Below are 143,539 nucleotides of genomic sequence, written 5' to 3'. Positions count from 1 at the left end.
GCCAGTGATTGATGGTCGATCACATGCCGGACTGAGTGAGTGAGTGAGGACAGAAACGGACTCACGTAAAATACAAATAATGTGATCTACAGAGCTCAGCAGAATTTACGGGGATTATAACACATAAATACTTTTCATGACTGATCCACATATTTAAGATTTAGAGATAGGTTGCAATTAAATCCTGAATCTTAGATATTAAGTCAACACAGACAAGAAGTCGTTAAAGTGCTCAGAAAAAAATGGAAACTTGACCTGTTGCCATGACAACAGGTCATGGCATCTGCTGATGAAGGTGGTGCGATATGATTGAAAGCTCCTGAACATCTAAACGGAGCTTGTGGTTGGTTTTTAAATTCAGATTAAAACTGGATGATGTTGCAGATTGTAATGTGAAAATGCCATTGAAATGCTTCCTGCATTACCCTTCGATGATCGATAGCAACCAATAAAACAAATGAAATCCCCATCGGTTCAAATGCATTCAGAATCTAATGCCAGCACACGACTGTAGGATGGAGGGAAACACACTCTTGTTTGGTCGAAAAGGCCAAAACTAAGTTGATCTCCAGATGGCAAAAAAAATGTGATGTGGCCGATACTGACCCTCGACACAGTTGGTGGAGTAGAAACAGATGTTGCGGGTCTCCAGAGGATTTTCGTTGGTGAACTCTGGAGAGCGAGTCTGAGGCTCCGACTCTCCCGTCAGAGACGAGTTGTCCACCTTCAGAGGGATGGGGGAGAAAGGAGGAGAGTAACGGTGTTATCCTCTGAGACTGAGGGATGTAACACGAGAGGGGGGAGTGTTAAAACTGACAGGGTGGGAATGAGAGCGGCGGCACTCATCAGCGACAAGTGCAACACGCGTGTCATATCAAAACCGTTTCCTGGTTATTTTTCCTGCAGTCCTCTACAGGTGGAGACAGACAATTAATTACCAGTCGTATCTCACTGCTTCAGAATCCAGAGCAATAAACTCGAGCTGAAAGTGTGACATATTGGAGACATTTCACCAGTAAGCACTGAAACAAATTGAGTTTAATATTGAAATATCAAAAGGTATAAATGTATGGAACAGAACGCCCTACCTCATGAGTATGAAGAGAATTCTGCTTCACTCAGTTATTTTTTTAAAGGTGCAATGTGTACAATTTTTTTGTTGAAAACGTTCAAAAAGAGAACTCATATAATCGACAGAAGGTGAAGAGGTTACAGTGTTGGCATCACGTCAAAGACGTCAAAGTATCTTGTTGCAGCGATATCGACAACGAAATGATCACGCTAACCAGCTAGCGCCGGCCTGTCCTCTCTTGTGATACCACTTACATCCCTCGAGAGGCGACAGTGAGTCACTGTAGCGCCCGGCCGGATCTCATGAGAGGTCAAAGAAGTAGAGCTGCACCGAGGGACTGTCAGTCACGTTGAAGGTAAAGTGTCCGTGTACGTGTTGACAGTTTGTTAATTCGATTGAATTAAAAGTGTCGGGAGGACGGAACCTTCAGTTAACGGTTAGCTGTAGCAACTAGCATCCAGCGCCTCCTATTTGTTTGGAGCATGGGGCCAGATCTTACACATTGCACCTTTGAAACCCCAAATCAAAAGAAGACAAGTAGCCACTGGATCCACTTTGCTATCCAAAGGTCCAAAGATATTCCCATCGGCCTCAGCTGTCCTTTGTTTTTGTGCTAATTAGCAAATGTTAGCATGCTCACGCACTAACTTAAGATGGTGAACATGACAAACAGTAATTGAGTAAAATTAGAGTATAGAAAGACCCAAGTCAGTTATCCCACTGAGACCTGCAGGCTCCCCGGGCTGAGCCCAGCACCCCTCCTCTACCTTGCACCCGCTGGAGGAGATCACTCGAAGGTCAGCTGGGATGCGGTCTCCGCCTTTGATCTCCACCACATCTCCCTGCACCACAAGCTCAGCATTGATCTGCATCTTCTCCCCCTCCCGGATCACCAACGCTTGCTGGCATGGAGAAAAAGGGAAAGGGAGAGGAGAGGGAGCGTGGGGAAGAGAGAGCGAGAGAGTTTGGGAACAGAGGGAGGATTTAGTCAGAGGGAGAAGAGCGATAACACGCCAGAGGGTGTTGAGGTACGCGAAAGGAAGAGATGCAGAGATGAAAAGGAAAAAGAGCGGGAAAAGACAGGTCGTGGAAAAGGAGACAAGGAGGGAGTGAAAAGAGCCGAAATAGATTAAAGAATTAGGCAATCGAAGTGCTCGCGGTGGATAACGCGAGGGGAGTTTTTATACAAACACACTCGCAATCCGAAGTTGGATCAAACATGTATTCTTCCTTTGTGCAAGCTTATTAGGTTTCCACTCAGATGAGTGTGTAAGCCCTACTTGAGGGACGGCTTATTGACTCAGAAAGCTGTGCGATTACACCAAACACCAGACGCATCATCTTACCTGTGGCACCATTTTCTTGAAGGAGTCCATGATTCGGGAGCTCTTGGCCTCTTGGAAGTAGGAGAAACAGCCGGTGATGATGACCACGGCAGACAGCACCACGCCCAGATACAACTGGAACATAGGGGGGGGGGAGTCGGTGTCATTATCGACTTAGTTAGGTTCATGGAAGGCGTGTTTAAGCGTAGGAAAAGGGGGTTTACAAACCTGGAAACGGTTTTAAAACGGCAAAACCTTATTAAATGCAGACTGCAAGAGAATAGCGAAGAGAAAACCTGGGGAAGCTCTCAGTCTGAGTGGGAGATTTAAAAGGAGAAGCCTTCCTAGAGCTGAACTCTCTGTGTTCTATTCCTGTCATCTTGGACGGTTAGTCCAAGTGAACATCTCCCAAAACCCAGAAAACCCAGAACTGAGACTCTGATCCGCGGGACCACCAAGAGATGCTTTCTGGGCTGGAGCCCGGCTCTGCAGAAAGCGAGGAACATTTATTCTGGTGTTTATTCTCTGCGAATACATTCAGTACCAGTTGAAAAGAGCTGTTCTTGGTGCGGCTCTCATTGATGCGAACCAGACAGGCAGCCACTTTGTATGAAAGCGTCTGCCAGCTGGTGCACCGTACGCTACGTCCTGGACTCCTGGATTATGAAATCCTGAAACCTTGAAAAGATCCTGTTTTAGAAAGTGCTGCTTTCGTTTGACAGCGACAACAGAATGTTTTGTCGGTGTTTACGACATTTGCTTCCAGCTCAGCGTTCGGTTTGCAGCTCCTGGTTGTGTGTCTTTGCACGTTTAGTTTTTTCTTCAGATTGGAGCTCAGCTCTCTTGTGTCTCCTCACTTCGGGAGACACTTGCTCACATAGCTGCACAGAATTGTAGGTTCGACATCTGTCCCGGCAGGTGACACGTTTGAATCTACTACAGTTTAAAAAGGATTGAAATAATCAACGTGTCATTTCCAGATTGCAAGCATAAATTCTAAAATATGGGAGTAAATTATGTAAATTCAGCTGTGCTTTCAGCGGCCTGGGGAAGGGAAAACGTTTTCTCACCCCGAGGAAAGACAACGCAATCTTTTGGCTCAATAAATCCATCAATATAATGCAAAAATTAAGTTCAACAGCGATGTGTGCAGCCCTGTTAGGGTGGATTTTCCTCTTAAATAACTGCTTCTACATTATGCAAAGGCTCAAAGTGCCAAATCTGCAGGCAGTCGGGGCTTTTTGAAGCAGCAGAGCATCCAGCTGTACACACTCTGTACTGAACGTGGAGATTAAACAGGGGGAGATTAAAGTTACCACGTGCGCATGTGCGTGTCAGCCTACTGTATGTTACTGTATATTATGCAAGGCTTTAATGCTGTCTGGGGTTGGGAGAGCGCTGGATGATAATTGCATAATGATTCAGACACATAAAGTGCAGTATGGCTGGATGGCTATTTTAACGACCTTACGTTTGATGGTGTCTTTTCGCTTGTCTTCCTTCACTCTGTTTCCTTCCGTGAATGACGGCTCTGTGCTGGCTCAAGTGACCTAATTGCGTTGCCATTTTGGCCAGGACTCTCGGAGAAGGAGAGTAAGCTCTCGAGAGGCCATCGTGGTTAAGTAAAGGTCATATTCAAAAAAAAAATCTCCCCACAGGAACAGAAAGGTAAGGAAAGTCACCACAATGAAGTATTATGACACCTTCTGGACTCCTAACCTTTGAGTTAAGATTAGATTTAGGATTTATTGTAAAGGGTAACTTCACTATTTTTCAACCTGGACCCTTTTTTCCCCATGTTTTTGTGTCTTAGTGACTAATGGAGACAACATTTTCTTTTAAATTGGTCCAGTATTGAACTCGAGTGCTGCAGACGGCCGTTAAACGAGCTGCAATGTAATAACTCCTCAGCATCAACGTACGTCCACTAAAAGAGCTTGTTTCTGCCTCCGACAGGCTCAGGCATTATGGAAAGGACAGAAAAAGAAAACGTTTTTCTTTACCTTCGGTCTATTTGTTATTGTGTCTAACCAACCATTTAGTTTGCCCAATGTCCCAATACATATTATGTCAATTTCAGTATGCTAAAAGTACCAGGATGCTACATCTGGTCACAGTATGCAAGTTCACGGTGCCATGTTATGAGAAAGTAGTAGTGGCCAATGTAATGCATACTGCATGCAACAGCGGCACACTTTTTAATGGCAGCTGCAGTATGCATGAGAAGTAAAAACGTATCAAGCTAAGCACAGCACCGGGCACAAAAAAGAAAGCGAAAGGTGACGAGAAGAAGTTTTATATCTCTGTCGGGTGCTTTGCATAATGTTCTGGACAGTTCTAACAACAAGCTGAGCCTGTCACATGTCAAAAATAAGAATATTGACGGTGAGGAACTAAATCGCAGCTCAATACTGGACAATTTCCAAACTTCATGTCCCCATTAGTCACAACAGCATGGGGGATTAGGACCCAGGCTAGTTCCCCTTTAAGTTAGCGCATTAATATGTACAGTAAGTGTGTGTTTCAATATGTGTAGGGCTTTGAAATGACTTACCATTTCTTGACATTCAGTGTAATTGTCTTTTATGATCATATGATGTTATCATTTCAGAAAACTCTGTTTTTGTTCACGCCTCCAAAGAAAATATAATTAACAACAAATATTTTATTTCAGATTTGTTTATCTTGGAAGATTAATCTTTCTTAGGAGCCAATATTACACAGGCGACATTATTTATTTACTTATGAAGAGGCCCGCTGAGCTGAAACGCTCCTCAGTCTATTTAATGTTATTCAGAAATTGGCACGTACAATATGCGGTGTTCACACCTTCACTGTATTTTAGCAGCTAAGCTAGACAGTGCAAAGAAAATGCTATACTAATATTTTTGGTTTCTAAAGATGCTCCTTAAATGGAAGAGAAATTGGAGAAATTGATCTACAACCTAAATGCCAATATCAAGAGATGAATCAAGATATACCAGCAACCCAGGAACTGACAATGGCCGACTTGAATAACTCAAATCCGTCCCTTGATTCAGAGGAACATAAAGAGTTTTGTTTGATAATATGCAGAACATTAGAGCACAGTGCATTGCATTTAAATATTGATTTCTTCATTTTTAATGTAATTTTAGCATATATTTAGCATATGGTTATGTATATTTTGATGTTGAAAATATACTAGTACCAATATGATGATCCTGAACCCATCTATAAGCATAAACAGCCCGATCTCACCAAACGGCGTATGAACTACTCGGCAATTTACACCATTAAGCGTGCAATAGCAACGGCATTCTTGCTTTTTGTGTGTCATTTTACTCCATGTAGTGAGAGCGAGTGACGTAGGATAAAAAGTGACAAAAAAGACAACGTATAGTGGGTCGGAGGGGAGCTGGATGTGTAACAGACAGGACCTTTAACCAGCAGATATTCTGCCTGCCTATGTATCTCTATGTAAACACAGTGTAATGATGCACACAGGTGTGTCTTCATTTGTCTCCCCTGTACCTGTATTGTAACCGTAGCCGTCTCTGTGTACCTGCAGCGCTCCCCGTGTGTGATTAATATGTAAGTGCATATGCATGTTTTACAAGCAGACACTCACGTTGTCATTGGGCGCCTCGTCCTCCGTGGCCACCTGGATGGTGTAGGCCAGGAAGCAGAGGACGGCACCGATCCAGAGCAGGATGGAGAAACCGCCGAACAGCTGACGGCAGAACTTGACCCACTCCGGGGTGGTGGGGGGAGGGGTCAGGCAGTTTGGACCGTCCCTGGCCAGAATCTCCAAAGCTCTGGCGTTGGTCAGGCCCTGAGGGGGGAGTCATTTTCAGGACTGAATGTCTATTATTGTTATTTCTTTCCATGCGCTGTGAATCTTTTTACAGCACAACGACCCCATTTTCACCACGGCTTAAAAAGCAATTTTACAGTTGCAGAACATCAAGTATTCCTGCCTGGCCTGTTTAACACCACGAGTACAATAAAGCGGGTCACTCTCCTCGTCTGAGGTTCAATGTCTTTAAACTGTTGGATAAACCTTGTTTTTTTTTTAAATGTCACTATTTTATACCTAATAGTGTCACGGTCTGATTTGAAGAAAATCCATGTAAGTACCTGAAATACTATAATTGAATTATATTCGGGGGGGAAAACACAAATTGGCTCTTTATCCAGCAAGTGTTTGACATTTTTACAGCCGGCGATATTGTTGAGCACCTCATCTTCTTTTTTTTTTCAAATACTTATCTCAAAAAGATAAGGTGTGTGTGTGTGTGTGTGTGTGTGTGTGTGTGTGTGTGTGTGTGTGTGTGTGTGTGTGTGTGTGTGTGTGCGTGTGCGTGTGTGTGTGTGATTAAAGATGAATGAGGCGCAAGGTGAGCTGGGGACGCTGTGGTGGATCCAACTTGACCAACGTAATGTTTGGTCTCAGTTTGGATGCTGCCCGCCGGTACAGACGAGCAGAGATCTCCGTGGGGGGATGTTACAGCAGCTCTTTGTGTAAATGAGACCGCTTGTGTGTCGTTACCTGCGAGAGGTCCACTCCATAGCGTTTCCCCAGATCATCCAGAGTTATTTTGTGGTCGTCCTGCAGGAGGGGAAAAAAAAAAGAGATTATTTTCCAACTTGTGCTGTCAGGGAACAGAAGCAGGAAACAGAAACGGCGTCATGTCAAGTGCCCTTTAAAAACATTTAGGGAATTTGTCTTTGACACATCATCAAAGGGAAACTGTACATATGACTTCACAGTTATGCGTTCAATGTTGGGTGAACCGAGGCCGCGTGGCTGCGGCTGTAAAGGGAATTTTAATAACCGACCAATGTCACATATAGCACTGACGCGTAACACTTCTCCATCTTACTGCAGAAATACTTTATTCTCTGTTTCTGACATGGATCCAGGGGCTGTATATATATATATATATATATCTATGATTCATTCCCCATGTCAGATCAAAGAGGTCAAACAGTGATGGCCACTCCCTCTGCATTTCCAAGCAGCTCTGAACTAGAGGTGAGCAAAATGTCTGTTCTCCAGAGGTAAAAATGTGACCCCTTGAAATCTGTGAAACACCGTTTTTCACGATGAAACACGGAGAGCTCAGCGACGTATGCTGTTTTTCTGGGGTTCATCGTATTGTTATTCCTGTGCAAACTGGCCAAATGCTGAGATATTTCCGGTGCAGCTAAAATGGAGTTTGGTACAGTAGTGACAAAAAATTCCAGCTACCAGCTGTCAGGAGGGTGTCAGCTTCACAGGTTGAAGGGCTATACTTTCTTCCCTCCCCCATAAGAGAGGGAGAAATCCATCAATTTCTTCGCCAACAGGATCGCCTCAGAGGACCACATTGAAAATGTAGCTGCAAGCGATTTGGTCGCAATCAGTGCTAGTTAAGCTTTATTTATATGTCCCTACACACAATATCGATCAGCCATTGTCTGGCGGTTGTTTAACGGATTTCTGGAGGGAAAATGTGGGAAATCACTAGCTGAAGAAGTACATGAAGCAGACTGAGGACAGCGAAACACATCACTTCATCCCAAAACTACTCCTAAGTGTTGAAAGCATCCTTTTATTATTTCTTCCTTTAATCAGTCACAGGCCAACTTGATAATTGGCAAGCGCTGCTTTATCAGAGAGAGCGCAGGCAGCAAAACATACCCCAGTTTTCATGGGCATGCCTTGGCTGCGTTTTGACAGCGCCTCAAAGAGATACAGCTCTGCACAAGACAAAAACCCTGCGCCACGCTGCTGGTGGCCCACAAATTATTCAGTATCTTTCAAAGTACAAAGACGAGAAGCCAGAGGGTGGTAGAACAGATAGGAGGGGACAGGCGGGCTTGGAACTCATCTAGCACTGACTACACTAAGCAGGTCGGATTGCCTTTTTGTTTACGGGCCAGTGTTTTCATTTAAAGCCTTGTTGAACCCGGTGTCTTTGGCGTCACATAATTTGGGAGCAGCAGCGATGGAATCAATCACCGTGCAGAGTGAGTGTGGGCTGGAGCAGTGACAGCTTGTTTTTCTTACCAAGGACACTTCCTTCTTCAGCTCTTCCAAGTTCCTCTCCTTCCTCTTCTTCTTCCCTCCACTCTCGGCACCATTCTGGGGAGAGAGAGGGGGGGGGGAGGAGAGATTTCCATACATCAGGTCTGTAGGCTATCATCCCGAACCTATACAAAACATAAGTGGGAGAAGCCACATGCTTGTAGCCACATTGTGCCTGCCTATTTACATTCACAGCCACAATGGACTTGGTTCATTTCAATCTCTTGGCACTGTTTGCAAACCATCCACTGAATATGGGGGGAAAAACATTTTTCTCGTAGTGGGAGTTCCTCATTTTCTGCGAGCCAGAGAGAGAGAGAGAGAGAGAGAGAGCGAGAGAGAGAGAGAGAGAGAGAGAGAGAGAGAAAGAGAGCGAGAGAGAGAGAGAGAGAGAGAGAGAGAGAGAGAGAGAGAGAGAGAGAGAGAGAGAGAGCGAGAGAGAGAGAGCGAGAGAGAGAGAGAGAGAGAGAGAGAGCGAGAGAGCGAGAGAGAACGAGAGAGAGAGAGAGAGAGCGAGAGAGCGAGAGAGAGCGAGAGAGAGAGAGAGAACGAGAGAGAGAACGAGAGAGAGAGAGAGAGAGAGCGAGAGCGAGAGAGAGAGAGAGAGTGTGTGTGTTGGAAGAATGGTGCATCATGGAAATCATCTGCTGCTGTCAGTCTCCTCTTAACAGCACGTGTGCATGTCGGTGAAGGAGGGATCCACGGAGCGACCGAGAGGGGAGCGTGAGCGAGTGACACAGTGAAAAAGTAATCAAAAAGAGCCAAAGAGGGAGCACAGAGCCGGTGGAGTGCCTGAAATGTGTCTGGCATAGCAATTTCCCCCCACTGTGCGCGAGGAAGATTACCAGCCTGTCCTACCATAAAGCTAAATGGAATGGGCCTGATGGAGAGAATAAAACCAAAATTATGTAATTACCCAAATAAACAGCAAGCCGGGAACAAAACCCATTGAGGAGAAAAGCTATCATCCTGAGATGTTACTGTCTTTAAAAAAAAACACAGCAGCATTGTGAGAATTCCAGCCCCGCAGACGCGTTTAGAAATCTCAGTAGTTTTCCATGATGCATGTCCACGCCATATGGCTGTTGCTGTATAAACGCCACAGCAGGGACACAAACTGAGTCACGTTCATCCATTCACTTTACAACAGGAAGCAAAAGTCTGAGAGTAATAAAACAGACTATTTCTGTAAGTTTGCTTTAAATGAAAAGAACTTACCCCTCTGCCCATGCTGGATGTCCAGACGTCGGCAGGTTACAATGTGAAGGACAGCGCCCCCCCCCTCTCACACACACACACACACCACAGCTGAGGCCTCCCGCCCCCACGTGTGGAAGACATTGGTGGCTTTTTTTGGGCCTGGCACCCCCCCCTCGTTCCCTCACTACTTGCTCCCTCCTGTCTGGGTAACCTGAGCCATGCAACTCCCCACTACTACACTCCTATCCCGAGGGCCTCTCTGCATCCAGGCCCCCCCCCCCCCCCCGCCACCACCAAACACATACTCTCACACAGTGGGAATTTCTGGGTTTGTACCTGCACCTGCTCAATATCTTCCCCACCCCCCTCACAACACACACACAGGGTTCCACAGAGAAAAACATCCCATCAATCACTGCCGTCAACACAACAAATGAAACCTTGCACTCTGCATAACATACAGTATTTATAACAAATCTGATAACGAGGGACCGACGTTAGCCCTTGAGCAATGTGAAGGAGGCATTCAGCTGATTCTGAGCACAGACCGAATCCTCTGTTCTGCCAATAAATCCAGTTTTATAATTTCCTAATTCATAGTCAAAGATGAACTTTCTGCTGCTTGAATTCAAAGGGACTTGTAGTCAGCGATTAGCTTAAAGTCCAACATATTTAGAACATAAGGCAGGTCATCAAACGCTGCGCCCACACAACAGATGCAGCGAAGGATCCCGTGTCAGATAATACCAAATGCCTTGTTGCGAACTGCTTTTAGAGTTTATATCCCTCTTCCCACATAATCCTGCATGAGCTCTGTTCTCTGATGTATGTATATGAGCCACTGTCGTGTCTCCTTTTCAAGGATTCTCCCACTAAAGGTTTCTTCTTTTTTTCAAGGACATGTTTGTTTCCTTATTTCACCGTTCTTATCCCTTGAGTTTAGCATATGTCCTTGGTGTAAAATGCAAAGTGTCTTATTTCACAGAGATAAGAAAAAATGTAAATATAACAGAAACCAGAGAAGTAATTAAACAGGTCATGTAACCTCAATGGGTCAAGGCGCAAGAGAGGGAGAAAGCTAATACGCTAATATGCCTTTAACTTATATCAATGTAAAATATTAAAAGAGGAAATAACACATTCCTACTCAGCAATAAGCAATAAAGTACACTCTTCAGTACACTAAACTACTTAGTGTACATGGTCTGGTGTTATTTGTGATGTAACGTTAGCTTATGGTGGCTGATGTTAGCTAACTCTGGACATTGTTGTGCAACTGACGTCACCAACGTTTGCTGCCGTCATACGACTCTTTACAACTTGTCCCGTGTCAACATATCGTAACATGTCACCGATAAACATTTTGATGGTTAAATTACCAAAGTCAAACGAGCTGATAACCTCAAAAACCATAAGGAGCTGCCAATGACGTCACGACCACGTTTAAAAATAGGGATTTGTTCCAGCCAGGTTAGCTATTATTAGCAATATGGGTTGATAACGACGCAGCATGTTAACAGAGGGGAGTTGGGCAGAACGGACGCGAGTAAGACGGAAGTGATAATAAACAGCATATTACAACAGATTTGTTTTTTTACCGGGTAGCCATCTTGGATTTTGTGGTCAAGGTTTTGGGAGAGTTCGTCCGAAACTCAAGTGGAGTTCTCGTTTAAAATGTACGACTGGGAAATTCAGACTTCCCAGTTCAAATTGAATGCAGCGTAAATATCTGTGCAGCACATACAGCAGATGCACCAATTGGCTGCAGTCTCCTTTAGTTTACATCTCTTCCAGGAGTAACGTTGCAGAGCTACTGGACCCATCAGCCCAAACCTTTAGTGCTTTTATGATGATCAAGAACTTCTTGTTGACGCCGACTCACACTTTCTGAAAGAACATCTTGATTGTTTCAGAACGTCTGAGTGCACCTTTCTATTTTAATTTGTACAGATGCAGAGATTTAAAATGTTGTGGTTTTAGGGGGGAGTTATTTGCTGTTGCCAGGCGACAACGATGAGACTCTGGGCAGTCTGCGGCTGTTGTTTGTCAAGATATTGCTACATATCTCCCTTTTAAAGCCACAAGTGATCATTTGTACCTTCCTCTTTGTGTGTAAGACAAAGAAAGAAAATCCAGTATGCTAATTAGTGAGCTTTGCAAGGCATATTTTTGGACTTTGGCGGGAATCAGGCTTACTGACTCCAGTGCTAAGCTAAGCTTAACACACACACACACACACACACAAGAGCGATATCAGTCTTCTCGTCCGACTCTCAGCAAGAAAGCAAATGTTTAACCTAACTATTTCTTAAAAAAAAGGTGCTATAATCACATACATTCTACACAGTGTAACTCCAAAGTCCCTAAGTTTAGGATTTGAACATGTCTGACTTCAGTGACTCCAAGTGGTGGCATCACAGGAGACACAGGCACGCCTTCACCCCCTCAGTCAGTCATTCAGGTGCCGCAGATGAGCAGTTTCACTGGTCCCCAGTTAAAGACTGTGTGGTTGTGCTGCGAGTGTAACTGTCTGCATTTGAAGCGGAGCCTTTCTGTAAAGGTTACGTTTGCTCTCTGAACCCAGCCTGCCCATTAAGTCAGAAACAATTAGGCCGTTCGGAATTACACCTCATTTTGTGACCCTGTAAAATGTGAAAAGGTTGTAAATGGTCACCGAGCATTTATTTTCAGTTCATCGTCATTATTTTTTGGGTAACAAAGGGCACGGTGAGGTGAAACCATTTTACTCCTCACCTGCTGCCATGAAGCAAATGTTTCAAAGTTTAGTATCAAAACAGAATTCCTTTTTGAATTTAAAAAGGTCATTGTTCAGCAATAAAAACCTCCAGACGAACTCATCTATAACGTTCTTATTGCATGCAAATGTCTTTAGATAGCTAACAAGGCTAGAGCCTCATCAGAGCATTCAAATATTTTAAATGGTGGACATCTCATTTTTAGGAGGACTTTCTTATGAAAAGTTCATAAAAGTTCATCTCTGCAGAGGCATTCGTGGCAGATGTACACAATGCTAGAAGTGAAAGAAAGTAGACTGCAGACATCTCCAGCTGGGTTTACTTTGTCTTCTGTTGACAACAGCCTCGCTTGGGGCTTTCATTTTTTATTTACGTTCTCTTTACAACACATTATACACAGTCATCAAAAGTTGTTAGTGCTCTGGAATTATCACAAGCATTAAAATAAATGTAAAAAAAAAAAAAAAAAATGTAAGAAGCGGCAGTCGTTTCAAATCAAGGAGGGTTATTGTGCAACGTTGACTAATACAGTTCATGATACATATAAAACATTTTTTTTAAAGGCATTTTAATGCTGTTTGTCTCATGTCAGGTGTCTGTGTGGCTTTGCTGCAAAAGAAGAAAAACATTCTGAACCAATCCATGTGACTGGACAGCTAAACAGCGACGAGTGAAACAGACCTCCAGTTATACATATGTGGATTCTAGCACCTCCATTGCGGTTATGAATTTTAAAGGAACATTCAAGTCTACACTATCCACCCTGCATATCAAGCACGCAGATCGCAATCCGTCTTTGGCTCGGGGGTTGGGGGAAGGAGCACCTTTAAAAGAACGCTCTGGGAGAAGAGCCGACTCTATCTGTGGTGTTACATATGGATTTTTGGCTTGGTTTAACGCGCCAGATAAGTCTCTTCCTCCTCCAAAGCTATCTCCCACAGCAAGCACCTTCCTCCCCCCCTTACATATTGTTTTCCTCCTCACTCCCCAGCCACATCGCGCTGAATCGGAGGCTAACCAAAACCCTTATCTATACCCTTCATCTTCTCTCCGACACCGCACGACAACTTCGCTTTTCCCATCGTCTCGGAAATAAAACGTACACCAGAGAGACAGCCACACAGTACCTTCCATAACACACGAGGTCAGAAATATAATGACATATTCCATCGAATACAATTACATTTCCTCCCTGCCTCGATAAACATGTTCTCCACGTGTTTTCTCGTACACGTGTAAAAAATGTCTCAGAAAACGCTATTTGCTTTACTTAGGGTGACATACTGTTGTTGTTGTTTGCTTTGTATCAAATCTCACTTTTAGCACTCGTAACTAGACACACATATACATAAAACACGCCTCGTATTTGCGACCGGAAGAGAGCTAGCTAGATTATAAGTTTCTGTTTGGCGTCTTCAGTGAGAACGAGAGGCGGATTTCGGCCCGTGTGTTTTCCGTCCTTTGCCAGTGCCGGGCAGAGGACGGCGCTGTGGCATTCGAAACCAGCAGAAACAACACAGTAGAGGGTCAGAGGAAGAAGGGGAAGGCGGGCCGGCTGGGGACATGCCTTTTGGGTGTGTGGGGGGGGGAGGCCTTTTGAAGGACAAGCGAGAGGGCGTTCGTCGATCATTGGGCAATCCGTAGGGAGGAGAGAGATGTCCGTCATCGGGTTTGAAAGAGAGAAGAAGGACGAGGAGGACAGAAGAGAGCGGAGAGAGGAGCAGAGCATTGAGCTGTAGGCCTGCCAGTCAGATAAGGAGAGGCTTAAAGAGTGGAGTGGATTGTGTAGAGGCCCTTTTTTTCTCCCTGTGGGGGGAATAATGCAGTTGCAGAGTCTAGACTATAAACGACGGGAAGAGGAGGAGATAAAGAAGACGGAGAGAAGGAAACAAGGGGCTACGGAGGGAGGGAGATGAATCCCAAGATGGGAGCAGAGATGAAAGAAGTGAACAACAAGGGCGTGACGACAGCAGGGGGAGGGAGGAGAGAGGAAGATGGAGAGAGAGAGAGAGATATCCTGTTACCAGTGCGTGTTAAAATAATTAGCCCTGGGTTGGAGAGGAGGAACGTGCGAGCGGATTAACTGGCCCTAAAATAACTGCGAGCAGAGACCTCCTGCTGGTAAGCCCCCTCTTAGTCAGGCTCCCGAGGCCCGTGACGTCATTCCAGGTCGTCAGTCGCCGGCCGTCGAGTCAAAAGCCCCCCCCCCCCTCCCCCCTCTTTCCTGATCACCTCTGTCATTCTTTTCCTCCCCTCCCTCCCTCTGTTAGCAGAAAAATGTGCAGCTGTTACAGTGAGGCCGTGCGCTCTTATAGTGCCAGAAATAGGCCCCTTTACACAGCGACAACCTCCATTAGCTCAAATGTGAGAGGATTGAATCACCCCCGAAGCTCGAGGGCCCGAAGCTCGAGGGCCCGAACCTCCATCTACGCCGACAGACGCCGAGAGCAGGAATCATATTTCTCTCTCACTATCACTCTCCCCTCCGTCTCCCCCTTCTCTCTATCTGAAGTCCAGAGTGCACTCAGTGCGATTGAGTCGTAAACATTAAGGGGGGGGGGGGGGATTCAGGCGATTCTTTTGGGTTCCTCTTAAGGACGTTATGTGCGTTGTTAGGGGTTTGAACAGTTTTACAGTTTGCCCAATGAGTGCATACGGGGATCTCCAATCAGCCGTAGTAAAATATAATTTGACGTTGTTGCCACCGAGAGAGTCGGACTATTCTTACAGCGAGTGGTGTGTTGAAAGAGTAGCGATAATGGGAAATAATGGGGGTCGCATCAGGCTGGGCAGAATAGGAGGGAGCAGACTAGAGGAGTGGAGACAGTCATGGAGAAGTCAGACCTTTATCTACAGGAGAGAGAGAGAGAAGGAAAGAAGAAAAAGAGGGAAGGGAAGAGAGAGAGGAAGAGAAAGAGGATAGAGCAGTTAGCATATAAATCACTTCTGTAATTTGAATTAACAAGAAAGACAGGAAATTCACGGTGAAAGAGGAAGAGATGGGGTTGGAAAGGAAAAAGAATGGAGATCAGTGTGGAGGGAGAAAGTTAAGAGTCTGACACGTCGCCTACGGAAAAGCAAATTGGCTTGTCCCCGCAGCCTGGGATTCGTGATGCGTATCGGACGCACTTGGAGAAAGCTTTTCTTTTTTCTGCGGCGGCGGATAGGATCACAATGAAACCAGAAAGGCAAAACCCGGGGAGCAGCTTTTTTTAGATTTTGTTATCAAACCCAGCCGTCTACAGGGTCTCGCTTCAAATGGCATCTTATGACCTGACAAAAGTACTCGGGGTGCCGGCTGGTGTAGGAGATTATCACGACATCTCAGATCTCGGCCCGCAGAGCTGCGTCTGCAGTCGTCGGCCTGTGGCAGGAGCAGATATGATTTGACTCAGTTATTCAGGGCCTCAGGTTGCCGGTGCGGTGGGTGCGTAGTAGGTTTGTGGTTCTGCTGTCTCAGCGGTAGACTTTTCCCGGCTCCCTCCCTCCTCCCCCCTCTCCCCCTGCCTCCCAGTTGTTTCATTCTTTGAACGTGAGCCGGTTAGCGAGGCGGGAGAGGAAGCCAAGCGGTTTGGACCTCCCTATCCCTCCCTCGCCGCCGGGCCTCTCCTCCCCATTTTTGCGGGTCAGCTCCAGCTCGATGGTCATCAGCACCCGGCCCTCCTCCCCTCCTCCCTCCTCCCCCTCCGTCTTCCTGGCTACGGTTCTCTGCTGCTGCTGCTTGGGCTGGGCCTTGAACACCGCCAGGTGGACGGGCTGAAGCAGGCGGCTGGCGAGCCCGCTCCAACCCGACCCCGCATCCTATTTCTTATCCTTGCGTGACTCCTGCTTCTTCTTTTCCGAGGCGGCCGCCTTCACCTTGGAGGGGTCGGCGGGAGGCACGGGGCCCTGTGGGGGGAGGTGGGAGAGGGGGTCGGGGGGAGAACAGGGAAGGAGAGTCACTTCAGGAGGAAAGGAGCGTGGGCGGGGGGGGGATAGAGAGAGGGTTGGGGGCCGAGGACGGAGGGAAGGAGGGGTGAGATGGGTGCGTTAGAGATGAGAGGATGAGAGATGGAGTTAGCAGGTGGAGCTGTGTGAAGAGGACAGAAAAAAAACACATTTAGGAGGACATGCAGAGAGAGAGAGAGGGAGACGGAAAGGGGTGAGGAGGTAGAGAGACAGTCCTTTTAGGGGAGGGGGTAGCAAGTGAGGGGGGGCGGTGTCCAGAGCTGTAAGGGACAAAACAGGTAACCATGCGTTAGGATGGGACACAGTGGCAGACGGGCTCCATACACCTGTGACACCTGTGTGACAATTGATCAATAACACACACACACACACACACACACACACACACACACACACACACACACACACACACACACACACACACACACACACACACACACACACACACACACACACACACACACACACACACACACACACACAGTATACCACATTGGGCTCTTATTTGGATTTGACGATGAAGCAATTTGTATGAAAACATTTTAAAACAGTTCATAACTTTGGCTTAAAAAGTGAGTTTTAGACAACTAGGTTCCATTTTAATTGTTGTTTGAACGTGATTTGAATTACTATATTTCAGTGTGTAACGAGTTGCATGAAGTCATTAAAAGGCTGTTTACTGATTTAACACTACGGCCGTTTTCACGCTTGAAGCGAAGTCGCCCTCGCTTTGAGTTGACTCTTTAACCTCGTAGGAACGATCGTGTCAGCATTATTCAGATCATCTTTGCTTTTCTCTCCTCCCTGTGTCTTCGTGCAGAGCTGACTCAATGCGGGAAGACGCCGCGTCTGGTCTGGACTCGTTCTGTACTCGCCTCATTTCAACCTGCTGTCAATGCCGACTGCCCTGTGAGTCAACACACTGGGATAAAACGTTGAGGCCAACGTCGACATGAAAACGAAAGCTGCACTTCACTAACCGCGACCCGTCCCGTCCAGAGAGGGGAACGATACCTGCACGTGAATTATTAGTTCACAAATCATATAAATGGGATATTTAGTGATTAATTAAAGATGACAGTGGAATAATAATAATCCGTTATCGAGCATTTTGCAGTAGCCATGGTGATGGACCTGAAGGGCCACATTCAGCCTCCGTACATCTTACTTGTTCTTATAGAAGTCACCCATTCACTCCCACTCATTCTGTATATTGTCCATGCAACGTCCAAAAACATCTCTAAGAAGAAATCGATGACGGGGAGGAGGAAGGAAGTAAAGTAGAGCTTCATTTGAGCACAACAAATCCATCAGGGAGGACAGCACAGAGTGGCGATAAGGTCAAGGTAACACTTAACGTTACAGCAGCTGTATTCCAGCGCGTTAACCTGCGAGTTAACCTGTTGAAAAGCATCATAAGTGCGCGATACTACTCTGATGGGGCCTAATGAAACCAGTACACTGTTTTAAAGTGTGACAACGGAGACACACGCTTGGAGACACATCAGGTTAGTCAATGGTGGAAAGCACGCTCGAGGCTGCTCCCAGCCACTGAAGCCTCCACTAATAACCCCCCACTGATTGCATTAGAACACGCATCATCTTTAATCACGCGCTGAGCCAAAGCAGCACGCGCTCCGATAAGACGGCAGCCCAGGCGCACGGCGCGGCGAGCATCCGGCTCGCACGGCGGCCGCTGCGCAGCCCATCCGGTGTCATTACCGTCGCTCACACTCCCGTCCTCTCATACATCATCCGATTCTTTACCGTTATGCATCCCACGGTAGGCTCAGTCGCTGCAGAGCTCCCCACGCTAATGACGGGGCTGCCTTGCCTTGTAAACACACTCGAGCTCCTCCTGCTTAGGCAGAGTGCAGAGCCCCCCCCCCCCCCCCCCCCCATCAGGGGCTGCACACACTTCAAAAGGAGTGTACAGTGGCAAAAACAGGAGGGACTGGTGGGGAGGTAGTTTGGGAAGGTAAGAGGCTGCGTCCCCTGCTGCATACTAAAGAGAGACGCTGACAGGCGAGCAGAGGAGATTGAGAGGTGGATGAAGAGTGAGAGGTAGTGATTTTCTGTCCAGAACCGGGGCTGATCAGAACCCCGGACACCTGAGGAGGGAGAGACTGGGAAGGGAGTGATGTGGTGGTGGTGGGGAGGAGGGTGAGGGAGGGGAAGTAGAAAGGGAAGAGGACAGGGGGAATTACAGACAGATAGATGCTTCTCATGGTCAGCAAGGAAGGGAGAGGAGGAGGAGGAGGAGGAGGAGGAGGAGGAGGAGGAGGAGGAGGAGGAGGAGGAGGAGGAGGAGGATGCGACTGAAGAGGGGGAGGGATACTGGGGACGGGACAAAAGGAATGTGAATGAGAGAGCCAAGGAGGGAGTGGAAGTATAATGAAGTAAGGTAGGGAAGGGAGGGGAGGCAATCGGGGGATGGAAAGAAGAATGGGTGGCTTGTGTGTGTGTGTGTGTGTGAGCTCTGATCGATACAGAGTGCACTCAATTATCATTCCAGTACAGTGTGTGTGTGTGAGCTTCCGAATGTGTGTGTGTGTGTGTGGCTGCGGGGGTGAACTCCTCTCCCACAACTCCACCTAATGGGGAGTAGCACACACCACACGGTTCCTTTGTCTCTCTGTCTCCCCCTCTCCCTCCCTCCCTCACGCACAGGAGGTTTGTAGTGCAAGCCCAGCAAGCTGAAAGTAACGGAGGTGGTGAGGCTGATACAAAAAAATAAAAAATAGTCTCGTGTCAGCAGAGCCTCCTAATACGAGCTATTTGATCAAACAACCACTTATGAGCCCTCGGTGTGCGGCGAAGCTACAGTACAAGGGAGGAATCAGCTCCGAGGGTAAAAGATGAATAAATAAAAAGGATACTCATAAAATAAGGCAGTGTGAGCTCAGATGGAAGATTGTTCTTCCACGACTCGCAGGAGGAGTAACTGTAAATGACAACATTGTCAAATATCCCAGTGTCCTTTTGGCGGCGAGTTATTTATTCATATATGCACCGTCACCCACCGCAGGCACCTGAGAGCAACTGTCTGCAGCTCCAGACTAACCCGACAGTCACACGACAGTAAAAATGAAAGAAGGAGACAGGGGGGGGGGGGGGAGGAAGAGGGAGGAAGATGCGACTGAACGCACTTCTTGGAGGCCGGAGGGAAGGGTTGGCCCCTCGCCGGTGTCGCCCTCTGGGTCTGTGCCAGGAGCGCTCGTACCATGAGCTCGTACCGGCGGCTAAATGACACGCCGTCACAAAAAACGCCTCTGATCTTCTGTCTCTCATTTCAAAGATTTTTTTGATTCAGGGAAAACGCCTGGAACCCAAATCCCTTGACTTCCTTTTTGTCCCTCTTTTTTCCTCCATTATCAGCAGGCAAAGGCGTGCAGTCGATCATATACACCCCCGCAATTTGACTCCCGGTGAGCGAAATCAGCAGCTCCCGTCCTTCTCCCCACTGCGAGCAAATCACACCCCCGTTCAACACGAGCAACAGCATCGCTCGGCCATTTCACAGTGCCCCGTGGCTGTTTACTCGCGCCGCGATGTTTGGCCCCCCTGAGGGAGCCGAAGGAGGGGTGAGGGCCACCAGGAAGAGGAAGAGGAAGAGGAAGAGGGAGAGAGAGAGAGAGAGAGAGAGAGCGAGAGAGAGAGAGAGAGAGAGAGAGACAGAGTGGCTGCTCTGCAACAGAAGGGATGAATATTCCTTCTGACAGCACGTGGCTAACGCTGAATTATTGTAATCGCTCCAAAAAAGGACGTCGTTTTAGTATTCAGTGCCCGAATGTGTCGGATGGAGGTGTACATGTGATGGAGCTGTCAAGGAAAAGGAGACGGAGGAGGAGGAGGAGGAAGAAGAGGGGATGGGTTCAGGAAGGGAGCGGAGAGAACTTGCCTGTCTCTGCTGTGATCCCTCTTTCTTTTTCTTGCCATGTTTGCTGGAGGGGACAAAAGAAAGACAATGTCAGGATGTCGAATCTATCTCTCCCTCCAGTGGTCACGGGGCAGCATTGCCTGGCAGCCATCACAACATCGACTTAATCTACTGGCCCCCCCGTCTCCAACACAGTCCCCAGGCACGAGACGCGTTAAGATCTCAGAAGATTGGAAAGGTATAAGCAAGATGATGGATCCCATCACCTTCATGATCGGGTGGATTATCCACTCTGGATCTTTCGCTTCACTACTTTTAATCATCTCGCTTTGGACGTATGCTTTATTTTTTGGATTAAATCTAAATGAGAGATCATTATCCGTCTCTTTCCAGCCGACTAACTTCCAATCTCAACCTGGAACACCTAACTAAACGAGAATGGCGGCTATGCCAGCTTGGCCACGCAGGTGTCGGTGCCAGGGATGGGCTCCGGCCTCATCTCCCGTCCCTGGCACAAGACCGACTGGCAGAGCGCCGCCGGCCACGGGCCGGGCACTGACCTGACACTGAGGCTGAAGACGCGGCGCGCCACCAGGAACCTCATCAGGTAGTAGATGACCACGACGAGCACCAGCAGGCCCAGCACCACCCCGATGATGGCCCCCGTGATCACGCCGGCCTGGATGGGCACTGTGGGGGGGGGGGGGGGGAGAGGAGAAAGAGGAGGGGGCGTTAGAAGGTAGAGCAGAGGGTGAAGAGGAGGAAGTGACAAAGAGAGGTTGGGAGTGTTCAGAGGGACGGGAAGAAGATGTCATAAGAGCGAGGACATGGACCGTAGAGGAAGACGAGGAACAAAGTCAGACGGAAAAGGAACGAGAGATTAAAGCAAAATAGACAAGGAGAGGAAAGGTCAAATAAAGGTTGAATGAAAGTGAAGTATACAAGTGCAGTAGAGACACAGAGGAGGAAGAGGAGGGGAGGAAAGGTAGAACAAAAGGTGCGAGTAAGGAGTCATGGTGGGGGAGGGGAAATGGGGAAGAGGAGGCAAGCAGGAGGGGGAGAAAAGAAGTGAAAGGGAGAAAGAGATACAGTTGCAATTGATTCCATTTCACGGGACCGGTGCGAGGAGTTCTGAGCGCCGACCGGTCTGAGCGCAGCACTCGCTTTACTCTGATGCACAGCGCAAAGTGGGATTCATTTCACAGTTTGGAATGATGACAACAATTGAGAACAGTTGGCTTCTGATGAGGAAAACTCACCAAAATATGCCATATGGGCTCAGTGGAAAGCTAATGAGCAGACACAGATGTAAGACAATGCGGGAATTAGACTTTACATCCCGGGGAATTTGATTTTGCTGAGGAAACCCCCTCCTCCTCCCCCCCTCCTCCCCCCCTCCTCCTCCCCCCTCACTCCCATCTCACCCTTCTCAAAGACCAGCAGGCGGACGCTGGAGGGCCGGCCCACGATGTCAGGGGGGTTCTTGGCGTCGCAGGTGAAGGTGCCGTTGTCGTTGTGGTCCAGGTTCTTGATCAGGATGGAGCCGTCACGGCGGCCCGGGTTCCCCACAAACTCCACGCGGTCCCTGAAGGGGCCCTTGTTGTCCACGTAGGCCATGCCGCTGGTGTAGTGGAAGATCTGCAGCAGGACAGAGCGAGCATTGTGAATATATGGCACGCATTTAATGTGTGTGATTCTGTGGTCGCTATCTTGAAGCAGTTTTGCATTTTAGGTCAATGTTGCTTCTGTTCTGGAGGCTCATAGGTTGCTGCAGCCTGCAGTGATTCGTATTTTAAAGTCATGCACAGGATCGTGATGAAAGAAAGAGTCTTTGTGCAGCTGAAACTGAAGCTGAGAGCACAAAGAGAGACGCACAGCAGTGAAGTCACGGGCTGGAAAACCAAAACGATGAGCGAAAACACTTGTTGCAGCTGGTGACATGATGATCCTCTGTGACATGAAGAGCAACAGCTTTCACATTACACTCATTTGATATCATGTAAATATAAAACATCGTTATGAAATAAGTTCACTGGCTGCTTGAGTTTAGACTTAATCCAACACTAATGATGGAAAAACAATATGTGAAACGTTATATTTATAAAAGTGAGTTGACGGAAAAAATATTGTTTTAGTGTTGTTCCGAAAGTCAGGATTATCAACACTCGTATTGACAAGTTGTGAACGACGGCCAGTCCGACCAAAGGTCTGAAGAGATGACGAATTGATTTTAAGGGAAATAGGCCGAGTGGCACAACTGGGGTGAGCAGGGGTCAGGGGTCAGGGGTCAGTCTGCACCCTCCAGCGGAATCACGCACATCCTTTTAACATGATGTGAACACGCCAGGAACCAAACACGACATTTTAAAAAGGACAAATGCACCATGAAAACAGACAGACATATGAGGCGGGTAGAGAAATGAGTGACACAAGATAAGCCGCGGGCTGTAAAAACAAAAACAATGAGCTTAAACATGAACTTTTTGAGGAGCTTACATTAAGTTTGCTCCGTGACAATCTCATCAAGTGCAGCTTTAAAGTGGATGCGTCTGATTTCATCGAGATTTAGCGATTGCTACAGGTGGCTTCACTGTTGCGTATTCTTTTCTTTGCAGGACGAGGCATCTGTTAAGTACCACGTTATCAATAAGCCGGCGTCTGTGCGTGTGAATCTGTGCCTTACAGAGATGCTGTCCCGGGAGCCATCGGGCCTGTACGTCCAGGAGAAGGTGACGTCCTCCGAGGTCCAGCGCCAGGAGAAGAAGGAGCAGGACAGCCGGACGTCGGAGCCCAGCAGGGCGTGGCGCTCCCAGCCGGTGTAAATCACGATGGCCTGGGACTGCTCGGGCACTGGGAGACACAAATAAACACGCCGCAGCCAGATTCAAACACTCGCGCTCCTGTTTTTAGTTCAACATTTCATGTATTCTGCATAGTCTGGACTAGAATTTGCGGCACAAAGTGATTATAATTGCAAACTGCAGAAGCTTTTTGTTGGAAGAAAGCAAGTTTGTGAACAAACAAGAGCATCCGTGCACGGTTGTCGACATGAGCGGACAAAAAAAACACACTGATGGACATTTATCCTTGTTCTGATATACGTTTGATCTGAATACACTGGCATTCCTTCTTAAGTCTTTACATTCATGTATACCCCATATGTGATGATGAGGCATTATTATATTACTTTTCTCCCTGAAATCTGCCAAATAAATCCCCAAATACTTAGGTATGCACACACACACACACACAGTTAAACTGCACGTTTAGTGGTGTCAGACCCACCATTGATTCACACATGCACTCAGTAAATATTTGGATTATTACTGGAATATTGGTGCTCGTCTCTGAAAGTCAAAGGGGAACATCATTTTCTCCATTCATGTGGATTACGTTGGCTTAATCGTGTGCGCTGTTTATGCTTGAATAATATCTAATGATCGATGTTAATTTGGTTTTGGCCGCAAAATCAATATTTTACTTCCCTCGGCATCTCAAACAACCACCAAAGGGCCCTGGGAGCTGCACAGACCTGCCACTCCAACAGGGTGGTTTTCTTTTGTATTGTTCACTTTCACTCGGATCGTGTGAACGGGTCGCCGCGCGTCTCGGTGCGCTCGCGGCTACGTCAACACTGACGCAAACACTGAAGTGTCGCGGGGCTTTGAGCTGCCTCTCCTTCAGCACCCGGAGAGGAGGAGAGAGGAGGGGAGAGGAGAGGAGGAGAGCTCACGGCTCTCACTGCCAGCGTCCTTGAGCGAACGCCGCTGCAGCCAGCAAAACCTGTCAATGAACTCACGCTTGACGTTTCCAATTAAAATTTGGACAAATATGTGACAGGAGGGTGAGCACAGAAAGCCGTCTGCTCGAGAGCAAACGCTCCGCCCACCCTCCCCCCTGTGAAAGGCATATTCCTCTTTACAAGCTGAGACACACCTGCTACATAAGAGGAGCACAACACTCAACATAACGCACCTGAGAATGAACAACGTCCTCCACAGCTGACTCGATGTCTTTTTCTTTTTAATTGAATCAATAAGCAAATGTGAAGATATTAATTCAAGTGCTCCAGTTTCGTGTTGAGCCAGTGTAGCGGGAGATATTACATTTCAGAGAAAGATCAATTCGTTCCCTCTTAAGCCTGTTGACCCTTTTCATTATCAAGTCCATCAGTTTTCAGGTAAGCGCTGACGAAGAAAACACAGAAAAGGCCCTCTTCATCACATCCCGACTTCACCTTTAACCCCGCGTCAGCGAAAAGATAATTTCTAGATCTTCCCCTTTTTTTTTTCAATGGATGAAATAAAACTCAATTAAAAAAGAGTTCAAAGAAGATTTTCTTTTTACCTATTCCCAGGAGGACAACCGACGCCAGCGCCAAAAACGTCAGCATGGTTTCAGGCTTCAACGGAGCTCCCAAAGGACTTGATGCCGCGGACCTGACAGGAGTCTCTGCCGAGGAAGAGTCCCACTGTGGAGGGCAGCGTGAGTGGACGGAGGAGAAAGAAAGAGAGTGGAGTGGAGGGGTGAAGGACGCCAAGACAGAGGGCTTCAAAACAGGACAACAACAGAAAAGCCACTGTCCACTGGTTTATACCCAACCACACCCCTCGCACAGGCCCGGCCCGGCCCTCCCCTCCTCTCCCTCCCACCCCTCCTGCCATTTCTCTCCATTTCGCCCCACATTGAAACAAAGCGTGCACTTTATTCTTGTGAAGTGGAAGGGAATAGGCGGGCAAACGGCACCTGCGCGGTACGCCAACAACGGGCAAAGTGGTGCCAACGAACATGCAAACCCTGAGCGGCATTACAGCGCGATGAATGCAACGCGTGCGAGATCACACCCTCACAGTGGTGCGACTGCATTGAGAGGGAATGCCAATCAACGCTTCGCATGTAGGCGCGAGCGAGGTGTGTGTGTGTGTGTGTGTGTGTGAGACGTGTGACGTGGGGACTGCCATCTGCACACAATCTGCATGTGATTGACTCGTATGTAAATATTACACAGGGAGCGGTGGGGGGGCCGTCTCGGCCGGTTTACAGTGAAGGAGGAGGGGATGAAGGGGTCAGCCCAGTGCTCTCTCCTCCGTCCCCTCTCCATGCACTTTCACCGGGGGCCCCGGACAAAGCCCCGACTCTTTGCTCTCCGTCCTCCCTCTCTCCAGATTCCTGTCGTTTGCTGACGTCGAGCACTTGGAGACAATGGGGAGAGAGGGAGACAGGGGCCGACGGGTGTACGCCCGCCTGTCAATGGCGCTTTCTTCCTCCCCGCCTGCTTTTTGGGACAAAGCAGTGTATTCAAAAATGCATCGCCCACTCCTCGCTTTTTCCAGTAACACAGACGGCGAGCGAGCGGGGCGAGACCTGCTATATATAGATGGGTTGATATGGGGACAGGACCAGAGGCGCTAGACGGATCCAGAGGCAGGACGCGGGCAGACAACGAGACGAGCTGCAGGGGAATTTCAGCAGAGGCCTCATTTTCTAAAAGGTCTCGTTCCATCATCCTGCCACATGTCATGAATATGCATTGGTTTAGCCGCTGGCATCGTAATAGTGAATACATGCACAAATGAATGGGCCGCGGTACTCCTCCAGCTTCAGCAAACACACAATCCCAACGTGAAGTGTAAACCATATCAGTTAGTAATTGGACCCCCCCCCTGGGAATGCATATATAATGAGAGCGAAAGACAAGGAGGGACTCGACAAGGATGTCCACTTCACTTTGTCATTCTATTGAGCCGACTTATCCAGGATCTCCTCTTGCAAGAAGCGGGCCCTTGGCCCGAGACGAGCATTTAGCGGCAGGATCGCATATTTGCTCACATTTGAGGCGGCGGCGTAAAAGGTTCCTCGCCACTTGTGAAGCATCGCAAACCGCTCATTCATCTTAACACCTCAAATACCCCCGCTGACGGATCGGCTGAACAGAAATGGACCATCTGCCAACTTGTTGGCGGCCTCGGCTGTCTCAGCTTTGGCTCCAACGTCTAAATCGCGACATCCTTAACAATCATGGCAGATCCTGCCTTCAGGCCCCAGAGGAACAGGGGGGGGGGGGGGGGGGGTCTTTATGAGCCTGGCAGGTGCAGAATGTGGCACGCTCCCAAAAACTCTTCCGCTCCGAGTGACGGTGGCAGTGGCTCAGCTTTTGGCAGACAGAAAGTGTATCACATATAGAGCCCCCCCTCCCCCCTCCTTCAGCTGGCAGTGGTATAAGCACACTGGTGTAGGAGAGGGAGCGCTTATCTGCAGCTAAATGATGCAGCGGGGGGAGGTAGAGGAGCACGGGGGAGAGAGGTACCAGTGAGAAACAGACTCAATCCGTACAGCCATTGAGAGATTCTTTTGCTCAATCATACACGAGTCCTCCGCTGCACTTTGGTGATGTTGAGGTGGACGCGGCGTCATATCAATTGGTGTTATTAGAGATGCCTGAATACGCAGAGTACCTCCGGCCTCAGCCACCGCGCGAATGAAACCATCTCGACTGTCTGTCCGCGTAACTCATCCAGCTGGTTTTCACGGCTTGCCGGCGGCCTCGGCTGCATTTGGCGGAGGGCGCGTCATTAGACACTCGGAGGAATTTACAGAGCACATGTTTCTTGTGATATTGTAGTTTTCTTTGACGTGGAATTATTTCCAATGGCAGGAGAGAGAGAGAGCGAGAGGAGAGAACATTCAAAAAGACCGGGGATAATCGCAGTCTGGGAAAGCATCCCGAGCTGCAGATGTTCGGGGCTCTTGTCAACTCGGTCCATGTCGAATGTCTCTGCAATGTCGAGTGTGTTTGTCACAGCTCTGAGTGCAGCCGCGTTGGCAGATGTGCAGAAGGGGGAATGTCTTTTTTCTTCGAAATGTGGAGGGCTTCTGTGAATGGAGAGACGGGCGGCTGGAGGGTTTCTTGCCCGGTTAAGACAGAGGGGGGGGGGGGGGGGCTGGTTCACACGGAGGCCATGACACTAATGGCCCTCGACAACGATCCAATGGAGTGCACTGCAGTCTTACCCCCTTAAGCACAAGGCCTCTCAGGAGTGGGGCCAAAGCGGAGCACTGACAAGTGTGGGAGCACCGCCATCAACAAATCACGGCGTGGGGCTCGTAAACGACTTGTGCTGCCGGGGGGGGGGGGGGGGTTGGATAATCAAGCGAAACATTTCCATAACCAAATAGGGCAAATGAGCCGTGGCGATGCAATTGGCCAGAAAACTGTCAAAAGTTGAGGCTAGAAGGCAGGATTAAATATGCAGCCATCGAGGGCTTTTTGTAATAGGACAGCGGTTCAAAGCCTGCCGACAAAAAAAAAAAAAAAGAAGAGAAACACGTGCAACAAAGGTGATGACCAGAATGTGTCTGCATACATGTATTATCTCAAGAGCAGTGATCCCCAACCAGGCGGGGGTACTTCAATCTCGGGGGGGGGGGGGGCTGTTTGCCATTTAGGTAATTGGAAAATTATAAATAAAAATTTGAATGTAAATTGATTTCCTCATGTTGAGTCAGCTGTAACACCTGAACATGAAAAGAGTGCATGAAAACCAGTGCCTAAAATGAATGGATTCATGTTTAAATTATTTCTCAGGACTAAATAAACACATGGCGGTGTCAATGAAGGGGCACTGGAGTCCACTTGTGTGGGCTGTGGGGGTTCAGAGGTCAGTCACCCGCACGAGCTCGCTGTACGCAGCTTGTTGCAGGAACCGCGAACGTCAACAAAAACGTGGACGCATTCGACTCGTGAGCTCTCTTTACTGCGACACACGAGCAGTCGAGACCTCCGACGACAGAATCACCGTTTCAGCAAATGCACGGGTTTTTACACGTCACGGAGGCGGCGGCCATACTTCATACAGTCGGTGGTTATGAAGGAAAATGGCCGCACGCTCACAGCCGCAATGCATGGTGTGTGTCCCCCCCTTCCTCTCTCTCTCTCTCGTTAGCATGCTAACACTCGCATTGCCTTCGTCTCCATTGCCTAAATCGAACCCTGTTATCTTAAGACTTTTACATTCGCACTCTTCTGCCTTCGTGTTGCAACTGCTGCAGGATGAATAAAGTTCCATCTCCTCCAAAGCTTCACCACTCAGTAGAAGCCACCGACGAGCTCCGGAAGGGCATTTACAAACAATGTATTCTCAATTAACTTGGAGGACTCGTTGGCACAGCTGCACACAACTTGTACGAGTTGAACTGAGCTGATGAAGAGCCCTGATGAGTCACACAGTTCTGCACAGTCTGCACAGCCTCTCGTGTTGAGGACATAATACCCCCGTTAAGAGTGGAGACTGGAGGACGAGGGAAATCATATAAAGGGGCCCAAAACAAGAGGGGGCCTGACATCATCAAATCCGAAAGGTTACTGGCCAACGCTCGGCCCTCCTGCTCAAGAAAAACACGATTGATATTCCGTGGCTTCGGCCGGGGGGGCACAATGGCCGGGTCTGTGCCTCCCTCTCTCCCTCGTAGCCCTGGCATGGCAGAGATGTCACAGAGAGCACCAAACAAATGGATGGAGGGACAGAGCGAGAGGGATGGGGAGGAGGTGGAGGAGAACAAACGCATTGTTCTCGGGGTGGAGAAAGGGGTATTGTGAACAAGACAGATAGCTTATGTGGGAGAAACAGGGGGGGGGGGGGGGAGGACCACAAAAGGACAGAGAAAGGTGAAACCTGGCATTCTTTATAGATGCCCCCCATTTTTGTCTTTGCGGGTGGAGGTAATCCATAAAAGCTGCTTCAGGGGACACTTCCTAGAGCTTTTAAGAGGAACACAGCGGGGAGAGTTTTAGCACAGAGGAGCCATCTTCAGCTCGCCTTTCATCCGTCACAACACCAGACATCACTTCTGAGGCGGCGTCTTCTTCTTCTAAACCGTACTCCACAACCCCAAAGCCCCCAGCCGCTTATGGAGCAGCAAAGGACAGCTCAACAGAGGCGGCGAGCAGGTGAGGTTTGCAAATGCAACCTCCCCCTGCGGGACCCGGGTGTGAGCGGGTGACTTGATGTGAACTAACAGCACAGCTGTTTGAACACGGCCGAGGACCTCGCTGGAGATGGAGGCCACTGCGCCGCAATGCCCTGCAGGCGTGTTATGTGCTCCAGCTGCCCTCCTCGGTAAACATCAGTGGCACACACACACACACACACACACACACGGGCAGATAACCAGACACACACACATCTTCACAGAGATGATAAAAACAAACACACACAAGAGGAAACTGATGCAGTACCGTCCCGGCACTCCGTCAAAACACAAAAGGTGCACAGAGACTTCCTCTCCACTTACACCATCACACGTATACGAATTAGGAGACACCGCTCGCCGCAGTCAACCTTCAGAGTAATTCACAACAAAAGGCACGCACACACACACGCACACACACACACACACACAGTGGAATTGAATTCATTACGTATTTGCATTTTCAATATTTCATGCTCTGCTGCCCGTTTGATTTCCAATACGGCCTTTTTCCATCCCTGCTCACGCTCGCTGTAGCCAACTTCTAAAGCGACAGTACAGCCGACAAGTGCCATTTGAAATTCAGATTTGTTTTGGCAACACCAGCAGAGGTCCCTTGTTTCTATAAAAAGAGAAAGAGACGAGATGTGACGGTGGTATTCGTGATGAGCGTCAGATGTACCCGAAGTAGCCCGCAGGAGAAAAGACATATTTCAAGAGCAAACCGGGAAAGAAACACCTTTGAATCTACACGAGGAAGTGAATTAATATGGATTAACAACAAAGAGAATGCAACACATCAACAGCAGTGGCAGACAGAAAGGGCAGGCAGATCTGGATTTGGAATTTCCATTATTACTGTACCACAATGGTGTCCTTCTCAAACTCAGCCCCCCCGCACACACACACACACACACACACACACACACACACACACACACACACCACCAGCCGGGCAGCGTGCATACTTGCACACAGAGATAGCAGAGGAAATACAAACCGCTCTGCATGTGTAAACAGTGACATGCCACATACTGTGTGTGTGTGTGTGTGTGTGTGTGTGTCCACAGAACTGGCTGACATTTACATGCAAATATCCTGCAGACGGTGCTGTAAAGTGCCCCACTTGTTGTACAGCATGCCTCCCTGCAGCCACAAGAATGCCGTCCTACCGACGGTTGCAACATATTTCCCTGCATCTCATTGGGTTCAGTGCAGCTTCCCGCTGCTGCACTGGAGCAGCGGGATGCATTACTGATGAGCGGGTCCACATCCCACACGGATCAAATGCCACAGCCTTAACAGCGGCTCTTTGAGGCGGGACTTAAAGGGATGGTTTGGACTTTTTTTTTTTTAAAGTGGGGTTGTATGAGGTACTTAAGCCGAGTCGGTGTATCATCCACAGGAGATGGCGGTGACCACGCCCCCAGTTTAGAGAAACGGGACACGTGCTGCCGTGGACAACAGCAAAAGGGAATCGGTATCAGTTCACGTCTGCGCAATATTTACATCATTTCAACGACTTTACTCTTTCCGACGAGGAACTGAAGCAGTTATCTGTGCTGCTTTCAAAGTCACCAGACTCCGCTGACAAACAGTCTCACAGATAGTGGAGTTGCTGGTCGTTGCCTCATCGGTTAGTTTGAATTCATCCAAGTCACACAATAACAAAGTAACCGATGGAGACCAGCACGATATCTCAATGAGTCTCCCCCTTTACAGACATGCCGGCTTTATGCTCATCTCACGCAGTTCTTTATTTTGCATTCAGAACAAATTATTTCCATTTGCCGAAAAATGCAATTGTTGCAGAAGTCTCCAAATGTCCCACGTTTTTGTCAATGTCAACAAATGATGTGTTTGCGCTCTTGTCCGTGTGACCAAAGCTCACTCACATCCCCCCACATGACATCACCGTGCAGAAAACCCTCACAAGTAATAACCGGCGTCCTTGGCTCTCAACCCCCCCCCCCCAGAGCAAATTTTTGATAGCAATCTGTTACCAGCAGGTATGCTCCAACTACTGAGTCGATTTGGGTTTTTGGAATTCATGTGCGCAGTACGTGGCGAGATGTTTACGCAACTTTGGCTGTGAAAAAGACGGCTGCTTCCATGAATCAATGAACACAACAACGGCAGGGTGCTTAAAACTGGCAAGCGCCTTTATTTCCATTCGACATTACATAAAGAAAGAAGCTATTTACAATTATTTTTTGAAATCGCGGTTCATCGTTATTCACCGCCGATGACCACAGATGATCAGTAGTAGTCCTCCGGGTCGGCTTTCTCCCCCTGATTCTGAATCTGCTGCTGCTTCTTGTACAAATCAGCAATCTGCAGAGAGATGGACAGAGATGGAGGAAGAGAGAGGGAAGGAGGGAAAAAGAGCGACGGGAAGAGGAGAAGACCATGAAGTCAGGTCAGTGACATTAAGAGGGAAAGCTAAAAATAACAGTTTGATTATTCATAACCAGAGCTTTGAAGTCGGTGACTCCCAGCTGCTGACTGGGAGACGGAGGTTGTGTTCAGTTGAGCTCAACAGGGTTTGAAGCGAGGGGGGGGGGGGGGGGGGGGAGACGATGAATAATGTGTGAATAGCGGGATCCACCTCGAATAAGCAGCATCAGTGCAGCAGCAGCAAACAATGAAACGGGACAAAAGGTAAAGCATTTACTCCGACCCGGTCAGACTCAGAGTTCTCCTTCATTCCCTCTGACTTGCAGGTCAGGTGTCTTTTAAACGGTCTGCTGAACCCCAGAGAGCGAGCGTCCCGTCAACAACACGACCGATAGAAGCGTCATCGAGATGCAGCCGATGTTCCGACCCGACTCCCGCCGTAACGAGCGCAAATCTCAACTCCACGGTTAACAGATGGCTGTTTATTCCAGTCAGTGAAAGTTGACATTATAATACGACTCAGACCTTATGAAAGTCACAGCTGTTTAGAACAATACTACCTGGATGTCTGGGGGCCTTTAAACAACGAGCAGCAGTTGTGTGATATCTGCCGTCGGTTGTCAGAGTTTTGTAGCTCCCGACGCCGGAGAACGCGTCTTACATTTATTAGTAGAGAATCAAACACGCAGACAAAGTGTTGAACGCTGAAAACCAAGCGAAACGTTTCGTCTGTCTGCTGACGCAGCTTCAGTTACAGATTGTTTTTCCTACTTTGGGTCACAAGCCGACATCTTGAGGCATTTAATCGCTGCAGGTAGAACAGGAACATGCTTCAGTACTTATTGACACCGGACACATACCATAAAATGATAAATCATAAAAACATGATGTGCTGGTGGTTCGGCACGCGGGTTAGAGAGCAGCGAATAACAACATCTGAAATCATTCAAAGTGAATTCACGTCTTTGGTTCCTATGAAGAGCTGAGATCAGAGCCAGCAGGGACGTAGACGCTTCATGGGGAATAGAATCACAGCGCTGCTCGTAGTTGGGTAGTTGAGCGAAGGTGCCGCTGATCTCTACCGAGCTGTAGAATGCCGCACAATATATATTACCCAGAGTGCAGAGCTTTACCCGCCTGTTCTATAGCGCTGCTCTCCGTGCAGCGGGAGGCCGCCACGTGAATCGGTGGCAGGATATCAATGTATTTCTAAAAAGCTCGTCCTAGCGGTGGTGTTTTGCTTTGACACCAAATGCTCCCCCATCGTCCACTCGTCACGTGATGAGTGATCCTCATAACTAAGTATAACACAAACGAGTTGTTGTATTGGAAGGAGGTGGGCGTCATGTATATGTACATGGAACACGGCCGACATGTTTGCCCTTCTGACGCTCTACAGGTGGTATTTGATGCTCGTGTCCGACATGTTCCGATACGTCGCTGCTTTCACAGCCCTGTTCCTCAGGCCCCTCCCACTGCAGGTGAGCCGACGTACCTGAGCTCCAGTCGTGGCGTCCTCGGCCTTCTTGTCGTCTCTGATCCGAAGGAAGCGAGGGAACCTCAGAGAAATGCCCTTCTCTGGATCCACCTGAGGGCAAAGAGTCAGAGTCAGAGACAGGAAACCACTGGAGCATGCGAGCTGTTCCTCTTTGTTCCTCTGCTGCAGAGTGTAACCCCGAAACGCATTTATTACCTTCTGAGAGCTTTTAAATCCCTACTGGTTTAAAACACCAACGGTTGAATCCTAATTTCTTTTTAACCTCTTGTCCTACTTCAATTAAGCGCCTCTTAAATTCTCTGATTACCTTTCAATACGGACTCATTACATTTATCCCTTCTTTTAAATAACCTGAAGGCTAAAATGCTGAATGTGATTCATAAATAAAGTACATGTTATGAGAATGCTGGAGGTGTCAAATAACCGCAGAACGATAACCAAACTAATCAGTGAAGCGTTATGAAGTGTTAGGGGGGGGGACTGGCAGCAGCTGTGGGCTTAAAACAGCCTCATTACAGCCAAAAATCTGCTGACTTGACACGTTGGCTGAGAGCGACACGCACACTTACCGGTTAAAGCCGCTCTTAAAAAGAGGGGCCTGATGAGCAAATTGTGATTAATTGTGAATTGTTTGGTATGATTGCGGAGATGATTAGAAGCCGTTGACTTCTGGAGTCTCTTGTTTTCTGGAGGGAAAAGACGTTTAGAGCCTCAAAAATGATCTGAACTCACCTGGAGGTGGACAAAACGCTGATCGTCGATACTTCTCATCCTCTGACTAATGATAATAACAACAATAATAATAATAATAATATTTGGTTACAACTCGTCCACTTATCTCACATCAAGTTGTACCTTTGAACCGCGATTATATATATTTTTACCTAAAAACAGTCAAAATGAGCAAAATGTTTTGTGTGTTCAGATGGATGGAGTCCGTCCATCTCTGTGCCCTTTTGCTTGAACTACAGTCACAATGAGTAGAACTGTTCCTGTTCTGAGCTCTGTGGGACTGCGAGTCGAATGCGCAGCGGGTCATAAACAAGAATCGGTTCCATTAAATCCAGCATCTTGTGCAACTTTGTCTGAATAACTCAATTAAGAGGCGCTAATTGTGACTTTTCACTGTGGGCGACAGACCGTGGACGAGCGGGTTTCTACCAGCGGCGATGCGTGAGGGGAGGCGGGAGAAAACGGGCTGAACTGACCAGTCCCATGGCGGCCTTGTAGACGGGCGACAGCGACAGGTCGGCGCACTTCACCTCCCAGACCTGCACGGCGTCCAGCCACACGTCGGGCTCCGCCGACGGGTCGATGCGGTAATAGGCTCGGGGTTTAGGCAGAATGTGCTCCTGAAGAAAAACAAACGGATAAGGACGTGACCATAATTAAATCACATGTTGATTGTGACAAATTAACTGCAAAAAAACGGAAACATTTTCAATTGATGACGACATGAACCAGTTTAAACAATAAAAACACAGATAAAATAAAATAGGGCAACGTATTCAGAGAGCTTGATAAAGAGACGGCGCCGCCTCACAATCACGTCCCAAGAGACGGCGTCTCAACACTCGCACCACACCTGCCCGCCTGAGGGCCAACACGAGAGGGCGACTTCCAAACCACATTACCAGGCACCCACATGAAAGATCCGGCTCACAAACACCTCGATGTGCACGCTTGCGTTACCCGATATTCACCTCTTAGGATAGAAATCACAAATAACCTTGCAGCTGAGCTCAAGCATCCACCCCCCCCCAAACTGTGAAAACAATATTCAACAGTGCCTTTAAAAAAATAAATACTCTGACACGAGCAATCTCTCCGTCAGCGTAGGTGTCACACATTCACACAATGATGCCCGTGTGGTTTTGCAGTGAAACAACCGCTCCAGCTAATGCGGCTCCGGGAACGGTGCAGCGTTAACTAGACTGCGGCAGTGTCCACGGAACTGGGTCACAGTTAAGTAATGCCAGGAGAAGAGGGCTCCAGCGCCACATTATTCACACTGTAGGCATTCAAGTGACACTCTGGTACAGGGTGAATTACAATGAGCCGGGTACAAAAACGCTGCTGCCGATCGACACGCCAAATATTATGCTTTACCTGGCAGCTCGGGCAGCAGCTGAAATCAGGTCTTGATGGCTATGAAATATAACGAGGCAATTCCACCTCCGAGATCAGTGGGACGTGTAGGAGCCGCTTCACTTAGATGCAAATATTTGTGTCGTTTTACACCTCCGAGCACAGAAGCATCCATCCTGAGGGCACACGTACAGAGAGCCCTTCAAGGGGATGATTATTATCAAGTACAGGTGTCGTTGTTTGCAGACGGTGCAGCGGGAAGAAGTTTGACTTCATGTTTAGTGGATAAACTGGAGGCTCTATAACAGCGAGAGCAAATCCCTCAGTAGAAGCCACTTAAAGGACTCAATGAACATTTGTATTTGAATTATTCACCACCGCGTTAGCGTCAATAAGGGAGTTTAGATCTCCCGTCTAGATTAATACTTTAGTCGAGACAAAGGCAGTAAATGGAGGAAAGTGTCACACGAGGTGAGAACAAAAGGAAACGCCTCTCGTTCCAGCAGCTCGCCACCCGGAGGAGCGTGAACAGAGTCCATCGTCTCCGTGTCTGGACTCCCGCTCGGCCTGCAGCTCTGCAGCCCGACCACACCAGCAGCCTTAATTCACCATCCATCACCTTCAGACGGAGGGCCTCATTACAAAGCACTACAGAACCGGCTGGATTGGTCCGGGTTCCACCAGCCTTCTCAATCACTGTTCCACCGTGATTCTGCTCTCTGCAGCAGTTTGTACCACGGAGTCTAAACCCTTAACCTTTGAGGTATTACTTCTCACTCCAGCACACGGCGGCGTGCAGCCGCTTTCTACGGTGAATATTATCTCACGGTTTAGTTTCTCCTAAACAGACGGCGGCATTTTGAAAAGCTGCTCTTATTTCTGTAGAAGCGGGTCTAAAGTCGACGCCAGCACCCAAACGAATGCCGACTCTCACAGCAGCGATCGCTTTCGGGGAGCAGTTGTTAATTTCTTCAGCTGCTGCTGCTCTGGAACCAACCTCTTCAAATGTGAATTGAAAAAGCAATTCATTACCCAACTTCAGCGCTGCACAGCTCCTCCAGACAGATACTTTTTGTATTATTTGTTGGTGAAACAAGCACTTCAGGATCTCCGGCCGCCAATGTTTTTCCCGCGAGGAAGCAAAACACCTGCAGCTCAAAGCCACGCTTTCTATCTTTTTCTAATTCCTTGTCGGCGAAGGATGGCATGTTCGCATTAGCAGACACTAGTGGGACAACAAGTGTGGAGGTGTGATTTGTAGAGCCGGTTCGTGCTCGCTGTGTCGCATTACCTGCAAGAACTTGTAATGCTGCTCCAGATCTTCATCCTTGAAGCCTGTCCCGATCTGGAAGAGACGAAGGCAGATAAGACCCACACACACACACACACACACACACACACACACACACACACTCTGATATACACACACACTGCCTCACAGTGAGACAGCAGACATTTCACAGCGGGCAGCAGGACACAACAGCAAGCAGCGCAGCGCAGCGGAACAAGATTAGCCTTGATGTGAGATTGAAAAATATTGCAAAGATAAACATAAAAATGCATTATGTTTAGGTGAAGATACTGGGATCTGATGTTCCTCTGTCTTTAATATCACACTTTGTCAGCAGTAATAACCAAATATGAGCCTTTTATGACGCCTGAGCAAACCGAACACAATAAGCGGCTGTAAAACGTGAAGTCATGGCGAGAGTCCAAACAACTATTTGATGCTGGGACCGTAACCGGATTGTCTTTTTGGTTTTATTAGTATTCCTCTTATTCGCCGTGAACTTCACTGCTGCTGCTCGAGGATCTCGCTCAAGGACACTTCAGCAGGACGCATCGTTGAGATTACTTTTGGGAAAAGGCGAAGTGGGTTAAACTCTGCTTTCAGCTACAGAGACGCCTCTCAGACTGAGGGTTGATCAAGTTTACCGTGTCAAGGACGACAAGAGTGGGGGGGGGGGGGGGGGTGTTTCAAGGCTGACTTTGAAAAGTGAAAGAGAAGCAGAGACTGTGTGCTACATGTACGTCACTTTGCTAGGACAAAAAGTTGCTGCGTATGGGGGAGGTGATGCACCAAGGTCACCTTAAGAAAGCACAAAGTGGAACTGCCAACTTCTCCAAACACAACAGAGATCAGACGGGAAAGCCTCCATCTTCATGTGGCCCAGATCAGAGCGGAGAGTGTGAACAACACAATAATAAAAGCTGGTGTGATTGGACCGAGTGCTTCCATTGTGCTGCTCGGTCAGAGGTGCAACTGTTAGAAATAGAACCTCTCGGTTTGAAGAATATGTGAAAAGTGAAGGTTTCTCAAGCAGCTGTGCGAGCAAAGGAAGATGAAAATCAATAAGAGTCAATAGACAGGAGCTCTTCATCACACACAGCAAGTAAATGTCTTCTGTTGTGTACTCTAAGCACGACATCCATCCTCCGCCTCATTCACACGGGATGGTCATCTCAAGTGTGAAAACATTCTCCGACGAGGTTCTATTTATCGAAGACATGGCTGCGAACGGGCAAAGTCCAGCGGCGCCGCCCGCAAAGTGAACGCGGGTTTAATCTGACGGACGCTTTGACTTCCTACCGGCTCCGGTGGAGAACAGCTGCGGCCGTACCGGTGTGAATGTGTGCAAGTACATGAAAGTGAAGCGGGCGGCGCTGCTCGCTGAATCCCCTTTCCACGGATAAAGACGCAAAAGTTACAGAAGGAGAAGAAAAAACGGGAGATGGAAGGTTTTTACAGGACAAAGAAGAGACAGAACGTATGCTCTGTGGTGAAGTCATACTGCTGCTTGTTCACGCTCTTATTATCTCAAACACACACACACACACACGGTCACGCATGCTCCGATACACGCTTACCACTTACCCTAAGCTGCACCCAGTCACGCCTACACACACAAAGATTTTCCTCCGACTCAGATTTGAGGGGAAAAGTGACAGTTCAAAAGCACAAACACTCCCTGGATGTCTGTGCAGAGTGTTTCGGTTGTGTTTGTACTCAAACACCCCGCAGCACACACACACTTTATAAACAGAAAACACAACCCTATCGACACCATACACCTCCTGAAGACAGAGATCGGGAACGCTTATTAAACGAAAGAGAACAAGCGGGTTGTCAGAACGCTGGCGGTGCTACGACACGTTCAATATGGTGGGAGCTGAAGATTGGTGTTGCCTCACCAAAAGGTTGCGTGTTTAAACACATGAACTGCCAGAGGGCAAAACTAAACAACATAGATTAACATTTTGAACTTCACGATTCGAATGCTGCCCGAAAATGTTGACGTCCGTGTCCAGGCCAGAAATATGAGAACGGTTTCTATGGAGACGTTTAACTCGGGTTCTTTGGGCCGGACGACTCTAGAACGGACAAGACGCTGCAGGTCTAACACACGTGTGTAAAAGTATCATCAGTGGAAGAAACCCTGAGCCCGCGCGCTGCATCGTAACACACGGACCGTACAGACACCCACCTTACAGACGGACTGGAACTCCTCGTTGTCCTCGTCGTAGCAGGCCAGCAGGAAGCCCCCGTAGGTGCCCGCCCGCTTGCCTTTCCCCAGGTAGGCGCCGATCACACACAGGTCGACCGTGTCGCCGACGCCGTCCAGGTAGTCCTTCTTCAGCTGAGGGAGGACACGGCCGAATGTGACAGATACAACTACAGCTTTCATAAGGATGCAATACATCATAGCATTACTGCATTCATTAAATGCCAGAGAGCACAATTAAATGTAATTTCATCAACACTGAGAACTGTCAGAGCTCTTGAATAAAGACGGAAAATGTTGACGAGCTAAATTCCTCTTTGTCCTGCAGAAATATGAAATCAGCTTTTATTGTTTGACACTAAATTATGAAGAATAGTGAAACAATGGAATATTTTACAACCGAAGTAAATTAATTCAGTCAGAGATGCATAAATGTGGGCTCACGTGTTTGTATTTGAGGACAGATGCTTTTTAGTTGTGTCACACACACACACACACACACCTTGAGCCAGTTGTGAGAGCGCTTGGCAATTTCATATGTGGCATCTTTCTCCAGAGTCTTCACCATTAGACCCTCGCAGGAGTCTATATACACACACACACACACACATTAATACACCAAACACGATTCTAGTTGTGTAGAAAGGAAATTAACAGATTATCTTTTAGATACATGGAAGGTCTTTGTCTCCATCTGAGACACAAACACGCACACACACACACACAAGGTTCATGACACAGGAGACAGTAGACAAAGTCTGTGGACACAACACTAGAAAACCCAATTACACAACTCACAAGTTGTGTCTCTGGTTTGCAAAAACACACACACACAATAACACAACCAACATACAGGTCAAACAAAGAAGCAGCAAAAATACAACCGCACACCTGAAATGTAACTTGCATGTAACACACCCAGAAACAAAGAGATTCAAGACACACGGGGGACAGCAGGAAGGAAAACAAATAAGAAGCTGCATCTCCCCCCACACACACACCTCGGACAGACTGCTCCAGGAACTCTGCGATGGCGTCTGTGTTGTCGGAGTCGATGGATCGTGCAAACACAAACTCTCCTTCCACTTCTGAGAAACTTTCTTTCAGCAGAGCCCGACGCCGACACAACGGCTGTTTCACCAGCGACTACACACACACAAAAAACAGACAGATCATAACAACCGTTTCCTCTTCATAGCTTGGAGCATTGCAATGACAAGGATGAAATACCATATCTCTCTCACACACACACACACACACACACACACACACACACACACTCTTGGTTTTGGGTGCAATGGATCACGGTTGAGATTGCATCACGTCTGCGAGTCTCGCTGGGATCAGGAGACCACAAAAAGACGCCACGATCGCATTCTCTTGTTGCCGACAAAGATTGCAGATTGTCACTACAGATGGGTTGTTTTGTTGTCGTTTTGTTTTTGGAGCTATAAAAGGGTTTAGACTATCGTTTTTCATCACCGCCCAACAAAACTCATAATAACTGCCCATTAAGGGCAACCAGATGTTTTACTGAATATAGGCCAACGCCGATGCTCCATTCACATCTCACTGATCAACGTTAGGAAAACCACACGCTTCCTTATAATGTTGATATGGGGAAACAAATCCACCACGGTCAGCATTTTTTGGAGAGTTGTGTATCGGCCTTGAGGTCAATGTAAATCTATTCACTTTTCTTTTAGCTCCGCTTTGGTCTCCACCGACTGCTGAGGGAAACATTGCTAGCTGCTAAATGCTAGCTGGCGCTGAGAAGCAGCAACGCTGGAAACACAACGGGTGTGTGATTCTTAACGCATCACATGCAGCTGGTGTGTGTGTGTGTGTGTGTGTGTGTTGTCTTTAATAGTCAAGCTGGGCCAGCTCGACAGAAAATACCTTTTATTTTCATTTTGCCTTAAAACTGTTTACTTTCAACTGAGGCTGCACCGAATAGCTCCAGGCTTCATAAACACTCAAATTCTAAATCAATTCGAATGCAGTTTTTAATGTTTTTTTTTAATTTAGTCATCATATCGGGACTTAGTACCTGCAAGGACTCAGATGTAAGTACTTATACGTGGTCTACAAAAGTACAACAGGACCACGGACATTTCTGTGGTCCGGCTAGCAGCCGCTAATGATCGGCACGGAGGCTTCGGCCGCAGGCCGACAGTCGAGCGAACAGAGAACACGTCCAGAAAAGAGAGGCAACCAATCACATTCAAATGAATGAATTCATGAATAAAAAAAAAGAGAAAGTACATCCAGAGAGAAATGAATTCATAACATTTATATAAATGCCACATTAGGTGGGAAGCAGCAATGAAATTGCACAACTACAGAGTCACTGGTGCTCTTTTAACTCCGTCCACTTGGGAATACTCGCAGAGCATCGGCTGATGGCAGCGTTGGCTGATTTGCATCTTTCTTCGGCTGACTTTTACGAAATTAGCTTAAAAATTGTGTCATATTTGGTTGGAATCACACACACACACACACACACTAAATCCCAAAACACACACACGCTAGAATTACAATGAGCGTCACAATCATCTGGTTACGGCCTCCAGTAGAACAGTCATTGGCATTCAGGGACGTTGTTGGAATCACTGGGTTCAAATGACAAAAGGAGTGTTTGAGAGAGATCTCTGGGTAATATTCTCATCAGCAGCAGGTCTTACCTCTCCGTTGAGATAGAGGAGGTCGAAGGCGTACACACACACTTGGACTTTGATCTCCGAGGCGTCCACATCCTGCAGGCAGGCATCAACAAACACACACACACACACAAATAGACGCATCTTATTCACAAATCGCCACATCCAACCTTGGGACTTGTTACAAAGAGCTCTTTGATTTCTCTGCTGCTCATCTTAAAAGTGCCCCCCCCCCTTTTAACAGCATTGCACCTCCTTGTTGTGTTCATCCTCTCCCCCCGCGGCGTTATTACTTCTCGCTCCTTGACTCCCTTCGCTCACCTCTCCTGCTTCTCCATCTCCTGCTTCTCCATCCTTCACCTCATTCTGTTTATTCCACACTCGTTTACTCCCATCAGTCTCTCCACTCTGCCGTATTGCACCACTTCCCCTGTGACCCCCCCCCCCCCCCCCCCCCCGATGTGGAATTCCATGACTTTTCAATAATGACCCCGAATTGAAAATTGAATTGGGCTGCACCAGTTCGTGTGTTAAGTCCTTCCTTCCTCACTGATAGTTTCAAACTAGTGATGTATTAGTGATGTACTAGTGACTTCTGGGAGGTTTGAGAGCATTTTTATTGAATTCTAAATGTCGAATCCAACCTGAATCCTTTGGAACCTGCGCTGTGTTCCCACCAAGAGGTTCCTGGTAATTCTACCTTTTAGGAAGTAAAAGGTTCCTTCAGCCCGTTTCTAGAGATGAGACGAACTAGTCCGTATGAAAGGACACGACCCGGGACGCACTCTGCAGCCGTGTGCTCGCCTGTCATCGAAATAGAAAAAGCTCCGGTTTGCCTCACCGTGACGACATTTACCGGCTGCGCGGTGTTCAGTGCTGGACGTTAATGAATGAAATGTAGAGGATGAAAGCAGGAGCATCCGTCTCCACAGCAAGTCATCTGTTGAGTGTTTGCTTGTGACGCAATCTGAAAATATCTTATTTTTCCCTCATTCCCAGCACTGACCTCTCTGCGCCATCGCTCCGTCTCCACTTTTCTCTCTCAGACTTTTACAAAGCCAGACGTGAAGCTGACAGCAAAGCCTGACTTTACCTGAACGTACTTCCGGGGGGAAGTTTGTGCCTCTGGACAACGAATACTTACGTCAGAAGGTTTTTGTGCAACCTGTTTGGAATTAATGTATATCAACGACGACAAACCAAACCTTGTTAAGGGGGCGGTGACGGGATCAGGAATACAACATTAAATACTTGCGTCTACAATAAAACCTTCCTCTCCCTCTTCTTGCCCTCATCACCTTCTCCTCCGCCAATCAATGTTTAATTAGTTCACATCGGGTTTCATCTCCTCATCTCACAGATTTCATTCCAGCGAGGACGCTCTTGAGCAGTAAAGCGGACGAGACGACGTTACAAAATGGCCGTAGGGCAGCACAATCAGTTTGTGCATCAAACAGTCATTACAAATAATCATGATTTCGTCGCGGCGGTAACTGCATCGAGCAAAAAATAAAACCATCGGGATAATCATTTTCATTATCGCGTTCCCCCGTATCGGCGCTCTCATTTCTCCTTCTCCGAATTTTTAAGGATGCCATCGCGCACACAAAGGAGACGAGGTAAAAGACGCCGTTTCCCTCTAATGTGATTGGTGTCGTGGAAAGAGGCCGTTATTCTGATCAAAAGTGAAAAAACACCTCGTTGACATTTGCGTTCCTCCCCCCTCCTCGATTAATTTGACTCTTCTGTCTCCCATTTACCAATCTCTCCCTCTGTCTCCATCCATCGCCCTCCGTCTGTCGGATCATTTCACTCCATTATCTACCTCTCCTCTACCTTCTGGTCTTTATCTCCGTCTTGTTTTCTCTCTTCAACCTTTTCACTTCCCCGCCTCTCATCATCTCCTGTCTTCTTCCCTTTCACCTCCCTCCTCCCATCTCGCCCCTCCCTCCTCCCATCGAATGTGGTCCTCTCCGTCCGTACCTTTCTCTTGCGGGTGCTGAGGACCTGGAAGGGCTGGATCTGTTTCTTCTCCCGGTCCCAGGCCACCGCCTCAGAGTCCAGGACGCAGGAAACCACAGAGTCCTTCTTCACCTTTTCAGGGAAAATCACAGATACAGAGAAACAAAAAGGGAATTACAGACGAACAGAGATTATATTCAGTCGAGAGACGAGGAGGGCTTTTCAAGAAGAGCCAAATGATGTTATTTGAAAATCTGCATGTCAGCAACATCTGCTGTAGCAATCAGAGGATTATCAGGAGGTCTCATTCAAGTAAATACAACAAACTTGGGCCAACACTCAACTTTTAAAAATGACAGACTGACGGCATGCTCAGGCTGTTTCAGGACCTGCAGCTGCTCTCCATTTGTTGCCAAATGTTTTGCAAATCAACCTCCACGCTACAGTTATCGTTACTCTTGAGTAGCTTCTACTGAATCTCTCTCTCTCTCTCTCTCTCTCTCTCAGAAAATGAGGAACTCCCACTACGAGAACAATGTTTTCCCCCCCATATTCAGTGGATGGTTTGCAAACAGTGCCAAGAGATTGAAATGAACAAAGTCCATTGTGCACACACTGACAGCTTGTAATACGTGGCTGTGAATGTAAATAGGCAGGCACAATGTGGCTACAAGCATGTGGCTTCTCCCACTTATGTTTTGTATAGGTTCGGGATGATAGCCTACAGACCTGACCGTTTACCTTCCGGTTCCCAGACGACCTCTTAACCCAGTGTGCCACGGTCGCCCCAAATGGGCAGATTATATTGATTTCCAGCAAGTGAGAGCGAGTGAGATCTGATCAGAGGAAGCCAATCACATGAGCGAGAGGGACGAATTAGAGGTAACGGGTTGTTTGGAAACAGACAAACATGTCAAACGGAACCAGTTATACTCATGCGGTAATTAGGTAAGTAATGCATTAATGTATTTGGACTCAAATTAATGTGTTAATATATTAATATCAATTCATAATTAGAAGCAGGAAGGCACTACGGAAGAGAAAAATTAGTTTCCACTCATTAATATGCAAAATAATGCAGCAAGGTGGTGTAAAAGCTAATCAGACCACCTCCTCTATGCAGGAAACGTGTGTTGGTGTGAAGTTTTGAGAATGTGTCGACACACAAGTGTTTCTTCAAGTAATTGTCTGTCGTGCTTATGATTAGCTGTTGATTTCCTTAATGAAAGCCTTGTTTAAAACAACAGACATGGGCTGTTTTCACAGCACAGTCGTGGTGAATTAAATGTCAAATTCATAAAGTAAATGAAATTGACGCCACAAATGAAGCAAAAACACCTCAACTTTTCACTCCGTTGAACTTTCTTTTTTTCTCTTTCATCTCAAAACTCACAGTTTAGGCAGAAGTAATGCTGAGAGGTGAGAGAAAGCAAAGGAGGGAGGCGAAACAAATCACCAGAATATACCGGAGTGAAGAGAGAGAATGAGGAGGACTCACAGGAGCGAGAGAGAAAAGGTTGTAAAAAAAAAAAGGAGGGGAATGTGTTGGAAAAGACAAATCGGGAGAAGGAAGACGGGGATAAAAAAAACTAAAAAAGGTGAGAGAAGATAGCAGAAAGGAACATCGACAGGAGGGAGCGAGAGTGAAAATATGTGAATGTAGAGCAAGAGAGCGAGAGAGAGAGCGAGAGAGGTGGTGAGAGGAAACAGCTATAAGAGGCAGAGACTGAGAAAAGATGAGGGGAAGAGAGGGAGACGGATGAATAAGACAAGAGTGAGAAGAGAGAGGTGAGAGGAGAGAGTAGTGGGGGGGGACAGGTATCATCAAGAAGTAAAGAAGAAGAAAAGGAGACAGGTGGACGGAGAGACACGAGAAGGAGACAGGTGGACGGAGAGAGAGCCAATAAGGTGAGAGACAAGGAGGCGTGTAACTTTTAATGTTCTGGAAAAAGAGAGATGAGAGTCAGTGTGAGGGAAACTTCAGGACAATGGAGAGAGAGGCAGAGTGATGGAGGGACATGAGAGGAGGGGTGGGAGGCACTGACAAAGTCAACTTCTCGTTTGCTGACGTGACCTCTCGGTGGCGGTGGGAAGTTCCGCACCGAGCCGAGATATTAAGCATTCCACAGGTCAGCAGCGCTAGGTAAGAGAACCCCCCCCCCCCTAACTACAGCACCGATAACAAAGCCCGCTTGATGATAGATATACTGCATTTCTTTTGGCTACTTCAAAAGAAAAGCCTCCTGCTGGTTTTTCTGCGATGGAAAGATTTATTTTTTTGTATTTTTACGACGTTATTAGAAGGATGCCAGTAGAGACGACAGGAAACGAGGAGATGGGTATCGACCTGTCAATCACAAGGTAGCCCCGCTCCTAAAGCATTCCCTGCTTCATGGTCTGTTTGACTCTAAATGGACCATAATGTCCTAAATGAACATCATGCTGTATTGAAGAAGACTTGAAACTAGAGATTGAGACCACAAACTCATGTTTACAATGTTTACTGAGGTAATAAATCAAGAGAGAAGTAGAGTCATTTTCTCATAGACTTCTATACAACCAGAGGAGTCGCCCCCTGCTGGTCAGCAGAGAGAATGCACGTTTAAGACACTTCCCACATTGGCTTCACTCTTCAGAACCGGAGGTTGCTGTCTGGGTTCCACCTCGCTGCGAGTCCACAGTGGCATGATGAAAGCAGGCTTTACCGGGACTCAAGACAAGAATGGGTCCCTGTCAACTAGTTGCATGTTGCACTTTACCCTAACCTGCAGCTGAAGCCTCCCATCATGCACCTTTTTCTTCTCATCTTTGAAAATGAGGAAATAAAGTCCACCCCTTTCCTCACAACCAAACTATTTCAGCCTCATCTGTGACAACCTTGACACAAACAACAGTGAATGAGAAAAGAGAGCGAGAGCAGCTTTGGTATGTCGTCGCAGATCTTTACCAAGGTAAAAAAAATAATTTAAAACACACACTCGCCATGCGCCAAGGTAGTGAGCGCTCTCACATAACCCCAGGCCACCTGCCAAGGCTTCAGGTGCCGGTGATCTCTTCCTCTATTCCCACGCAGGCAGAAGCTCGCTCATTTGGCAGCTCTACCCACAGCTGCAATCACACAACCAGTGTTTCCAGCGTCCATTAGCGAGAGGAAGCTTTCACAAGCTGCTTTCAAATGACCATCCTCAGTACTCTCGCTCTAAATCGAAAGATAATTTTAACGGCCAGCGGTAGCGCTTGATGACTGAAGGGGGACAGGGAAGGGCAAAGACCAGCACAGGAACAAATGCACTTTAAAGGGGGATTCAATCGAGACCGGCAGGCTCACGGAAACCAGACAGATGAGAGGCGAGTAGAGAGAAACGGGTAAAAATGAAAGACAAGAGCAGAGCGAGATAAATGTGTGCAGCTGTAAAAAGCCCTCATTTGACAATGAACAGCGCAGACAGACTCTCTCTCTCCCCCGGAGCTGAGCTGCAGCGCTCTGTGTGTTCTAGTGTTGTACCGTGGGAATGCGGGAGATGATATCGGGGTATTTGCTGGTGTTGTCTTCCTGGTTGCGGCTGAACACTCGAACCTCGCCGCTCTCCAGAATGTGAATCTGTGGAAAAAAAACACACAACACAACATCGTGAACATTAGTATATTCATCACATGAATATAAAGTGATGAAACGGACTGCTTTGCTATTTTCTATATTATTTTGTCCTAATGTGGATTGTAACAAACCACCATGTGACTTACAGTACCGTAGTCCTACTGCACTGGACTGGTCCTTTAAATACATTCACTTCACAAGATATGGTGCATTGTTTTTAACAGTCGGGGACAACAAATAACTTTTCTTTTTTCCCCTGTTGATCAATGAGCATCGTCTCCGATAAATAGAAATAAAATACACAAACAATAACTTACTTGACTCATTAGACGATGGCGCACACACACACACACACACACACACACACACACACACACACACACACACACACACACACACACACACACACACACACACACACACACACACACACACACACACACACACACACACACACACACACACACACACACACACACACACACACACACACTTTAACTGAGTGGTGTATCAAGAGTCCCTCTGCTGGCTGTTGGAGGTATCGTCCACTGCAGTGAGACAGGAGAGGGTGAAGAGGAGACGTCACGGGGTTCACTCCCTCTTGTCTCCCTCCTCTCTCTCGTCTCCCTCCTCTCTCTCGTCTCCCTCCTCTCTCTCTCTCGTCTCCCACCTCTCTCTGCTCATCTCTCTTCTTCTCAATTCAGCTCAAAGGCACTTTATTGGCATGACTGTCCAAAATTAACAATACAGCTGGAGGGGTTTACATTACAGTCTCTCTCTCTCTCGTCTCTCTACATCGCCTCTTTCGTCCTTCTGTCTGTCTCCCGGTTCCCTCTCCCTGTTATGTGTCACCCCTTCACTGTCTCTAGCCTCTTTCCTCACCTCTCCCCCATCTTACTCCCCCCCACCCCTTGTCCACAATGGCAGAAGTAGCTTTCTCTGCCTGAAGGGCCCAGGGCAAGAGAAGCACTACTGTTCATCTAAAAATAATAGACACACACACACACACACACACACACACACACGGTATCGAAACACCATGCATGTGTGCGCTCAGTCAAGCGAGTCACAGAACATCAACACCTCGTACTCAAAGAACTCAGCTGAAAGGTATGTGCATACAAAATTCAGCAGCACATGTTCGGTGCCCGAACGCTAGAAAAACAAACACTCTCGTCACTTCACCGCACAAAGAATAAAAATAAACGCACCTGCGCCCGCTCTCCGTCGTACTTGTACTCGCAGGTGAACGCCGCCTCGTCGAACCTCTTCATCACCTCGCCGACGCCTTTGGTGGGGTGAGCCAACATGGGTCTCAGCGGCACACCTGGGAGGAGGAAGGTGGCGTGAGAAGTCGAGGAAAGTAAACAGCGGGACACCGAAGCAACCAGTACAAATAGATACGCGGTCATGCATTTTACACGAGTTCTCAAAACGTCGAGGAACTAATTGCGAGTTAGGGCAGGAAAAAGTTTTCTTCGTTTGTGGGGAGGGGGAGGGGGGGGGGGGGCCTTCGCAAACAAACCTCCAGGTTATGAGAGCGACGCAGATCTCAGATCCATTTTGACAAAAAAAAGCTGTGAAATTTACTTCTTTCGCACATCAGCATCACACCCACAGTTGAAATGAGTTTGTTTGCGTTTTCATTTGGCCATAATATAAAAGTTGTCTGACTCACAGCCCCTCGGGCTGCGCTGCTAAGCTTTGCAAGCAGCAGAGGAGAGGCATAATGAAATACTGCAAACAAATTCCTTTAATTGGAGCTTACGGAGCCCGATATCACAGGACAGTAACATTTTGTCCAAGCTGGCTGGCATCCAAATAAATTCATCCGGCTCCTTTAACTATCTCGCATTTCAGAGAGCGAGAGAGAAGAGCAGCCCTGTGAATAACGATTGTTTACCTGCCAGAAGAGCTGCTGGATCTGTCTCACTGACCAACAACGGACAATTTAGTAACTCTCAGACGGAGGCCAGTATTCATTTTCCACCTTGTTGTCGAGGCTGCGTTTCACAAATGGCTTGACAACAGCGTAATTGGGAGCTAATCCGTAGTTTACTGGTATCTTTAAAGCTCTCTGTGATGAACAACTCAACTAAAATAACTGCCTCATCTCCACTGAACGGATCAATAAACACACAACGGTCACTGTTTTGGATCTTATAGCCGTTCTGCCTCCCGATTGGTTGCGTACCTGGAGTGAGCTTGCAGTGATTGGGCAGCTCGTCGATGCCTTCTTTCAGCAGAACGGGGAGGAGGACGTCGTAATTGGGCATTGGGCATCTCGCTGGACGGGACAGAGAGGGTGGGGGGTGGACAAACAAGAAGATTAAAAAAAAAATCGAAATCATCCAAAGTGAAAGTGAGCAGAGTGAGTGAGGGAGAATGAGGGACGGGGCTTAAAGGGGAGGAGGCATGGTAGTGGCGTCGAGGACAAACAGTTACCAGTAAGTCTGTTTGAGAATCAGAGTCTTCTCTTCGATCCAGGCCCGCCTGCTCTCGGCGCTCTTACCCTTCCCTGCGTCGAGCACAGCAGGGGGGAAACCTATCAGGTAGAGGGGGGAACGCATTTCAAACAGATCAGTGTTTGAACATTTGCTGGATTAAAGTTCAAATGCCAGGAAATATACTTGTAGAATTACAGCGGGATGAACTGAACTTAGAGCTGTAGTTTCAGGCTCAGTTCATATCGAAGAGGCCAAATGAATCATTCAGTTTCCCCGACACGAATATTTACCAAATATTTAAAAATGTGACTGAATTCATCAACATTTATTATTCATGTTAAGATCCACTTCAGCCCGACAAAAAAATATTGTGCTCTTAGTTTGACCTGCGCGATTAAATAATAGTTGAAGAAAGAAGAAACATTTCCAGACCAGACCACAGATCAACGCAAATCTCCCCACCGAGCCGCTGGTCTAATGGACTCCTATTAAAGCAGACCTCCAGTCACGAGGAAGCCAAGAATACTAATGAGTCAGAGATGAATTTATTTCATTTGGTGATGGTGGAAGCAGGTCGGATCATTACGGAATCCAGCATATTGGTACGAAGACACCCTCCAACCACATACCGGTCTATAATTTCATCCGTTCTAAGGAATGAATATTCATTTGAACAATTGTGAAGAATATTTCAACACTGTGTTAACAAGTGTTCCATAAATAAAAAGGTGTGATTACTTGATTAACGCCTCACCTTTCCTTTCCCTCAGTGTGATCTCCCCGTTGGGTTGTGAGTTCATGTCCAACATTCACGTCATACCACAGAAGTATCTCAATAAACAGCCACGAACACAAGTCTGCAAACTTAAATGTTAAGAAGTAATCCGAGCGAAACGCCAGCTTTCGTCCAGCTCCAAACTAATCTGACGACTCAGCACTTTGAGTTGAACAAATGCAGTGGATATTAAGGTCCGGCTGGATGGACGAGAATTTCAGAGTACTGTTTGGGGTTTTAATGTCGTTTGATTTTGCCAATTTAAAACGGTCTGCCTCAGAAGAATACTGCGCCGACATATCTGCAGAAACTGGTTCAGTGTACACACGTTGCCCTGACTTTTGTTTCAAGACAAATGGAAGATTACCTTGTCCAGGGGGGGTCAGGCACACAGCCTGGCTCAGAGCAGATAGGACGCTCTGCTCAGCCAGGCCTATCCTCAGCTTCCCAGCCAGGGACCTGTCAATCAAAAGCACACCACCAACAGCCGTCAGTGATGCACCGTTTGCACCTGCTGCCCATGACCAACATGGACACACAAAGAGCTAAGGCAGCGACGTATACATGCAGATATGTGTGTGTGTGTGTGTGTGTGTGTGTGTGTGTGTGTGTGTGCAGCCGAGCCGCTCTATGCATGTGTGTGAGAGTGTTATTTTACCTGACTATGTAGCGGGCCTCGGAGAAGCGGCATGCCACAAAGAGGCCTTTGATGATGTCGATTTTCTTATTCATGGCCTGAGGCAGACGGGAGGAAATTGAGATTCACAGAGGAAGAGCGAGGAGAGACAGAATGCAAAAACGACTGAGGTCACAAGCGAGTACAAACTCCATGTTCAATCCAGAGTGTTAAAAAAAAAAAAGAAAAGAAGAGAGAGTCAGCAGCAACGGGGATGAAAAGGGAACTAATTGCTTGTGAGATTCCAGCCAGGTGACGGCTCACTCAAAGGCAGAGCGATTACCCTCTTCCCTCTGAAGCAGACTAATAAACAAATACACAATCACATGAACGTTTCCTCTCTCTTCCCTCGATGACCCAACACTGGCAGCCAAATAGAGCGAAAACAATATTTGCCCGGGACTACTTTCCCCTTAATGAAAATGTTATTCCCCGGCTCACCGAGTTCCCACTCATGCTGGCGATGTCCTTCAATTTCCTGAACACGCCCCCCGCTGTCAGGCTGGCCGGCTGGAACATCATGCGCTGGTTGCTCCGGGAGCTCTCGGCCACGAGGCCCAAATCTCCTCTCTCCTGCGCCTCCGCCTTGATTTTGTCCAATTGTCGCCCTGGAAACAAGAGCGAGACGGTAAGTGGCGGGCTGATGAGCAGAGGAGGGTGTCGTTAGCGGTTAGGCCGACGATGCTCAAAGCGTTTAGGTGCAAATTAAATGGTTGTGTCTGTGTGCGTGTGTCCCCCACACATTACCAGTTGCTTGAGCAACAGCTTTCATCAGCACCGTCTCTCCCACGCCGAGCTCCATCCCCAGGTAGGCGGGACCCAGCTGGTTCAAACACAGGTACACACAGCACAACAAGTCGTCTGGAAGAAGAACACACACACATATTACTACACAGAATATATGTATAAAAAGCATTTTACTTCGCAGCTGGATTCTCACGATATCACACAAGAACTGCTGGATAACAGGAAGATCCATCTCGTCAGGCTCTAATTGGTTTATGAGCGACTGTTGCTTCAAAACAATAACAGCGGCTTCTAAAGACGTTGGCGTCGATGCTGCAATAACAGTCATATCAGAACTGAAAGAAGAGCAAAGACTGGGACGTAATCGTAATTATGAATCCCACACTACACTGCATTTCTTGGCAAACAAGTAATGAACGTACTTTTCACGAGCGTCATACGAGCAAAAAGTGTCAATTTACTTTTTTAAGCCTTTTGTTATACGAAAGCAACGAGAGAACCATAAACATGTTAGTTTGAATGCATAATAATATATCACCGATGCATTAATGTTGTTTTAATGTGTTGATGTTTCAGCTGGTAAAAAAGGTAGAGCTCATTTTAATCTATTTAAATATTATATTACATTCTGCTGGGCAGCTTGTGAATGTCCACCTGTGGATCAATAAAGCTTTATTGATACGATACCATTTTATTTGTTGATTATATGTCATAGTGACGTAACTAAAGCGGTTAGATAAATGTAGTGGAGTAAAAAGTACAATATTTGCCTCCGAGATGTTGTACAAATACCTACAATTTCTACTCCCGTACTTGTTTAAATGTTCTTTTCCACCTGTTGTAACAGAGTTGAGAAACAGCATGAAGTGAAGCTAATGCTAGCGGGCGGCTACCATTATGACTCAGGAAGGCGGCTCTGACCGGTGGAGTCGCTCTGTAAGCTGCTGCTCCGTTAACGACACTTTATTTACTCCGGCTGCAGCTGATCAGAGTTGACTCACGGAAAACTCTCGCACGCCACAGACGATCAGCGTCGCGTAATTCACTCACGACACACGTTAGCCTCCAGACACGACATTTGCACGTTAGCTACGGCAATAAAAGCGTCACTCACTCACTCACTCAGCAACCCCCCCCCCCATCAAGTGTCTAGTGTGCTGGTATGAAACCCAAACAAAAGCACAGACCTACAAAGAGAAGCACCGACACACACTGTTAGTCTGTGACAGCTCCAAACACATGCACACAAAAAATCAAGGACATATGGACAGACAACCAAACACACACACACACACACACACAGTCACTCATCCTCCCACTTTCATGTGCAGCCTGGCTTCATCATCATCTCCTTGATAGAGTGGCTGGCAGCCAGCTGCCTGTGTTGCGACATCAGCATGCATTATGGGAGAGATAAAACACCATTTACCTGGAGAGAGCAGCAGCACGGAGCGGAGCAGGTTCGACAGCGTCTCGATGTTTCTCAGCCTGGGAAATGACAACAGGATGGCTTTGAGACGAGGAAGACGAGCTAAACAAATTTTAAAGCCATCCTGTAAATACTGGGAGGCGGGAAATGAGATTTGTCTGGGAGGTTTTAATCGGAAATGGAAGCCGGGGAGACAGATGAACAGTTCATTTATGAAACGCTATACATCAGTTGGAGTGGGCGGGCGAAATAGAAGTCATCAGCGGCGCGTTTTGTCATTCAATATCCTCAACAGACAAAAGAAAGGAAGTCTGTAACGGTGTTTTCTATTTGCTGGCTGGGGACGTGAGTTCCGGATCATCCTTTAAAGTGCATGATATGGATTCCTAACACTAAGAATTACATGCCTTTCTGCAAATGCTTCTTTAGCATTCCTAGAAAACTGGCTCATTGTAAAAATTTCGTTTCATGTCCCCTGCCCTCCTCAAATGAACCAGTTTCCTCAATTTCTCTGCCTGGAACACACTAATTATTTTTTTCAGAGATTCCCAGCAGGAAGCCCGAGTGGTAATTTTGTAAAAATGCTTTGGTATATTCTACTTCCTTTGAAGAGCGATCACTTTCTCCCGAATGGCGTTTTCCTCGTCGAGAGGGTGGAGAAACACCTTTTCCGCCATATGGAGCTCTTACCTGCCAGATTCCTCTTCAATCTTCTCAAAGGTGCGAGCCACCGCCAAGTACGGCACTCTGGAGAGAGATGAGCAGAGAGTTAGCGGGAGAAGCATTCTACAGCGTTTAACGGCCTCAGCTGCTCGGAGCTGCTCGCAATTAGTGCAACAGTAGAATGAGCTTTGATTGAAGGTTATCAAAACCCCGTTAAAAGCAACAGCGGGGAGGACGAGGGTCAGAGCTGCCATGGAGGGAAAAACGATGCTCGGGGGACAAACGGGAGAGTAGTTTTGAGAAGACAAGTCTCAAAAGAGACATTTTCTGTAGTTCTTTGCGGAGGCGAACATGACGTTTAAATGTAATCTGAAGCAGACGGGTTTTGCTTTTGGTTACATGAGGAAACCTGAGAGACAATGTTTTAAAAGTGTGTGACCGACATGGAGCTTCAAAAGGAGAAACACGAAGCACGGCACCGTACGCAGCAGCTGACCGGAGTCTGAGCAGCTCGACTTGATGTAAAAAATGCATGATTTTTTTTTCTCCGCTGGGAACCATACGTTGGTCGAAACACATTCACGACTTTGGGATCCCATTTGTGAGGCGAGTAGGCCGGGTCAGGATGGAGCTGGACTTACTTTTGGCCCTGCTTCCAGCAGGCGTGGTCCACAGGGTGGTAGCCGGCCCGGGACGGGTCGTAGTCCGTCTCTCCCGAGGTCGACTCGCTGAGGGAAGAACACAACGGAGCAAATTAAAGAGTCTGACTGAGCGACGGCGACAGCTGTTAGTCACTGAAGCAAACTCAGATCTCTTTTGAGAAAGAGAGTCACGCACGCTCATAACAATGAGGCACTCTGAAATGTGAGGAGAGTTTGAAGAGAAAGCTTCACTGGTTACAGTTAAAGAAAACAGTACTTATTAAGACAAAGCATTTCCAACGGCAGCAATGTTCTATTACAAAAACACTGATTTAGATCGTAAAGAAAATGTTCACTGCAGTTCTTACGAGATGCGTTTAGTGTTTCTTTTCCTCACACGAGGTTGAACAAAATATCATTTCAAGAAGAGGAACTGGAGCTGTGAAGCGTCCTTTGTGTGGCGTTCCTCTCGCTCCCGTCCCTGTCGCACACGAGCCAGCGATAAAAAAAATAAACAGGCGGATGAAAAACACATTTCCTCTCTTCTGGAGCTAAAAATAGTCGGTGGCTGGAATAGTTATCGTGACCTGAAAAGTGACAAAGCAGTAACACGCCGCTTCTGCTGCTGGTTTATTTAACAGAAGAACTGCTTTGTGTCAGAAAGAAAAGACTCCGATAATGTAGAAATACAAAATAATACCTCAGCTGAGGCTACAAAATCTTAAGTATTTCACTTTTTCTGTCTGATCACAGTGTGCAGAAGCCTTCCCATGATCCTTCACTTCAACAGAACTCGATTGATACGCTGCTGACACGCCCTGATTATAAATATTGACACAAACTGTCAGGATTCAGTCCAGAACTTAAACCTGAATTGGTTCAGCTATTTTAAGAATCAGGCTGAGTTTCCACTGGACGGGCCGTCCTTTAACGAGGAGACACGACGCCTAATTGACCGTACAATGACTTCTCACACGCGTCCGTCTCCAGATCCGTTAGGAACTTCTGGAGCTTCTTATAATTCAAGAATGATTTCAGTCTTGACTGAGACTGTGGTTTAAATATAAATGAACTTTGCTGCAAAACAGACAGACGACACGGTTCACACTCAGACACCTGACAGCTCCATAGCAGGGTTATTATAGTGGAGTTAAGAAATTATAAGCAGTGGAAAATATAGTTCGGAAACTGAAACTAAATGAATCTGATATCCTCCAAGAAAAACTCAAATTAAATGAATAAAAAATCTGCTCAAAACATGATTCGAGTACGCTGAGTCGACAGTGTTGGACCAGCGCTGTAGAAAAGACCTTGAGCGGCTCGGCTGCTGGCGGCTCGGCTGCTTGCGGCTCGGCTGCTGGCGGCTCATCCGGAGATTCAGCGAGTCGCCGTTTGTAGCCACAGACGGTATGAACTGAGTGAGAGTGACGTCTTCGTGTGTGTTTAGCTCCATAAAGACGGGATTTGAAAGTCCAGGTCCAAACGTGTACTGCTCTCCCCTAATGTTCGGCTCTTTAGATACAACAGAGATGATCACTACCGTGAAACGGAGAATTCCCGAGACATTTAACCGACTCGACATTCAAGGAGGTGGCTCTATGCAGTCGTGAAGATGAAACATCGGGAAAAAAACAAACTAAAACTTCTACACTCAATACATAAAAACTAAAACTTCCTGTGCTTTGCTGTAACTTCCTGTTGCCTCACCCTTTGGTGTCTTTGGTGTCCTCCTCTGAAGTCTTCCTCTCGCCGCTCGTCATCTTCTTCTCCCCGTCGCTCTTCTCTGGCTTCTCCGTCTTCACGGCAGCTTTTCTTGGGGCTGTTGAATTAAAAAGAATAAAGAGTGAAAGGTGAGGGAGAAGCAGGAGTTGGGGCAGAGAAATATTTTTGCCGTCTTTCCGAACTGATAAAAGCACATTTACAGACACTTTTTTTTGTGCAAGCACAGAGCTATACAAATAGCTCCTCACCAAAGAAACTGCTGATGGGAGCTTTCTTGAGTGGCTCCTTATCTTTCTGCTCTTTCGGTTCTTTCCGCTTTTTCGACGTTTGACTTTTTGGGCTCTCTTCTTCCGCTGTTGTGTCCTTTTCAACCACCTCCTCCACCACCACCTCCCCCTCCTTCTTTTTGGCAGCGGCGGGCCCTTTCTCATCAGTCTTCTCCCTTGCTTCATTTTTCTTTTCCGCCCCCTCAGCTTTCTTTACTTTCCCATCAGAGCTCTTTCTCTTCACCCTCTCATCCTCTCCTCCTTTATTCTTCTTCTTCTCCACCACCTCTTCATCTGGGCTGTTAGCCTCAGTCACTGCCTTTACAACCCTTTCTTCCTTCACTCCCTCCTCCATAGGTTCATCGGTGTTTCCTACACAGGGGGAGACAGAGAGAGGAGTCATTGAAGAGATAAATGCCAGCAGGTTTACAGAGAGCCCACTTTTTTATTTTCCCTCCGTGAGACCATGTTTGAAGATGGCTTTCAACATAACAGCCTTCTTCAATAAATGCCGCAGGTTATATTTTTAAGGTTTCCATTTTCACCCAAGAGTCCGGGAAGAGAAAATGACTATTGACAAACCTGCAGCAGCAAGTGTCAGCAGACAAAGCCGGGGTCATGAGACATGAAACTTTAATTTCCTCCTCCACAGGTTAAAGTGACTGCTGAATCCAACTGTCGATTTTTGGGACTTAACCAGCCAATTAAAAAGAAAAATGAGAGAGAGAGAGGCCATTTTCCTGTCTGCTGTGCTTCTGCAGGTACACATGCTGCTTTAAAAAACAACCCACCAGGTTTAGAGGTGCTGACTGGGCCAAAACGCTTCCACTGAAGAAGTTGCAGCCTGATTTTGCACACTCATCACTTTCTGTAAATGAGACTAATCAGGCAAAGAGGCTCGATGTCAATGGGAGACTTATTCTGTAACTAGAACTCATAATTGAAAATCATTTTTCATGGATTTTATCACTCGTGTTGTTTTGCTTTTATTTCTATTTGGAAATTGAATTAAAGTGCTTCCAAACTTCTCAACTCTGATCATCCCAGAAAGTCTCCAGCTAATTTTACGTTCTCATCCAGACCTGTGAAGGACCTGCGCTCCGTTATCAGACTCGTAGAGGTGAAGGCGTACCTGCGCTGCTCTCCACCCGGGGTCGCTTGTTTTGCTGACCCGGCGCTTCCTCGGCCTCGTCTTTCCGGCTCCCATCGAGCTTCCTCTTGGGGAACATCTTCCTCGCTGCGCACGTCAGGGCGGGCATTAAATTAAAAAAGGAAAAAATAAATTGAGAAGCATCCCAACTGAAATCCAGCCATGATCAAACAGAAGGAGTCTGTGGAGAGTCTGCTCTCTAACTGCAGATGTAGGGCAACGAAGAAAAAATAAAAAGAATCACAGATACGTACTTTGCTAATGAAAACACTAATTCCATCCTGAAAGATATTATGCAGCGCAGCAGCTTAGGGTTTCAGTGTAATTTCCTCTGTAATGTTATGCAGCAGTGGTGCTGGAGGGTGAATTTCGTTTTGGTTCCACATCAGCCTCTGTTTTGGTCATTGTTGGGGTTCTAGCACAGGTAGCACTGCTGATGCCTTTTCTTCTCGATATTATAACGACTACATTAACCCAGGTCATTAAGAATGCAATTTCGGGTCAAATTACAGTGACATTAATGCGATGGTGGCACCGCTGCTGAAAGCAAAACACTGCAGTCAACAAACACGACAGAGAGAGAGGATGAGAAGAGAAGGAGACGCTTTCCTGCTGCAAGGAGGAGGATGAAGGAAACAAAGTGAGGAAGTAAAGGAGGTGCTCCCCGAATGAAAACAAAGCTCCGACACTCGACATCGGTGCAGCTCTAAGCAGCTTAAGTATTCCATTCGAAGTCACACATTCCTGGTGTGACATGAAAAGTACAAAACGCCACTTAAAACAACTCGGGCATTCTATTTGAGGGTAAATGCAGGAAGTAACGCGCATGCATCTGATTTTAAATTCACAGATAATGAACATGGATGAGCCCTCTTTTAAACCTATAGACACTGCATAATAACGACTTCTTACGTTCTTTCTCAAAGTGATGATGGAGGCTTGAGGAGCGTGCTCCTGGTTCAGCAGATGAATAATGAGAAATAATGCAGCACAGTGAGAGTCAGTGTAAAAGGTTGAGACAGATAAGGAAAGAGTATTTAGAGTTTCCTGGTGAACAAGCCTCTCATGCACTCAGTTTGTGATAAATGTCTCGTTTGTTTTTCCCCCTCATTGTGAAATAATGAGTATTTGGAGACATTAGGCTCCTGCTAATAAAGTATAATCAAGTAAAATAGCCCGAGGCAGAAGGACTATTAATCGTGAGCTGGTGTCAAAATCCAAAATGCTGCAATTTTGAGAAAAGAAAAAGTTAAGAACCACAGATTTAGTGGCAGGACGAAAGAAAGAAAGGATGAAATGAGATCAGATACTGACCGGTCTTGCGTCTGACGATCCCAGAGGGGGAGATGGAGTTCGGGGTCCCGGGTGAAGCAGAAGAGGCCGGGGTGACGGGAGTCACAGGGGTGACGGGAGTCACAGGGGTGGAGGGGGCCGGTGGAGGAGAGAGAGGGGTGGAGGGGGCCGGTGGAGGAGACAGAGGGGTGGAGGGGGCCGGTGGAGGAGACAGAGGGGTGGAGGGGGCCGGTGGAGGAGACAGAGGGGTGGAGGGGGCCGGTGGAGGAGACAGAGGGGTGGAGGGGGCCGGTGGAGGAGACAGAGGGGTGGAGGGGGCCGGTGGAGGAGACAGAGGGGTGGAGGGGGCCGGTGGAGGAGACAGAGGGGTGGGGACGGCGTCCTTCTGAAAGAGACGAGCAGAGTTGGTTTTGGTGATCATTGTGACGAGAGGCTGGAACGGACAGTTACTGCACATCGTGGTTCTGATTTCTTTTTTCTAAATTACATCAACATCTTGATTATTTGCATCAACAGCCGACATCGAACGGACAGTAACAGTTGTCCATAACATCATGATCTGGATCACGGTGGATAGTTTGTTTCAGGCATGCGGCTTTGTGTGCCACGGCAACACGAGTATTCACCTTTTAAATCGGTTGTAAACGGGTAAAAAGAAGAAGAATCATTGGATTATCAAACAATGGCCGGTCAACATGCAGCAGCTGAAAGCACAAATGGATGAAGTGTCTCAGTAAGCATTGGAAAGGAAATACTGCAGACCCTGAATGACTCGCACCTCCACCAGTGAGGGAACTGCGGGTAGTTTGTTGTTCAATGGAGCGCGTCGTTGAGAGGGCTGAGGAGGAGGAGCGCTGCTAGAAGTCAGTGTGGAGCCCCACCAAACGGCTCCAAAGTCCCAATTAATCATCGTTGTGGGGTTGTTCTTGCATGAACTGAAATCTGCACAATCCCTTATAAACCATCAATAACGATGCAGCCCCCCCCCCCCCCCCAGCACTGCAGCAGGGGGGGGGGGGGGGGGGGTATCGTACATGTAGTGTGTGCTTAACTCCAGCCTCCCTGATGAGGATGAAGGTCACGAGCAGAAACGTGTTGTCAGGTCTCACATTAAAGTTCTTCAGTGTTTCCCGACCGGGGTTACTTCTACTACACCGGGGGTACTTCTACATCAGGGGGTACTTCTACATCAGGGGGTACTTCTACATCAGGGGTTACTTCTACTACACCGGGGGTACTTCTACATCAGGGGGTACTTCTACATCAGGGGGTACTTCTACATCAGGGGGTACTTCTACTACACCGGGGTACTTCTACATCAGGGGGTACTTCTACTACACCGGGGGTACTTCTACATCAGGGGGTACTTCTACATCAGGGGGTACTTCTACTACACCGGGGTGACTTCTACATCAGGGGGTACTTCTACTACACCGGGGTACTTCTACATCAGGGGGTACTTCTACTACACCGGGGGTACTTCTACATCAGGGGGTACTTCTACATCAGGGGGTACTTCTACTACACCGGGGTACTTCTACATCAGGGGGTACTTCTACTACACCGGGGGTACTTCTACATCAGGGGGTACTTCTACATCAGGGGGTACTTCTACTACACCGGGGTGACTTCTACATCAGGGGGTACTTCTGCAGTTTCAGGAGATGCATTAAAGATTAAACACATATCCACATGTTTGTGTTCAGGAGAAAATCAACACAAATCTGTTATAATCTGCAGTGATGCTGATCTTTAATGTGTTTATTTTCACAGAATAACCAATAAACTACTCTAGGACACTGAACATTACATGCTACGGTTGAGAAAATTAAAAAAAACCTATAGAGAAGCAAATAAGTTCAAATAGAGTTTAAAGTAGTTGATGAATAAATGCAGTTTTCTGTGTGGTAGCGGTACGAATACAAACCTGATCAATACTGAAATAAAAACAAGATTTACAGCCTCACCGTTGTTTTCCTCCGACAACTAGTGAGGCAGGCTGAGGAACGACGGAATAAAAGGTTGTGTCAAATGTTTCCTTTCTCCATCAACCTTGAAAACGAGCGAAGTAGAGCCAGAAATCGGGACTCTCATGTCGGGATTTCATCCGTTAGATATGTGGGTTACATTCTCTCTGCTTGGATCTGAAAGCCTGACATCAGGTCTTTCAAGTCTCCTCTAGTCCTAGTGTGTGAGACCCGACCTGGAGAACTCTTGTCACCGCGAAGGCCTTTTGTTTCACATCTCACAGACCATTAATTAAACAAAAACAAAAGATGAATCACCAGTAAAAACACTCATTAGCTGCTGCTCTACATTTATCTCTGTGGCCACCAGCACATGTATTATCAGCACCGTGTCACAACAAATAATCGATGGTTGCGGCCGTGTGAAAGGGAGGTGAGGGTCACGCTGCCGTCACGACCGATGAATAACTGCTGACACGTCACAGAGAGAGGATGAACGGGGCCCTTCAGAGAAGTGTTCATCAAACAGCAGGTGGTCGAGCGACAGCCAAAGCCGATAATCAGCTCTTTTTTTCATTATGCGGCTTATTGATGAAAATGCATTCAACGTGGTGATTCACCGCACAATTACCGCCGTTGTGCACCGGCGCTTTGGCCACCGTTGAATAAAACAACAAACAGCGATACGCCTACAGGAGCTCCGGCAGTCATTACGTTCAGCTTGTGTGGGTTTAGAACATGCGACGGCTCCACACCGTTTCAATGACGTCTACAGTGTCCGGCAGCGTTCTTTTTTAAATCACCTTTTAGAATCATATGGGACTTTATTTAATAAATATTTACTTTGTTCGTTAACACGATGACATCCCATCAAATTGACAAAATAAATCCAGTTGGTTTGTTGAATTTTGTGATTGTAAATGAACTGAACGAGGACGGTTGAAGTGTCTTTTACCTTTTCTCTTTTACCAGGAGCTTCTTTGTCTCCTTGTCCCTTGGCGGCGGCGGCGGCTTGCTTTTTAACGACCGGCGCCGCCTCCTCGTCTTCGTCGCTGTCCAGGATCTGCCGGCTGCGTTTGGAAACCTTCCTGACGGGCGAGTCTGCTTCCCGGATGCCGTTCTGCACCTTGAGAGGGCTTTTGACGGGTCTGGAGACGAGCACAGAGACACGGCGCAATTCAAATAAATAAAAGCCATGAGCCTCTTTCATACGGTACCTTTACAAAGCACAGTCTCAGGGAAGGCTGCATTAAGTATTCTAGACTGGATAATACAACCGAGGAGTATAAAATCAAGGCGAGCGATATAAAAGAGAGGTCAAAGCGATGATGAAAGGATCTTTACACGAAGACAAGAGTGTTAAAGAGGCTTTTCAGACACTCTGAAGATGATACTGTGGAGATAATGAACACTATCATCAAAGCTAAGCAGAGATGAGAAACACAAGTTATCATCTCTTTTGATAACACAAACTTTTATTCATAATTCAGAGTGATTCAAAGATAATTGCTCATATCCAAGCTGTCAGAGGAGTTTCAACACGACAAAGCATGTTCACTGATGACTGAGCTAATGTTTTTTAAGTAGTATTCACCGCCAGAGAAGCCATTCATTTCTAAGGAGTCGTTACATATATAAACAACAATACTGTAATGTATTTGTTATTGAATAAGAAGCATTTTCCAAAAGATTTTGTGTGTTTTAAGCATGATTGTTACACCGATGGGTTTGAAAAACAAACTAAACGAATATCCAAATACCAAAATAGAAAACCTATACATTTTTGAGAGTCGTGCAGCAAAAAGCATCTGTGAGATGTAGCGGAGCAGAGCTATAAAGCATCAATAAATATAAATACATCAAGTAAAGTCCCTCAAACTTCTGCTTCATTCCTCTGAACTTGTGTTACATCTCTCCATCAGACGTAGTAAACAAACAATAAACTCCCATTCTGCGTGATTTAAAAGAAACAAATCTTACTTCTTCACACGTTCATCTGTGGCTTTCTTCTGAATCTCTTTGTTGCACTTGGGCTTAAAGAAGGATCTGATGGATGAGGAAGAGGATGAAGAGGAGGATGAGGATGAGGACGAGGAACATGATTACCATCAGTTAAATAAAATAGAGCAACAGTCATTAAAACAAAATGTATGTGTAGGTTTTGATTAGAGGACTGCTAACTAGTTAAACGGTTAACGTCAGTATCAACGTGCGTGTGCGTGCGTTGTTAACGTCAGTTAACGAATAAACGAGTCAGGAAACGAATCAACGTTAAGTGCGTAGTTAATTGCGTAAGTTAGCTAGCCTCATGTAACGTTAGCTTATGTTATGGTGCTTCCATCACTAAACTAAAAAGCTAACGGTTATGGTTTAACGTCAGCTCACGCGCTACATTTAACGTGTTATGACAAGAGTTTGGCGTGTGCAAAAGGTGACGTGTCTTACCCCAAAACAGACGTCACAGACTAGTTTATGCTAATGCTAACTTACAGGCAGTGTAGTTAACACTAGAACTCAGCGAACGGTACACTCATTTAGGCCCTTTGACCCGAACAAATTCTCATTATACACTTAACTAGCTAACGTTGGTAGGTTATTCAACGCTAATAGAGTCAAACAGCCTCCAAACTATCGCTAATCCTCAATAGTAAGATAAATATAAACATAAACCGTTCTTAGCTCTAAACTTTGGACTCACGCGATGCTCCGCTGCATGTTGTCGTTAAACTCTTCCCTCAGATAGTATTGATAACGGTATTAGTTAAAACCACAGCACAGGGTCCAACATCCACACACAAAAACACAAACTCCCGCGCTGCACAATGACACCAAAAAAAAATACTTACAATATTCGGCGCCAAAATGAAATCTCAACCAAAGATCGTCAAGAGAAGAAGGGCTGACACGCGATCGATACAATCTGGTCCGTTTGTAAAAGTTAAGATATTGTACACATGAAGAACAGTGTGAAATACAGTACAACGTTGTAATTCACTAATACAGGAAGGAAGGAAGGTTATTATATTTGGTTTTTATTTGATACAGTTTGCAATATTAAAATATAACATACTGGTATTATGAATGCGTGTGCCAAAAAAACACCATAGATTAACATGTTTGTCTCTTTAAATACAATTGAAATAACACATTTAACAAAAAGAAAATCAACAAAATGAACATGGTTCCCTTAAAGTCGTAAAACATGGAGAATGTAATCAGATATAAAGATGTTTGATGTGTATCTTGCAGTTTTCACAGCATTCTGATTTGGATTTAGTGTACCTGGAAAATATCTACAGAGTGACACATCTTACTCTCTGAGACATCTCTGCTCTGACTCTCTCCCGGGAAAAAAAAAGGTTTGTGGGAGTCCAAAAGACGCTACTGCCCCCTGCTGTGCTGGAGTGGTACCCGCAGACACCGCTGGCTGGTCCTGATGCTGCAAAGAAGACATGAAAGCTCCTTTCATGAAAATGTCACATCGTCTGTTTGAATGCATCATTCATGCAGCTCCTGTTACTTCCGTGGACTCAGAGGGAGAATGCAAGAAAAACTGCTTAACAATTTAAGCTAAGTGTCCTGCTTTATTTAGTCAAACGCAAGTACCATGTTGTTAATTGTTTACAAGTGCAATTCCCCGACTGTGGCTTGAAGTGCTGACAGAAGAAAAAGTAGCTTCCTCCGTATTTCTATGAAAAACATAAACAGACACATCATGGCCGAACTTAACAAATAAAATGAAGAACAAACTAAAGTACAATGAGCTAAAAACACGGACAAAATAAGTGTGTATTTGAGATATTTGAGGTGGCAAAGCAGTCCATCTGTTGTAGTTTGTACCTCTTCTTCACTCTCTTTCTCCCGTCTGTGCAAAATCTCCCGCTTTCCTCTCCTCTTCTTGAATTTCAGTCTGTTTCACTCCCCCGAACATGTTTCGACTGATGTGGTTCAGATCCCACCCCGCAGGGCTCTTGTGTGGCCAGCCGCTGGTGCTCACGTGGAGGGTCAAGGGGATGGGTGGGAGGACGGAGTCTCCCAGGTTGGCCCCCTGACGTGCAGGGCCGTAGATGAAGGGGAAGTGACCATGGAGGGCCCGGGGCGTCGGGAGGAGCTTAGGGAGGCAGCACGGGAGCAAGAAGGGGTGAGGCACATGGACCGCTGTGAGGAAACAGAGAGAGAGAGAGTCCAAAAGAATCGGTCGTCATGTGTTTCACGTGTGAAAAAGAACCAACCAAGAGCTCCGATACGTATTAATTCATCAACGTTCTAACATTCATTAAACAAATCTGTTTTCCAGAATGAACTTGAAGCATTAAACGGGGCCTTAAATCACGTTGATGTCACTCACAGCTAAATTAAAACGGCCTTTTTCACCTTGTTAGCCGACGCTGCACAATATAACTTACAGAGTTGACATTTTTATGGCAAAAGTTATGAAAGAAAAATGAAAAAATAAAGTGTGAAAGTTCATTCTTGACCTCGGAGCTTCAAACGTCTTCAGAGCAACTGACCAAACTCAGAGGAAGACTGTGAAATACGGTTGAAAGCACAAGTAAGGGGACTTTGAGTTCAGATGTTTTTGTCAAAGAAAATCAAATTTGATGTATTTTATATTGAAATTATGTTGCTTTTATTTCATGCTGCACATTTGAAGTGGTTAATTCCAACCAGCGATCCTGTAAATAACAAACACCTGCAGTCCTACAATGTTCAAGGGTCACAGTGGAGGAGCATTTCTTTCAGTGTCGACTCCCAAAAGATACCACAGTTGGACTCCAGATGCTTTATTCATCTTGAAAAACCCAATATGTGTCTTCAAGGACAAGACTGAACTGCATTTCGTTTCACCTTGAAATAAAAATACATATATCCGCCAGCGAGCCGCAGGAGAAAAAGCAATTTCCTCGTGACTTGAACGAAAAGAAACTGCAGCACATTTAAGAGTGAATCATGGTGACGACAAGCCGAGTGTGAGGAGGATGGAAAAGTGATATTTCAAAGGCAAAGATACATGAAAGTGTTCTGATATCCAGTTAATACTGCAGGCTCTGTTGAATACCAGACCAAAGAGGTCTAAAGGATCGGATTGCTCCTAACTACTGTCTGTGTATCTTCTTCCATTGTTGTCCAAACAACATCAAAAACACATCAGTGAGCCAAACTGTTGCACCGAGGGACTCGCTCCTTTCGTTGGCAGGAACTCAAATACATCCTGCTGCTATAAATACTCACTACAGCTGCAAATGTGAATCAATCCACGGCTGAAAATAGTCCCCAGGAAATACACAACGTATGTGTTTGAGTAACGTTTGCTAAATATAAACCTACAGTGCCCAGCTTGTATTGATGAATAGATCCCATCGTTTCCCGATTGTATCGCTTTGTGTTTTATCTTTTGCTTTGTAAAGCATTGTGCAATCACTGCTTTAAATATACATATATATATACATATATATATATATATATATATATATATATATACATATACACATATATATATATATATATATATATATACATATACACATTAATATATACATGTATATATATATATATATACATATATATACATGTATATATATATATATATATATATATATATATATATATACACATGTATATATATATATATACGTATATATATATACGTATATATATATATATATATACGTATATATATATATATACATATACATATACATATACACATATACACATATACACACACACACATACACACACACACACACACACACACACATTCATACATACATATATATATATATATATACATATACATATATATATATAGATATATATATATATATATATACGCTATTATAATTATTAATAGTTGTAGTCATGAAACTGTATATTTATAATCTATTTGGATCTCGTCAATATAATCTAGTTTTCCCGTTTTATTGGTGTTACTTTCATACACTCTGTCCTATTATTGGCTGTTTCATTGTTTTCATCATATTGTAATTAGTACATTTGTTGTAACATTTTTTGTGTTTAAATTCAGTTGTTTTGTTTGCCTTCAGCCTGCAGGCAGAATAATCACGGGGACACTAAAAAGAGAACGAATGGCTTCGCCACTCGTAACCGACTCGCTGTGAGATGTTCCCGCTGTGCAGGCGAGTCTCTGACGGGTGCGTTTCTTACCTGCGCCTGCTCCTCCACACAGAGGAAGACCACTCTCGGCGGGGGGGAGATGGAAGGGAAGGGGGCCGCTCTGCAACAGCTGCAAGACGGACGGACGGAGGATGAGATGGAGGGATGGTTGAAATGGGAACGTGGACCCTTTCAACGCAATCTACGTCTGATACGGTGTGCACAAAACATTCGGAGCACCGGGGAGCTGTTACCGGCATATTAAATATACAGCAGATCAAAGCTGCTGCGGCTGAGAGCAGAAACCTTAAACGAGCCCTTCAGATGATTCAAACAGGAATAAAGTTAATAGCAGGGAGGCGTTACTGATGTTTTGCACACTGGTGGCCTCATTTAAAATTGAAATATTTAAAAAAACACTTGATTTCAATGCATGATATTAAGAGTTTTATTCACAGAAGCTAATGGTGAATCCTTAAATAGACTGCACTTACACAGCACTTCTACTTTAATCATAAACGACGGTGCTTTCTAACGCTAACCTGCTGTGACCATGATATAACTTCAACACAATGACAGCTTTCAATTAAATGGCAAAGTTTCAGAAATGATTTCGATTTCAGTCAGGCAGTTTTATATTAAATCATAAAGTGGAAGTAATTGTTTCCATCAGAGTCGTTGCTTTTGTGATGAGAAATAAAACTACAGGTATCTCCCAGAGACTATTTATGAATCAATGTATTATTAATCCTTTTATATAAAACATGATAGAACTTAAAAGCCAGATTTCCAAACATCGGAGTCCTTTAGGTTGTGATGTGAGATGTAGAGATGTGGTGATGACCTGATGGCTGGGTGGTGCTGGTGGTGGTGCTGGTGGTGGTGCTGATGGAGGTGGAGGTGAGTATCCTGGATAGTTGACCAGGATCAGTTTGCTGAAGTTGAACTTGTAGGTGAATCTCTTCCCTTTGGTCTTGTGCAGGATGCGTTTGTTGTAGTAGTATCTGGAAGTAAAATGTTTCCTGTGTCAGACCACAGATCCTGTGTGTGTGTGTGTGTGTGCGTGTGTGTGTGTGTGTGTGCGTGTTCTGTCCGTCACCTCAGCGCCCGGCTGAGCTTGTCGTAGTTCATGTGTGGTTTGCCCTTCCTCTCCCCCCACAGCCTGGCCAGCCTCTCGGGGTCCCGGATGACGAACTCGCCCCACTCCCCTCCCCAGCCGATGGCCCCGCCCTCGCCCCGCCCCAGCAGCTCCAGCAGGAAGTGCCACAGCTGGACCTGCCTGGAGCCGGGCGACCAGGCTGGTTTGTAGGCCCAGTCTGGGAAGAGCACTGCTGGAGAGACAGGAGGAGGTATACGGTACGATGAGGCCCAGCCAGGAAATGTGTTCATTGAATTGTTGTCGTCTGGGAAAACCACAAATCAGATTTCGATGAAGTCTGCGTTAATATTGTGAGAATCAAACTGAGAACTTGGGAAACGAGCCCCCCCCCCCCCCGTGTTACAGCGTCTTCAGAATGACAATAGCTGCTATGCACCCAATTAAAAAGCTCCTCATACTGTGTGCTCCAGATGCCATCGTCCCAGATCAGACGAGGTCCCTGCGTGCATATTCAACTTTGATAGTTCATTTGTCCAGTTGTTAATTAGTTCGTACAACAAAGTGTCACAGATAACTATTCGTTTGATGTTGACGACAAAACATGAGAAAATGAAAGATTTCACCGCTCAAGGATTAGAAGTCGTGCAAATAAATAAAATCATTTTTGGAAATTCAGTGTGTGTCAAGACTTGGTGCTTGACAACATTGGTTTGCTCTGCGCTAGAATCAGTGGTGGGATGTAAGTAAGTGCATTTACTCAGTACGGGACCTTTAAGCAAAATAAACCTCATGAGAAGTTTACTTTTTAGAGATACGTGGTGCTCACAGGACGGCGGCACGACAAACATATGATGATCTTATCAAATATAATGCATAGCTTTTAATTAAACTACCCAACAGTGAATAAAGGAGTTAAAGTTAGCACCACCATAAACATCTGCAGCGGTAAAATGCAACATTAATGCAGCTGTTATGACCACTCTGGTCCTCCGTAGAGGACGCCACATCAAAGTAAAGAAAAGTTCAACAAGGAAGTTAAACTTTTATACGTTTTCATCACGGCGCTGTGCTTCAGGCTGACGCACACTGCAAAGAATGAACACATAACGACTCTTACATAAATATGAAAGATCTGCCCAACGCACAAATGGCAAACCCACGCAAACCCACGCATGTAAATCAGTGAGACGAAGGAGCACGAACGCACACTTACTTCTACTCCAGTAGGGCGATGAAAGGTGTCCTGCTGAAGAGCTACAGCTGCACTGCATCTAAAAAACACACCACAAAATACACTACTCAGCATCTTCATCACTGATCATCATCAGAGAGAGGGGGGGGGGGGGAAGAAAACATAAAAGAAATATGAATTGGCTGCCATGTGGTGTTAAATTAGCCGTCACAACAAAGCAGAGATGTAACTGATTACAGCAACCTCTGCACTTCATATCACTTATGAAAGTAAATCATCTTCACGCATATTAGTTTAGTGACAAATAGGACCAGAACAAAGTCTCCAGCTCTCCAGACTCCATATAACACAACACCAACATTATTAATAACAAATATAGGGTTTATAGATCTCTGTCAGTTCATAATGTGCTTGAAATTACATTTAATTTAACAGCTGATTCGTGATTAAAGCTCATCAGACTCTTTGGCAGCAACGTAAATGTGTGTAAGAAGCATCTCCTTCCCTGCAAATACTGTTTTCTATATGTTCTTTTTCTATGATTTTGACCCATAAACACACACACACACACACACACACACACACACATACACGATGAGCTTCCCAGGCGATTGGGCAGAGCGGAGGCACCCAGCAGCTTCCCTGGAAGGCTGAAAACTAATCTCTTCAAGAAACACTTGGCAGAACCCTTTTTTCCCGCTGAATGATGTCTCCTCTTCCTATAAGCCGTAATATCCTCTTATCTTGGAACAACAACAAAAAAACATGTCCCCCCCCCCCCAGAGCTCTTATTTTATTCCCCTTCTCCCCGCAGCAGCACACTCCCACGTGATCACCGCAGGGTCACGGGGACATTATCGGGGACACCTGGAGGGCCGAGCCAAAGACACTTCTACTGTTAAGGCGCCATTTAGACAAAAACAGGTTCCGCTGTCACAAGGCCGACACAAAAAACTCATTAAAACAAAATGCAATCATGCGGGGAAAGGATTAGCAAACAAATTAATAAAATGATGTGTTTTTATCCAAATGTTGACTCCGACATTTGTGTTTTTCCCTATTTATTGGCTGTTTTGTTGGTTCACTACAAATTGCCGCTTGTTCTACTTGAGCGTCAGCAAAGTGCCGAAACATGCAAATCTAAACCATCAATGTAATGACAGCCACAATTAAAAAACGACAAGTAAGAATCATCATGCCAGTCAACCACAAACGGTCGTCAGAGGGTTTTTTTGGTTGTTTTTTTTAAGTCCACGACTAATTCAACGAATCACTCACAGGAGTTCTCCCCTTACAATCATCTGGTTTACAGAGAGCCAGCTCATTAAAGAGTCCCAATCATTCCTGTTACCTTGTTTGGAGCAGGAGAGGAAAAAGCTTCGTTCGATGAACAACAATGATCGGTTTGTCTGCCGGCCCGCTTCAAGTCTGGGAGGACTGAAGGATGGATGGACCGAATCTTAAACCCTCTATCTCACCTCACCCCTAACCACACACACACACTTCCACCCCCCCCCCCCTCTCCCTCCTGCAACATCCCTCCCTCTCTCTCCCCCATCCCAGAAATAGGGGGTCAAAACTAAAACATCTTGTTGTTGTTGATGCCTTTTGAGAAAAAAACACTGGATAAAAATAGAACATTTAAAAGTGATCAAACTCTGAAATAACAAGTAATCCAGAAAAAAAATCCTCCCAAAATAGTTTTCTTGGAAATTGGGAAGAATCAATCAATTAGTTGAGCAACAGAGAATCAATCAACGACACCTTTTGATTATCGATATGTCTAAGGCTGCAACTGATTATTTTCATGATTGATTGTTTTCGTGGTTGATTGTTTTGTGTATAAAATGTCTGAAATGATCCGTTTTAATCTCCCAGAGCTGATCCAAAACACAGTTCACTGTCATATATGCTAATCAATGGAATCTACAATGGAATAATCCATGAATCCATCATCTGTCTCAGATAGTTTTATTGTTTAAGTCATTAATCAAGCAAACATTGTCGTCTTATTTTATTGCAAATTGAATATTGAGGTTTTTCTTTAACTGTTGTTTGAACAAAACATGCACATTTAGACCACATCAACTTTGATTGGGTCGACTAACTTGTAAACCGTAGTTGCAGCAGCAGCACATCGGATGTTGTCTGTAAGCAGAGAGGTCAGTAAACCGTCATCACAGGTGGGATTCTAAAGGGTCGGACCTGAAAGAAGACTGGAGGCTGCGAGAGGTCGGGACATACTCTACATGACGTGATTACATGGCGGTGGAGACACTGAGGAGGGGGCTTTATTCTGGAGTGTGTGTCTTCAGATACAGGGTCCTCGAGTCTCAAGTGTCCGGCTCACTCCACTGGGGGTGAACTCCTGCAGAACACGGTTAAGAAATCATATTTCTAAAATACTAAATATTACTCACCTTTGAAGTTTGAGCAGAAACACTCAAGAAACAAGAGTGTTAAATGGCTCATAAAATCTATTGTTTTCAGGGACATGTTGCAAATTGAAAATTATATTTGGGCAAAGTTATTTGCTGAATATTTCAGTCCCGATAGCGATAGAGGTAGTGATACCGGTTGTCTTTCAGGCTTGACTTCAACACTGCTTTACGGCCGATCAGAACGCAGGTGAAACAGATAATACGCGGATCAGGTGAATGTGAAAGCATGTTCTTCAACGTGGTTTCAGTGAGAAGCAGGTTACAGGATCATTGTGGACGACTTAACCCAGACACAGGGCTGCTGCTGTGTTTGGAGGTGGATTATCTGTGATTTAGTTTTCACTGCAGCTGAGGAGGAGACAGACAGGGAAGCTCCCAGCAGCAATCCATTTAGGCTTATTATATACACACATCCTATACATTCGCCCCCTAGAACACACACACACACACACACACACACACTTATTGCCTCTCAGATGTGATAGCTGACACCGGAGGCTTTTAATTCCAGTGTAAATACAAATACTCTCCCAGACAGCTATCAATTATGTATGCCGCTAATTGAGTTGAATGTTGGGCTTTTAGCAGCCTGGGGACCCTGGGTCACATGCAAAAAGCCTGAAACCACACACGCGCGCGCGCACGCACGCACGCACGCACGCACGCACGCACGCACGCACGCACGCACGCACGCACGCACGCACGCACGCACGCACGCACGCACGCACGCACGCACGCACGCACGCACGCACGCACGCACGCACGCACGCACGCACGCACGCACGCACGCACGCACGCACGCACGCACGCACGCACGCACGCACACACACACACACACACACACACACACACACACACACACACACACACACACACACACACACACACACACACACACACACACACACACACACACACACACACACACACACACACACACACACACACACACACACACACACACACACACACACACACACACACACACACACACACACACACACACACACACACACACACACACACTTGCATACTTGTGAGGACCGCTATCGATATGGTGCATATCCTAGCCTCTAGCTTGAGTCTTTATAGACCGTAGCATTGATTTTGCCTGTCTATAACATATTAAGAGTACTTTATGTCACTGATGATGATTTTGAAAGTCATGTTTTTATGCCGTGGGAGGCCTTGGGTTTACATTAACTTAAATATGGTAAGAAGATCAATTAGCAGACTCTTGGAAATTATGAAATCCATCAAAGTCAACATTCAGCCTGCATTCATTTCAGTTGGTTGTTATTGGAGTGAGATATCCGCACTTAAACTGTCCTATTCCATGTAACAATGCAGAGATTTTGAGAAGAAAAAAAATGTGGGTCTTCACTGTGATGGATTACTCAAATCAATATTTTTATGAGGCTGCAAACATAAAAATACACAGGAATGCTTGAGCAACTACAGCTTCAACAATCCCACAATGCACTTCTTCATCAGCAGAGGCTCAGCTGGAGAACAAGTTAGTTTCCTCCGTTGTTGACAAGTTGTCAAGATTAACAATTTAACACAACACGGATGCGATTGAAACAATGTTTGGCAATCTACACTTGCAGGGCAACTGAGCTGATGAAGACCGTGTGATACATTACAGTCATTCAGCAGACGCTTTTATCCAAAGGGACGCAATTCAGATTCTATCACATTTCTACACCGTAGGCACAGCTACGGGAGCAATTTTGGGGTTAAGTGTCTTGCTCAAGGACACATCGACATGCGACTAGTGGCGCCAGAGCCGGGGATCGAACCGCCGACACGCTGATTGAAAGACGGCCCTGCTATCCACTTAGCCACAGTCGCCCACAATACAGTTAAAAGCTCCAGAGAGGACATTGTGTGGAGATCGATACGTCCGTTTGCCCACTTCAACCCTTTGAAGCGGCGAGGAGAGACATGCCAAAATATCCTCACCCTCCAACAAACGCTCCCAATCTCTACCGCTAAAACTCAAATTGGTGCTCTCAGAGATAGCAGTACAAGGAGAACACACACAGAGAATAAAGACACTGCTGCTGCTCGTGGATTTACACACACACACACACACACACACACACACACACACACGAAGAGGCCTCACAGTGTGCATAAAAGCTGACAGTTTGGAAATTGAGCCTTCGGTCTGATGGAGCCGCCCAGACAGCATCCAAAGCCAGACGACAGAGAGAGAGAGATTTAAAAAAAACAGGCTGAATATTGAGGCGAGCGCCGCTGTCAGGGGAATATGACTGTAAAGATGAAATAGAAACACGAGAGTTGCAAGAGGAAAGAAAGAAAGAAAGAAAGAAAAAAAACCCTCTCCTCTGCAGCGTTTCTGTGCCAGATATTAGCCCGGTCTATCACCAACAGACGCTGTGGAGGGAAGAAAGAACACTCAAATATAATGAATGTGCCCGGGCATAATCAAACTTCACATTCCCTGAGGGGCAATTTAGGGAGATGGGAATTTGCTTTCCACCGAGATTGTCATCGTGTTTTTGTTCTTCTTTCCCTCTCCTTCAGAGAGCGGTATTATCTCCTGTGTGACCAACTGTGTGTGTGTGTGTGGAGGGAGGATGGAGAGGGGGGGGAGATCCAGACTTAACCCCCCGTTAAGTCTGGATCTGATCCTCACTAAAAGGACTGTTTGTTTTACAGCTGACGACCCCGGAGTTTAATCTGGTGCTTAGCTGCCTGCTCAATCTCTCCTCTCCTTCGTCTCCCTTCATCTCTCTCTTTCTCACTCACTCAATCGTATCATCCTCTTGCAGTGAGTTAACCCACCTCGCTCAGACACCACCACCTCTTCATCATCTTCCTCCCTCCTTCCCTTGTCAGCTCCTTATTTCTCTCCTCCTTTCTTCGTGGCACCAGGAGCGTTTTCTTTTTCCACGATTTACATTTAACTGGATCCATCAGGTTGCATGTTATGTGTAAAATTAAGCGGCGTTACATCACACAGTACAGTGGGTGCATGCGTGAGTGTGTATGTGTGGGAGGCCGGGGAGGAGTGCAGCGATAGTTTCGGGGCCCTCAAACGTGTCCTTGTGTGTGTTTTAGGGCCTCTAAATGTGTGTGTGTGTGTGTGTGTGTCAGGAGGACAATAGTGAGAGTGTATGTTAAACAGGATGATAGTGTTGCAGCAGATGAGGGTCATGCTCCGGGACTTACGGGTCAAATCCTGTTAGAAGTAAGAGGGATCAAGGCTTTAGCAAGTCGCTGCCCTTTTCTTTTTCCTTTTTTTCTTACTGCTGCAATATTTACTGACTCTGTGCAAGAGGAGCTCTGTGAGTGTGAGTGAGACATTCAGAGAGTATCTGTGTGTGTGTGTGTGCGTGTGCGTGTGCGTGCGTGGAATAACTTAAAACAGCTTTGGTTTGATTGATCTCCGTTAATACATGTAAAGCAATAAAACAGAGGCGGCAGAGAATAAAATAATTGATTGTATCAGGATAAACCGCTTTGAGCAGGGGTGGAAGAAGAATGTTTTACTGATGTAAAAGTAGTAATACTTCAGTGTATAAATACTCTGTTACAAGTAGAAGTCCTGCATTCTAATTCTTGCGTATTTATACAAGCACATACGTATTAGCGTCAGAATATACTTCAGTACTATGTGCAGAATGGTCCATTTCAGAATATTACAATCAATGATGCTGCTGCTGGTAAAGGCAAATTTGTGTATTTACTTTATGTATTTAATGTATAATAATTTAGTAGTTGATGGTATATTTTATATTAATCAGAATATGCATTATAACTATTAACTGTCAATTAAATATACTAGAGTAAAAAGTACAATATTTGCTTCTTAAATGTAGTTAAGTAGAAGCTCAAAGCGGCCAAAAAAAACCTACACCCGCAATTTTGATGGCGTCCTCCTTGGCTGAGCTGTCACGTTAACTAGCTCAGTGGCGCTACGTGAGCTAGCAGCATTGAGTATCGCTGCACGCTCCAACCATCGGAAAAACGTGAACTGCAGCCATTTTGCAAAGCCATAATTCAACCTCGTATTTTCTCACATATTCTTTAGTGCATTTTAGGGATTTAGGGACACCAATTTCTCTCTGAATCTTTGCATCAGAAACACATATATCATCCAAAACAAAACAGCTTTGTCAAACGAGGATGATGCAAACCATTCCAACACAGGATTTGTTGTATTGCTGCATTTTCAAAGGCTCGAGTCATGCTGTTGGATAAATAACTGATTAAAACATTTCCTAATAATAGCTAAATAGTAATGAGCAAAATATCCCTCAGCTGTGAACTGATGTGCAAAAAGCATAACAATGTTATATGTTATATTGCCGGGTAGTGACCGTGATGATGGTAAAGGCACCAAATAAGATTTAGAGCAAATGAGGTTTCCTTTCTCCCTCCTGCCTCACACCATCGTACGAGTCCCACATCATCTGAACCGTCACTGAAGTACCTCACAAGGGGAAACTATCAACATGGCAGAATGAACAAAAGTGGAGCGCAGAGACGGCAACGTTTCCCAAAGGAGGTAAAGTGGTATAATGTCATGAATAAAAACTTTAGTCAATAAAAAGACAATAAAATGGACCTGAAGCCTTTTAGAGCAGCAGCGTGTGAGAGAGAAGCTGAGCGTGTCACAGAATAAAAGCAAACGAATGCCCTCTCACTTAAAACCAGAAGGTTATGGGACTGACCTTTATTTATTTATTTATTTATCCCCCTCCACTTTCTGGTCTCTCAGCCGTTCTGGTTCGTGCTGCTCTCCGGGGAGCTGTGGTTTATAAAAGGTTTCTCGATGGCCTTAATCCCTCCATCTCTTTGTGTCCAGGCAAGAAATATATCCGCATGAAACTCAAGAGGCCGACAGGGGCCAAGTCGTGTGAGAAAAAGATGAGCTTCTTTCCAACATTTTGTGGGAATAGGAAAAAATAAATAGAGCTTTTCTTTTTTTAAATTGAGGATAATTCGGCTTCTTTTTTTAAAGTACAAAGCTGTAAATGAGTGGTTCTAAAACTGGTGTCCTTAACGTTCAACAAAAAGAAAAATGGTTTGATTTCACTCGTTTTAATAACTATATGAATTATCCCAATTAAAGTAACGAATAAATGGCTGAAACTGTTAGCTTAACTAAGGGAACGGCTAAATGGCTGAAACTGTTCGCTTAAAGTAACGGATAAATGGCTGAAACTGTTAGCTTAAAGGAACGGATAAATGGCTGAAACTGTTAGCTTAAAGGAACAGATAAATGGCTGAAACTGTTAGCTTAAAGGAACACATAAATGGCTGAAACTGTTAGCTTAAAGGAACAGATAAATGGCTGAAACTGTTAGCTTAAAGGAACAGATAAATGGCTGAAACTGTTAGCTTAAAGGAACAGATAAATGGCTGAAACTGTTCGCTTAAAGGAACGGATAAATGGCTGAAACTGTTAGCTTAAAGGAACGGATAAATGGCTGAAACTGTTAGCTTCAAGGAACAGATAAATGGCTGAAACTGTTAGCTTAAAGGAACAGATAAATGGCTGAAACTGTTCGCTTAAAGGAACGGATAAATGGCTGAAACTGTTAGCTTAAAGGAACGGATAAATGGCTGAAACTGTTAGCTTCAAGGAACAGATAAATGGCTGAAACTGTTAGCTTAAAGGAACGGATAAATGGCTGAAACTGTTAGCTTCAAGGAACAGATAAATGGCTGAAACTGTTAGCTTAAAGGAACAGATAAATGGCTGAAACTGTTCGCTTAAAGGAACGGATAAATGGCTGAAACTGTTAGCTTCAAGGAACAGATAAATGGCTGAAACTGTTAGCTTAAAGGAACAGATAAATGGCTGAAACTGTTCGCTTAAAGGAACGGATAAATGGCTGAAACTGTTTGCTTAAAGGAACAGATAAATGGCTGAAACTGTTAGCTTAAAGTAACGGATAAATGGCTGAAACTGTTTAAAGGAACAAATACATTTTTTACGGTCGAGTCGGTCTCACTTGAGCTCATCGGATTGGGCTGAGGGGTTACATCATACAAAAAAGGTTGGGAACCATTCGTGTACACGGGAATAAGACGGAAGCAGAATATAAAGGAAGAAGAGAGGCGCTGGTAGAGGTGAAGGGACGTTACTATATTTACCAACTTTTAGTGCTAGTGCTGGAAGCTACTTACATTTTTTTTAAATCCAGCATACTCTTGCTAGTTTCTCAAGATTACCAACCTTGCCTTTAAGCGGAAAGTTTTCCCGCCCCCAAATATATGAACCGAGATTCACGGCGTTATCAGATCCTGTGTTTTGGTCAATAAAAAAAGAACTCATGTGAGCCATTTTGTACATCATCATGTCTTTATTTGTGTGTAAACAAACTCTGAAAAGAGCATCAGCCAGGTTCTTGATTATTGGCATTGACATGATTGATTTCATTTTGCAGTCATGGATAAAACATGATCACTTAAACTGCAAAAAAAAGGTCTCCTCAAACAAGTCATGTCAACTATGTCCTCTAATCTTACGTTTTACCATCAGTCTTAAAAAGCAATGCACTGAACATAACTTGAAACTGGTGGATCATTGTAGTGACCGAATCAAATCAAAAACAAAATGTCATTGGTCCGGTCTTGAAGAAAGATAGATTATCTCGCTCCATAACAGACTTTTTTCCACAATAAATACGATTTTCGGACTTGATCAATGACTTATTTGTGGCCTTTTTTTGCAGCGTGTACAATAAATAACATGACACTTCCATGTGACCAGTTTGCGACCTCAGTTCAGTCAAGCAGGGTAACTTCTTCTCATCTTACTTGGTGTCTGCAGTGTTTCTCACTACTGTATAAGGTGCTGGGTGTTTGTTTGAGAGAGAGAGAGAGATGTCATTGCTTGAGAATGTGATTCGGTCATAATGTTTTGTTGCTTGTGAGTACGTTGATGTGTTTCTGTGGTTAAAGATTTGGACACGATTGGGTGTCCAGAGGCTTATTAGGTTAGTCGTTCATCAAATCATTAAATATGTAACGGGTGAAGAGTTGCAAAAATAACCTTCATTAAAACAAACAAAACGTCCGCGGCCATCACCGCCGTAGCGTCGAGCTCGGAGTGCAACATAATTCGTCACTTTTCATTGTACATAAACAAATATATTTACAATCAAAACAAAAAGAAATGTTACCACATTCAGAACCACAGACGGAGAAGTCATGATGGGACTCGATGAGTGAGGATGTAGCATGTAGTGTGTTTATGTTACTGACCTATTGTGACTGTGTGGTCGGTAGAGCTTTTCCTCTTTTATGGAGATATTCCAACAGGCCTTAAAGAAGACCAATCAACTAGAAAGCTCAAGAACAGCCGCCATCTTCAATGACAAAAACTGGAGATATTTTCACCATGAATTGTCCCAAATGTATACAAAACCCTGTCAGTTTAGCAACAGGGTGCTTTCACGCCTATTGCAGTTTGTTATTTGGTAGCTTTGATGTATTTTCATGTACAGCCCGGGCTTCTGGGGCTGCTATCTGGAGCAATGTATTTTTAAGCCCACTGTTGTTTTGTATAAAAGTAAACCTGTTTGCTGCAGTTTGGATGACAGATGTGGTTTACGGGACCAGAACAAAATATCAAAACTTTAAAGTGGGATGCCCGTCACTTGTTTCCTTCACTGAAATAAGGTGAAGGACCAATATGGAGAAAATCGGTTTGCAGGTCCGTCTTTGAAGAGGGAGGCTGGGATGCCTTTGACAAGCTGTTTGTGAGCCGTTGAAACTCTAAAGAGCACCCTCCTTTTGTTGTGTGTCGGCATCTCTGTGTGTGTGTGTGTTGAATCCTTCTACCACACTTCCTTTTAAGGCTTTCAAGCTGCTTTGGATCAAAGTCGGTCCCAGGGGGATAATTCAGCAGAAACCACTGAGTTTAAAAAACATGGTAGCCTATTCACGTGCTGCTGGATTACATTTTTCAGACACATTTCAACACCTACTTGATCTTTTTGCTTCACAAAAGGGGGCTGGTGTCCCTCCAGCCACACGTCCTCCGCTGGTATCGATTAGTTAGCTTCATCTGACTTCATCGCCGCTTTCACAGAAATCACTTGTTTCTCTGTTTAAACATTTTGAAAAATGCTAAAACACTAAACAAAATGGTCAAATTAGGATTGGAAGAGGGAGCGCCCCCCCCCCCCCCCCCCCCCAGAACAAAGTCAGGAGCAAAAATTCACACGTAAGATTTGGCTTTAAGCCCTTAAGCGTAGAGGTTGCAAGGGTGCAACCGATGTGCCACAGACGGAAGCCAAAATGTGGAAAGAGCACGCGGGGGTGGGTAGTAAAAGAAGACCGGTGACGTTAAAATGAGCCCCACACTGGCCCCAAGATTAGAACAGAGAAACAGTACATAGGCTATATGAGTCATCATAGTTACCGATAGATATATAGCAGCCACAGCCACCGCCATCCAGTTTTAGAAACATATTTGACTAAACGGGGAGGGACAGAAGGAGGAGACGTTTCTCTTTCTGGAGTTGGATTTAAATAAATAATCTGGTTTTTCTGTGTTTTTTCTTTTTTTTCTTTCCTCCTGCCTGGTTGGGTTGGGAGGAGAGGAGCGGCATGGGGCTGGAGGGGGCTCTATGTGAAGTTCTGGAGGGGCTGGCTGACCCTCATGCAGGCCCAGTAGAAGGCCCGAGCCAAGGTGACGAGAACCAGGAGCAGCAGCGCGGCCCACGAGGCGTAGATCCCCTGGTAGGTCTGAGCCTTCGCCCACGTTCCGGCCTAGACGGACGATTGGGAGAATCAGATGCTGCTGACAAAGCATTGTGGAGTACAGGCTGAGGGTGTTATGGTGACTGTCATGAGCACGGGACCAATCAGGCAACAAAGGAACCAGCAAACACGGAGCTAAAGCTACAACTAAAATGTGCTTTGCATTTATTATGCGACGCATTCATGTTCCATCCAACAATCCAGAGATTTCTAATGTTAAAACATGAGCCGGTCTAAAGTCACTCCGTCAATTATGTACCCACAGTCTGATCAATCCGCCTGCACCAGACTGATGCAGCGCCACGGAATTGCAGCAAATGCACTAATTTCCATGGAAGCATTCAATACTCGAGAGTCACTTGGGGGGGTGAGAGAGAAAATATCTTCACCATCAAGTATTGAGTGTGCAGCTGCTTCGAAGAAAGTTATTTAATGAGGTAAAAGTGCCTTTGAGAGAACCCACAGGGATTTTCTGAGAATATGGAAACAACACTGGAGTAAAGCTAATATGGGGAGAACAAGGCAAAATAGGGTTAGGGAGCATTACTTCAGAGGCATTTTATTCATCTATATATATATTAATTGTTAAAGTGCTGTCGGGAATATCATAGAATTGCTCTAATGAATAACATTTTGACACCAATAGATCTGCTGGATGATACACAGCACTGGCTCTGATGATTAACGTGATCTAGAATAAACCAGTGAGCATGTTTCAGCCCGGGACGAGCTTTTGTGTGCGTTACAGGTACGCGTTTGTGTGCACTGCATATTCTCGTCATCGTTATTTAAAGAGAGAGCGACCGGCAGCCGCATCGAAGCACGAGGTAATCAAACCAGCTCATGCAGGCTGAGAAAAACATCAAATATCCTTAAAGAGTAACGTCGAGCGCAGCCTTAAGTTAATGCCTTCCCTCTTCTCCTGTAAACGATGTGTGATGTTTTAATGATTCAAGCTGCTCTCGGGGGCCTTAACATTTTAAATGGCAGCTATTAGCTCATGTTGCTGAGTTGGGAACACATCACAGCTGTTACGGCGATGGATCTTCTTAACTACCTTGATGTACTTTAAAACCGTTGCTTCGGTATTCCTCTAATTAAACGCAGTCTGGAAGCAAAGTTTGATCCGTTACTTGTTGCCGATAAAAGTTTACTGACGCAGCTCGGAGATTAAAACTGTCAAAACTTGTGCTCCTGCGCCATACTTTAGAATTAAATCAACCTGATCTCATGGTGCGGCGTTTACTGCCACTACACCAGCATTACACAATGCTGTCAATACAGCATTCTCATTGTGTGCACATTGCTAAGTGCTCTCCATGCTGACAGGCACGTCTGCCTCCTGTGTTAAACGTGTCTGTACTGTCTGAGGCCGTTTCATGCTCGTCTTGCACCCTCTGCTGTTTATGAAGCAGAATGCATCCACTGTGTCGTCCTCTCTGTGTAAGCGGGGGTTATCCTCGGCTGTCTGTACAGTTGTGATCTATGATCGGGAGATGGTTCTACTGTTGCACTCTTGTTTTATCCAACAGCTGCACCCCCCATGTTAAACGTACAGATGGGAGATTTTAATCGGACATCTTTTTCCTACTGCCTTTGTTTTATCTGCAATTGTAAGATTTGCATATTTTAAATAACAAAGACTGAGGATAGATTTGAAAAAGATGAGACAATAGTTATTATTCTCCTTAATTCCTACAGGCCACTTATTGATTGTCTCATATAAATGCTTATGATTAAAAGAGCTCTCCCTCGGTTGGATGTCAGTGTGGCGTCCACTCACCATCAGCCCGGCGGTGGAGATGCTGAATAGCAAGCAGAGTAGAAAACACCACATGCTCCGCCTTCGGGGATACCTCTGGCCAATGGAGGAGCTGCAGGGCCGACAGAGGAAAGAGAGAGGGGGGGGGGGGGGGGGGGGGGATTCATTTGAGTCGGAAATTAAATCAAACACAATGATATGACCCTGTAAGTACGAGTATTTTTCACAGCAGGGACTTTGATCTGTCGCAGTAGGAGCAGCACAGGCGTTATTAATAAAGATGGCTCCGTGCCATTTGAGTTCCCAGTGAGTGAGTCAGCATGAACGATAACAGAACGCTGAAGCTGAAGCAGCTGAAAAGAATTCAGACGAACATTAATTGCAATATTTCACCCGTGTTTCCCCACGTCCAAATATATTCGAAAACATCCTATGAAATAATAAGGACGTGGGTTAAAACATAATTTGGCATCTTTAATGTTTTTTGAATCCTACTCCAAGATCAATCAACATAATAAACATGTTCATTACTGCAACCAAAGCAGGTGAACTCTTTATGGAATGTTCAGGGCTGAAGTAACACATGAACGATGACAGAGATACAGCTGCAGAAACACGAGTCCAGGCTCCATCCAGGATTTTGGGGCTTTTTCCGATCTGACTAACTTCAGTCTGACGACTAAAGCTGTTGATAAAACCCGTCACGGCCAACCCGTGTATCGCAGTAATACAACGGACACACACGACGCCGCCGTCTCAGCACCGTGAGGTTCAAAGACTGGAGGCAACCTGTTGCTCTGTGTGCCTGACAGACTGCAGGAACACATCGGGAGGCTCTGCTTCCATTACTCCTAAATGTACAACAAAAACTTAAAACTAAGTTTTATCGACACAGTTGTGTTCATAATTCTACACGTAACCAGTCATCAAACACAACTAGAACTACCACCTCGCGGTTCTATGCCCTTCATTGATGTCTAATAGGAGGAAATGATGAAGTGATGATATTTTGGACAGACATTCGTCTGAATTTTTCACAATTAGCATATTTATTCTTGAATGATGGCTATAATGACATTTGACCACCAAATTCTAATGAGTTCTTCCTTAATGCCAAGTTTGTGCTAAATTTGAAGAAATTCCCTCCAGGTGTTCGTTCCCAACAAAGGGACGGACAGACGGACGACCCGAAACCATATTGGCATAAAAAACTGCAATAACACAGCTTTGCCATACTTGAAACACATTTTTGATACGCATCACATGCCGGCTGATTCCAGCTCCTAAAGTCCGGTGGACTTTGCTCACCGTGTTAAGAAGCTTCAGCAGAATGTAGAAGACAGGAATGTGGTTTGCAGCAAAGTCAAAGGAACCTCCTGAGGTACCAAACACAAGTGGAGCTAAATCCCACGGATCAGAGACCTCATGATGTCGTGAGACACGTGAGCTCTCTGCTGCTGCTGCTGCTGACCCCGAAGCCACGCCCTGCTCGCTCACCGAGTCACTCGGTTCCACAGAGTTAAAGCTTCAGCAGGCCGCCTCAGGGTGTAAATCTACAATGTAGACGCTCAGTGGGGAGTGAAGGGATGTGATGGATGAAGCGCTTACAGCTACTTACACTTTCCTGCAGTGTGGGCACCGGGCCAGCGTCCGGTCTGTGAACTCTGTCCACTGAAATCACAAAGACAAAGACACGTCACCTTCAGCTGCAGCCAGAAACCAACACGCACATTTGACACGGAAGTCATCATGAATATAAAGCCAGTACGACCAGGACGTTACATCCTGGCGTTTATACTCTGGCTGACAATCACAATCAGAAGACATTGCTCACTCCATGAACATATACAGAGTTATCATGCACTAGGTGAGGAAAGGTAGAGATGGCAGTGCACACATGTGGAGGTGTTAAAGGTGTTTACAATGTGTTGGCATTTGGCATTCATGTTATTTTCTTAATGCGTTTGTGCTGACCAGAAGGTTTGTATAGAAGAGACCTGAGGGACTTATGGAGGGGGTGTAACGCTGCACACTGGAGTAAAACAGCTGACTCATAGTATCGTCTGTAAAACAATAAATAAAAAGCAGTTCAATGATAAAATGGAGAAAAGCAACAATCCTCACATTTGAGAGGCAAATGTTTGACTTAAATTATCTATTGATGATTAAATGACTTATTGCTGAATAATTCCCTATTTAAATCAATGAGAGTACAAATCTGCACTGATGGGACAAATACTTTGAAAATGTACAAATTTCGAATAAATTCCTTGTGGGATTACAGGCGGTGTTAAATAAACACGCCTGCTGCTGCTTCATGGATTAATTACTTTAAGAATCTTAACAAAAAGCATCCCAGCTCTTGCCAACAGGTGCTCAGCACCAGCCACAGAGATGACAAAGAGAAACAGTCTCCTCTCAGGCTGCAGACGTTTATTCCTCCCGAACGTTGGGCGTGTTTATGCATTTGTAAAGCCTGCAGGGCAGAATACACTGTGCATGCTGTGCATTCGTCTTGTTTTGAAGAGGAAAACACTCTGTATTGGGAGCACAGAGAACATTATCAGTAGATCTGCGACTAGAGGATCACCGCACCGCCACCCAGGGCACAGATTAGTATTTTCACTCAGCCTCCCTGTCTTTAAGCAGGGAGCAAAGGTCCGATGAATACAAAACACCCTCAATCATCCATCCGACGTCTAACTCCATTCTTCCCTTTCTCCTTCCCACCCTCCTCTCTTTGGTCGTGTATGTATATATATATATATATACATACACATACACACACACACACACGCACACACACACACACACACACACATACCATCATTACCTGTCGCACACATTGTTAAGAGAGCAGTGAGTTAAAATTCTCCCCCCCCCCCCTTCAGCACAAAATGTCCCCGATAGATATATCACTCAGATATATATATATCTATCGGGGACATTTTGTGCTGAAGGGGGGGGGGGGATTTTAACTCACTGCTCTCTTAACAATGTGTTACTTGGCCCGGTGCAAATATGTTTTTGGGTCTTTTCAGTAATTCACTGTTGTGGCTGCGCTACAGTACATTTCACAACAGAGACCTCGCAGCCCTGCTGAAAGTGTCACCAGATATTTCAGCGGACAAACGCTAAAAGCTTCACTCCGAAGCCAAGAGCAGTGTTATTATTCAGCTACTGTACATAGTAATGCATCAGCTCTTCATAAACACCTTTAACAGGTCTTGGCTCCATGTCGGGGATGTGATCTTATTTCAGATATAGCTCATCTAAAGAGGCCGTAGAGCAGGGGTGCCCAATGGAGTGGTCTCGTGTGACGTCATAGTTTAGCTGTCGGCCATGTTGGAGTACACACAAAGCCACTGGCATGTACGGCTGAGTCGCATAACCTATCGGTGGTGAACTTTTGTGCTGTCTTTGGTTGTGGCAGCAGAGCTGATAGAGACAAGAAATCATTCTTTCGTTTGCCAGCGGTCATTACACATCAAGGAAATGACACGAACGCCGCGAGAAATGGCTGTCACGCATCTCTCGAGATATAAAGGAATGGAATTTGGCGTACACTAGAGTATGTGCGGATCACTTTATAAGTGGTCAGTGATTTTATTTACTAATTCGTTTGTGAACAGTATTTAATAAAGGAAATATAAATAAAAACTTGGACATGAGAAGGTTACCGAAGCTTCATCGGCCCGTGACAGCAGTCGGTACCAGAGACGTGTCGAGCGTGTACAACAGGCGAAACACAGAGATGCAGCCTCAGCATTGCTTGATATGAGTTTAACGTCAGATCATTTATATATATGTATATATATATGTATATATATATATATATGTGTGGGGGGGATGAAGTTAGGAGTTAGTTGAAAGTGAATTCCTACACACACGCACACAATGACGTGCATGTACAATGTAAACAAACACACGTGTCTGTTTGCACTGAGTAAACATTGAATATTGCTAAATATCGGACCAGATCTGTATATATTTACTCTTCCAATGACGAGATGAGAATTGTCGACGACCGTTGCTTTGACTTGTCGGACCCATCCACTGACAAACTGATTATAAGCGTCGAGCCCTTTGTAGCACTCCAGCTCGTCTTTCGTGTAAGGACTGGGGGTGTTCACGAGATACGTGTAGATGTTGGCGTAGTTTACCGATGGAAGATAAGTAGGATCGGCACTGAAACGATCTGCACTCATCGTATGGAGTGGTCTCACCGACGTCACGATCTCCTTAGTTACGAGGTCGGTCGGCCATGTTGGAGTACATACAGAACCTACATGGCGGCGCGTAAACAAGGAAGTGCGGCGAAAATACAATACTTTGAATCACTGGATAGTGCATCAAAGGTTCGCTACCTGGCCAAATTGAAGGTTATTGGTAACTTGGATCCCTATACGATGAGTGCAGATCGTTTCAGTGCCGATCCTACTTATCTTCCATCGGTAAACTACGGCAACATCTACGCGTATCTCGTGAACACCCCCAGTCCTCACACAAAAGACGAGCTGGAGTGCTACAAAGGGCTCGACGCTTCTAATCAGTTTGTCAGTGGATGGGTCCGAGACGTCAAAGCAACGGTCGTCGGGAATTCTCATCTCGTCATTGGGAGGGTAAATATATACAGATCTGGTCAAATATTTAGCAATATTCAATGTTTACTCAGCGCAAACAGACACGTGTGTTTGTTTACATTGTACATGCACGTCATTGTGTGCGTGTGTGTAGGAATTCACTTTCAACTAACTCCTAACTTCATCCCCCCCCACACATATATATATATACATACATATATATATGATCCGACGTTAAACTCATATCAAGCAATGCTGAGGCTGCATCTCTGTGTTTCGCCTGTTGTACGCGCTCGACACGTCTCTGGCACCGACTGCTGTCACGGGCCGATGAAGCTTCGGTAACCTTCTCATGTAAAAGTTTAATTTATATTTCCTTTATTAAATACTGTTCACAAACGAATTTGTAAATAAAATCACTGAGCACTTATAAAGTGATCCGCACATACTCGAGTGTACGCCAAATTCCATTCCTTTATATCTCGAGAGATGCGTGACAGCCATTTCTCGCGACGTCGCTTGGATAGCTCCTTCGTGTCATTTCCTTGATGTGTAATGACCGCTGGCAAACGAAAGAATGATTTCTTGTCTCTATCAGCTCTGCTGCCACAACCAAAGACAGCACAAAAGTTCACCATCGATAGGTTATGCGACTCAGCCGTGCATGCCAGTGGCTTTGTGTGTACTCCAACATGGCCGACAGCTAAACTGTGACGTCACACGAGACCACTCCATAGGGATCCAAGTTACCAATAACCTTCAATTTGGCCAGGTAGTGAACCTTTGATGCACTATCCAGTGATTCAAAGTATGGTATTTTCGCCGCACTTCCTTGTTTACTCGCCGCCATGTAGGATCTGTATGTACTCCAACATGGCCGACCGACCTCGTAACTAAGGAGATCGTGACGTCGGTGAGACCACTCCATACGTCGATCGCGATCGACCGGTCGATCGCGGAGGTAGTGCGAGTAGATCGCATACCATTAAAAAAAAAAAGAGAGATGTCCTCATGGCATTTGCCACTTGATTTTCTAACACACGGGTCACCACTATGCGCGGTCAACCGCGCGAGCTACTGCAAAACTCCGGCGAGCTAATTAGTTAGCCTTCCAATTTATTTCCACTAAAGAAGCTAAATCTGCAGCGCCATGATTTGGGAAACGTCCAAAACCTGGCGTCAGAACTGGAGACGCAACGGAAGGCGTGTGCGTAACTTGACAGTGCGCGCTACACAGAGCAGATTGACAAGTGTCTGTCAGGGTTTGACAAACGCTTTCCAGACTTTGCTTTACTCGAGCCAGTTGCTACACTTATGTGCTGCACATTTCGGGAAGATATTGAGGTTGATTCACTCGCATCAAAAATTGCAACATTGTTTCACCTGAACTCGTCTGGAGTGGAGGATGAGATTTTGACACTGCAGCTGAAGTCCAGGGCTCATGGACAGTTTTCTCACAGAGGAAAAAGTACCCAAACATGAGGAAATGTGATCCCTTTTTGACTGAATTATTCGGCTCTACTTATTTATGTGAGTCAGCCTTTTCATACATGAAGAACATTAAGTCCATACACCGTTCCACCATGACTGATGATCATTTGAAGTCTGCTTGAGGCGGATACCAGCAGCTACTGTCAGGACTATGCAACTCTGGCCAATCCCATTCAGTGCAAGTCATCAGAGTAAGGGAACGACCAAAAATATACAGAATATATGTATATATATATAAATAGATATTCAGCATTTTTAATGTAGGTAGATCATTTTGACTTGGTCATTTTAAAAGTAGCTCGCAAGCCGAAAAAGTGTGGGCACCCCTGCCGTAGAGGGACCTGTGCCAGAGACTGACGTTGCAATTCCTCCTGCTCGTCAGAGCGATCAATACATGTCGTTGTATGCCATTGTTGATTTTTAATTAATTAGAGAATAATAATTTCATCATTAAAAAAAACAAACTATAAACCTGCGCTTAGAAAATGATGGTAGTTTGATTTAACTCTTAAAAAGCTTTGCGGTTGGGAAGAGAAAATGAATTAGATTTTGTATAAAGAAATGAAAAAGTAAAAAAGCTAGTTCGTAGACCTTTATGGAAAAAGTTCAAAGACGATCAGACGATCAATACCACTCATGTCTGTCTGAAAGCCTAAAGCTAGCTGAGCTAGCCCGCTGGTGGCTGTGACAGACAGACGTGAGACGTGAGAGTGGAATCAATCTTCTCATCCAACGCTCAGCAAGAAAGCAAACTATTGCTTAAACTGTGTCTGTGTTGTGATTCTACATCCTCGAGGCCACAGAAGTGAAATGAATGAACATTATTCTGTTTAGACAGAGTGCGTGTGGTACCAGGAAGGTGTTGCTGCAGTGTCCACAGGAGACCCGGGCCCCGGCCGGCTGGGGATCAGGACTGGCCGGACCAGGATGAACTGGACCCAGATTAATTATCCTCTTACTAGAAGAGACGCAGACAGAAAAAGAAAATTAACATTCACACCACAACCTACTCAAGATATCACTCAGCGTAAGTGCAAGCTAATTAGCACCGCCCGAGGCGTCGGTGTGGAAAGGCTGACGACAGCTTCACTTTTTTGGGGGATTCATCAGCAGCCAATCTGCTCATTATCATTAAGACTGCTTTTCTTCAATCAACTTCCTCCTCAGACTACCGCGGTCGCTCAGTGTCCCTGATCAGACAGCAGCACGGAGACGTCTGAATGCTAAGCGGTGACAAGAGGAGGTAAACCCTCCAGAGACATGTGATGCAGGACGAGTGGCCTCGGAGGAATCCGCACAACCTTTTCCCGAGACTATTTTTCAGGGTGCGACGGCTGCGCCCAAAAGATAAAAATAGCTCAACTTCTGGGACCCTGCAGAGCTTCATGTCGCGTGACGAGGAACAACCAACGACGGCAGCAGACGCCTCCACTTTCTTTGGTAGATATTCTTTGGACGTCACAACATCGTGTTGAGAGACAGTAGAGCTACTGTGAGTCAGTGAGGCTGACTGCTAATTTACGGCAACTTCATCATCATCATTATCGCAGCCCCCTCCCAGGAGCAGCTTGGATAAAAGGATGAAAGCAGCATGGCTGATGTTTTCTAGGGGTGGGGGGGAAATCGATACAGAATAGTATCGCGATATTTTGCATGGCGATATTATATCGATACACGGACACCAAGTATCGATACTTTATTCTATAAACTATTTTAAAAAATGTATTAAAAAAAATAAATAATTTAAAATAAAATAAAATCAATTGCTTTTTCAGTCCACTAGATGGTGCCGAGTTGTTTTCTGGTGAGGTCAGCAGAGGTGCCGGGTCTGCGTGAGTGATTGGTAGGAAGTTGGTCGAAACAAAGATGGAGACATCAGAGAAAGAACTCAGATAAAACATGTTGTTGACACAGTTTTCCTTTGGGGATATAATTTGAAGTTGAAAAAAGTAATAAATCGCAATATATGTTATCACAATACTCAGAATAGCGCAGTATCGTGAAAGTATCGCGATAATATCAAAGTATCGCGATAATATCGAAGTATCGCGATAATATCGTATCGCGAGATCTCTGGCGATTCCCACCCCTAATGTTTTCCATGTTTTGTGAAACATGCAGGATCCCCCCGCCGGCTATGAAAGCTAAATGATGTTGTGTTCTGGAAACAAAGAGTCTTTTAATCTAAAGAACACCTGTGATACAATAAACACAGTTCAGAGACAATATCTTCAAAGAAAGTTCACACTCAACTCATTTTGGGGACAAGATTCCTGCTTTGTTCCTAAAGAGTCGGAATGTGCGATCATTTCAAAGCAGATTACTGGTTTATGGGTAAAAAATATGTTTTGCTTTTTTAAGATGTCATTTAGTTTTTAAAAACACTCATTTCTTTGTGTATTCATGGCAAAAATGAAATTTTACTCTAATTAGCTCTCAGACTTATGATCTGCACTGAAGCTGACAGATGGATTATGTGCTGCAGATCATCAGAACAGATTTTGAGATGCACAGTTTAGAATTATACAGACTTACATTGCAGCAGGAAATTAACCCTCCAAATAAAAGATGACGAACAACGTAAAGGCCCGGTATCTCTTTACCAGCATCACACAGCAGAAGCAGCAGCAGCAGCACGATGTTCAGATGAGCTGCCAAAGCCATTCATTTCCAGACACTGAAATCAGCCTTCTGTTTGTTTTACAATAAAACAATCTCAACACATCTGTTGGGCCTGTAAACAGTGTTTTATGGCTTTTTGTTTCGCTCATTTCCTGACAGACGCCAACTGAAACTTTTCTTTCCCAAACTGTATTTGAACTTCTAGCAACCGACGTCTTCATGGACTGGAAAATAAAAAAGGACATTTATTATAACTCACGGAACAGTTTACTTTCACCTGTTTTGTTCTAAAGAGACGTATGTGCTCATTTTGCTCCCTAATAGTATATTATAGTACAGTATATAGAAATAAAATTGCTATGCGAGTATTTGGTTAGTAGCAGGTATTTAGCTCATAATTAAAGCAGCTACATGCAAAATAAATGATGTGATATTTAGCTGCAAGGTGCAGATTAAACCTCAACACAATCCCCATTGCTCCATTCAATTTGGCCCAACCTCACACAGAATACAGTATACTACCCACGCCGACGTAACACGGACGGTGTGCAGAAGTGAAACGCGTTCTAATGAGGCTGTTACTTTCTCATCCGACTCACTGAGCACCGCATGCAAACTGCGCCAGGAGCACAGGAGCCAGGAGCACAGGAGCCAGGAGCACAGCCTTAATTGAGGAGACTGCTGCTCCCACTGCACCTCGTTTCCTCTGCTTCACTTCTCTCCCTCACACACACGAAGACACACAGAGGCACACACACTTGGAAAAGAATCTCTCACCAATATGGCCGGGGACAGGCGATCCTCTGGGAGGTGACTTTGCAGATGAGCAGACAGTTGCAGGGGCAGCGAACGTACTTCTTCCCTGCTGGGGCGTTCTTAATGGGCTGCAGAGGGAGACGTGCAGAGGCACAGCAGGAAGAGATAAGACAGGAGAACGAGGAATTACAATGGGAGTAGATAACAAGCCAATTATTCTTGACGGATGAGAATTAACCAATACTACTTCAGGGAGAGAGGTATTCTGGGAGGTATTAGAAAGTTGCTGGACTGCAGTCGTGGGCACGGAATCAAGGGACAGTTTTCATGATACATCGTGATGCCGGTGGAGCTCCGTCAACCTTATCGGTTCAGGAGCGGCTCGTTGCTGTTGAAACGACTGAACAGAGTCATCATCTTATTATTATCAGAGTAATATTAAATAGGTGATATAAGACTTGAACAAACACATCATGCGTCGAGTGCTCATTCTTTGCAAGAAACGCTTAAAATGTATTATTACGCCACCAAAAAGGCTCTGTGAAAGAGTTTGGGTGCCTCTATTGCAATTCCAGGAAACATAAATGTAATCACACCAGTGAAACCAGTAAACAGTTAGTCTGGAGCGATGACATTTATTAAAGCCTTCTGGGACTTTCTGCAAAGCAACAGGTGCATCAATCGTGTGACTTTCATATGATACGATTTGGTCGTGCAGTCGGCTGCTACAGTATATTAGAAGCTTTTTGTTGCTGTACGCTCTACAGTATTTAGTGTTCACATTGGTCGCATAATATATTATTTTTACGACCAGGTCTTGTTGGTGCAGCCTACTTTGTGTCATCTCACGAGGCCAAAATCAGCTGTCCGGCACATAGTTTCAGCTCACGCAGAGAACAAACACTCACAGCTATACCATTAACACGCCTTCCTCTGGACCCAACAGAAAGTCCTGCTGATGGTTCTCTCCACTGCGTCATCACACTCTGACTAACCAGATCAGATTGAGTACTACGAGCGTCCTGCTCCGTCATCAATATCACTTACAACAGCTGTGGGAGGAGAGGTTGTGTCTGCACTGGAGGGAGGGAGGTAATGATAGGGAGGGAAAGCTAATATTACATCTAGTCATTACACGGGGGATTGTCAAATTTCAGTCACCTTTACGTGTTAAAATGACTGTAATACAGAGATTTGTCAGTGTCAACATTTAAACTACTTTCAGCCCAGTCTAATACAACAGTCCTGCAATAAATCCCACATTCATGAAGCCTGTAATGTCATTCTGGAGGCTGCTGCTGAAATGTAGAACATTATACTGACAGCTGTTTCTATTATTCTGCCCATTTTAAAACAAAAATGGATTAATTCAAAACACCGTACAGCTGCAGGAGAGTAATCTTTCCCACAAGCTATAAATTGTACGATGTTCTTTATGAATGTTTGAATCTGACGTCTCGATATATAATAATCGTTGCTTCTGCTCGATCGGCGTGTCCCGCGTCGCTACGACTGAGCGAAGAGAAAAGAGACGTTCTGCCTCGTGAATATTACCACGTTAACAAGCGATGGAAGACACAGAAATCTGTGGCAGTGAAATGTACAATTGTTGACTTCTGATCGTTTTCTCACGCTACTTGTTGAATTAAAAGCTACATGGCTCGTTCATCAGGCTAATTAACAACAGAAGACTGACACACAAGCAGAAAGAGAGCCCCATTAACACCAGCACAGAGCCTGTTGATCAAACCTATGCTCTGCCTGCTGTCCACATACTTAAACAAATCTTTGGATTGGAGCCAATACTGGAATCCTAACAAGATTCTGTACGATGCAACTTCCATCTGTCATGCCGACGATGAACCCAATTTCAGTCCGAATGCTCGTCTGTGTGTTCTCTGTAGGTTGTGTCCATCGATCTCTTTTTGCACCTCCTGGACATAGTTCTGCACATGTACATATGTTCCCTCCGTCTGTGAATTGCTCATTTTGCCAGTTGGTACATCTGGACACATTTCACATTTCAACTTCCATCTGTACACCGATCTGCGTTGCCGCTGACGCACAACAGAGGAGCTCATTTAACGTGTTTTATCTTCAGCTCAACTCTCCTAATGGCCCAATCGTTTAGACCCATTTCTCTGAGAGGCCCTTTTCCTCAAAGTGATGATCTAAACTTTCATAGACCAGGAAGGTAAAAGAAAAGGTGTATCTGATGTACATGTACAGTTGTTTATTTGTGTTGTCTTCCCACACCTGACGCAACAAATAACCAGATACATAACTGTATCGCTGTCAAATCAACTGTGATAGTACATTAAAAAAACACAACAATGGGACCTTTATCAAGAGGACAGGTGGGCTCAATCGACTGCGTTTGGTGTTGTTGGTTAAGACTTCAGACTGCCAGATCAGGAAAGAACCCCATGATGGTAAACAAGTGGTATGAATGTAAAGGCAGTAGGAGAGTTGACATCCTGAATGAATTAGTGCAAATTAGTAGACAATGCTTGTGACTCCACCAGACAGCTTGTTTTAAGAAGTGTCTCTCTTTCTGTGCTTTGATCAAAATGAAATATATATATATATGGCGCTGTCCGTGTTGCTGAAGTAGAGGCCTTTTCTCCGAGTCTCAGTGGTTTATTCTGACCACTGGCATGAATAAGTCAAAAGGAGCTTACAGAATATTTGTGGAGCGTAGCATCACACAACACTGACGAGACATCAAACGGGCCTGAGAGATCAGAAGACAGACGCTTAGCTTTGGAATTCGTACAAGTGTTAAATATTCATGTTGTGTATCCTGTGATTTGTCGACACCGAGTTCACATCATAAAGCTGTCGCTAACATCTGGAAGAGGACCTAGAGCACGTCTACAGCATGTCTCACTGTGATTGTTTGGTGCACATATAAATTAAAATGGCATCGCACTCACCTCACCAGACTAAATAAATCAACTCCCACTGTTAAGGAGTCCTTGGATCTGGATACTGAGGCTGACCCAGTTGATGTTGGTTGGCATTGTTCAGAGTGGAAACTTGTAAAAACAGCCCATCTAATTCATAAAGGTTTTTCATGATGTGTAAAAACTATAGTCAGCACATTTAAGAGTTAGTTCAACCAAACAGCAACAAAAAAATGCTTTCTAAAAACAACTTTCTACCAAAAAACATTTCCAGACGGATTATAGGGACTGTTAGTGACCTCACTGTGAGCTCTGTGGATTGTCCAGAGTAATGAGGACGCCGATTCTGGAAACAGATGAATTTTTAGTGCTTTGCGTATCAAAAACAAAATGACATTCACCTCCATTGTACTGGGATGGAGGCTTAGAGACACATATCTCAAAGGCTGAGTTAAATAAAACCAAATCTCCTGTGTGGGTAGACACCACGAGAAGTTTGTAATTTGTGTGAAACAACCCTCTAAAGTAAGATACTGGTCATGCATTTGTGCATGAATGTGTCTTTCAACTGCATACAGTAGAGTAGAGATGGGAGATAAACTGATCCCATATGAGATAACGCCAAAGCGGAAAGACCCGCCTGATTGAGAGTTGTGTTGTTTTAGACGAGGACAGTGTGTCTGCGTCGCTCTACCGTTGAAGGGTATGTGAATGGAAACACAATGAACATGCTAATGCACAGTCGCTGTAAACTGGCCAAGAAATACCTCTCAAACATAAGTGCCCCACTCTTAAGTGTGTGTCTGTGTACAATAACTAAGTTGAATTGTGTTAGTCTTCATGGATACAATATGTATTTTTCAAGGAGTCTTTTATCCATTTTTTTTTTATGAAAGTTAATAATTCATTTGTCTTTTGTAGGCCTAGTTTGTGTGATTTGAAAAAAGCTTTGAGTGTGTTACTTTGATAACATACCGTGGCTTCATTGCAAACCCCGCACTTCACCACATGTTGGTGGATCTTTCCCTCCACGGAGATCAGGCTCTGACACACCCTGCAGCTGATAACAGGCGCACTGCCACTCTCCGGGGAGGTGAGAGGGGAGTAGGGCGGCGGGTCCTCCCCCAGGAGCACCGAGGGCTGAGTCGGGCTGGGGAACGGAGGGAAGCCTGGAGAGGGACGGAGGCAAGGAAGGGAGGAAATGGTGAATACAAAAGTAGTCCGACCAGTAACAAATGAAGGGATTCTTGAGGGAACACAATTACAGGAGTTGTGCAACAGACTGAGAAAAAAAAGGCCTAAATTCCCGTGACAAGTAACCTCTTATGTTGCGATTAACAAGTTAATAAGATTTAGTCTCGAGGTGGACTGAAAGGAGCTTTATGAGAAAAACATTCTTGGAATGCTGATTGGGGGTTAGTTTCAACAAATAGGAGTCTAGTATTAGTGAGGGACAGACATACGATCAGGAATGAGGTAGTAAATGAGACAGTTTAACCTAGAAACCAGATGCAACTGATCTACATTGTTAGCAAGCAGGCTGAACACAACCATTTTTGAAAGCAAACACAATTAGGAGCCATACATCTGCCATTACCGTATCTACCAACAGTCCCTCCCTTATGTGAGCTGTCATTGGTCGCATCATCCCTCACCTGTCTCCGTATTGGCTGTCTCATGTGTCAATCAAATCAGGTGTTTCTCAGATCCTAGCTAAGCGGTACAGTTATCTAGCTTGCTGGCACAGTGGCCACCGGTCAGCTGTTAAAATATATTCATAAATGTGCGTCAGGAAACGTGAATAAAACATATTTGTTGTGATAGTATTACTGAGCTGCAAACCTAAAGCTTAGCGCGTGGTTTTGCCGGTGCTCAGTAGAGCTAGCTAGCTAGCGCTACCAAAGCTAACATGTAACGGTTGCTAGGTTGGCTAGTTGGCACAACGTTAGCCGCTAAGGTTAGCGGCTAACGTTAGCTAGGCTAATTGAGGCTGGAGGAGAGAGGGCACCATGGATACTCACTCTGTGGTTTGATGGGCACACCGTAGGGCGCTGCACCGGGAGACACCCCGCCATTACCGCTGCCAAGACCACCATCTCCCAGATCCGATAGTAGCGGGGACCTCTCGCCGTCCGCCATACCGAGAGGGAGGGGGGGAAAGAGTGGGAGCGTGAATGCAGACCAGACCAATGTTGTATTGTTGTGTCGGAAATGCAGGCGTCACGTGATCACACCACCGCTGCTGCTGCTGCGGTAACGGCGCTGGGAGGTGTGGCACGGCTCACCCAGGGATGCTGCTTCTACATGTTTATTTTGAAATATCCTACCTTACAATTCACACTTTTACAGTGGTACAAGAAATATTCAAATCAGTGTCTTATGCAAAATATGCAATATCACAGTTTAAAAGTCATGCATTCCAGATGTTTTAAAAACAACAGAAGTATTCGCAACAAATTGTATTTTTAAAGTAGCCTATCAAAAGTAAAGAAATACTCATAATACAGAGTGTAATACCATTATATAATTGGCTCATTGTTAATTATATATGTAAAATGGGATTTAAGAAAGGAGCTCTTAAATAGTGACGTGCAAAGTGCTATGCACTCTGCAATGTAGTGAGAAGCATAAATTGACCTAAAATGGTGATGCTAAAGTAAAATGCCTGAAAATATTAAGTAATACTTAAGTACAGTACTTGAGTACTTGTATTTAGATCATTTTCACCACTGCATTTCTCCTTTGTGCAATGAGCAGCTTCACTGATACACAGGACCTTCATTGTTTTTCTGGATGTTGAGATTTTATTTATTTGGTCCCACTTACCTTATCTTAGGTTTTAATTCGCAATGTTTCAGTTCCAAGTCCACTTCCTCGAATGTTAAGTTGCTGCTGGCAGAAAACAATGAAAATATGGACAGTGTAACATCACAGAAACACATGGTTCAGACTTTTTACACGTCTATATCAATACAATTCTTATGTGATCACATGTATGTTGACATAGTTATTGGTCACTGTAATATTTCTAAAAGTTAATGGTCAACTATGGATTGTTTATTGCCATTATTTCTTGTTTCTAAACTTGTTCCTGCTCCTGTCTTTTCATCTTTAGATTGTGCTTTATATTTGTTAATGTTTGCTCATCTTAAACCATTGGGGCAGCGAATAAAGCATTTTTAAATACAATTTAACTTGTGCTGTCTTTACTGGCCCTGAAATAATCCCTTCCCAGTGTGACAACAATGAAAGAGATGGGACACAAAATCCACAGACGCTCTTCTGTGCACAAATACATTCCAACTTTCAGCCAAAGTTAATGAGGCGTCAGTAGTCTGAGAGCCAAACGAGGTGGGCATCTTCCCAAAGAAAAGGAACAATTAAAAGTCACCAACAACACACACACATGGCCGTGTGAGTATTGTGTAACGACAGGCGTGAAACTATTTTAACCGAATGTATGTCTTTCCCCTTAATCGTGTTTTGCAATCACAGTTCTTGTATTATCATCCATAATAAAGACATTCATCCTCAAATGATGAAAACAAACACATAATAAGACAAATGTTTATTAGAAAAAACACATTTTAATACTCATGGAATCAGACAAGACATGTAGAAACAACTACTCCGTGTCTTTTGAATAGTCGTGGCTCTCGTCAGTTTTTCTCATTGCATGTTGATAAAATCCATGGGGCGTTTGAGGAGCAGAGTCACCTCCAGTTCCCCCCTCTCACTGAAGAACTGAGCCTTTCCCCCGTGGCTGTGGGTCGGATGTGGGAGATGAAGACCCAGTTTACTGAAGAGAGGGGAGCAGACAGGTTAGGAGACCGTGTATCTGAGGGAGGAGGATGTTAAGAGTGGCGGGAAAACAGCAAATCGAAGCTCAGATCTTGACATGAACCTCTGATTAAAAGGAAATGTCTAAATGGGAGGTTTTGGTCTGAGCTGAGGCTGCTCCGTCTTGAGGGGATTAAAAATGAAAGAGAACATTTTCAAAGCACGCCTTACTATTTTGGCGCCCGTAGATCAAGGAACTTTTCTTTTACATCCAGGACTACATCTGTTGCTGCGGTGTCTGGTAGTTTGATTTTCACCTAAGAGAGGGAACAAGTCAGCATCTTTAATATTGTACACTGTGCACATGTTCAATCTTTACTTTCATTCAAAGAGGATACAGATATCTCACCCGCATTACGATGTGAATAAACATTGCTTTTTCAGTTCTAATAAACTAGCTGGGGCTGTAATAGATCATTATTCCCTGGATTCTGGTAAAAAATAAAGATTTTTAATATTCTTTATTAACAGTTACACTTAGTCTGCCTTATCTGTGCTACGTAACAGTCAAATTGTTTGCTCGTTCAGTTTTTATACTTTCCAGTTTCAAAATATTTACTGTCTTTGTTGAGCCTGAAATGATCTAATTGTTAAAATGAATTCTCCAAAACCAGCCCACACTTGGCAATGGGAGCATCCTGATTGTGTGTCTCTTGCTGTCCCTGATCACATCCTTGTACAGTTCCTTTTTTTTCAGTATCAAAACAAGTACATGTATTTCAATATAACAATCCTGTGGCGGTATGGATAAATTACCAGCATGGCTTCACAACACATGGAGGATGGGTCCTTTCTGTTCAAGCCCAAGAACAGATCCTCTGTCCCCACACTCTGCTTCAGGATTATTTCATACCTGAACACAAAGAGTATACACTTTAAAGTAATTTCACATCACACTGGACTGAATCAATAGAGAACAGCAACATGCAGAATTAAGCATGGCTTAAAGTCTCAACTGAGTGTCAGCTGAGGTGTAATAATGCTGAATTCTTCAGTTTTGTTCTCCCTTTCAGGATGGATGACTGAACGGGTCTACCGGCCACAGGCTCAGAGGCCCAAAGTGTGAGGGCCCCCCCTGGCCTTCACCTACAAAATGTCACTCAAAGAGACACGTACCAACCACGAAGAGACACAAAAAGACCACAAAGAGACAAAAAATTACTACAAAGAGATGCAAAACAGCTGCAAGAGACAGAAAGAGACTCACTATGACTGTGACAAGGGGGGAAATAACCACAAAGAGAAGATGCGTCTGCTTTCCAGTGTTTCCCCCTTTAAACACCAGTGAACCCTTTGGTGTGCGTCTCTTTCTGCCCTGCAGTCTTACTCAGGTTGTGGCCGCGGGTCAGCAAAATCATCATACTGGGAGCCCTCAGCCACCTCCTCCTCGCTCCATATATCTTTGCTGTTCTTCTTCTCATAGACAGTTGACACTAAATGAACAGCAACACACACACACAAGTTATGTTTGTATATTTCATCAAGTCATCTGAGTTACTATAATGACTGAGGAGGGTTTTTTTAGACGTTATTTTCAAGAGAAATACAAAGCATTACCTTCTTTATCTCTTTTGGGTGGGGGGCCGATGTGACCAGGACCCAGTCCTGCACAAGCAGTCACATTCTGTTGAGATTAACTCATGTTATTGTAAACCAACAGAGAGTTTAGGCCTCTCGCATGTTCATTTGTCTTTTGCTTAATAACAGACATACACTTAAAAACTTCCTCTGGGTTAGAATATATGACGTAAAAACGATAAGACATATCTTCAATAAACATTGAAAAACGGCAGCCATCAGCAAGACGACAGAAAATGGAATAAAAAATCTCTTAAAGATAATCATACAAGAAATAGACACTCAAATAAACACGAATGGTATCCAGTCCTTCAATCTTCAGTCACTACAAGGCAGTTAAAAGACAAAAGCACTAAAGTTACTTTGTGCATCTTCTTTTAAAGACTCTTCATATATTTGAGACATGTGTACAGTATTATCATTTGCTGTTGCATTAAGGCCGAATGTAATAAATGAACAATCAAAATCTGATTGTACAATATCTTACTTTACAGTCTTCATCACCATCATCATCCTGCTGAGTTGATAACAAGGTAGAGAGAGCCTGCAGGTGCTGAGCGGAAGATACTCCAAGACACTCCATTCAGAATAGAACTAATCTACTTTTACCTTTTTTAAATATAACGCGATATAGCTAACGTTATATCCCCAAACAGGAACAACTATACAACTCCTTTGAAACGGCAGTCTGTAAAAAACGGGGGAAACTATTCGATAAACATAAATTATGAGCGTTTGCCTGAATATGTAGCTTACATATAGCTGCTGCTACATTGTTGAATGTTTGGACTGTTGCTGTTGACGCTAGATCCGTGGCAACCAGTGACGTCATAGTGACGGATGAGGAAACCCTCGAAGAAAATGAATGAATGAAAACTGGAATGGATAAATAAATACAAAAGTCACAGCGATGTTATTAACAGTATAGTAAGTGTATAATAATAATAATAATCAGTAATCAGTAATAATCAGTTAAAAATAATAGTAAAATTAAAACACATTTAGTAATTCATTAATAACATACTCAACAAACAGTGAATCAATTAAAACACCATTTAAAAAGTTATAGTAAAATAAGAGTAGAAGTAGAAAAAATAAAAAGGGCAAGTCCCATTCCTTAAAAACTTGCAAAAGTGTCGAAGTAGTCAGAATATCATAACTGACGTCTAGCAGCATTTTAATATCGACTTTGGTTTGAGTTATTTATGTTATGTTAGTTATGTATGTTGTTGTACACTGTATTTAATAAGCAGTTTGATCTACAACAAGGTACAATTTAATATAAGAATGTCGTGTTTGGTATTTTAAAGGGTTAATCTGCAAAGTAGTTGTAAAATGTAGTAACATTTAATTATAAAGTGGCATAAAATGAACCTCACAGTAAAACAAGTGCCTACATTTTCCACCAGTAACTGCCTATACATAAATTATGGAATAACCATTTTATACCACATATGTATTTGTGGTAAACAACCCGTATATATTAAAATCTTTCCAAAGACTACCTTGTGCTCTTCAAGCGAAATAAACGTGAACCAAAAGGCGGCGTGATTGTCGCTTCGAGTAGCCATCAGTAATGTCCCTCCTCAGACACCGTAGTGAATGCGTAGGCCGGCAGGGATCGTGTTGAAGGTGACAGGTAGCGCCATGCTGGGAGCTGAGAGTTTGTTGCCGAGTCCCGTGTTCGCTGCTGCTCCTGCCGGTGACGGAGAGACAGAGACCACCACTCATCTGCTCCGGGACGAGCTGACGCTGTACAGCGCTCCTCCGCAGCAGAAGTCTCCGTACGAGGAGCCTCCTGAAGCGGGTCAGCTGGAGCAGAGATTCGCCACCATCAGGAAGTTAACGGAGCCATACACACTGGCTGGTGTCGGGGCAGCTATGACCAAATTAAACCCAAAGTTCAAAGTGCTGTCAAGTGTGGGAGTGACTCCTACGCCTACTTTAAGAACCCGCCGAAGGACTTCTATCCCCGGGCGGGAGTCATCGGCTTCACCGGTATCTTGGGGCTGTTTCTTGCCAGAGGCTCCCGGGCGAAGAGGCTCATCTACCCGGTGGGCCTGATGACCGTGACCGCCTCCCTCTACTACCCGGAGCAGGCTGCGACCATCGTGAAGTCGACCGGCGACTCAGTGTACGACCGAGCGGTGCAGAGCTACGCTGCCCTGGAGAGGATGCTGAAGCCTCAGAACAAAGCCGAGAAAGGCACCGACTCAGATATCAAATCCTGAGGACAGTGTGACTCTGCAACAGCTTGGCAATAACAAATCTGATTTTTTGTGTGATCCAGCAGATTGACATGTGCTTCCCAGACGGGCAGTAATCGTATCTGTGTGACTTCCTCATGCCCACTTTCTTGCACTAAGCTTCACATGTACCTCAGCCCGGGCATGGCCTGTCACAATGTGAAGGATTTAACTATGCTTCTGATTTGAATGTATGTTTGAGAATTAATAAAAAAATTAAATAAGCTGCCTTCTTGCATTTAAGTCTTTGGTGTATGTTGCCAAAAAAAAATCCAATCAAAAGAATGTAAAAATATCTTCATTTTCAGTTAAATATGAGGTCGACTTCCTTGACATATGAAAGTGAATTGAAAATATTTTAGTTTTGGACACAAAATAAGCAATTTCAAACATCACTACAGGCTCTAGGAAATATAGTTTTATAGCGCAAATGATTAACCCATTAGTTAACAAAATTACTAGATATGTCTAGTTAAGAAAATTACTACACGTCTCGTCATGTGTCTAATGTCTAATAATCAATAATTAATACAATCATCAGTGTAAAGCTGCACCGAAGGCGTTAACAGTGATAACTAAGCTCTGGGACATTTATTCAAAAAAGCCAGATTACATTATTAGCAATACAACCTTTTTCCATAAAAATTAAGTTGCATTATTTGTAGTAACATTAGCAAAGACCTAAGGGTTAACACGGTATGACTGTTAAACATCTTTATTCATCTCAGCCAAAAAAAGAAGAAAAAAAAAATTGTAAAAAATTAAATATGAATCACTTCAAATGAAATCTGCCTCAGAGCAGCACCAGCTTCTCATTCAGAGCAATCTGTGCTTGGGTGAGGTTGGACAGGTAGGTCACCATCAACAGGTCCTGCAACAAACAAAACATTTATATTTTGTTATTGGGAGCTTGTTCATGGGGATATAACATGAGTCCAGATGTAACAACTACTCGTGTTCCTATGATGGTTGTGTGTGATGGACAAGAGCTAAGTGAAGAAGAGTTAGACAAGCGGAGCCAGGAGAGCAGGAACATTAGAAAACAAAGCCTGAATTCATGCTGTAGTGCAACAAGTACATTGATAATGGAAAGCTGAAGGAGATGAACTAAATCCAATGAGGCAAAAAACAACAATCAGTGAAAAATTCTTTATCTGAGAAATTAACGTAGATACAGTTTTCTAGCAGACGAGGAGCACTTACATTGATGTTGGAATTGAGCATGTTCTCAAAGTCCTCGGCTGAGATGGTGGGCACCTTGTTGACCAGGTCCATCAGGAAGCGACCCACGCTGTTGTCTGCCGCCACTTTGCCAGACTGAGACAGATCGAACAGCATTAGCTCTACAGCCACCATACACCTGATTACTTCACAAATGATCTCGAGAGACACAGCAGCGCCGGAACAGGACCAGCAAAAAACAAACAGCAGAGGGCGTTGCTTTGTCATGTCCTAGAGTTAGAAACAATGGACTAATCATATCCGATTGAAGTCGCACCATCGGTCCACTTGCTCCAACACTCACCACAACATCATCAATGTATGCCAGCATGGTGGTCAGCATGTCCTGTACTCTGGCTGCAGAGCCAGCCACCTGGGACAGGTCAGAGGTCAGCCCCTTGGTGCGACTCGGAAGTACACGCGTCCTCTGCAGGAGGTCCACTGCAACAAACAGTTGGGATTGTTAGAGTACAGAACTACATATACCAGCCAAGTACCAAGACAGTTAGAATAAATGATATTAGCTGTAAAAATACATGATTAGGGGCCGTTCACATGTTGCGGTTTTTGCTCCGTCATCCCGAGATGAAAATAGTGCAACTTTTGGAACGCATGTCATGTGACAAGGAACAACCAATCACAGCTGGCAGCTCTCTTTTCGTTCTTCCGTAAATATCAGTTGTCGGCAAATACATGGAGTCATACATGGAATCATTTTAGTGCAGGATTCCCCGGAGCTTTACTATCTGTTCCACAGATTGTTTCACTTGGCTTACAAGGACTGAACAGCCGGGTGAAAGGTCAGCCAAATTCAGCAGTAAAGCTACTGTGCGGGATTTACGGTGCTGGAAATCCACTTATCTTTGTTTAGTTCAGTCAATAAGGCCTACTGTTAAATTACCGCAACTTCATTGTCATCGTTGCGGCCGAGGTTTTGGTTGCTTAGTAATGGCAGGCGCAGTAGTAGTGCATCACCCCCTAAGCACCTTGGGTAACAGGATAAAAGCAGCATGGCTGGTGTTTTCAATGCATTTTGAGCAACATATGAACGACCACATAGGCAGTATCTTAGATGATTTTCTAATAACATGCACACCTTTACGTTTTTAGACACTGCAATATAAATATTTCTCCCCAACTACAAAAAAAATATCACGATAAGAGATATTTACTCAGGAAGCATTTGTTTCCAAACAATCATCTTAATTTACTGTTTGTATTCTTACCGCCTATCCTCTCAGTGTCATAGTAGACATACTTGACAGTCAGTGGGGTGAACATCACACCAACTGTCTTTCCTGGCACACCCATCTGCGCGCTGTGAGGGAGATACACAAGCACATTCACACACAGTCTCAATCTGAAGCTGATCACACACAACAACAACAACAAAAGAGTCTACGACAGGAATATCAGCCCACCTGACATAGGCGCGGATGCTCATCTTGCCACTCTGCAGAGCTGTATCCATTGTCAGGTGAATGGGGTTGGTGGCCTCGCGGCTGTAGTACTCGTGAATGAGCACCGAGTGTTCTGTGATGTCAAAGCCAGTGGCGTACCTGTGAGGACAGATGTCACTGTGGTGAGATTGTTTTTTTCCCTTCTTTAATTCAATCTTTGATATTTTAAATTCGCTCAGCTGACGTACCATCCGATGATGACCTCGGTGGGTGACACCCTCTTGTGGAGCTCGTACATGTTCTTAGCAAACTCCATGTCCACAGCAACCTGTGAGCAAAGAGGATCACATTTGACACTTCTTTACAAAACATCTTTCCTCTAATACAATGCAATATGAGGTGGCCATCTAGCTCAACCATGTTTATTTCTTTCACTACTTATATACAATATCTACCACCATATTCAGATGTCCAACAGTGAACTTCACTATCTTGCAGGACATATTTCAGAAAAGTAGTCTTACTCATTATGCAGAACGGCCCTTTTTTAAATAATATCTATCATTGGATTGTAACTATTAATTCATTATTGTCTTCATCACTTAAATGTTGCAGCTGGTAAAGGTGGAGCTACATTGAATCACTGTATATACTTTGTACTACATCATAGTTTATTTGTTGATTTACATTTTGTATTAGGAATCTGAAGCTCTCTTAATATTGCTCTCAAATTGTACCAGATTGATGCTTTTAGGTTGACACCCCAAAAATCCTGTAGGAAACACAGAATTATCTTCTGCAGGACGAGATCATGTAGGATTTCCTATCAAATTCCCATTAAGCCTCTTGTCAGACTCAATGACATAATCATAAGTAATAAGATGAAGGTCCAAGGTTTTAGTTCAGTAATATACCTCTTGTGTTTATATAATGTTGGAGTTTGTTATTGATGTTACTCAGTCTCTGCATAACAATATCCCATTGAGGCTGACTAAACAATCTGGAGAAGTCTGACTGTTCATATATTAAAGCCGAGCTAGGTTTACCTACAGTCTGTGAGTAAAATGAGTTTCAGAACTTACCTCATCTTCAGACTCATTGTGGGGGACAGAGAAGCAGTTGGTCACCTCAATAGAGTGCTTCTCAATAGTACCTGTGAAGGACAAACGGTAAAAGTTAAAGTTAGGCTTTAGTGTTGAGCTAACCGCCTTAGCATTGTTAGCTCGCAAACAAGAGGGTACATGAGAGGCGAGAATAATGACGACCACAAACACAGGCTAACATCAACGTCAATAACAAGGTTCAGTGCTGGTTGATGTGTGTCATAGTAGTAAACAAATTCATCAGAACGGTTAGATGACTTGGCAGATATTGTTTCCATCGTTATCATTTGAGCGAACAGCCAGCTGTTATAAGAGACACTACTAGCTAGCTAGCTGTTTTTGGAGTTAGCTTCTACAGGACTGATTCCAAGCAAACATGTGTTAGCATCAGAGCTAACGTTAGCATCGAAGCTAACGTCAGCCGGCTAGCCCGTCAACCTGTTTTATCACAAAGCAAGATCCCTAAACGTTCTGCTTACCCAACAGGGTCCCGATAACACGACTCGCTCCCTCATTTCTCCGCTCGTAAGAGTCACATATAGAAGCGAGAACGACGGGGTGAATCTTCACCGCTGGCCCGTAAACCGACATCTTGGAAAAGGACTGACGTTGCGTCAGTGAACACATATACCACCACCTAGTGGCCGGAGGCCGTACAGCGGTTCTTAATATAAACGCTAATTATAATCAAGTCACTGATACCGTTGATGATACAATTTAGTGTGTCTGCATCAGATATCAGGAGAAGTTATTCTAACAGGAAAAAAGGGGGTTTTGCTTATTATTGCATAGAACAGCCCAAAATAAACAAATATATTTGCATTAAAACGAAACCATTTAGGCCTATTCAAAATCGAAATAAGCTATAATATACTATGTCATTTTGACCAGACGTTGAATACAATATATTTATGATATCACATTAAAAAAAAAAGCCTTTGTATGTTCCTCAGAGGAGGGAGATGACTCTGTTATTGTAATGTTGGTAGGGCTGTGCTGATGACAGCATCCTCCGCCGCTCAGTGGCTGCACACCTGACTGACTCAGATGCACAGATGATGGAGCTCTCTACGCTGCCGGGTTATTATACTGTTGCCACCATTTCGCACGTCAACTGCCCGACTCATGATCTACAAACCCCGTAATAATTTCTCTCTTGATTGTTTTTCCCCCCGTTTTTTTTCCTTATTTCCCTCATTTTTCATGCGCGGTCATTCAGCGGATGGTGTGTTCGCCCTCTATTCATTGTGCTGAGTGGTCGCATCGAGGTGGTCTTTTGTTTTTTCTCTCTCCTGGAAAAGCGAACACGAGCGGACAGATGCTGCAACGCTGGTAAACACCAGAAATGGGTGTCATCGAACCAAGGCTGCCAGTCGCGGTTCGCTCTTGGAGCAGATTTTCATTTTTCTTATGATAAACCATCTGCCCAATCCAGACCTTACACATCTATACGTTGCTCCACTGAGCAGGTAAGATTTCGATCATTCTTAGCTGTCTGACAAATAGTCCTCAAAGCTTAGCCTTGGTCTGTTTTCTGTATTCTATTGGCTGGCGAACGGACGCCCTCTAATAGAGGCTATTTCTGATGCATCCATCAAGCGTAGTGCGTCATCTTGATTGTCACCATCAGTCTCCTCTTGCGTGCGTGCCCCAATTGTCCAAATGGACGCACATCGTGCAAGGCTAAAGAGGACTAGGAGTCCATTTTACTGTGCGAATAAATATAAAAAACACTCCATGTCTCACCGTCCACAAACGCAGTATTTCAGTTTCTCTTATTTATACGCCACTTCTGTAAGAAATCCCAGCAGGCCTGCAGCATCAACCACATTTAACAAAGCAGTAAGTGCACTTACACAACCCACACACACACACACACACACACACACACACACACCAAGGTGCTTAATGAAACATGCTAAACGGTGGAAGTGGCTCGATTATGCAGATTAGCAGAGAAAGTGATTTATTCTCCCTTCACCTCGAATTTAAAAGTTGTAAAATCAACCTCAAACGCTGTGATTTCCTTCTTTATTTTTTGCTAATTTTGCTTTTAAAAAGAGGTGAAATTATGAAACAGGCAGAGAGAGGAAGTCAGATCTGTGTGGCAAGCACACAGAAGCTACAGGCCGAGACAAGGAAGCCGTATCTTAAGACAAATTAAAGGGACTGAAAAGCTCCTGAAGTATGGGTGCTATTTCTTTAAAAACAAATCACCTGTCGGTGAATTAGTGTGACAGCAAAACAGCGAATCGATTTCAGGATTTCATGTGATCATTGTGTTCTTCTCCTATGTTCCAGGCTTCAGTCAGGCAAACAAATGGTCCAATCAATAGCCTTTGGACAGAGACTGCCATAGGGAGGATATCAATAACACGCTAATACACCTGACACAAACACACAGACACACACACACACACACACACACACACACACGGGCCATGGCGCTTGAGAACTCGGTCTTTCCCGCCCGCCCGGACTCTCTCTCGCTCCCTGCGGAGGAGAAGGGAGAAGGGGAAAAGGTGGAGGTGGCCACCGAGGCCACGGCCTCCCCTGGATTCTTCAACCTATCGGAGGAGCTGGGCCCCGTCGGCACCACAGACACGGAGCTGCCACCTCCGCCCTCAGTTACGGTCAAGAAGTCGTTCCAGAACAAGCTGGCTGAGCGGGAGGCCCAAGCCAATGAGCCCCGCAAGAAGACACAGGGGCCGGAGAAGGAGAAGGAGAAGGAGAAGGAGAGGGGGAGATTCGGGTGGGGTGAGTGACTCTGCACGTGACTTCCTTTCCTTTTTAATGAAGAAAGAAATGTTGATAAAGAGATTCGGAGCTCGTGACTGACTCTGGATTCCACATACACATGCTGTGTGTTGACTCAAATTGTGCGCCTCCTTCTACTCCACGACTCGCAATTTGGACCGTTCTATCGAGGTTCATCCCTCAGCGATTTTGACAGTCTTGCACATATTGTTTCTCCAGTCACTTTGTTGGCTCCAGTTTCTCTCCTCTTTGCTGTACATTTGTGAGCATTCATTGTTTTTTGCGCGACGACACCTGCAAGAGGCACAAAATTAGACAATCAAGCCACAGCAGACTTTTTCCAAAATCAAAAACATGTCCAGTTTTGGTGTCGCTTTCTTAAAGAGCAGTCAAAGAGCGAGGACTTTTTAAAAAATATCAACATACAGGAAGATGTTTCTGGTGAAAAGGCAGAGGCACTGACATTTAGGGCTGAAAAAAAACAACACAAAACTGGAACGTTTTGCATTCTACATATGTCATAATCTCAGTTGTGTCTGAGTGCACCCACAGTAAAAAGGCTCAGTACAAAGAAACAACAGGTCCCTTTAGGTTTGTACAGTAACTAAAGTCCAATGAGTGTTTGACGGTGTTGTCCTGTCGCACTTCATCTCCTCTCTTTCCTTGTCTGTTGTCATTTCCGTGATGCCTTCTTCACCAGCCTGGCTTTCTCTCTGATCCACCGCATCTCTCTGAGCAGTTTTGTCCTCCTGCCACCTTCCTCTGTTTCTCCTCCAATCTCCTCGGGTGCCTTCGTTCCACTCGCATCCTGCGACTTGCAGTCAGAGTTGTATCTTCAAACGGCGACACTTTTCAGTCATGTAGGAAGGCATCCGTGTTCACGTTTTTGAAGTATTCTAAAGGGTTTTGAAAGGGTTTCTTGGAACACAGCCTTCTGCAACATAAGACACCTGTTAAGACACATCTTCAACCTTGTTTACATCGTAGAAAAAGCAGCGACACTAATACTGCACGTGCATATACATCAACCCAAACTTCTGTAACCGCATCGTGTTGCTTTTTCTCTCTGTCCGGCCCTCGCCAGGCCGGACTAAGCGTAAGAGACAGCGCTACGTGGAGAAGAACGGTCACTGCAACGTGCAGCACGGTAACATGCGGGAGCATTACCGCTACCTGACCGACATCTTCACCACGCTGGTGGACCTCAACTGGCGCTGCTCGCTCTTCGTCTTCGTCATGGCCTACGCCGTCACGTGGCTCTTCTTCGGGGCCATCTGGTACCTCATAGCCTACTGTCGGTAAGACTGTCGAGAAGAGAAGGAAGACGTTTGTTGAGTTTATTTCGAGCCAGATCAAAAGTCCGACAGCTCAAAAGAACAAAAGTATTTGTTTTATTTTAAAAATAACTTTCAGACATTGTGGCAGAATTGGTATTGTCAAAAACAGGGCTTTCCTTTTCTGTGTGCTTTCTTCTTTCCTCATTCTTGCTACTTAAAGGAATAGTTAGACATTTTTTGGGAATGTGCTCATTCACATTTTTTTGAGTTCGATGAGAAGATTGTTACCGCTCTTATATCTGTATGATACATATAAAGTTAAATCAGGGAGAAGTTAGTTTAGCTTTCTTTAACCCGTACAAAAACTGACGGCTGATTTTTTCCTGACCTTCAGACAGAGTCAGGCTAGCTGTTTCCCCCTGTTTCCAGTCTTTGTGCTAAGCTAAGCTAACCTTCTCTTTGCTGTGTCTTCATAAATAACAGACTGATTCTCAGCAAACTCAAGGGCCAAGAAGAGCCAATTATCATATTTCCCCAAAAATGTGCATTCATCACGCAATCACCAGGAGGCAACACCAGCTTTTTAATTGCTCAAAGATGGAGGATGACCAAAAAAACCCCAAAAAAGCAGATGACAAAGCAGTATTGATGTCACAGTGTACTTCATCATGATGAGTTACGGCTTCACGAGATGTGTCTGATGGATCCGCCGCTCTAATCAGCTAACGTATTCGTCTCGTAAAAATCGTGACCTCTTTATATCAATTACAGGCCACCTTAAGCTGTGCCAGAGAGCTGTCGGCGTTATTGCAATCCCTTTGGTCACCAACACAGGTCAATACAAATCATATATTATATAGACTACTGAACACCACTTTCATTAATGAGCTCTCCCTCCCTGGCCGCAGCCGTGTTAATCAGGACCATTGTCCAGCGCAGCGAGTTGTTTCAAAGAGAATCTGCCGACTCGTAGTGGCTCAGGACACATAAACCAGCACAGTGAAGCCGCTGCACGTGATGATTTATAATGGAAAAAGTAGGTTTTTGCAGCATCAACAAAAAGTGACAGCGTGAATCATTGTGGTTGATATGGGGATTACTTCTATTCATCATCAGAATTGTCTGAAAGGAGACGAGTCGTATTTCTGCACCTCTGTTCTTAGAATATAACACTTCTCGCTCTCTGTCTATTTTTTCCTCTTGACACCCACTTTGCCAACCTCCCCCTTTTCTCACACATTCTCCCCCCCTCCCCTCCCCTCCCTCCCTCCAGGGGTGATCTGGACCACCTGGAGGATGAGACGTGGACGCCGTGCGTCAACAATGTCAACGGCTTCATCTCGGCCTTCCTCTTCTCCATCGAGACAGAGACCACCATTGGCTACGGCCACCGCGTCATCACCGACCAGTGTCCAGTGGGCACCATGCTGCTGCTGCTGCAAGCGATACTGGGCTCGATGGTCAACGCCTTCATGGTGAGCACCGGGGCTGCTACAAGCCCGAGGAATGGGAAGATCACTTTCAGAAAGCAACAGCAAAAAAACATCAGATTCAGATTACGTTGAAGGTATCATGTATTCTGATCAACGTTGTTGATGAAGAAGATTATTATGTTCATTTGAAAAAAATATTTACGGTGTTTTGATTTTGAGACGATTCGACTTCACATGAATTGAAAAATTTCACTTACAGAAACCTCTAAATTTAATGTTTCAACATTTTTTACTGTTACAGGACATAATCACACAAAAATATTCTTAGCCAGAACTGACACTGAATTATTTCTGACCATCGGATATTAGATTGTGTCAAACCTGCTATATAGGACATCTAAAACATACAAAATAGTTTTTTTAGATTCTTCGTCAAATGTTCAAATGATCTGATTTAATTTGGTGCCTAAATAATCTAAAACAAATGTAAATGCTGTTTGACCTGTTTGATTCCGAGGCCTCCTGTTCGCTCAACTAAATCAAATAAAAAATGAACACACTTTTTTTTTTCTTGAGCCTAGAGAGAAGCGTGCATGCATCAATACCGTGCAGACAAAATCACACTAATTTGGTGCAGATGAAACGCTTCCTGAAAAATATTATATGTACATCAAAAAATGTGCTGATGGAGCTAGATTTTTCCCACCAAGTAAGCACTCTTGAATGAATCCCACACGCCGACGCCCGAGCAGAATCATGTTTATGCATGTTTGCTGGACGCATGCCATATTAGTAACCGGGCTGTTTGACTGTTCATATTAGATAATGAGTCCGAGGTCAATTCAAGTGTCACTACTGCGTTTTAAGACTGAAGACTGGAAATAGTCAGCTCAAAGTATTGTTTGTCTACATCACTGTTAATTATGAAAAATATTTGATTCTGTTGCTCTGTGTGTCTTTGAGTTTTCACCTCCCCCCTTCCCCCTCCCCCCCCCCCCCCCTCTCTGCGCAGGTCGGCTGTATGTTTGTGAAGATCTCGCAGCCCAACAAACGGGCAGAGACGCTGGTGTTCTCCAAACACGCCGTCGTCTCTCTGAGAGACGACAAGCTCTGCCTGATGTTCAGGGTGGGCGACCTGCGGAGCTCCCACATCGTAGGGGCCAACATGAGGGCCAAGCTCATCAAGTCCAAGCAGACGCAGGAGGGTGAGACTCCAGATTAATCATAGTATGGGTGCAGATTTTACACTAATGGGACTGGCATGATGACTCCAGCAACCACAACTTCTACTGTCTTTAAAACAGCTACCAGAGGTGGAACACATTTTCATGAGTGGATTCTATGGTTATGCTGTTGTGACTCAATCAGGAGGATCTTGATTTATAAATAAAGAAAAGCGCTCATCTCCTCTTCTTTCCGTTTCCTCACCTCCTGTTTTGTCGTCTCCTTCAGGCGAGTTCATCCCTCTGGACCAGACAGACATCAGCGTGGGCTTCGAGACGGGCGACGATCGTCTCTTCCTGGTCTCTCCGCTGGTGATCTCCCATGAGATCGACATGCATTCGCCCTTCTGGGACATGTCGCAGGCCCAGCTGGAGAAGGAGGACTTTGAGATCGTGGTGATCCTGGAGGGAATGGTGGAGGCAACCGGTGAGGATCGTGTCAAACGTTGTTAAAGTGAAGTAATAAGAATGCAAACGTTAAAATCTGTCTTTGGTAAAGCATTCCCCCTGACATTTAGAGGCAGGTCATCTTAAAAGTCTGGCAGTTTTGAATAAGACTGATAAAATAATCAACATAAAAATGACGATATGATTATATGTCAAGTTTGCATATGAGATGTGGAAGAATGAAAACTGTGCATGATTACTGGAAAGTGACAAAAAGAAATGCATATATATTTAAAATGTATTAAAGTACAAGCCATATAAACAATACCATGAACAATGTTTTATCACCTCAAGGGCTTTAAATGATTTGTTGCAGATAAAAATAAAAAAAAAATGTAACAGCATTGTTTTGTATGGGAAATAATGCCGTGCAATTTAATTTGACTGTAAAGTTGTAATGGCCTCGATGATGTAAATGCATGTTTTGCTGCAACAAGTATTGAGCATTAGGAAATGAATCTTGCAGATGGATACAACAGTCTGATATTACAGTAATACCGTCACTGTTTTACAGAAAGCAAACCCCGTCCAAAGCCGTCCATTAGAAAATGAAATTCCCCTTCCAGGATATCTGAGTTTAGATCTGCAATTTATTGTTTGAGAGCTCTCCATCTCTTCTCCGTCATTCGAGAAGCTGAAGGAGCCTTTTGATGCTGCGATTACAGGGGAAATATACATATTTAGATACAAGTATATTTCGGTGAATGTGTTATATAATAGGAAACAAATCACTGGAAAGTATCACTGGAGCTTGTGTCCTTCAGAGGGGCAGTTTTGTGCTCTTATACTGTACATTCTCATGACTTCACTGTTGATTGAGGGAGCAGTCTTTTAAAATATATTGGTACAGAAGATTAAAAAGTGTTAGTGTGACACACCAGTTAATGTGTGCCAGCGAACACTCATCTGCCCTTGAGCAAGGCACCGACCCCTTACGGACTAACGCCCTGTTAATCACACTCATCTCTGCTCATAGATCCCCTCAGACGTGACACGTTTAGAAGCAGAGCTTGCGACGTTCGTGGCTGTATCTCAGAGTCTGACAGGAACAAATAGCGAGTTCCCTGTACCGGGGAATGATTTAGACGGGCCCTGTTTCTCTTTTTTCTCTTCATCTCACATTGTCTTATGTCAGATTCTGAGAAGGATGATGTACTCAACTGATCCTCACTGGTTGGCAGGAATTCCGTGTATCAGAGCTATTCATGATGCGTCTTCCATGAGGTAAAGGTGGCCTCTCTGCCGACTCCAAATATTGATTCCCTGAGTCAGAGTGCGGGTAGAGAGTTCGGAGGAAGTATTCGTATGGAGACACCTCGCCAATTTAAATAGTTTGTGACTGAATTAATGATCTCTGCCAGTTTCAGGGGTGTTGCGTTGACTTTGATTTCGGCCTGGATGAACTCTTCTTTCCTCTTTTGCATCACGAGGGTGCTCATCAGTGTTGCTGTGTCTGCGTGTGCAGGGATGACGTGCCAGGCGAGGAGCTCCTATCTAGCGGAGGAAGTCATGTGGGGTCACAGGTTCAGCCCGATGATGTTGCTGGCAAAGGGCTTCTTTGACATCGACTACGGAGCCTTTCATCACACGTTTGAGGTGAGGGATTTCCAAGCTGGGGACAAACTACAGGCCGGGAGTGTTTGATTTGGTGAAGCAGCTCAGGACTTTTTTGATGAGCCCGTTTTCATTCGGGCTCAGTTTGGTCGCTGTAACAATTGAAAACATTTCATCCTAAATGTCAAACTGTTTTGACATTTTTCACTGCTGTTAAACATTTTATCGGAGGAGGCAAACATGCCAGTTCTTCCTCCGACGACCGACTACAAGTGTTTGAGTAAGCTGTTGTCCCTATTCCTGTCTCCGCCTACATGTATAACTGAGTTCTCACGCTTGTTCTCCCGGGGATGTTGAAAGGCATGCTGGGAAATGCAGGAACTCCAACAGAAGTATTTGTTTCATGTTTATTTCGGTAGGGACATAGCATGGACCAATGCCACACACAGCAGCGTTTATAATCCATGCCTATCCTTAGATGGGCTTTTGACTTCTGTGGGTGAGTTGAAAGCAGGTTGTACTCGGTGTCAGGCGATGCAGGCGGAGGAGAAAAGGGGATGCTGCTCATGTAAACTACAACCTTTAAAGGAACAGTTTACTTACGTGTTTTCTTGCTGAGAGTAAAGTGAGAAGATTGATGCCACTCTGATATTTGTCTGTTAAATATGAAGCTACCACCAGCAGCTGGCTAGCTTAGCTTAGCATAGAGACTGGAAACAGGGACAAACAGCTAGCCTGGCTCTGTTTGACTTCCTGTGGTCTACGCTGTTTGCACTTCTCGAGATGACAAGAGCCCGATCGACAGCGCATGTCATTAAGCGGATGGTACAAGTGCATTCAGGGAGTGTCCATGCTAGTTAAACAGCACATAATCTGGAGGAAAAGTAAGGCGCAAAGGGGTTGTATGCTGTCACTTAAGTAATCATCGGTGTGTTTTAGGGTGTAACATGAATTAAACCCATCAGAGTGTCATATCCCACTCCCTTTAAAAGGCCAGGTGCTCCTTCCCCTGGCACTTTGCTATTTAATTGGCCTATTCAGCAAATTGGAGAAACGAGCGTTTTTCTGCAGAGGAAACAAATCTGCTCGTTTGCGAAGTGAAAGCATGCAGGCACACCATTTAAGGGAGCAGCGGACCCTCCGCCGTCTCTCAGTCCCCCCCGTCCCTTGAACAATTCCATTTCACTGCACATGAGCAAACACACAACAACCTATTTCACTGACGAGGACGGCGCCGCTGCCGCACCTCCCTGTGTGTTCACCAAGCGGAGTGCACGGAAAATACGGCGCCATTGACTTTAGACTTGGCTTTGTTTGTCATTGGCTCAATGGCTTTCTGCTGCCTCAAGATAGCACTGCGCCAACAATGCGCCTGACAAACACCTCATTTAAAGACCTACACGTCCATCGGCGCACAGATGGGCTGAAGTACGTTTGCTCCACACAACCTGAGCACTGGGCGTGAAAATGACAACTGCGTAGGTCTTGAAACCAGCTGTGACAGTTGGGCTGAGCTTTTCACTGCTTTTCGCTGCTTTTCGCCGCTTTTCGCCGCTTTTCGCCGCCTTTCGCCGCTTTTCGGCGGGTGGGAGATATAGGGCTCCAGGAATTGACACTTTGGCTTCTTTACGGGTTAAACAAAGGAGAACGAGATTTAACATGTTAATTAGTGCGCTTTAAAGGTGCTGGATTCTGTTACCTTTAGACAGAGCCAGGCTAGCTGTTTCAAGTCTTTAAACTATAAGCTAATATAATAAAGCTCAGATAAATCTCAACACGGAAACAAATAAGTGTATTTCCCAAAAAGGCTCAAATCTAGCTCGGTGAATGGGGCTTCGTTTTGCCATCTTGGCAACGCTAATCTCTTCTTTAAGTGGAAATCTGAAATAAGAGTTTAGTGATTTGACCAGCTCTACTCGTTTCCCCTCCTCCAAGGTGGACACGCCCTCCGTCTCTGCACGTGAGCTCTCATTGGCCGCGGCCAGACTGGACGCTCACCTCTACTGGTCCATCTCCAGCAGGCTGGACAAGGAGCCCACCCTGACCAACCAGGCGGCCAAGCAGCCGGACAGCGGCTCGGCCAACAGCAAAGGAGGGGAGCCGACCTTCATCGTGGGAGAGATGACGGACATCCAGGAGCAGACAGGACTGGGCGAGCTGAACGGCAGCGTCGCCACCGACCAGTCCGAATCAGAGGCCTAGAACAGACAATCTTTACAAAGACCTTAATTTTAACGCCACCTCGCCACAATTTGTGTTTGCAAATCTTTTCTTTCAAGGCAAATGAGTAGTTTCATTGTGCCCAGTTCTACAGTATATGCCATATCTTACGTTACCATATGAAAGCGTCCATTTCTTGATATTTTGCCTTTTATTATTTCTATGTTGATCTTCGTTACAAGTGTACTGTACGTGTGCTATCTTTTATTTTTTTGATCTTCGATCTGTGTCGTTAGCTCCAATCACCCTTGCCTATATCTACATTTAAATGACAAAACGATGCTTTAGGTGGAGTCAACACTTGTATATCCGGTGGACCACGGCAGAATGTTGCAAAAAAGATGACGAGGTGGTTGTTTGTGCAGAGTCACGTGTGTGGATTGTTCACATTTAAAAATAAGTGCCGTGCATAGACGCTTTATGTTCACCTGCGCATGAATATCACCAGATGATATTGAAGTATAGACTGAAATGGTAGTAACTTCAAATTTCTTTAGATGCAAAGATTGTTCTGAGGTTTATTGTACATCAATCAGGTGTTAACATGGTGGGAAAGTAACACCGACCCACAGCCGCTGGTATATTTGTATACTCTGGTAGACACTTAAACAGGCCACAAACCATCATGTGGTGCTAGAAACAATGTCTATAAATATATATTCGGCTTCTCTAGGCACAGAGTACATTGTTTGTTTGTTAAAGAGTAACTTAAAGGAATATATTGAATTTTTTGAAGAGGGCTTGTGTGAGGGACTCATTCATAGTCAGTGTATTACTTACAGTGGATGGCAGTCGGCACGCCCCCAGTTAAGAGAAACAGACGGGAGCAACGCAATGTGCTTCTGTGGACCTCAGCAAAACGAGTTTTAGCCACCTACAAAAGAGTGTACGCCATATTTGGAATATTTTCACCGCTTTACCTTGCCGTCAGACAGCCCTTTCCAAATGGGGAACTGATTATCTACGTTATCTTCAAAGCCACTGGACTCCTTTGACAAAAGAATCCAAACTAACCATTTTAAACACCAAAGTCACACAATAACTCTTACAAACTCACCGATCAAAGCAGCGGCAGAGCAGCAGCTCCTGTGTTCTGCAAGGTGAAAGTACTGTTTTTGTCAGTGGAGCTTTGAAGAGAGAAAAGATAACAGCCTTAATTTCCCGTCATAAAAGGGTTGTCTGACAGGGAAAATATCCTAAATGTAGCGTACGTACACTTTAACTAATATTAATTATTTTAAGGTGCGTCTTTCTTTTTAGGTGGTAAAAATATGTTTTTAGCTGCTGCCCACGTCAACAGCAGCACATCGCTTCGCTCCTGTACATCCAGTGAAACCAGATGAGGTCAAGAAAAACACGATTTAAGTTGCTCTTTAATGACCCCAGTGTGAATTAGCTGACATTCCTAACTGCACTCTCACATTATGGTGACTAGACGAACCATCCACAACCTTTAACATACAGAGAGGGGACAACTCGAGTGTGCCTGTGGCTTCGTCTCACGTTCGACGCGTGTAGCACAAAGATTATCTGTCTTCTGTTCCCAGCCGAGTAGAAATTAAAAGCACAACAGTGTCCTGCTGAGTTTAGCCCAAAACCCCTGCTTCTGCATACATAAAAGTACGCTATATTTACATACTGTGCGTACTGAAGCGTTGATATGAAACGTGTGTCAGAATGCAGGAAAGAGTTCAAGGCTTAACCCTAAATGATATCATAGAACATGGACTAGATCTTAAACACAACAGACAGTAAAATACATCTGTCTTCTACTTCATTACATTTCAGAGGGAAGTATTGTACTTTTTACCGACATTTATTTTAAAGCTATCGTTACTTTGCAGATGAATTGTTGCTAAACTACTCAACGGTACATGAAGTTAAAATGAGCATCACATCCGCAGCTACAACATTAAAATGCAGCAAAGTCATTAATGCAGCCTCGATAGCCTTATATAATACAATTACAGGGACAGTGGTAATGGAGTACATTTACATTGCTGTATTGCTTCTTTTACTTCTTAGGTATACCTGAATATTTCTTTCTTCACTGTATTAAAATACATGAAATCAACTACTGGTACGTTTTGGAGTATGGAGAGTCTACCGAATGTATTTTTGTTGTTCAAAGTGATGAATTATTACCGACTCATAAGTGAGGAGATACACAGAGTGGACCTATTGATCATTAGGATACTAAGGAGACTGCTTAGTACACAAGTACACACATTTCTTCCTTTACTGTAACAAGGATCCTCAAAGAAGTCCTTCACCTTAGACCTCTACCAAATTGTTTTTTATGTCATTTAGTACAGGTCAGAAATATATTAAGTAAAGTGCATTGGTGAAGATCATTTACTGGAGTAAAAGTAACAATAACATTAATTACTTTATCACAACTAAAAGTCCTGTATTACTTTTTTTTTTAAGTAAAACTACAGAAATCAACAACGTGTACCTAAAGAGTAGTACTACTATATTTTTTTACAGAATGGCCCCTGGCAGTGTTACAGAATTATAATATAGCACATATATTATTAATGCATTTACATAAAAGCACGATTTCAATGTTGTTATGCTGGAGCTAAATGCAATGCTTTCTACTGTAACGTTTATATATAGCTGGGTAGTTCACCAATGCTACATTTTAAAAGCTGAATATGACAGGTGACTATAGCTGTCGACTGCAGTAAAAATTTACCTTCGAAATGTGTAAAGTAGTGTCAACCTCAAAATAGTACTGAAGTTCACTTCTTGAATAAATGTAATTTCCACCAACAGAAAATATATAAAAAGCGTGATCATTTTCTCAGCCACAAGCTTAAACTGCCTTACTGCATTCAAACTGCTTTCCCTGTTTTGACCTGCAAAGGGACTACAGATGCGAATTATCTGGTACGGTGCATCAAATGACGTTTATGTTTAAACTGTACATGGTCCCTTTTAAATGAAATTAAAAAAACGACACTTTTTTCCCCCTCGTGTTGTCACTCACTGGTGACCTAGTAGGTTACTATTTGACTAATGGCCCACATTGAACAGATATTGAAGCCCCGCAGTACGGTTTTGTCTCATTAGAAATTCCAGCCTGGGATCTCAGCACCAGGAGAAGAAGTCAGCATATTTGGTTACTAGGCAGAATCATGGCTTTAAAAAAAAAAAGAAAAAAAGAAAGCCACATGAAATGTCTTTCTCTGTCTTGGCTGCTAGATGGCGTTAAAGATCCCATGCATCTTCCTCCAGTCACACTCAGCCCTATCGGTGTGTTGTGAGACGGGGTCCCCGTCTCAGCTGTCTCCTAGGCAACCGGGGGCTGGGGACAGGGAGAGGGCAGAATGTGTGTGTGTGTGTGTGTGTGTGTGCGTGTGAGTGTGTGTGTGTAGGTGTGTGTGTTTAAACTGGACCCTCACAACTGATGGGGGAGTTTATGAGGACTGTCAGAGAGTTGATGTGACTTGACAGTTTGATATTTGTGTAACAATGGATGATGATGACGCACTGCAGTGACCTTCAGGTTTTAGGTGTTTTAACGTGTTACAGTAAAATCGAACATATAGTTTTAGGATCTAAATAAGTCCTTTCTTGGTAAGCAGGATGAAACAGGACAGGATGAAACAGAACAGTTAGACCTCAATATAACGCTGGAAACATCTCCAGCAGATGTGACGTTGCTTTTAGCTTTCACCTCACGCCGTGTGACCAGAATCAGACATGTTTTCTTTGGGAGTGAAAGGCTAAGTGCAAGTTTAATAGTTTCCAGTGATTTTCAGCTCGCCCTTAGAGTTGAACCCCGCGTGCCATTTCCAAGTTCTAATTATGATTTTAACGAGAGGCTGTTTTGCATGATCCCCGCTGAGCCGAAATCAATGTTTCTCTTCATGGAAGGAAGTCATGACAGTCTCGTTTCAGACAACGAGAGAGGAGGTGAGGAACATTTTAAAAAGGGACAGAAAACACCTGCATCACTCTGACCACCAGTTAGTCCAAGACGAATAGAAATCTATGCAAAATGAGGCTTTCAAACTCGATTCTGGAGTGCACAGAACTATAACGTATGCTAAGTGCTCTATGTACAGTAAAATGCAAAATCTATGCCGAGGACAATTCTATTGACAGTTTTAAAAAAAAGGTCAAGAACAGCTCAAGCCTGAAACTAACGGAGAATCATTATAATAATATGCTTTATGTCTGTTGGTGGAAAACATTGTTTACTGAAGCTTCTCTAATCAATATCTTTCATTAACTATGGATCAAATGCCTCTGTGTAATGAGCAGCAGGCAGCTCCGATGAATCCACTGTAAACTACCAGCACAAAACAACTGACAAAGTTTGCAACACACTGGTGAACACATAGAGTAAGTGAGTAAAGCTTTATTTATTTTGACTTTTACAGTTTGTGAAGTGTGCGAACGCAGTTTAACAACCGCAGTGCGACGGAGCAAGGACATTAATTACCAGAAATTGCAAATGCAACCTAAAGAAATTGGCTCTTTGTGAGTGAATAAGAAATCTTGTATTTAGTGGCCACATATTTTGGTGCAGAATGCTAGCCCATAACGTTAGATTTCTGCAGAACTTGAATCCGTTGTCCGATGCTCGATTCTGACGAGCGAACGCGCAACAACCGGGCATTTGAATGGTGTCAACAGTTTAAACTCAATGTTTAAAGCTCGCTAACTCATCTGGATGGCTGAGGGAAAAACGTCACTTTTGCACGCGCATATTTTTGATGATGACGTTGGCAGTAAAAGGGTCTACAGCACTTTTTAAAGCACACAGTTAGTATAAATAAATTACAATATAAAGCAAAATGTGGGACAGAACAAAACAAATCAAAATGTAAGAAAGGGAACAAAATCTATTAAAAAAAAGCTTGCCTTTGAGCCGCTTAAAACAGTACAAAGATGCAGCAAATCTGATAGATTGGGGGAAATAATTCCACAGGGTCGGGGCTAAAACAGCAAAGACGCGATCACCTTTTGCCTTGCAGTTGGTGCTGGGAGGCATTAAAGATAGAGGCTTGAGGATCAGTATGGTCAAGAAGTAGAATGAGGAGATCAAATATAGAACTGGGGCCAAGGTCATGCAGTTCCTTATATGTAATTAACAGGCAGTTCGAACAGCTGGTTCCAGTTAATAACCCTCACGGCTGCTTTTTGAACCAACTGTAAATGATTTAGAGCAGTTTGACTGAGACACGTGTCGAGGGAATTACAATAATCTAGACTGCAGGAAATGGAAGTGTGAATTAATAGAACCACGGTTTTTGGTGGAGAGGATACATCTGATATTTGTTATATTACTTAACTCAAGAAGACGGGGCTGGATGAGCTTAGTAGCATGGTGGTCAAATAGAGGACCATTAAGCAGCCACAAAGAATCCCTCAAGAGTTAGTGGACACCACAACACAGCTAAAAGGAACATAACTATGTTGACGTTGGTTTGTGTCTGCTGGGTGTGGAGATAAGCACAAGCACACAAGAATCCTGTTAAGAACGTTAACAGCCCAATATGGAAATACAGAAATATGCAAAGAGTGCTGCAGAAAACGGCGGTTGTTAACAAGTGGCTAAATCATGCTCGTCTATGCCCAGCCTCGTCGTGTTTATACTCGCTCTCATGCGACTGCGCTGTAGTTTGTTTATCGCCTAACGTTGGCTTTTTTACTTCTGCCGATTGCATTCCGTTAAATGAATGTGTTCCAGATGTTTTCTCATGGTGTGTGTATGACATCATTCAGCTGAAACACGTTTTTAATTTGTTTTCAAAGTCAGTTGTAGAAACTACCTCATGTACTGAGGACTTGTATTGCAGCTAAAATCGTTTTAACTTCGGAGTACTGGACTGATTATTTCTCCCGCTGCATGTCATTTATTCATGAGCGTTTCCTTACTGCATGAACCACAACGCTCTGCCACCATAATCTGTAACATGGCCGCCAACCTTCCTCAAGTCTCCAACAACCGAGACATACTTCCTTTCCTTCCGTACCACTTGATGGGAAAAAAAACATGCAGCAACACCTCCTGTATGTGTAATGAGTTCAATCTAAAGTGAGATATTCACCTCCTGGTAACAGATGCTCTCAGAATCGGCTCAGTTGAAGCATTCAATGAATGTAACGGAACTGTAAACAGAAGCAGTCTTTACGCAAAGAGACTTCACCACCTGATACGAGAAGAGGCCTCCTCACTTCCACAGATATCTTACATGTGTCTATGATTATAGTCGAATACATTCAAAGCAGTAAGTTAGAAGCAAAGGCCTCCACGCGGTGAAAGTCAGCCTGCCGTGTGAAGTAGAGCAGAGCTGATAGAGGTGTTAGACCACCCACTGTAGCATGCAGCAGGCTACCCGACGGGCCACGGAAATGGCAAAATAATCTTTCGTCTACCAAATGACAATCGCCTCAGCAGTTAGATATAAACCTCACACTATTTCTAAGCCCCAATTCGGTCACGTCTCCGTCTGGAGCTGGGAGGTGATCCAGATCAAACCCTGATCAGAGCAGAGCAAGTAAAGACCCAAGACACACAAAAGACAACGAAGAGATCGTGACGAAACAATCTCAGAGTCAAATTCACCTCGAGACCAAGACACGTCATCAAAACGTGAACAACAACGCGTCTTCAAGAATGGAACATTAGCGGCAAACAAGCTGCTGATCAATAATTCAGTGCCTTCTTTATTCCACCAATATTGACCCTTCCTGCTCAGGCCAGAGTCAGTCGGGCCTTTACCTCGCTTCGGGCAGCCGTGCCACAAAAAAAAGCAGCTCTTAAGCTCGACAAGCTACAAACACGTCCACCAAATGGCGTATGTCATGTTGCCATAGAGATGGGTTTTGCTGGCGGAGGCCTGACAGTTTGGGCAGGAAGCAGGAGGAGAGCTGTTACAGTGGTCTGTGCTCAGGTGATATTTAAAGTGACCACGCATCAAACACAGAGCCGGTGCATGCAGTGGTGGATTTTTGGATTTTCTTAAGCTTAAGCGTCAAATTAAAATGAAATTGAAAAGAGACTTTGGATCATACAACAGGTTTTAGAACGACTCACTGTAAATCTCTGTTGTTTTGCTGAGGAATGATTTGGCTTTTACAGGGTGTGAACTTTCCTGCTGTCACTTGAAATGCCAATGGATTGTTATGGCCTCAGTGGAAGCAGAGAAATACAATCAACAGCTTCTTTGCACGGTTTGAAACACAAAACAGCACACGTCCACACAAGACTCCGCCCCCTCCCCACGACCAGGCTCTGTGCCTGTCTGCTGCCAGCGTGAAGAGGACACTCTCCACTATCAACACCCGCAAGGCAACAGGTCCAGATAACATCCCTGGTCGCGTGTTGAAGGACTGCGCAGAGGAGCTTAAGGATGTCTTCGCGGATGTCTTTAATACTTCTCTGAGACAAGCTGTTGTTCCATCATGCTTCAAGGCCACCATCATCATACCTGTGCCAAAGAAACCCACTCCGTCCTGCTGTAATGACGACCGTCCGGTGGCACTGACCCCCATAATCATGAAGTGCTTTGAACGGCTAGTCATGTCACACATCAAATCCATTCTTCCCCCCCCACCCTGGACCCTTTCCAGTTTGCATACCGTGCCAAGCGGTCCACGGAGGATGCAATCTGCTCTGCTCTCCACCCAGCCCTCACCCATCTGGACTCAAAAGACTCATATGTGAGAATGCTGTTCATAGACTTTAGTTCAGCATTCAACACCATAATCCCACAAAAACTCATCTTCAAACTTGACCAGCTGGGGCTCAACACCTCGCTGTGTAACTGGCTGCTGGACTTCCTCAGCGAGAGGCCACAAGCGGTACGTGTCGGCAACAACACCTCGAGCAGCATCACACGGAGCACAGGGGCCCCTCAAGGCTGTGTGCTCAGTCCACTGCTCTTCACCTTGCTGACACACGACTGCACCACAACCTACAGCACCAATCACATGGTCAAGTTTGCAGACGACACAACTCTGGTTGGTCTCATCACCAACAACGATGAGACCCACTATAGGAAGGAGGTCAGCCTTCTGACCACGTGGTGCTGAGACAACAACCTCCTTCTGAATAACAGCAAGACCAAGGAGATTATTGTTGACTTCCGGAGAGGCCACACTCAACACCCACCACTGACCATCAATGGCGCTGACATAGAGAGAGTGAGCAGCACCAAATATCCTGGGGGTGGACATCAGTGAGGACCTCTCGTGGACAGCCAACACAACATCACTGGCAAAGAAAGCCCAGAGGCGCCTCTACTTTCTCCGCAAACTGAAGAAGGCAAGAACACCACCACCCATCATGTGCACCTTTTACCGAGGCCCCATTGAGAGCATCCTGACAAACTGCATCACTGTGTGGGGCGGAAGCTGCACTGACCACAACAGGAAAGCCCTGCAGCGCATAGTGAACACAGCTGGAAGGATCATTGGTGCCTCACTCCCCTCCCTGCAGGACATATATGACACTCGCCTCACCCGCAAAGTCACCATGATTGTGCGACTCCAGCCACCCCACACACAGTCTCTTCAGCCCTCTGGGAGAAGATACCGGAGCCTCCGTGCTGCACCACCAGACTCTCAAACAGCTTCGTCCACCAGGCTGTTAGGAAGCTGAACTCTCTGAAATCTCTCCCTCCTCTCTTTTAAGACTCCCCATGTCCAACTGCTGCTAAATACAGATTGATAGCTTTTTTTGTTTTTTTCTCTTATTATATATATTTATTGTCTAAATGTTTTTGAATGTTTTTGAATCTATTGCACTGTATTCACTTTCTGTGTTTATGTTGGACTAGAGAGAAACGTCTTTTCAACTCCCCTGTATGTTCAGTACATTGTGGAATTGACAATAAAGCAAACTTTGAAAACTTTGAAACTTTGAAACTTTCGATGACACTGATATGCACAAGATGTAAATCCATGAAAACCTCACTGATGCATTCATGTACTTAATATCCTATTGGATTTAAAGATGTACTGGCTTTAGCAGAGCTTTAATCTTACAGTCATTGTCAGATAAATGTCACTGGAAATGTTGGGAAAAAAGCTAGAGAGTGAATTTAACCAACGAAGCAAATATCGCCAGTAACTGAATCACAATTATCACTTGAAGTATATTCACATTGTTACAGTGCCAACTCATAAACAGGGCTTTGGATCAAAGGAAATCCAACAAGTTAAACATGTGGATGATTCTAAGTTGTGGTGACAAAACATCATTGCGCTCTTTTACTTCTTTTGTCGCGATATGAAGGTAGAATTTTACACACCACACACAAAAAAAATGTACACGTCAAACACTCACTCATACGGACGCTGAAGAACGGGTACAGCACCGGTTTGCACTGGGCAGCTCCCTCATCCAATTAAACCCCACAAAGTGAACGGCTTACATGGCATCTGCAGGGACCCCTGAGGTCAGGCTTTAGCACTTGGTCACCAGTCAGTGGATCTCTGGGACGCGAGCTTCGCCCCGCGACTCCTCCGAACGAGGAATCCCTCAGAGTGCAGCATGTCACAGTTGGCACAGGAAGGCCTGAGCCCAGCACATTTAATTAGCCAAGCTGTCTTGGCATTGGACGGGAGGGGGGACACACACAGTGACGAGTCATCAACATCACCAAGGGCGCGGTGCTGCTCGCTGCCATCTAAAACTTAACGGGATGGGAAAGAGACGCATGGGCGTCAATGTAGAATTCTGTCACTGGGCGATGGGAGTTTTTACTGGAAAAAAAATCAGTTGCAGCAAAAGTGAGCCCAAGCAGTGACTTGTAGGAACACACCAGGTGTGTTCCTCTCAGGATTTTTCATGCACTAAAAAACGTGTGACAGAAAGATCAAGATAAGCAGACCTCAGCCATCCGCATGTCGGGTAGTTATCATTCGAGTCAATATGCCAGATTGAATGAAAAAGAAGAAAAAAGCAAAGTTATGAGAAACAGTTTGGAAGAAACCATTCTGACATCCCTCTCTCTCTGTGTAGCTGCATGCATGTGAGGAGCCCACCCCACCTCAGCTGTAGTGAGGAGTCCAGGCAGCCAGCAACCAGCGCGTCTCTGCCTACCAATCGGCATGCTCGGCTCAGGCTCTGTGCAGTGCTCAGTCTCAGCAGCTAAAGCTGGGCGCAGGGGGAACTGCGACGGCCGCCGCCAAGCATCTTCCCAGGTATGCGTCTCTCTGCTATACGCCCTTCTTCGGGTTTTTTGTTTGTTTGCAATGTTATAGCATCCTGCTGCATGTTCCCCGCTCTGCAGACACTGGCTTATATCTAGGGAGGGGTTGCTGTGTGGTTTTTTTTTTTTTTTTTTTTTTTTTTTTGCTGCACATTTTTAAAAATGTTTCTGTGGCTCACGTAGCCTCTCCGCTGTAGCGCAAGGCAGCGGCTCTTGGTAAACACTCACAGTCAGCGAAGACGCATCTGCAAAAAAAAAAAGCCTCCTCGTTAACCGCGCGTCAACTTGCACACACACACACACACACACACCTCAAAATGTTCGCCCTTCGACAGATCCGCCGCTGCTCGGTGGCGAGGCGGGGATGTGCGCCCGCTGCTGCGCTGCGTGCATTTCTCGGGGGAACATTTTTTGCAACGAGGTTATGATTTTGGCTTTCGTCAAAACATGACCGCTGCTGACTATATTTTCAATTTACAGCGCGTGCAGGTAGAGGTCCCCCCCCCCCCCCTTTTCCCCCTGGTATAGGCGCGTGGACTTGCAGTACTGGGCGAAGCAGGTATTGGGAGCCGATTTGAAGAAAAAAATAATAATTTCATAGCAGTGAATATTATGTAGGCTGTGCCTTATAACGCTGCAGTCGGCTATAGCGAGGCTAGGTCGTACTGTATACATGCATGGGCAGATATTTCTACAAACCGTGATACATTATTGATAGCTGTGTGTTATGATACAACGGATCTATTTCAAATCATTATTCATTCATACAGCAAGTATTGAGGAAGACGTTTTTCAGAGAATCAGGTGGACTTAACACAAAGTGCTCTGAATTGTAAACGTGCTGAGCTTGGAATGAGTGTGAATGAGCAGCGTTATGTGGTGTTTCTCTTTGACTGCTCAGCCCGGTCTGTGGCGCTCTGATCTCCCTGTCACTAGGTAAGATGTAGGTACACTCCCTTGGCAGTTAGGGTGGTGCTGCCTGCTATAGTGCTGATGTGTTACAGTGGCCACTACCTGTGCATGCAGCCTGCAAGGCCTGGCTGTACATTGGGGGGGGGGGGGGGGGGGGGGGCTCTCTCCCTCAGCCCTGGGAGGGTAGATGGGTGAACGTCTATAAAAATAAACCTCTAAAAGTTTAAAATAAATGTATAACGCTCAACCTCCAAAGTTTGAGTTTTTTTTTTTAAATTAAGGGCAGCACGGGAAAGTTATTAAAAAAAAAAGCCAAATAAAAGGAGCAGTAAATATCAGCCAATGAATGACCTCCACAGCAACTTTTACAACAGCTGACCTTACTGTTAGTTCTCTCCTCACACGCACCAAACCATCACATCCCCCAGCGCATCAATGACGTGCATGTGAAAATCTGTCTGTGTTGTAATTATTAATGCTACTTTTGTTGTTGCTATGCAAAAAAAAGAAAGAAAAAAGGGGGCTCATGTGCTGTATTTCCACTGCAATCATTTGAAGCGGTGACCTTGTCAAAGAGGGCCACTGTGTGTGTGTGTGTGTGTGTGTGTGTGTGGTTCTCTCTGATAAAACTGCGTTTAAAAAGGAAGCTATACTTTTGTCTACACTGGACTGATCTTGGATTTGGTTAACTCAAGAAGCCCTCGAGTTGATTTCCGCTGCCTGTTCACTCCACTTTCAGAGACAGGAATAGTTGGAGGACATCAGACGCCCTGATTTCAACATGCTGCTGATTTTCTGATGTTGTGTTCGGGTCTGCTTCGGCTATAGTCCGTGAAGTTACGTCGGCATTTATGAATTCCATTTTCACGCTGTGCTGTCCTTGAGAGCGTGGGTTTCACCCAGTGTGGTCTTATGGATGGAGGTGTGCTGAGCCTTACATCTGGGGAGTATTAATTACCTCCAGGCCACATGTGAAGTGTTACAGTGAGTCAGACAGGATGAAATCAGCTCCCAGGCCAGAGGCAACTCTGAACCGCAGAGTGGATCAAGTTATGGAGTGGGAAATGTTAGGTCAAGAGAAGAGGAGGGAATTTGAAGTCATTTCAACGAAATGATCCTTAACATAATATTTTTGCATCACCGATGTAAATGGAGCGGACGTATTTCTTGGTTCACCTTTAGCTTCAACTTCTTATGAAACAGTTCGTATGTGAGCTGCAACAATTAGAAAAGAACATGAATCAGCTGCTGCTTTGATTATCGATTCATTTTTAATGCAAAAATGCAGAATATTTGTTGGTTCCAGCTTCTCATATACGTCTGTTTGTCTGCGTCTTTGTTGTGTGCGATGTTAAATAAAATATACCTCTGTTTTGGAATGAGGCAACAAAACAAGAAGGATATCACTTTGAGCTGTTTTATTACATTTGCTAAACGATGAATCACTCATCGTGACAATAACTGTTCAATAAATTGATTATGAAGTTAAGCCCTAGTCCAGTAACTGTTAAACTGTTACGTTGTACGTTTAATTGAATACCTTATGTTGGGAGGATTCTGTTACAATGCCTTTTTTAAATGTGGTATATTTTGCTAAAAAACGAACAAAATAAACTTTTGTTTTTCATTATAAACATTTTCAAAGTGAATATCATCTTAATACATTCCTATCATCAGGTATTAATTATGAATTGCACAGAAAAGAACAGACAATTCTTGCTTTTGAAGCCGAACACATGTACAGGGACAGAAGCAAGTCTTTTATGACCTTGTTTAAATGTACACGCGTGTTATTGAGATCACACTTGTTGCTCCTCGTAAACAGACAAGATGAAACCATGCGTTTTGTTCAGACACAGAGGAGAACACGACGAGAACAGGTACTCTGCCCCGGTAAAGCTTCAGAGAAGTTTACTGTAGTACTGCAACACGTTTTGATTCTGAGATGTCTTTGAGATATTAATTAGGTCTGTCACATGACCCCCAGCCCCGGTTTATACTACAATCTGTAATTGGGAGATAACAGATGGAGTATTGTAGTTTCAGTAAAATAAATAAATAAATAAAGGTATTTGCTGGGAACAATTTTGGCAAAGCATCACCCTAACTTGAAGTGAGTGGTTTGTAAGTTCTATTTTAACACTCACGTCTTTGATTCAACAGCGTCCTTTAACGGACCCCTTCAGAATAGAAAATGAACAGCGAGTCGCTATTCAAGTCCAAACATTATTCGCCAAAATGCTAATGTTTGCAAAGCCTTTGATCACCGTGTTAGTGTTTCATAAACCATCCGCTGTCATCTCGAGGCAGGGCGGCCTGTTACAGCCACAAATTAATATATCAGACAGGGAAGGCTGCGTCTGCATTCACACACACACACACGCGCACACACACACACACACACACACGCACACACACGCACACACACACACACACACACACACACACACACACACACGAGAACACACAAACAGCAGAAGAACTGAAGAACTTCAACTTGAGTCATGAAACAATTCTTCTTTTGTTTGAACTACTTGTTGCATGATATTTAGAGCTGAAATAAGTTGATCGATTGAACATTTATTCAATAATACTGACGTTACTTTAATCGTTTTAGAACTTTTTAAAGCTAAAATGTTTCCTTTCTGCTTTTCTGTCATTTGGGATTGTTGACTGAATATCTGTCGGTTCTGGATAGTTGGTTGAACAAAACAAGCAATTTGATGACATTTTCTGTCGGCTTTGGGAAATGTGACGGGCATTTTTCACTGTCTTCGCACACTTCACTGGCCGATCAAATAATCAGCAAACTATCAACAATCGTCAGATTAATCAGCGATGATAACTTGCAGCTGGAGTTATATTTACAATACAGTGTTGAGAATTGGACTCAGAGACTACATGAGAGAAGAGAACAGATTTACATTTATTTCCTGTATGTCCACGCCTGGTGTGGTGGCCTGTAAAGGTTTGACTTACAGAGTCACAGATTCGATAAATAAATAGATAAATAAGATATGATGCACCTGCAAGAATGTACTTGTACAGAGATGATAAATTACCATTAAGATGAATTAAATTGTGAAAATACACATTTCTAGAAGTAAGAATCGTCTCACAATATGACGTGAAACAACTAACTAATTAAGATTCATGTTATGTGTTTTAAAATTGTTTTATTTTAACTTAAACTTTACTTTATTTCCAGTTCTCGCTTCATTTTAGATTTTTTGCCAACACTGCAAGTTAGACTTTTATGACCCAGCAGCTGCATCACTTTAATTACATGTAATAAATGTAATATGTTTTTTTCTGAGGCCATTACGACAGAAGAAATACGAGTTTACACCGTGTATAGCGACACCGCACAGAGACAAGGGGCAATATATATTATTATTATATGATATATTATTTGCAGTAATTTAATTTCCCCATGTCCGTGGCGATGCAGAAGGGTTGCAGCTGTACCAGGGGGGCAAATATATAATGCAAAATATACTGGAGGAGACACAGACTCAGACTCTTTTCTTAATGTTGGAGAATTTCTTCGTAGTTTTTGTGACGTTTTTTGACTGTTGGCGGAAGCACAGCATCGTTCACAGGCTGATGAGTGTCTGGAGAACAATAACTGGTTGTAATTACTGATGACTAATGTTACACTGAGAACCTGTTTCTATTAAGGGTAAATCACATTTATGACTACTTTATCGGAGACAAAGGGTATGGTCTATATTTAGAGAGAGGTTTAAAATATGGGAACAACTTTGAATATAGCCGTTCCTCTATGAGGCGACACAATCGCTTTGGACAGTTTGGAAAGATGATAAAAATGTCTTTGAGAGGAAAGAAGGGCGTGGCTAGATTTGGGAGAGAATCCATGCTCAGGATAGTAAACTGCATGAAAAAAGATGGGCTCTTAAATTCTGCAGTGTGCACCTTTAACACTGAAGCTGTACATTCCAGCGTCAACCTTGGAGCCACAGTAACGTCTGCACAAATGACTGTACCATGTTTAGCACGTGTTCATGTTTAATTTAGGAAAACATTCTCTCAGATTTCAACATAGCCCATGCTGTAAAAACGCCTGAACACATCTGGAGATGTAACACACACGTCTGTATTTTCTGACATCTGCGATTCGGAGTGCATGCAGAAATAATCTGTTCACATGTTACCTCTTCCCTTCCCTTAGTGATGGCCTCTGCTGAGCAACCGTGCTCCAGCCTCCACCAGCAGCACTGCGCATAAGGCGGCAACACACCCACCTTTGCCCTCCCGCCCAGAAGTGAGAGAGCCGCTGCCACCATGTACAGTGTGGAGGACCTCCTCATTTCGCACGGATACAAATTGCCCAAGAGCGGCCCTCCGTCTGCCACGCCTTATGACAAGCGCCCTGCTGATTGCCAGCGCGAACTCGTGGACAACAGGGCTGGCCGGGGGACACTGAACGGGTACGAGGCGGACCGGGGGGCATCTATCACGGGCATCTACGGCAGCAGGCAGGCACTGGTGAAGGGCTACCCCGCCACAGACAACGAGAGCGGGGAAAGGATCCTAAGGAGAAAAGAGCTCGGCATTGGTATCCTAGGTGACGCTCAGCCCTTGGGTGATTCTCTCGCCACAGATAGTGGGTGAGTGCTTTTTTCCCCCCCTCTCTTTTGCGATCCCCCACACCCTTTACCTTCCTTTCTTTTCCCCTCACCCCCCCCCCCCCCCCCCCCCCCTCTTTCTCACAGGGGCCCTTTGGTATTGCATGCAAACTGAGTCTGCACTGCGCAGGTTTTTTTTTTTTTTCCTTCCTCCTCTTCCCTTTCCCCTCCTTCCAGAAGCTGCAGAACACTCTGGCTGCAGCAGCACCACTGACATATCTTATGCCGGCATATGAGGAATTATGAAAGGTGCCTTTGCATCCGTTTGAGGTGTTCACATGCCCGCACGGAAGGGGTGGCTCGCGTCTCTGCGGAAGGCACCCAAGCACTGGTGTCGTCTCCGCAGCCTCCAGACGGGCAGATGTAAACAGCAGCACTAGACAGTGAGCAAACTGAGGAGAATTGAACATGCCTCAAGACAGCCGCGTAATCACTCCACTATAAACACTGGCACACTGAATCCCGCCCAGCACGTGCTCTGTGATGTAAGCATGTTGCTGGGCAAGTGTGCACAGCGCGGCTCCGCTCAGCCATACAGTAGCATATGCTGCTGAGGATGATCCATTGACTTTGCTGCTCAAATGAATGAGTACGGTGACTAACGCAGCGATTCAGAGCAGCGCAGATATGACACTCTTAAAGAAGGGTTATTGGAATTCATTTTGAGTTCTCTTTTATTTTTTATGAGACTTGATATTTTTCAAACTTATATTGGAATATGTATTCATGATATATATTATGGTTGGATTGTGGAACTGCTCACTGCAAATCATTACCACGTTATGTGGTTGTATCATAAGTCATAACTAGCCTGAGAAAATACAATTATTGATTTATTAATATTATTTGAAAGACCTGATGGTTACGTTTGAATTTCGAACCCGCACGCCCTCGTTTCATCACAACTGACTGCCATCAGGGTGGTTTTAAAACATGGTTGCATGTGACGGATGACCTATTCATGGATATCAAAGTGTTTCTTCTGCTTCGTTCAGCACCAAGAAAATGACCACAACTGCTTGGGAAAATTCCAAAATCAAAATAACAATATAACAAAATGACCCCCTTTTGAACACAAAGAAGTGAGGCTCTGTTTTTTTTTACTCAATCTGTTATAATTAAGTATGCTATTTCTAAGACAATTGTGTTGGCAATGAAATATTCATTACAGCCATATCCTGCACCTAAGAGGTACATTTGGAACCATAACTAAAATGATCTCCAGGCGGAGATCCTTGCTAATTGAGTCATAGGATCAGTTACTCAGAGGGGAAAAGGTCCTTTTTGCTGTTGTGTCAGTGCAGGTTATGGGATGTTTTTGCTCAAACTTTCTCTAATTGCCAAAGTCGCTGTCCAGATGACCAGCTTACAAGATAAGGTCAGCACAATTTAATATGCAGATCATATTGCAGTAGCATCACAATTTCATGGTTTCTTCAAGGGACTTGGGAGCCGCTGACTTAAGCACTTCTGTCTCATATGTGCTGGCTCTCCTTGATTAAGTTGCATTGGAGAGCCAATACTGCCAAAGCCAAACTACATACTTGAGACTGGCATAGACACAATTATGAAATCTAAAAAAGGGTGTTTTTATTTTCGTATATCATCATAGAAAGTGATGTAATATTCATATAATATATAATATACATTTTGATTTGTTTTGGGAAAGTCTTCCGATTGAAAACACTTTAAGTATCAATGTTTCAATAATGTCTTTTTATTGTTGTTTTTCAAACAATGGAAAAACCAGAACACTGTCAATCATGAAAATAATATTGCCTTTCAGACACTATTCTGTGTTTCCACCTAATGACTGTGAGTCAAATGTCATTCATCTTGCAACTGTTTTGCAAGTGTCAACCTAGATTCAGAGCGCACCTCACTCTCATTCTGTGCCACTTTGAACATCTTATTCACACTGAACTTTTCTGTCTTTGCAGGTTCTACGACGTTCCCAGTTTGACTTACTCAGAGCCGCTGAGCCACGACGAGAGGGATGTTTCCTATTGGCGGAGGCGAGCTCAGGACTTTAGCATCCTCCTGGACTATGCTGATGGCAGGGAGCTGAGGGCCTCTGCTGGCGCATGGAGGCCACAGGCCCTGATTGCAGCAGAGGAACACAGAGCAGAGAGGCAAGCGCAGCAGCTATGGGAGGACATTTCCTGGCTACGGGACCTGGATGCAGCCCCTGGTCAGCTAAGGGTGACTGGGGAGAGGAAGTGCCAGAGCCTCGGTACAGAGGAGTGGAGGCCTGCTGTGGGCCTGGGAAGGCAGCTGTCGGATGGGGACGGGGACAGGTGGGCTCAGGACCAGTACCGCCTGAGGACACCGGAGGGTTTTTTTCACCCAAGAACTAAAGCAAAGTCTCAGTCTCTCCCCAGAGTTTTGTCACCTGATGGAAGTGCCAGCAGAGAGCTCATTCCCTCCAGGCCGAGCCTACCTGATAGACAACAGAGAATAAGCAGCACTGTCTTCTCTGGACCCTATAGTAGGTATATCTATAGTGGTGCTGTTGTCAGGGACCGCTGGGGTAGGAATGCAGGGCCAAGCAGCCATGTTGCACTTTTACCAAAGCCCAGGTTCAGCAGGCCTTTAAAGCCTCCGTCGTATGAGACTCACCAGCAGACTAGGGGTAGCGCAGAAATGCTTGCTATAGAGCAGGGTGCCAAACAAAAAGAAAGGCCTATCTACTATCCGAGGGGTGGGGAGCTGAGACGAGACTATTTCGCACAACACTCCCTCACTGGAATGGAGCCCCCAGGCTACATCCCACCCCCATCTTATAGAAGAGGCCCACCCCCAAGAGCAGTATCAATGAACCGCAATGAAATGGCAAACTTAAGATGGAGGGCGGAATCTCTGCAGATGCCCCACTCAGATCCTGGAAGGTGGTTTTACAGACAGGCGGGTTCATGGCTGGAACATTATGGAGAACGTGCTGCGTCCTATCGAAAACTGGTACATTCTGGACATGACGAACAACCAGGTCATGCCCGTCAACTACCCACCGAAGACCCAAGAGTGAAGCAAATCTCAGGAGGGCCTAGCGGAAATTCTCTCACTGACTCAGACAAGATCCGTAACATCAACAAAGAGATTCTGCCCGCTAAGATTTTAGGACAATCTACACATGATAGTGCCTTTCCTCCCCAACAGGGGCCAGCTCTCAATACCGACACCCGCAAAACAGCTCTCACTGACAACGACAGCAGTAATCGATGGTGCAACAGGGGATTAAACAAAAAAAGTGAAAGTGTAGGGCCTGAACAAAACCGTAGTCAGTTTTTTCCTTCATCTATTCTGGGTAAACCACCACCTCCCCCATGCAAGCCGGCCGACCAGGGTGTCTCTGAAACTGTAACTGAAGTAAAAAAGGTGGAACAACCTGAACCACCAGAGAAAGACAAATCCAAGAATCTAAAAAAGAGACTTAGCGAGACCATTTTTTGTTTAGTGTCTGTACCTGTTACTCCGCAGCTTGCTGGAACAATCCGTGATCAGAATAACAACAATGAGAAGTCTCCAGACCCAGCGGACAGTCCCAGTGACAACAAAACTGGGCATTTAACAAACCAAAGTCTCCAAAGCACATCTTCAGCTGAAGCTGAGCTGCAAGCACTTACTGGTAGCATAGCGAGCAGCAAAACAAGCAGTCGAGCGAGCAGCAAAATGTTTAAAAGAGTACCCTGTAGACCCCCTAAGATAAACCATTACAAGGAGATGAAACTGTCGGGTACCTGGCCTGCAAACCAGTATAGAGACCAGGAGACACAAACTAGCCCAGAGGCCCAAAAACCTGACTCTGAAAACAAGGAAGCACAACAAGAACCTGTCCCTCCTGGCACTGAAGTCCCTCCTGATAGCAGCGGTGTAGTGGGCACTGCCTTCAGCTTCCCTATAAAGGGAGTGAAGAGCCTGAAACTGTCAAGCAACAGCGCTTTCTCTCTGACCGCCACCTTCTCCAACCAGCTGAACAAGAGCACAGCTCAGCAGCCAGCAGTACCACCCTCAGGAAATGTGGAGGAGACCAAACCAGCAGCAAATAGTGGGCAGGAGCCATTTGAGCAGTTACTGCTGAAACCGGCCAGCCAGCGTCCATGGGATGCTGTGAAAGAGCTGGAGGTCATCAAAAAAGAAGTCCAGGATCAACAGCAGCAGCAGAGCAGCAAACAGCCCAGTGTTGACAAGTGCATAGAGGACCTTAACGAGGCCTACAAAGACATCTTGGAGCTAGGCACTGCCAGCAATAAAGTCTCAAATGGTTCTGTTCAAATCCCTGAGCGTATCAAAATCCGATTGACATCAGAACCTCTCAACAAACCCAGCAGCCTTAGGCGCAGTGCAGTCAGCTGGTCTGTTGACCCAGAATACAGGGAAGTCAAGAGCGCCTTCTCCAGGCCTGCAACAAAGTCAGTAACCTTCAGCAAGCAGCTTAGGGAGGAGCTCCCCGTCCCACCTCGGGAGACAGGTTTCAGAGAATACAGGGTTATTACACATCTTTCGCGCAGACGGAGCAACGATGGCAGGACAGTGAAACTAGACCTGCCGGATGAGCCTATCGAGACACCACTTTGTGACTTCAGTCCAACAACGCGCACCGCAGCAGCTGAGGTGCCGTGGGCAGATAGACAGCCAATGCAGGACGCCTCTACGCTCACTAGTCCTCCTGATTATGAGGACATATGCCAGACTTTGCGTCACCCTAGAGACCCGGCGGATGTCAATAAAGCGTCCGCAGGCAGTTCTAAACCCAATGATGCAGATACTCTTCAAGATCTCAGTGCTGAATCAGAGGAGGAGTGCCCTATTTGTAAAAGAGAGCTCGAGAATCAGATGAGACAGGGCCCATTGCCTCCGCTTCACGAGGAGAACAGCTCGGACAGCTCGACCAATCAGAACGGCAGTCCGCCGCGACGCGCTGCTTTAGAAAGTCCAGCAGGAGATACAAAAACAGAGGAGCCAAATGACTCAAGTTTGAATCAGTCAGGGTCCGACCTGTGTGCTGAAACAAGGGAGCAGCATTCAATGACAGAGGAAAATGTGGGCGGGGGTGACAAAACAGACAATGCTCAGGCAGAAGACGATTCGTGCGCAGTTCATCCTGCTGAGCGCATCCCTGCAAATGGAGCTACGGAGGACAGCGCATCCACAATATTAGCAACTGATGCGCCAGCAGACCCCCAAGTCACAGGGGAACAGAGTGCCAGTGAAACAGCAACTAAGGAAGCAGAATTAGGAGAGAAGGAAGCCATTACAGGAGAAACACCTGCGGGCGTTGCAGACAAACAGACAGCTGAAGTGAAAAGTGAGTGTGAGGGACAAGACAGTACACTGCCTGATGACAAGCAAGAGCAAGAAAAGAAGCCATTTGCTACTCCAGAGCATAGACTCGGTCTGCGGACTCATCTGGGGCGAGACCACCCAGGGTTACCGGAGTTTCCGCCAGACAGACTGCCACTCTCAGTTCCCCCAAACCTGGACCGCAGGCTGTCGCTTAGCTTAGAGGGGGAGAGGAGGAGCAAGGGCCCCGCCCAGCGAATGGAAGCCTTGCAGACCAAGCTGGCTGTTTCTCCGGGCCGCGTGGCAGTTGAGCACCTGGCCCGCATGAGGGAGGTGGACGTTATGTATCGTGTGAGGCGCCTCAGCATCAGGAGCACTGACTCTGGGGAGGGGGAGGCAGAGGGGGAGGGCAAGGACGAACACGAGGAGGAGCCCCACCCTGCTCCTCAGGGAGACGAGGAGAACGATCAAGATCAAGAGGTCACCCATTCAAAGCAGGTCTCTGAGGAGACAGTGTTGCAAGATGAGGAGGAGTCTCTCTCAGGTGAGATAAGAACATCAGACTTGACAGCTTTACAAATGTACCCACATTTAGAAATGATTAAGGGTAACCTGAAGAAAGAAAGAAACATTTATTTCCCTTGTGGTTCTTGGTCCAGTAGACGATTAAACCAAATGAGGAAATGAAAATATCAATGCAATTGTTTAAAACAGTTCAATGCATCATGTGATTTCACTGTCCCTATCCACAGATATATATGCATGCTTCAGGATGACTGCAGACGAAACCATGAGGGAATGTTTCATTTAAATGCTGAGAAATGTGTCAATAAAACTAACTATGTTGAGAGGTATTGATAGGAAATGTGTTTTTAGGAGACATCAAATTGTGTTAATATTCATGGGGGAAACATTATATATTTAGTGTTCTTGTCATACTTTATGGGCATTATTTATCACCAATCGCAAAAACACCAATTTGGAAGAACGGTTACAGTCTCATGTAAGTCTGCGCAAAAACACATTTTTAGCTTATACGGTTGCAATTTATCAAAATTGAGGAGACTGTCAATGGGCCTAGCTGTTAAAGACAGCTCCACAAGATGGTGTCGGTGCCCAAAGACTGGCAAGTCTTCAACCCTCCTCGGTGAATTCAAATCCATGAAACATATCACTGACTTTGACATCACCATACAGAACACATGCAAAGCACACCTGAACACTTTGTACCTTACTACCCTTCTTTGGTTTAGGTGCTTTTGTTGAATGACATAATACAACAATACATTTTTTGTGAATGAATATTTTTCTCCTTTACATTTCAGAACCCCGTGATCCCAGCCGAGTGGAGACAGTGTAGAAAGACTGCGTCCATCATCTCCATCTGAGGTTTTTAGCTCCAACACTGTGACCTGGCTGCCTACTAGAATGCCTTCATCTCATCTTGACACTGAAATGGCCTTCTTGTCCGACAAGAGCATTGTGTACACCCTCACCCTCGGCGCTGCGTTGACTACTAAGAGTGCTGTTCCACTGCCAAAGGGAGGTGCCCCTTTAACTTGTGGGGCAACTTCCACTTCGAATCCCTCCCCAGCCTTCCCAAACTGACTTCCCACAACCCCATCCGTCCTCCACCCCGAAGCCCGTCCTCTTATAGGGTTTTTACTAGTTAGTCTTCTTGTAGCGGCTTGTCCTTTCTATTCTACCCTCCCTATGCTTTTCTCATTGGCAGACATTATGCAATTCTGTCGTGCATACTAGAACTTCTAAAATGTCCGTAGTGAATACAGTCGAGACATTTTTCGCATACTGAACGAATCAGTTTGTTTACGGGCGAGCTGTTAAGGATATGAATGGAAGCGTTTATGTTTAGCCTAACGTAGACTTAGAAGGGTTATTGTCACAAACCTGTTCTGTTGCATTTAAACTACACCAAAATAAACTGCGTATCTCATTGTGTCGTGGTGAGGCGACACCTGTTTTAGAACTGGACATCACTGTCTCCGGCTCAAGAACTGTTTTGATTTTCAGATGAGTTCAATCAGCCTTTCTTTTTTTAAAATTTGAACGACATTGTGCCCTTTTTCATTGCTTTTGTACACACTGCAACCATAACCCATAGAGCTCTTCAATGAAGAGTGACTACACCACATGACATGATAGACCGGTGACCTATTATACGTTACATTGGTTCTACGCTGGAAAAGGGAGAGCTGCCTTCTTTAACCAGATGTGTGTTAGTCCTCTGATCAATCCGATGTATAGCTCCCATTTCCAGGTAATTTCAGGAAGCAATAAAGGCACGGATTGAGTTCAAGTGGTGGTTGGCGAATTTGGCAAACTTAAAAAGATGGATATAGGGATAAAGAACAAAAAAAAAAAGAACAAAAAAAAAGATAGGTAGAGCAATATTGTTGTACAAACAGCTCAGTGGTGTAGTGGAGCTACCTGTAGGAACCATTGTCAGGAGTTTTAATGTGAACGTGTCATTCAAATCATATTACAGGGATATGGAATCGTGTCAGGGTATACGGGCGCTTAACGGGGTGGGTGCTTTACTTCATGAGATATATCTATGTTCATACATCTGTATCGCAAAAAGACGTCATTTCATGAAAAATTATTTTTGTTATCATCGAATTGTTAATCAGTTTGCATAATGTACAAAATAAAGTATATTTTAAATATTTTAAGAGATATTTTGTATTTAGCCATGAAATTTTATTTCTCCACACTTCTATCAAGCTGAAAGTATCACATGTCTGTATAGAATCATACTGAGAGTATACATACTTTTCTAGTGCTTTAAAATCGAACAGAGCGACATAAGAAGGGATGGCCCTGTGGTGTGCCTTGATCACACGGTTCGGTTTCAGTGAGCGATGGGGGTCATCATTGCCAGTGTTGATGTGGTGGAAACGTTATGATTGTGCCATGATTTCCTATTTGACCGTGCTTTTTCATACGCTAACAGAGTCAATGTCGGACAGTCCTTGTGATATTTGATACGTCGATCCATCTCAGCTGTATTTCCTACGTTGGTGGTCAGACATGACCTGTGTCATATTTTTGTCTTTGTATGTCTTCCAATTCAAATCATGTATTGTTCTGTTGTTGGTTCCTCGAAACATTGTTAGAAATAAAATTGGGAAATTCTTTTCTTTTCCTTCCTTTCACACTCCCTTTCTTTCCCCCCTCCTCCTAACCTCCTCCTCTCTTTCTTTGTTTCTTTCATTCCACAGTGTGTTCATTTTGTGTAAAATGTTCTGCCGTCCCTAACACTTATTGCACTAAAGGATACAATGCAGTATGCTATTTTTGGCTAAAAACCACGAATTTGCAAAGAAAAGTACTAAAACAGACTTATTTTTAAATACAAGGGTTTTTAATACATTTTAAATCATCACTTAAAACTTACTTAATGATAAAAAAATGATCTTGTGGATAAAAACAAGTGTGCAGTTACGTGGTTTTTCCCACAACAGCAGCGCTGCATTGGTTTAATGTATCAACAGATTTGTAGTAAACCATCACTGTTTAATCACAAGTATCACTTAATTGTTATGTAGCATTTTACAGTTGTAGCATTTTATCAACTCAGAACTTTGTCTTGTATTTCAAACATTTCTTGTAAATTTGGAATAATCATGTCGCCTTATTATGTGTGCATTACGTTATACTCCAGGCAATGCCAAATATTAACCTACTAAGCACTGTTTCATACCTAGGTTTTTACAAACAACTCACTGTTCTGCCATCCCTCTGGCTGGAGGGGTACAGTAGCATTGTGGATAGTTTCTGCTCTTCATGCCGTTTATCTGTAGGGAACATTGAATCAAAACTGTGAACTTCAAATAATACAAAAAGCATCATTTAAAAAAAAGTGCAGGATGAGATTCAGTGTTTCAAGACAAATACACAGTCAGCATCACAGGGAGGACAAGCTGGCACGCCCACAATTACTGACACGTGTCATTTTCAATTCATTTTGCGGACTGAAAGGCTTAGCCTTGGTCTCGTGTGTAAACTGCCCCCGATGACATTTAAATAGCTATTTCAGTACATACGCCCCCCCCCCAATAATTGGCATGTCAGGTACACTTGAACATGGTGTCATTTGACTTTTTTGTACTGCAGGTTATGTGCAACATGAAGTAATTATGCACACTTGTAATATTTTCTATTTTCATATGAGATTTAAGTGCTTTTTTGTACTCACTGACATCTTTTTTTCTCCCTTGCATGAAATGCAAGAGAGAGGAGGAAAAAAATGTTTTTCATAAAGTATATTTGCATTTGGTACTCCAATAGTAAAACCAGTGGGCAAACGTTATGTTCTAGAATTTAATTTACAAAACTATGCCAAGTATTTAAAAGCTATTTTTAGAGTAAATAAAAAAACTCATTCATTTTATTTCCTTTAAGACATGCCTTTATCTTTGTATCTATAAATATGAGCAGAATCCATAGTCATATGATTGTGCTACTGTTGTATGATACTGCAGTCTGATTCATAAATAAACTCTTTGCATGAAATTTGTGTTTGTGATCAATTGCCTCGGGGACATTTACAGGATTTGGTTCATGCTCTCTATCAGGTTACTGGAGGAAATACTTTTGTTGTTCTTTGTAAAATATTTTGAAATAATACAGAACTTCCTCTCTCCAATAAACATATATATGTTTACGTTAAGCAACCCATTTGGGGATGGAGAATGATTAGTTATGTAGCCATATAACATAATATACAATACTAATAATAATAATTTAATACATCTGTTTACATAATCACTGTATCAGCCCCAAATAGCTTAAATAATGCAGATGTTAAAGAGGCTTTCATCCAGCATAGTTACACATTTTTGAAACTATGAATGATTACTGCTAACATACACCTAGCTAATTAGACGACTGTAGCTAACGTTTGAAGCTTAACATTAGCCTCAAACAGGAGGACAGCAACTCCTAGATTTGTTCCCAGTCATTTTACACAAAATATTTACTTGTGGTATGTTGTTCTCTTGCAAATGCAAATGTTCACAAATCAAAACCGGGTTTTCTCAGAACCTGAAGCTTCCGATTTGCCACAGAAAGCAGGCTGAAGTAGTAACGTTAGCCACGTTAGCTAGACTTTTCAGTTTTGGTAACTGTAGGTCAACATGTGACCGTTGCTGACCATGCTCCTCAGATAAAACCGCAGAATAGCATGAACCATTACATTTTCACTTTCCTAACAACGGATTGTCTTATTTTATCTTCTCACACCTTCTGTGGTGTCTTCAGAATGAGCCTGTTCCAACTGCCACTGTTCTTCAGACCTCACTGCCATTCATCTCCAGCTGTCCCCCCATCACAGCTGTCTCCATCTCTGAGTCATACCCATGTAAGTAAACCACATATCTGTCATTACTTTACACTTTGTCCTACTGTCAAGCATGCTTGCCTCTGTTGCTTGGGGAATACCTAACTCCATTAAGGGCCCAGTGACAGTTGTCCTTCTTGCACACATACTGCATTCTCTACAACCACACCCTGAACACCAGAAGAAGAATAAACTGAAAGGAGGAGAGTACTGCTTACACTTACATGTGTTCGGTGTAAACACCTGTAGAAAGACGCAAAGGATTGCAGTTATGTACTTATTATGTCCACAAGATGGAGCTAAACTATAAAAATACAAATACCAAAAACACCCCAAAACCCTGATTCTTCTCTACCAGAAGATGTGCAGGCAGATTTACAGTTTCTAGTCCTTTTTGAATACATCTTGTCACTTTGACACATGTCAGTGCCCATGTGAAGTGCATTGTCACATATAA

General features: G+C 44.9%; 9 protein-coding genes across 13 annotated transcripts in view; 3 read left to right on the top strand and 6 right to left on the bottom strand.

Annotated features, from left to right (window-relative positions):
* The window catches only part of atp1a2a (ATPase Na+/K+ transporting subunit alpha 2a), a 34,888-nt gene extending 25,137 nt beyond the window's left edge, over positions 1–9,751 (bottom strand). Inside the window, exons 1-7 of the mRNA XM_079285662.1 lie at positions 9,668–9,751; positions 8,432–8,506; positions 6,929–6,988; positions 6,008–6,211; positions 2,419–2,532; positions 1,840–1,974; positions 607–724 (exon numbers count right to left, since the gene is read on the bottom strand). Coding sequence (XP_079141788.1) covers positions 607–724; positions 1,840–1,974; positions 2,419–2,532; positions 6,008–6,211; positions 6,929–6,988; positions 8,432–8,506; positions 9,668–9,679 — 718 coding nt within the window. The 5' untranslated portion in view covers positions 9,680–9,751. The remainder of the gene's footprint in view (positions 1–606; positions 725–1,839; positions 1,975–2,418; positions 2,533–6,007; positions 6,212–6,928; positions 6,989–8,431; positions 8,507–9,667) is intronic.
* A 2,966-nt stretch (positions 9,752–12,717) lies between these two features.
* On the bottom strand, positions 12,718–24,786 carry mpz (myelin protein zero). 4 transcript variants are annotated; one of them, XM_079285673.1, is made up of 7 exons: positions 24,581–24,786; positions 22,917–23,083; positions 21,658–21,871; positions 20,794–20,923; positions 20,255–20,297; positions 16,264–16,293; positions 12,718–15,255 (listed from the first exon to the last, which is right to left on the bottom strand). In XM_079285673.1, exons 1-7 carry the CDS (start codon positions 24,624–24,626, stop codon positions 15,244–15,246), a joined length of 642 nt encoding a protein of 213 aa, XP_079141799.1. In that variant the 5' UTR covers positions 24,627–24,786; the 3' UTR covers positions 12,718–15,243. The 4 variants fall into 4 exon arrangements, with proteins under 4 accessions (XP_079141799.1, XP_079141798.1, XP_079141801.1 ...); XM_079285672.1 differs by having other exon boundaries at positions 12,718–16,293; XM_079285675.1 differs by lacking the exon at positions 16,264–16,293.
* A 6,562-nt stretch (positions 24,787–31,348) lies between these two features.
* Positions 31,349–63,511, bottom strand: lig1 (ligase I, DNA, ATP-dependent). Its single transcript, XM_079285681.1, is given in 27 exon segments — positions 31,349–31,534; positions 33,093–33,185; positions 34,304–34,447; positions 36,475–36,528; positions 38,669–38,821; positions 39,189–39,271; positions 39,688–39,832; positions 41,371–41,442; positions 43,330–43,440; positions 46,814–46,909; positions 48,118–48,233; positions 49,101–49,188; positions 49,354–49,451; positions 50,496–50,587; positions 50,787–50,863; positions 51,246–51,412; positions 51,552–51,665; positions 52,981–53,039; positions 53,671–53,727; positions 54,285–54,371; positions 55,992–56,103; positions 56,255–56,644; positions 57,405–57,509; positions 58,737–59,100; positions 61,638–61,830; positions 62,663–62,728; positions 63,381–63,511. Coding segments are annotated over 27 exon segments (3,228 nt in total). The 5' UTR covers positions 63,398–63,511; the 3' UTR covers positions 31,349–31,459.
* Positions 63,512–77,857: 14,346 nt separating this feature from the next.
* Positions 77,858–96,568, bottom strand: pip4p1a (phosphatidylinositol-4,5-bisphosphate 4-phosphatase 1a). Its single transcript, XM_079285680.1, has 7 exons — positions 96,424–96,568; positions 95,378–95,571; positions 91,518–91,624; positions 88,971–89,076; positions 83,663–83,715; positions 82,066–82,156; positions 77,858–80,291 (listed from the first exon to the last, which is right to left on the bottom strand). The coding sequence occupies exons 1-7, from the start codon at positions 96,539–96,541 to the stop codon at positions 80,148–80,150; spliced, it is 813 nt and encodes a 270-aa protein (XP_079141806.1). The 5' UTR covers positions 96,542–96,568; the 3' UTR covers positions 77,858–80,147.
* Positions 96,569–98,060: 1,492 nt separating this feature from the next.
* dnaaf6 (dynein axonemal assembly factor 6) lies at positions 98,061–101,452 on the bottom strand. Of its 2 annotated transcripts, none has more exons than XM_079285678.1 (6): positions 101,326–101,452; positions 99,800–99,866; positions 99,570–99,675; positions 98,999–99,095; positions 98,414–98,499; positions 98,061–98,201 (listed from the first exon to the last, which is right to left on the bottom strand). In XM_079285678.1, exons 1-6 carry the CDS (start codon positions 101,389–101,391, stop codon positions 98,072–98,074), a joined length of 552 nt encoding a protein of 183 aa, XP_079141804.1. In that variant the 5' UTR covers positions 101,392–101,452; the 3' UTR covers positions 98,061–98,071. The 2 variants fall into 2 exon arrangements, with proteins under 2 accessions (XP_079141804.1, XP_079141803.1); XM_079285677.1 differs by lacking the exon at positions 101,326–101,452 and adding an exon at positions 100,308–100,439.
* Positions 101,423–102,288, top strand: LOC306789641 (MICOS complex subunit MIC26-like; the record flags this gene model as incomplete). Its single annotated transcript, XM_079285676.1, is given in 2 exon segments — positions 101,423–101,677; positions 101,680–102,288. Coding segments are annotated over 2 exon segments (627 nt in total). The 3' UTR covers positions 102,052–102,288.
* Positions 102,289–102,642: 354 nt separating this feature from the next.
* eif3f (eukaryotic translation initiation factor 3, subunit F) lies at positions 102,643–106,402 on the bottom strand. Its single transcript, XM_079285668.1, has 8 exons — positions 106,270–106,402; positions 105,770–105,840; positions 104,936–105,015; positions 104,709–104,846; positions 104,514–104,605; positions 103,592–103,728; positions 103,270–103,383; positions 102,643–102,937 (listed from the first exon to the last, which is right to left on the bottom strand). The coding sequence occupies exons 1-8, from the start codon at positions 106,379–106,381 to the stop codon at positions 102,860–102,862; spliced, it is 822 nt and encodes a 273-aa protein (XP_079141794.1). The 5' UTR covers positions 106,382–106,402; the 3' UTR covers positions 102,643–102,859.
* A 784-nt stretch (positions 106,403–107,186) lies between these two features.
* On the top strand, positions 107,187–116,683 carry kcnj9 (potassium inwardly rectifying channel subfamily J member 9; the record flags this gene model as incomplete). The annotated part of the gene is made up of 8 exons (XM_079285664.1): positions 107,187–107,259; positions 108,092–108,547; positions 109,632–109,845; positions 111,098–111,299; positions 112,270–112,462; positions 112,710–112,907; positions 114,393–114,523; positions 116,417–116,683. Exons 2-8 carry the CDS (start codon positions 108,232–108,234, stop codon positions 116,681–116,683), a joined length of 1,521 nt encoding a protein of 506 aa, XP_079141790.1. The 5' UTR covers positions 107,187–107,259; positions 108,092–108,231.
* Positions 116,684–132,096: 15,413 nt separating this feature from the next.
* jcadb (junctional cadherin 5 associated b) lies at positions 132,097–139,080 on the top strand (the record flags this gene model as incomplete). Its single annotated transcript, XM_079285819.1, has 3 exons — positions 132,097–132,422; positions 134,381–138,264; positions 139,046–139,080. The coding sequence occupies 3 exons, from the start codon at positions 132,097–132,099 to the stop codon at positions 139,078–139,080; spliced, it is 4,245 nt and encodes a 1,414-aa protein (XP_079141945.1).
* Between the last annotated feature and the right edge of the window lie 4,459 nt (positions 139,081–143,539).

This window comes from Melanostigma gelatinosum (assembly GCF_949748355.1).
Source record: "Melanostigma gelatinosum genome assembly, chromosome: 15".
Taxonomy (NCBI): Eukaryota; Metazoa; Chordata; class Actinopteri; order Perciformes; family Zoarcidae; genus Melanostigma; species Melanostigma gelatinosum.
This window is presented reverse-complemented; position numbering and strand designations above follow the sequence as displayed.

What these genes read in the sequence shown, in the direction of transcription:
- dnaaf6 (XM_079285677.1), bottom strand. Translation starts at nt 100,403, where the DNA reads ATGGAGTGTCTTGGAGTATCTTCCGCTCAGCACCTGCAGGCTCTCTCT. An exon ending in ACCCAAAAGAGATAAAGAAG is followed by an intron (nt 99,676 to 99,799) that starts GTAATGCTTTGT and finishes CTGTTCATTTAG; the next exon opens with TGTCAACTGTCTATGAGAAG. An exon ending in GATCTACGGGCGCCAAAATA is followed by an intron (nt 98,202 to 98,413) that starts GTAAGGCGTGCT and finishes CCCTCTCTTCAG; the next exon opens with TAAACTGGGTCTTCATCTCC.
- eif3f (XM_079285668.1), bottom strand. Translation starts at nt 106,381, where the DNA reads ATGTCGGTTTACGGGCCAGCGGTGAAGATTCACCCCGTCGTTCTCGCT. An exon ending in ACAATGAGTCTGAAGATGAG is followed by an intron (nt 105,016 to 105,769) that starts GTAAGTTCTGAA and finishes CTTTGCTCACAG; the next exon opens with GTTGCTGTGGACATGGAGTT. An exon ending in TGCTCAATTCCAACATCAAT is followed by an intron (nt 102,938 to 103,269) that starts GTAAGTGCTCCT and finishes TGTTTGTTGCAG; the next exon opens with GACCTGTTGATGGTGACCTA.
- mpz (XM_079285672.1), bottom strand. Translation starts at nt 24,626, where the DNA reads ATGCTGACGTTTTTGGCGCTGGCGTCGGTTGTCCTCCTGGGAATAG. An exon ending in GCTCCCGGGACAGCATCTCT is followed by an intron (nt 21,872 to 22,916) that starts GTAAGGCACAGA and finishes GTCCTGCTGCAG; the next exon opens with ATCTTCCACTACACCAGCGG. An exon ending in AGGGATCACAGCAGAGACAG is followed by an intron (nt 16,294 to 20,254) that starts GCAAGTTCTCTC and finishes CTCCCCCCACAG; the next exon opens with GGCCCCGTGCCTCCCGCCGA.
- pip4p1a (XM_079285680.1), bottom strand. Translation starts at nt 96,541, where the DNA reads ATGGCGGACGGCGAGAGGTCCCCGCTACTATCGGATCTGGGAGATGGT. An exon ending in TGTGCCCATCAAACCACAGA is followed by an intron (nt 95,572 to 96,423) that starts GTGAGTATCCAT and finishes GTCCCTCTCCAG; the next exon opens with GCTTCCCTCCGTTCCCCAGC. An exon ending in TCTCCACCGCCGGGCTGATG is followed by an intron (nt 80,292 to 82,065) that starts GTGAGTGGACGC and finishes TCGTCCGTCTAG; the next exon opens with GCCGGAACGTGGGCGAAGGC.